Below are 143068 nucleotides of genomic sequence, written 5' to 3' on the forward strand. Positions count from 1 at the left end.
GCAGCATCTGTTTTGAGAAAAAACCAAGATAGTTATTTCAAAGGACTTACTTGATACTTACCTGATAGAATTTATATTTCAAATTAATTGTGGAATTTTTGCACATCCACTGTTGTACTGAATGTACCGGTATGTGTGGTTGGTGGTTTCATTACCACATACTGTAAAGTGTATATGTAGCTATAATATATTGGCATTGTTATCAGCATTGCTCCTGTACTGGTTTTCTCATCCTCCTGATAATAGTACAGAGGTGTCTTTTTTTCTCGTGGTACCTGGAGGTTGGCAACCTGATTACCAACTCAGTCAGTGGAGCTCTGCCCTTTGATCCACTCTGAAAGACTGCAGAAACCAAAGGAGCCGCTGAGATGTGGTCTCCTCTTTGTCCTCTGGTGAAGATATTTTTCTTTTGCACAGGGTTGTCAATTCTGGGTTGGAAAACGCCTGGAAATTTGGGGCAGAGACCGAGGAGGGCGGGGTTTTGGGGAGGGCAGGGACCTCAACAGGATATAATACTATTGGAGTCCACCTTCCAAACTGCCATTTCCTCCAGGGGAACTGATCTCTGTCATCTAGAGATCAGTTGTAATTTCAGGAGAATCTAGTGTTGCCAGGTTCCCACGCCCTGGCCCCTAACGGGGGGGGGTGGGGATAGAGTTGCCAGATCCAGGTTGGGAAATCCCTGGAGATTTGGTGGGGGAGCCTAGGGACTGTGGGGTTTGGGGACAGGGGGGGGAACCTCAGTGGGGTACAATTAGGGTTGCCAACCTCCAGGTGGTGGCTGGAGATCTCCCGCTATTATAACTGATCTCCAGCTGATAGAGATCAATTCACCTGGAGAAAATGGCCGCTTTGGCCATTGGACTGTATGGCATTGAAGTCCCTCCCCAAACGCCGCCCTCCTCAGGCTCCGCCCCAAAAGCCTCCCACCAGTGGCAAAGAGGGACCTGGCAACCCTATGTTTTAGCCAGAATCCAGAAAATGCAGGCAAAATGCGCATAAACATGCTGGGAGCGCAAGGCAACTTCTGACGGTCGCGAAAGGCATTCATAATCAAAAGGCAGCCCCAAAGCAGTCAGCGGGGGTGACCGCAGGAAACGGCCCTGCATAAATGGCCCCAGACTCCACCCCAAAATCGCCAGGAGTGTCCTAATCTGGAGTTGGCAACCCTATGTCTAACTGACTTAATTATTAACTGTAGGTTTTCAGGAATGATATTATTAGCTTTTGTTTGTAAGCTACCGTGGAAATACTCTGAACTAAAATGCAAACGCCATTTATGCAGGGTCAATTTTGATGCTCACTCAAAGCTCTTTTTTTAAATGTGACCTTTAAAATGCCTATTCATGATCCTGACTCAAAAGGAGAAATTCTACTCCCCCCCACTCACCTGCTCCTTTGTTCCTTCCATTAGCAACCACTGTTTGCATAGCTAACATGGGGCTGTGATTTTTCATGCTTCCTTGAGGGGATTCTTTGAGTCGGGGGCGGAGCAAACACAAAAGGTCGCATTAAAGGGGCTCTTAAGAAATGCGAAGCAGGTATGGGCCGGCTTGGCAGTCACTTCCTGATGACGATTCAGCATGAAAAACTAAAAAAAAAAAATGTGGGGCACTTCAACCTGGAACGCGCTGCTAATTACCAAACATAAATGTCCAAAGTGTGAAAATATTGTAAATTAAACAAAAAAATTACATATGTGGCTTGTGGGCCGCATATATGCTTGACTGGCTGAGCCTCATATAAAGCTGATTATCATTTTTTGCCCTTATCATTTGCAGGATCATGAGCAGCATGGAGGGAACCAGACCAGCAAGAATTTCTCGTCCTCACAGGATAAGTGAAACTTCGAAGGTCTGGTTGTTGCATGTCTTTCTTCATACGTTTGCTAAACGGCAGCTTCCCAGTTGACACTGTAACCTGTTGCCTCTGCAGGAAACCCTGGAGTGTGATCATGTCCTAAAATGGCCCCCTCACTTGTAGCATTTTATTTATTTATTTAATCTCAGGGTTGGAAGGGTCACCCAGGGTCATCTAGTCCAATCCCTTGCCAACGCAGGAACTATAATGCAACACAGGAACACAACACAGAGTTAAATTGTAGAACTCTCTGCCCCAGGATGTGGTGTTGGCTGCCAGCATGGAAGGCTTTAAGAGGGGAGTGGACATCTCCATGGAGGAGAGGGCTATCCATGACTACTAGTAAAAATGGATACTAGTCATGATGCATACCTATTCTCTCCAGGATCAGAGGAGCATGACTATTCTATTAGGTGCTGTGGAACACAGGCAGGACAATGCTGCTGCCGTCGTCTTGCTTGTGGGCTTCCTAGAGGCACCTGGTTGGCCACTTTGTGAACAGGCTGCTGGACTTGATGGGCCTTGGCCTGATCCAACATGGCCTTTCTTATATTCTTATAAAATTATAACATCAACGACATAAAGTATGGGTCACTGGGGTTGTGGGGGGGAGGTAGTTCAGAATTTCCTGCATTGTGCAGGGGGTTGGACTAGATGACCCTCGTGATCCCTTCCAACTCTATGATTCTAAGGTTCTGACATGTAGGTTTCCAGTCGATACTTAAGAACATCCAATGACGAAGAATCTGCTCCTTCACATGGGGCACTGTTCCAGTGTCGAACACATCTCACCATCAGGAGATTCTTCTTCAGATTTTGACGCAACCTTTTCTGCTGTAGTTTATATCCATTAGTCCGTTTGGGAGGGGCCATGGCTCAAAGGTAGAGCAACTGTTTGGCATGCAGAAGGTCCTGGGTTCAATCCCTGGCATCTCCAGTTAAGAGAACCAGGTAGTAGTTGAAGTGAAAGACCTCCGCTTGAGACCCTGAAGAGCTGCTGCCAATCTGAGTAAACCATCTGAAACCTCCATCCCCATGTTCGTTTTACAAAGAGTCAGGCTAGCATCGGATAACAAGTGGTGTAAAATGACAATGTGAAAGGGGCCACAGAGACTTCCAATACCTTCAACCTCTCCTCACTGGACAAGTCCTATGAGGAAAGGTTGAAGGAGCTGGGTATGTTTAGCCTGAAGAGGAGAAGACTGAGAGGGGATATGATAACCACCTTCAAGTACTTGAAGGGCTGTCATATAGAGGAGGGTGCTGAGTTGTTTTCTGTTGTCCCAGAAGGTCGGACCAGAACCAACGGGTTGAAATTAAATCAAAAGAGTTTCCATCTAGACTTTAGGAAGAACTTCCTAAGAGAGAGGTTCCTTAGTGGAACAGGCTTCCTCGGGAGGTGGTGAGCTTTCCTTCCCTGGTTTTTAAGAAGAGGCTAGATGGCCATCTGTCAGCCATGCTGATTCTATGACCTTGGGCAGATGCTGAGAGGGAGGGCATCTTGGGCATCTTCTGGGCATAGAGTAGGGGTCACTGGGGGTGTGTGGGGGAGATAGTTGTTAATTTCCTGCATTGTGCGGGGGGTTGGACTAGATGACCCTGGTGGTCCTTTCCAACTCTATGATTCTGTGATTTAGTGGCATCCAACCCAGGGGCATGGGAGGTGACGGGAATAAGCTATGTTTGACTTGCTTCCTGGGCTTACCCCGTTGGTTGGTTTGCCCCAATTGTTTGTGAACCAGGAAGAGGCAACGAGGATACCATTCCTGGGGTAACAAGCCACACTGGCCCTTCTGATTAGGAGACCGTGGTCTCAACTGCTTAAGGGAAGAGGTTTTTGACATCTGCTCTATTTCAGGTGTACAAATGGGCTGACCACTCCAACATAGTTCTTCGGAGCTTGAATGAACAGAGGCACCAGGGACTCTTCTGTGACATCGTCCTGGTAGCAGAAGAGCAGAGAGTTCCGGCCCACCGGAACATCCTCGCTGTCTGCAGCGACTACTTCAACTCCATGTTCACCATTGGCATGAGAGAGGCCTATCAGAAGGAGGTGGAGCTCTTTGGAGCCTCGTACATAGGCCTCAAAGCCATTGTGGACTTCCTCTATGGCTGTGACCTGTCCCTGGATGGTGGGAATATCGACTACATTTTGGAAACGGCTCATCTGCTGCAGATCTGGAAGGTGGTTGACTTCTGTTGCGAGTACCTGGAGAACGAGGTCAGTGAGGAGAATTACCTGTACCTCCAAGAACTGGCTTCCATCTACAACCTCCGGCGCCTGGATTCCTACATTGACACTTTCATCTTGAGGAACTTCGGCACGCTGTCCTTCACGTCGGACTTCCTGCAGAACATTTCTCTCCAGAAGCTGTGCCAGTACCTCGGGAGCAACGACGTCCAACAGGAATGCGAGCACGATTTGCTGCAGGCCGCCCTGCAGTGGGTGACGCAGTATCCGGAAAGGGAAGCTGAGGCCTACCAGGTGATGGAAAACATCCACTTTCCCTTGATCCCAAAGAGCGACCTCCTGCACCGGGTGAAGCCGGCGATCTGCTCGCTCGTCCCCAAAGAAGCCAACTGCGAGGGTTTTGTCGAAGAAGCCGTCAACTATCACAACAACGTCCCGGCCCAGCCGGTCCTGCAGAACAAGAGAACCGTGCTCCGTGCTAGTGAGGAGAAGCTTCTCTTTGTGGGTGGGGAGGTGTCGGAACATTGCTTGGAGCTGAGCGACGACACCTGCTTCCTCGATACCAAAACAGGGCAGTGGGTGAGGGAAACGCACCTCCCGGCGAGGCGGAGCCATCACTGCGCAACGGCCCTTGGAGGATTCATTTTCGTCGCGGGAGGCAGCTTTTCACAAGACAATGGGGGCGATGCGGCTTCCAATCTTCTATATAGGTATGACCCTCGGTGTAACCAATGGATAAAGGTGAGGCTTGACCTGTAATGCATACAATTTATTTTCCCTTTTTAATTTTTGTGTAGGTTAGCAAAGGAAAGGCATCCTCTCTTTGACATTATTATTTCATTTATTAATTAGCCAGTGTGGTGTAGTCGTTAAGAGCAGTGGTTTGGTGTGGTGGAGTCTGATCTGGAGGACCGGGTTTGATTCCCCGTTCCTCCACACGAGCAGCAGACACTAATCTGGTGAAAGGGGTTGGTTTCCCCACTCCTCCACGTGAGGCCAGCTGGGTGACCTTGGGCTAGTCACAGCTCTCTCAGCCCCACCTACTTCACAGGGTGTCTGTTGTGGGGAGGGGAAGGTGGTTGTAAGCTGGTTTGAGTCTTCCTTAAGTGGTGTAGAAACTCGGCATATAAAAACCAACTTTTCTTCTTCTAAATCACTTCTGTGTTTGTTGGTTTATTTATTAAAACACTTATATCCTGCCCGTCCTCATAGTTTTATGCACACACACACACACATCCCTCTTCACCACTGGTGGAAGGTTTTTGGGGCGGATCCTGAGGAAGGTGGGGCTTGGGGAGGGACTTCAATGCCATAGAGTCCAATTGCCAAAGTGGCCATTTTCTCCAGGTGAACTGATCTCTATCGGCTGGAGATCTGTTGTACTAGCAGATCTCCAGCCACCACGTGAAGTTGGCAACCCTACATAGGGAGCCAGCATGGTGTAGTGGTTAAGAGTGGTGGACTCTAATCTGGAGAACCAGGTTTGATTCCGCACTCCTCAACATGAAGCCTGCAGGGTAGGGTTGCCAACCTCCAGGTGGTGGCTGGAGATCTCCAGTTATTACAACTGATCTCCAGGTGATAGAAATCAGTTCTCCTGGAGAGAATGGTTGTTTTGGCAATTGGATTCTATGGCATTGAAGTCCCTCCCCCCCTCCAGACTAGTGGCATCAATTTTACAGATGTGCTTGAATTGTTGTTTTTGCTGAATGAGGAGTTAAAAGTAAGACTGGAGTTGCACCCTATCTTAAGAGGAGCATAGACACTTATTCTTTGAGCTATTCCATGCTGTTTTCTTGTGCTTATAAATGCTGGTTTTCACCCATTGGCAGGTAATTTACACCTGGGATAGTCTCCTTTTGTTTAGTTTTGTGGATCTTATCTGGTCTCCAAGCTACCAAGGGCTTTTGCTATAGTATGGTTGCCCTTGGGGTCTGGAGATCTCCTGGAATTACAACTGACCTGCAGACAACAGAGATCAGATCCCCTGGAGAAAATGGGGAGGGGCCATGGCTCAGTGGTAGAACATCTGCTTGGCATGCAGAAGGTCCCAGGTTCAATCCCCGGCGTCTCCACTTAAAAGGACTAGGCAAGTAGGTGGTGTGAAAGACCCCTGCCTGAAACCCTGGAGAGCTGCTGCTGGTCTGAGTAGGCAATACTGACTTTGATGGACTGAGGGTCTGATTCAGTAGAAGGCAGCTTCATGTGTTCATGTGACTGTATGGCATTATACCCCACTGAGGTCCCCAAATCCCACCCTCCCCAATTCTCCAGGAATTTCCCAACCCAGAGTTGGCAAGCTTACGCTACGTCAAAGATGCTACTGCGGTCATTTTACAGCATGATGGATAACTCTTCAAAGATGTTGGTTTGTTTTGCGCAGCTGGCTTCTATGAGACAACGTCGAGTGGACTTCTATCTGGCTGCCGTAAAAAGTATGCTCGTGGCTGTTGGCGGAAGGAATGAAAATGGAGCGCTCTCTTCTGTGGAGATCTACAGCCCTGAGAAAGACGATTGGATGTATGTCGCCGGCCTGCCAAGGTAACCTTGAGGAAATCAGTTGCCAGCTGCTTTGCACATGCCAAACAATGCACTTTACTTTAGCAATCAGTTGCAAGTGGATTTTGCCGTCTCCAGCAGTAAAATGGAAAGTGCATTATTCAGTGTCATTTTACATCATGAAATAAAACTGTGTGTAGGGTTGCCAACCTCCAGGTACTTCCTGGCGATCTCCTGCTATTACAACTGATCTCCCGCCGATAGAGATCAGTTCCCCTGGAGAAAATGGCTGCTGCAGAAAACGGCTACCCTCTGAAACAGTTGATGAGGTTTCTTTTTTCTCCCCTGCTCTAGGTTTACCTACGGTCATGCTGGAGCGGTCCACCATGAATTTGTGTATATCTCGGGGGGCCATGATTATCAAATTGGCCCCTACCGCAAAAACCTGCTCTGTTATGATCATCACACGGATGTATGGGAAGAGAAGCGGCCAATGATCACTGCCCGGGGCTGGCACAGCATGTGTACCTTGGAGGATAACATTTACTCCATCGGTGGCAGCGACGACTACCTGGAAACCATGACCCGCTTTGACATTTTGGCTGTGGAATCCTACAGCCCGCAATGCAATCAGTGGACCCGGGTGTCCTCTTTGTTGGAAGCCAACAGTGAATCTGGGGTGGCCGTTTGGGAAGGCAAGATTTACATCCTTGGTGGATACAGTTGGGAAGACACGGTCTTCTCCAGAACCGTCCAGGTGTATGACAAAGAGAAAAATAAGTGGCAGAAAGGGACAGATCTTCCGAAAGCCATTGCTGGGGTTTCCGCGTGTGTCTGTGTGCTAAAATCAAGGCCGGATGACAAAAAGAAGAAAGCGAAAAGCAAACGGCATCAGGATCAGGGAAGATGATGGCTTGCCCTCGGACGAAGAACATGTATAAATCCTCTACTGAGTTAATATCTTTCCCCCCCTTTATTTTACTGACTTTTGAGAACAGCTTCGGGGAACTACAGGAGAGGTACAGCAAAGGTTCCTTTGTCCACCAGGCTGGTGAATATCCTACGATAAATGTTACTGCAGTTCAAGCCAGAATAGTTGGATGATATGCTACCAAAACATCTGTTGAAAAGAGTGGCAGGTAAAGAACGGAGGGAGAACATCTGCCTGAAAATGCAGGCAGGAGGCGGGAGGCCAGAGGGAGAAGCAGGTTAATTCTAAAAACTGAAACAGGCAGATTCTGCTGTAACAGATGACAGACCCATCTAATTAGTCAGGTGGAGCCGTGAGGTGGAAGGATGTCTCCAGTGGCAGACAATGCCTTGATCCGGAAGGGGCAGGGAAAGGGGGGGAAAGTTACTAGGGTTAACATCACAGGTGCATGGAATATCACAAGGGGAACTGGGTCTCCCGACATAAACAGAAAGCCCTGCAAACTGTTCTAGAGCGACCGGGCTGGTGACTTTGCAGCTTCAGTAGCCAGGCCAGGTAATGGCAGCAAGGAGATGGGGCTGTGGGACTGGGGTCCTTGCCCCTTGTTTTGGTCTGAACAGTCCTCCTGTATCTATTGGTAATACATACGCTTTAGATGAATGTACTACTGTCACAATGCACAAATGCCAACGTTCTGACGGAATCTAAATGACTCTGCCGAGGAAGATTCCCCGGCCCGTCCAGACAAACCAAGGTGTTGTGTTTTGATTTTTGTAAGACTTTTTCTGGGGAACTTTTGTACTTTTTTTTTTTTTTGCTAACACCTAGACTGTAACCTGTCATATTTTGTGTTATTTACAATAAAATTTCTACTGCATAATTACAGCCAAACAGTGACTGCCGGGAAAGTTTGTGATTCACATTTCCTTTCCAAGCCCGTTGACTTCAAAGGACTCCGAAGGGTGCAACTCTGCTTAAAATGGCACTGCTAGAGGCTTTCTCAGCCTATCTACAGATAGCTTTGTGGTGCTATCTAGCAGCTTTGAAAAGAGCAGAAATGCCTATCTTAACAACAGCAGTTGGTTTGGCCAAATGTGGGTCTGTCCTGAAAATTCCCTTCTCTAGTGTAGTGTAGTGGTTAGGAGTGGTGGATTCTAATCTGGAGAACCGGGTTTGATTCCTCCACTCTTCCACATGAATCCAGCTGGGAGATCTTGGGCTAGTCTCTCTGAACTCTCTCAGCCCCACCTACCTCACAAGGTGTCTACTGTGGGGAGAGGAAGGGAAGGCAATTGTAAGCCTCTTTGAGATTCCTTAAATTTAGAGAAAAGCAAGGTATAAAAACCAACTCTTCTTCTTCTTCTAGCTGGAGCATGGGGATGTGGTTCTTGCAATAACAGCATCTGTACCGTGAGACTACCTGCAACGCACCTACTGTACATTCCTATTTTATGTGGGACACACATGGAACTTGGAAACATATTCTGCTCATAATAGGGGGAGGGGGCGTTCTCCCAGTAGTTGTGCAGATGGGATTTTTTTTTAAATAGGATTTTTCAATTCTCAATGATACTATTATTTAACTGGATTTAACCGCCCCCCCCCCCACGTTCTTCCACCATGGGAATTAAGGCAGTGGGTGTGCATTTCTTGATGAATCGCCCATCTAAGCACCGGCCACACCAATCTCTGTATGCATTTAGTTACATTGCTATGTCACATGCCCTCCAACCATATGGAAGGACAATTAATAAAATTTATTTATAACAAGCGAAATTAATATCAGGCTAAAGCTGTCAGTTACCATTCATTTTTATTCTGTAACAATAATGACGGCTGTCCTTTTAATACTGAATTAACGTCAATAAAATATGGCTTCATATAATTAATACCACAACCCATAACAAAGTTAACGGCTAGAAAATTAACAGGTCATTAAATAGGCAGAAAGTAGATTCCTTTGAAATGGGGTGTTGGAGGAGAGTACTACAGATACGGTGGACTGCCAAAAAAAACCCAAATCAGTGGGTCGTAGATCAAATCAAGCCTGAACTGACCCTAGAAGCTAAAATGACTCAACTGAGGCCATCATATTTTGGTCACATTATGAGAAGACAAGAGTCACTGGAAAAGACCATCATGCTAGGAAATGTTGAGGGCAGCAGGAAAAGACGAAGACCCAACAAGAGATGGATTGGCTCTATAAAGGAAGCCACAGCCCTCAATTTGCAAGATCTGAGCAAGGCTGCCAAAGATAGGACATTTTGGAGGACATTGATTCATAAGGTCGCCATGAGTCGGAAGTGACTCAACGGCACTTAACACACACACAAATAGGCAAAACAAGATTCCCCCTCTTAAAAATGCCAATCGCTTTGGAACCAGCGGAAGACCACCGACCACCCTCCCCCGACCTCCAACACCCCCGCGTGTGTTAGTCTTTAAGGTGCTACTGAAGAAAATTCATTTATTTGTTTATCCATAGGCTGTTACAAAATATCCTTACATATGTACAAAAAGCCAAAAAAGGGATACAACTGCACCAATATACATTGCCTGGATAAAAACTATTTCATACAAAATCTCTATTAAAACAAAGATCGCACTCATTTGCTTTCCAGTACAGAATTTTTGTTAATAGCTTCAAGAGTTCTGATCTTCCTGGCTGCAAGAGCAAATTGAGACATTCTGAAGCTGACATGCGAATCAGAGTCAGAGAGTAAAACAACAACGATTTGTCAATTTCAGAACAAACATTTACTCCGTTCAAAATTCCATTAAGGTGCTACTGGACTCTTGCACTTTTTCTACTACACCCGCGTACTCATTCATTCATGCTTCCATTCATTCATTCACCCTCCCAGCCTGTGAACGTCTCCCGGTCGGCGCTTGCGCAGAACCAACCGTCCCCTCTGCGCAGCACCAGCCATGCGCCAATGCCGCGCCTCTCCGTCTACGCAGGCGCAAAACGCCCTCTCCTGCTCGAGAGGAACACACGCGCGGAACGCCTCCCTTCACTACGGCCCCTCGCCGCCTCAACCCGCACATGCGCAGTGCGTTACCGTGCTCTCTTTTTTTTTTCCCCTCTCCTCCCACCCTGCCCTTCGTTCTATCGCCCGGCTCTGCCCATGCGCAGAGCAGTGCCCCTCTCCTCCCGGCCGCCAGGGGCGCGCGTGAGCGGCGGCCTTCGCTCGCGCTCAGCCGCCGCCGGCGCGCGCGAGGGCGGGAGAGACGGCCTCGGCGCATGCGCGGCTGGCCTCCCCGCCTCGCGCCTCCGCCGCCTCCCCCTCAGTGTGTGCGCGCGCGAAGAGGGACAAGATGGCGGCGGCGGGGCCAGCCGCGTGAGGAGCGCTGAGGAGACGCCGAGCCCCCCCTCTTCCTCCCCGAGAGGGGAGGGGCCGCCATGGCCGTGAACAGCGCGCAGGTAACCCCCCAAAAAAGAAGAAGGAAAAAAAAAAAAGGAAAAGAAACGGACGGCCCGCCTGCCTCGCCGTCCCGGGGAGGCCTTCAATTGAACGGAGGGGGGCCTCCTCTGGGCCTCCTCCTCCTCCTGCCGGGGCGGCACACGCTGCCCTCCGCTGGGCCCGCGCCACGGACGCGCCTGTCACGAGTCGGGGGAAAGAGGGGGCGAGGCCCTTGCTGGGTAGGCCGCGGCCCGCTCCACGCGCTTCCCCTCCCCCCACCCCCCATTCACACACCAGGCCCCAGCCTGCCGCGGCTCTGACGCCCTTGAGGGTCGGCCAGAGTGGGGGGGGGCTTACTCGGGAGCAAAGCCCCCGTGGGGCGTCGGTGGCGCTCCTCCGCAACAGGCCCGGGCGAGGGAGAGCGGGCGGGCGAGCGTGCGCGGAAGAGCCGCCCAGCGGCGCAGAGTCTCCTCCCCGCTCCTTGGATACGGGGTGGACTTAGGTCGGCCTGTCTCCCGCGCTGCGGAGTCGTCGCCCCCGACCTCTGCGACTGGGGGGAGGGGGGGAGTCCCGAGGAAATCAGCCTCGGGTTCAGGAGTGGGCGGCGTTGTCAGGGATGCCTTGGCTGTGCCTGGGAGCCAAGCCCCCGCCGCTGTGGCACCAGGGAGAGCTTCATTCGTGCTGTAGATCGGGGGTATCCAGTCTTGTGGCTTCCCTGGGCCGCATTGGAAGAAGAAGAATGGTCTTGGGCTGCACATAAAAAACACTGACGCTAACAATAGCGGATTCATAATGTTTTAATGTATCGGAAGAAGTGAGCTGTGGCTCGCGGAAGCTCGTAGGTATCGGAAGAAGTGAGCTGTGGCTCGCGGAAGCTCGTAGGTATCGGAAGAAGTGAGCTGTGGCTCGCGGAAGCTCGTAGGTATCGGAAGAAGTGAGCTGTGGCTCGCGGAAGCTCGTAGGTATCGGAAGAAGTGAGCTGTGGCTCGCGGAAGCTCGTAGGTATCGGAAGAAGTGAGCTGTGGCTCGCGGAAGCTCATACCCTGCCAGAAAATATTTTTGTTAGTCTTTAAGGTGCTACTGGACTCTTGCTCTTTTCTACTCATAACGTTTTAAGTAAGTTTACGATTTTGTGTTGGGCCGCATTCATAGCCGCCCTGGGCCACAGTTTGGACAAGTCTGCTGCAGTTCAAGCGTGCCTGATGGCTCCCTGGGGGGACTCTCGCACCTTCGCTTATCCTGCCCTATCTGTCACATTTTTTTCCACCTGTTGGTCATCAAAGGAGCTCAGCATAGTGTACAGGGTTCTCCTGGAGTAGAAAAGAGCAAGAGTCCCTCTTGCTTGTGGGCTTCCTAGAGGCACCTGGTTGGCCACTGTGTGAACAGACTGCTGGACTTGATGGACCTTGGTCTGATCCAGCATGGCTTTTCTTATGTTCTTATGTAGTCTAGTAGTACCTGAAAGACCAACACAATTTCTTGCAGGGAATTGAGATTTCGTGAGCCACAGCTCGCTTCTTCAGATACCATAGGATTCTCCTGGGGCATTGAAGGCGGTGGTCCTGTGCACGGTTTTAAATTCTTCATTGAAACACATGACACTTGCACGCCACACTGAATACACTTTCAATCCATTTTCAGTGCGCCGCAACTGGTTTTTACTGGGTGGAATGGGAAAATCCACTTGCAGACAATCCTGAAAATGCATTGGAAGTGCAATATTCAGCATGTGTGAAATTGGTCACACAGTTGGGGCTTTGCTGCTGGAGAGGAACTTGCCTTAATGAGCATGAATGAAACTCCCTGGCGTAACAGCAGTGGAGGCTTGGCTTCCAAGTACAGCAAATACAGTAGGATTGCTGTAGATCAAGCTGGATCCTATTTCTTGTTTCTCTGAAGTGAAGAATGCAATTGTGTGTGCACTGGAGAGCAAAGCCCTGTTGAAACATGGGGTGTGTGCTTGGTTTATTGAGGAAATGGGCCATGGAAGCGATCACAGAGTTTGGTCATGAGGGTTGACTCTCGCCATAATTCAGCTGTGACTTGACTTCACTTTTTGCACATCTGTGTGAACATGCAACCTTATGCACACTTGCTATAGTGTAAAAAGTCCATTGAAACACACTGGACTTTTTTTTTCTTGGGCAAATGGTTGTAGGTTTGTGTTGGAAAACCTCACTGGGTTCAATCATTTAACGCATTAAAAAATATGTATTGCACATCCATTTAGCACAAGGTTTCAAAGTGGCATACAAATCAGTAGCAGTGATCAGCAGCATACTCTATAAATTGACAACCACTGCACTCTGTCAAGGGTCTTGAGTCTCAGGTAAGTAGTTGCATAGGATTGCTGTGGCCTTATAGCCTGACTCGTATCATTAACCCAAAGCAAATCAGGGGGTTTTCTCACTGGCAGAGGGCTACTAATGTGTACAATATTTGAATGGAGGAGATGTTTCTTATTTTAAGATGAGCTGTTGGTTGGGTTGGAAGGAAAAATGAAAAACTGGCCCACTGTCAGGATATTTTTTTTCTTTCTTTAAAGCAGGGAAACTCTAAAGAAGCATTACTTCTTCCAGAGGAGAAGGTTAGGCAGGGAGAAAAAAGTGTTAAGGATTGCATTGGCTGAGCAGTAACTCCCGAGTGTTTGCTTAGTTGAGCAATATTGGGGCGACTTGCATCTATTTATTTCTTCATACATCTTCTGAAATGCTTTCTTTCCCTGCTCTCAGTTGTAGGGTTGTTAGACATCTTGTTAGGGCAGGGGAAAACGGGGTTGGGATGGCTAAACATTTAATTTTTAAAAGAGTGTAGTCTTTTGAGATAATGCAAAGCATTTAATTTGTTGCTTTGTGTCAGCAGTCTGCCTTTTATTATTATTTATAGAGTGGTGCTTTGATGTGGTATATGCGTCAATAGTAAAGGATAAAAATAATTGGCCAGATTATCATACCTAAAAAAGTTGCAGCCGTCCTAGGCTGTACCATAAAAACTGTACAGATGTTCTGTGGTGACATCCTCCATTTGTGAACCATCTTTTAAAATGGAAGGCAGTTTAGTCTAAATCTCCTTCCATGCAGTGAGGTGGGGCCTTCCACCTTGAAACTTCCCTGCAAAGAAAACTTTATTGGAGGATGTAGCCTATGATCAGCCTAGTTAGCTAGTTGTAGTGACAGCGACAGGATGAGTACATGCTATTCTGTAGGAGCCTGAGGCAAGTTGAACTGGTTTTAGCCAAACTTCTATGGCTAGCTCTAGGCAGGCGTATCAGACTCTGGATGAAAGATTCTGCCCCTTCAGTATCTGATTTGTAGAAAAATATCATTTTAGAATTACAGTCAGATTGATCTTGAGTATTCAAACGAGGCTATTTTGGGAGGAGTATTAGTTACTTAAATGCCAGTCCACACTGTCTGATAGGTCTTCAGCTATGTATACCTCTGATGGGAGGGGGGGTTGGTCCTGTAGTCTGATACCCATTAAGTTATGCATCACAAAGGCTGAATGCAGGCTATTTCTGGGGAAAGTTGTGGTTTTGGTCATGACAGACAGACAGGTAGATACTGGTGTGCATCAAAAAATAATAATAATAATAATACCAAGAGCTACATAAATTCCCACTAGTCTAATGGTGTAGTTGCAGAAGGGAGAAGCTAACTAGTTTAACCAATATATCATGAATAACTTTTTAAAACACATGCACCCATTCAGAACTGAGAAACTGCTGATGTTGCATTAGAGTTGGTATTATGCCATAGAACGTTGCATCTCCATTGGCTGTGCAGAGGAAATCTGAATCATTGCTTGATTTATTAAGCTGCTTGACTGACCACCTTGAAAATACAGTAAAACTACAAACCAAATAAATGTGAGCATTCCAAAGTTGTAGTGTGTTAGTGCCACTACGACTTGTTTATATCTTGCTTCAAAATTTCAGTGTACCTTTGTTTTTGTCCTCATCACTGACTTGTGAGGTCCCTTCTGTCATGTAGTTTGTACGTGGCAGAGGTGGGACATGCATGCAAGTCTTAACAGAGGTGAGCCCAGTGCTATATCTACTAGACTTCACTGTTGCCTGTAGAGCTGACCTGATGATTGGACAACCATCACTTCTGAATCTGGATAATCAGTCTGAAAATGAAGCTTGGCTGCAGTCTAAGTTGCTGATCACCTGTAATGAGTTGCTGCTGGGCGAATACTCAAGTAGCAAACTAATTGCTTGCATATGTTTTTGTTTGTTTGTTTGTTTTGGCTAGCCATCTAAAGCTACAAGTCTTGAAAATCTGGGCGATGCTTGTAGCTGGCCAAGAGCTGCTCTTGTTTTAATGAAGGGCAATACTAATGCTACTTCATGCACACTGAAAACAGAAGAGCATGGGTCTGACTGCCACCACACTTTGCTGCCTGTTTCAAGCACTCTGTTTCTTCTTGAGGGCTACAGGTCCTTTAAGTCAGAACAAATGTAGAGGGCCACTTTCACAGATGGTATGAGTTTCTCTTCTGCTTGAGAGGATTTGGGAAAGTGTCCATTTCTCTTTCTCTCTGGCATGAAAAGCCAGAGTGGGGGGTCACAGGAAAGGTAGTCACCTCTTTATTGTATACAGGGCAACTTAGTTCTGTATTTGTACATAGAAAACGTAGTTCTGTATTTGTACATAGATGCTTGTAGCTGGCCAAGAGCTTCTCTTGTTTTAATGCAGGGCAATACTTATGCTACTTCATGCACACTGAAAACAAGAGCATGGGTCTGACTGCCACCACACTAGGCTGCCTGTTTCTAGCACTCTGTTTCTTCTTTCTTAAGGGCTACAGGTCCTTTAAGTCAGAACAAATGTAGAGGGCCACTTTCACAGATGGTATGAGTTTCTCTTCTGCTTGAGAGGATTTGGGAAAGTGTCCATTTCTCTTTCTCTCTGGCATGAAAAGCCAGAGTGGGGGGTCACAGGAAAGGTAGTCACCTCTTTATTGTATACAGGGCAACTTAGTTCTGTATTTGTACATCGTTTCTGTGTAACAGGAACAGTTACATTACTTTTAAACGAGCTTGTTCCAAGGGCAGATGTACACACTCGCACTACCGCTGTCAGTATTCTGAATAGTAGAAATGCATTGGTGCATTTGAATGTGGCATCTTATTAAATGAGCAGACAGAATGGTGCAGTTTAGAATTTTAAAAATCCAGTGGTTTTTTTTTTTAAAGGAGGTTAATATGCAAAGCTTTGATTTGTTTTCCAACTTCTCCATAGAATAGTGTAGGTTAGAAATAATGCTACTGCCTTGATACTGAGCAGTTAGGCCTGTTTAACTCAAGAGCTTGGATGGTTGTTTATTAAAGGGTCTGGTGCAGCGGGTCAGGTGTTCTGTTTGGATATGCAAAGTTGGGTTTTGCATCCCTTTGCAGCTCTAAAACTCCCTGGTTGGCCTGGGGAGGTCACACTTTGTCATCCTATTCTGTTTGTGATCACAATTTCCTACTTGGATTTCTGTGGTATATAAGAAGCCATTAAGGAGCAACCAATGACACATTGCCTGTGGGTGTAATGGCTGAACAGCTCGTAATATATCTGTGGTAGCCAAACTGATTGTCAATGTGTGGCCCATTGCTAGTTCAAGAAATGCCAATGGATAGTAATGGTTAGTAATGCCAATGGATAGTAATGGCTTCGGCTGAGGATTGAGGGCAGGGTAGAAATCTAATCAAATAAATAAATAACATTTATACACCACTTCTTAAACGTTCCAAGCGCCGTACAGAAATTTACAATCATTCAATGTATCTATTGTGATTTTGAGTCAGGTTGTCTCCCAAAGTGGTTTATAATTAAAATCTATCATAAGATAAAATATGAATTAAGTGGAAGTGAGTGTATGTAGCAGGGAGAACAGAGGGATTACAGTGATTCCTGTAGGTTATCCGGGCTGTCCTTCAGTGCTACTCCTCTGAAGATGCCTGCCACAATTGCTGGCGAAACGTCAGGAAAGAAAATACCAAGACCACGGTCACACAGCCCTGATAACCTACAGGAACCAATGAACTTTGACTGTGAAAGCCTTCAACAATATTTAGAGGGATTACAGCTTCATTTTTTTTCCTCCTTGCATTGTGAGCTACCCTTGCCATAAAGGATTTGCCTGCTTAGTTTATTCTTTCTGTGCTTTTTAAAATTAAAGCCAATTGCTGAACCTCCAAAGAACCACAGTAAGTATTCTAATAATATTTATTCTGAAGAAGCCACTAACTTGTATCTGTATTCTGCAGCCGCCCAGTCTACAGAGAATCCATTTTAGGATCCCCCCCTGCCCCCCAAAAAGCAAGGATACTGGGAAGTAAGTGGGTTCTGGAGAAGAAGCAGGCCAGTGATAAAAAAAAATAGGGACAGGGACTTCAGGTAAGATGTCTGGTGACAATCTTGCAGGGCTGTAAGAATTCTTTATTATATATTTTCTCAACAACAGGAACTTTGGCTGTTCACATGTGTGTGACTGTGTGTGTAGAGAAAGAGGTGGGAGGTGGGGATCCTGACAGAGAGTGGGTTGTCCTAAGACCACCTTGTGAAATTGTGACAGAGAGGAGATTCAAACTGTGGGCTGGGTGATTTGTAGCCCCTGTGCCAGTTCTAGTACCTCTTAGACACTGAATTTTGGAGGCACTTGTGGTTTCTTTAGTTCTGTTGACAGGATATCATGAATGTTACATTTTGGCTTTCCATTTGCAACATTGTTTCAGATAATACATGTAGAATGCCATGCTATTCAGGACAACTGTGTACAGTAGGTGAGATTGTGCCCACACTGAAGAAGAGTTGGTTTTTATACCCCACTTTTCTCTACCGTAAGGAGTCTCAAAGCGACTTACAATCACTCCCCCTCCCCCCCCCCGAACAGGCCCCTTGTGAGGTAGGTGGGGCTGAGAGAACTGTGACTGGTCCATGGTCACCCAGCAAGCTTCATGTGGAGGAGTGGGGAATCAAACCTGGCTCTTCAGATTAGAGTTAACTGCTACACCATGCTGAAGTGAGTGGCAGCTTTTCCTTCTAATAACCTAATTCACAGGTGATGCTCTCTTGGACTTGTCTGTCTAGACTCCTTGATGTAGATGAAAATACTTTGTTTTAAAACTGCAGTATGCAGGCAGCTTGAGCTATATGACTGTTGTGATTGATGAGCTTTTTAGTAGCTTTAGAGGTGCTGCTCGCAGTGTTTAAGCATGTATTAATCTTTATGTAACTTCACTTTTATCATGAATAGCCTGCTTGCATTAAAAAAACTGTCCTGAATAAATTGTATCTGCAGGATTCACTGTTTATTCACTGTTATAGCTTCTTTAGTTTTATGCTACTTAGGAATTTTCATTCTTAAACACTTTGCTTGTTAGGCTGATAAGTCTGAACATGAAATCTGGTAAAGTCTTTTGTTTTTCAGGTCAAACTTCCTATGCCACCCTTATTTTTTTTAGTGGAATAGTGTAGTGAAGTATGTTCTTGAAAGTGTTAGGATAATATGATTATCTTTTCAAAATGAAGGGTAAAGAATTAACGTGAGTATCCTTGGTAGTAAGTACAAACATTTCTTACATGTACAAGGACAAAATCCACTTTAACTGAGCCCAGCTCAACATGTTTCTGAAAGGGAATTTTTACATGTAGCAGAAGTGTGAGGTGGTAGAAGTGTGTGCCACTTCAGGCTTTGGCATGTGTTTGTGTTTTATCCCTTTGAACGTTACTGCGTTTAAAAAACTCCCTGCATCTAGAAAACTGTCACTAAGGGAGCAATGTTCTTCCTAACCCTTTGCAAATTTGGTGTTTCCCCCCGTTTCCTGGGAGTTCTGAATGTTAACAGCAGCATTCAAAAACATGATCCCTCACTTGCAGTGTGAAGTGGGGCAACCTGTTCTATCCCCACATTCTCTTGTATAAGTAGACTGAGCTTTAGTTCCTGCTGTCCTGAGTGCAGTGCAGAGGTGTGACTGCCCAGGATTCCAGTTTGTTTAAGGTGGTTTCTGATTTTGGAATGAAAGCGTGTAGACTGCCTTAAAAAGAACATTTATAATAGTGACCTAGCTTTGCAAAGTCTCTTAATTTGAACAATTCAGTTGTCTCATACTTCAACGGAACCTTGGATGTTGGTTGATGTCCTGCTTGCATTAGATTCAAATACACTGAGCATGCACATTCTGTAGTGAGATTTCTGTAATACTCTGCCACTAAAACATGCTGTTTTTGCTTGGAATTGGTTATCATAATCTGTGGGTTGCAGTATTACGCAGATAGTGAAAACGCATAGATGTGATTGTGAAATTCAACAGGGAAAAGGATGACAAGCAGGTAGAATGACTGAATTTGGATCTTTTAAAATACCTGTGCAGATCAGTTTGGTTGAATAACTTTTGTGCTGCATTGAGTGTAAATTAAAACACTGTCCTTCAGTGTTACTCCTCTGAAGATGCCTGCCACAGCTGCGGGCGAAATGTCAGGAAAGAAAATACCAAGACCACGGTTACACAGCCCGGATAACCTACAAGAACCAATAAAAGCTTAGACTTTACCAGGCACTATTTCCCATGTTTTGAAGTCTGTGTTTCATCCTTTTGTCTATACTTTAGAATCTGCGTGTAATATTTTGTATTTTTTGAAATTGCCTTCTTTCTGTAAAGAGCCCTCTTGGAGAGTCTCTTCCATATGATATCATCTCTGACTTAAAAATTAAGAGGCGCTAGAAAGGTTGTTTGCATTTCTTAGGGAACCTTTTGTAGTTCTCTTTCAGTTTACTTGCATGTACATTCAGCATGCCATTTGTTTTGTACAGGTCTGCTTGTTGTAGAACTTACTGGCCCTGAGCCACTGGATTATAGTCATTTGTCACTTTAATGCTGTTTCAGCAAAGTAGATATTGAGTTTGAAAGAACTGCGTTGCTGGAGCTGCAGTTTTTCTATTCAGTTGAAATGCTTTATATATGACCATTTAACATACCACCCAGGATTAAAGAACTTTGTATGGAACAATAGTGCTTCATGGTAGGAAGAGCCTCTCACAATTCTAAAACATGTTAATATTTAGAACCCAAATCTCCAGTTTTCCCTGTGCATAATTCTCATTCAGAAGAAGCATGAGTAAACTGTGTATAGTTCTTTTATGGCAAAGGGACTAGAATTCGTTAGTTCAGTAGAAAATTGAAATATTAACTCCCATATTTGTTTCACGTGAAGCTGCTTTATACTGAATGAGACCCTTGGTCCATCAAAGTCAGTATTGCCTACTCAGACTGGCAGAGGCTCTCCAGGTTCTCAGGCAGAGGTCTTTCACATCTCCTACTGCCTGGTCCTTTTAACTAGAGATGCCAGGGATTTCAGTCACATATGAAGTAGAAGTTAAAGCACTTGAATGCACAACTAGCAGTGTTCTTTAGCTAGAGGAATGAGGAAATCTAGAAATTGTTTAGTTGTTCAGTTTCACAGTACAGTTTTGCACAGTACCCCAGCTCTGTGGAAGTTTTCAGGAAGTTTTCCCCTTTGGCACTGTATCTTGAGTTTTTTTGGGGTGGGTGGGGGATGGAGAACATGTAGAAAAACTTTCCTTGTGGTTTCTCTTAAATTACTTGGTATTTGGCAGATGTTTTTGTTCATTTCTTATTGTACACTTTAAACTAAAAATGCTTTTTCCAAGGTGAAGTCAAAGAGGTCATAAGTACAAATCAGAAACATCAATGAGAGAATAAGAGGATCACTTGGTATCTGATTAAGTAGAAGGTGGCTTGTGTTTGATCAAGACAGAACAATGTGTTGGAAAAGTTAATGTGCCCTGCAGTGTTGGAGTTCTTCAGATATCAAGATATTTTGTCACGTGCTACCATGTGTGAGATAGCATTCAATCGTATTATATGCACTATTGAGCTGTTAAAACACACACACAAACCCCTGGATTTGCAGTCTGTAATAGGGGCATCCTACTCCAGCCCAGTTTATACTGTAGCATCTAGTTTTGTCACGCTGCAGTTTTACATTAATTTACCATCAAACTTATTTTGACTTGTAATTATTTGGAAAGTCTTGTTTTTTAAAATCCAGAAATGATTAATCTCTTCTCCTTCTTCCAAAGTAATTGTCAAATAGTCAAAAGCTGTTTTTACTTGTTCTGGAAGTAGCTGCTGCAATCTTCTCCATTATCCTTGCCACTTACCAAGCAGGATTTGCAGGTTGTGGAATGCAGTACCGCAGATGCTATCGCTGCCTGTAGTGAAGCTCCATGATAATCTTACAGGACACAGTAAATAGCAATTAGTTTATATTGGTGTTGGTCAAATAGATGCCTTCAATTCCGTGTCCTTCTGTCACAGTTCAGTCACCATGTGTGGATGCCTGCCTGAAAAACTTGCCACAATTTCAGTATACTTTAAACTTTCAGTCTTGAAGGAATAGTAGGAAGGCTGACTAGATAGAAGTGGCTTGGACATGTAAGTTACAGTTTGTAGCATGACTATGCTTTGGTAAACCGTCAGGGTTTTTATTTCAATTAAAGAAATAATCAGCACCAATTTATGATACACTGGAAAAAATCAGCTAAAATTCTAATAAGATGGAATTAAATTTGTCCTTTTAGTTAATTAAAACACCTTCAGAGTTGCTGAATGGGATATCAGAGACTTAGCATGTTAATTTAGGCCTCTTAATTGAGAGAGAAATGTGTGTGTGGGAATGAGTTTTATTTGTGTAACAGCATTTGGAACCACATGACTGCATTTTGTGTTTTGCATGACTGCATCTAAAATGTCTCAAAGAGTTACGATTCAGTAAGTTTTTGTGCGTGAGGATATGTTAAGTTGGTGTGAAATGTTGCCTGTGTTGTTGAATTACAGTTGTTTTGTGAAGTGTGTTTTCGTTTCTGACTAGAGAAAATCCATTGAAATAGGAGAATAGTTTCCAACATGGTTCAGTTGTCATGTTACTTTTAGGTGTTGCATAGCTGATATGTAGCAGCTGCTTGGATAGTACTTAACAGATTAACAATATTTTTTGCCAAGTATTGAAAGCAGACTTTTACTTGAGCTATATTTGACTTCAGGAAAAATGCTTTAATATAAACTTTCCCATGTGGACAGCATATTAATTAGAAGTGGAGGATATAATAGAGGTTGCAGGGCCATCATTAGTAATTTTTTGAGTGCTGAATTTAGATTCCAAATGCACTAGCCTTTCAAGAGAAACCTCATGTGCATATATATTATAAGTGTAGCATGTTCCCATCTAAATGTTAAACATTCACTTACATTGTGTAAAAGCCATCTTAAGAATGTGAGAAAAATCCAGAGAAGGCAGCAGGGCTTTGAATTTCAGTTATGTGAATCATGAACAATTGAAAAAATACAAACATTGACGTTTGGTGTACTTAAAACATAGCATCTTTTCAAAAGGAAAAAAAATCAGTCTTCAGAAATAAATCCCAGTGACTTTTAAATATATATTTCCCACAAAGAGAAAGTGCTTTCTGTCCATGGATCTTGGTGTTCAGACTCTGAATGCATACACCCATGATGCGGTATTCGTGGGGTTTTCTTCATGTTGCTGCTGCTTTTACATTATGGACTCTGCAGCTTTGGGGGGGGGGAATCATGAACCTGTGGTCACACGTGCTTAAACTTCATCCTGATGCTAGGAATTTGAAATGTCTTCTCAGCTGTGTTTTTGTTTTTACACTTGGCCAGCACAACTCGCTGTTAAATGGGCATGTAAGTATAGATGGTGTACAGGAAGCTGAAGGGGGGCAGGGTGAAAGGGTAGTATTGCTAAAGAGGTGCTGAGAATGTTGTAGCTGTTGGGCATCTTAAGCCAGAATGTATAGAAAACACTGGAAAGGGAGAGTTCCCCCCCCCAAAAAAAGAAGTGAGCATAGATTTGAATGTGGCTTGATGGGAATATAATAGAAGAATATAAGAAGCCTATTTAGGAATAGGCAGCAGTAAAAAAAATGAGGAGAAATGGGTGAAAGATAGCTATTGCAGGTGAGCTTGCAGGGAAGCAAGCACCTTTGCTTATAGCCACACATCTGTGACAAGTAAGAATGTCCTTGGGGCGATCAGGGTAGAGGTTGGCATGCCATTCAATTCACTTGGGTTAGATATTATTGAGTGACTGTGGATTATCTGATTACAATGCGATAGTGTCAAACATTTCATGAAGCCGAGAATAATATGCTGTGTGGATGGCAGCTTAACTTTAATTTCATTCTTCTGTTGTTTCCTAACAAAGAAAGCAGTGAAGCCGGTTTGTTCCCCTCCCCCCCCCCCAAATCTGACACGGTCACACTTCTCTTACTGGCCTCCTAAAATTAAGCAGGCATCTCTGAACAGGAGCATGCCTTCATTGGCAAAGGACAGACTGTTAGCGTGGCAGCAATTCTCTAGGGTTTTAAACATTTTATTAAGTTGGATCTAGTGATTCCTTCTGTTAAATGAGAAATCCATTAGAAAAGAAGGGAATCCAGTCTCCTGTTCCACAATAACAGTTAATTGCTTTATTATCTAGCTAGTTATAGGCAAACAACTGTTTGGGGTCTAATATGTCAGTAGTACAAAGCCTGGACAAATTTGCTTCAGATCTAGGAGTCATCCCCAAAGCTTAGGAGCCAGAGTCAACCCCCTTGCTGTACATTCACTTCTTGAATTATGAATATTTTCCTCTACTGTATTATGAGGAATATGGTTTCGTTCACTTACTACCAGCCCTTGCTTCCAGAAAGTTACTGTCATCTACAGCAAAATCCTTGTGCTTTCTTGCTTATGAGTGTGTTCCACAGTGTTCAGGGTGCCCTACTCCACAATAAATATGCATAGAGGATTAGTGTCTTAAAAACTTAAACCTGTATGTATGCATACTTAGAAGGAAGTCTTGCTTTGTGTGTGGGTTTAAAAAAATTGATGGTGACATCTCAATGAGGGGGAAGAATGTGAGGGCCGAGGGGTATATGTGAGGATTTGACCCTTGTGCCTTGAATGGAAGAAGGACAGGTAAATCTGGCTGCTGTGTGACTGCAGTGGCCATCCCTGCCAGCCTTTCCATAAGTACTTCCACACTGGACCCGGGTGCTAATGTACAAATGAAGTCGCAGATATTTATCAAGATGACAGGCTAGACCTTCACAAAAGAGTGAAAGCAGTTACTTTAATAGTCATGGATTTATTTCTGCAAAGGGATATCTTAAAGTATGAGATTTTAAAAAAAGAGATGATATAAACTTTTCAAAATCTGGAATCGAGGCCTTGCTTTAACTTGTCATTTGGTCCTTTAGAAGGCATGGTTGTCTAATTGACTGCTAGCATCTTGTGTATTCTAGAGGTTACCCTAGTTTGCCATGATGGGACTCTTCATGTAAAATAGTTTTCAGCAAAGGGCTTGGGGATTCTCGGTATTTGTGCAAAATCATCGGACTGCATAAGTCGACGTCAGTTAATTTAATGTTAACACTGAATATTTTACTTTTCAGTACATCTTTGGGGAATTCAGCCCCCAAGAATTTAATGACTTCTTTGTGACTCCTCGCTGCTCCGTTGAGGTAAGAACTGTTTTAAGTCTCTTACCAACAGTCAAACCTCACATGTTGACAGCTACAGTGCTCAGACTCACTGCTTCACAGAGCAATGAGTGCCTGATATCATCACCTGATTTTATTTACTCCAAATGTTGTGTTGAGTTTTACAGTAGCTACTGACCGGTTTTTCTCCTGAAAATTCACATGATGTGTGACTTTTTCATCACTGTCTGCAATAAAAGGTCGATGTGTATATCAAAGGGGGGTTAGTCACCTTGGTGGCCCTTGTAAGGGCAGAAAGGGGTGATACAAATTTTGTAAATTAATAAAAAAAATATGTTTGCACTCTGCATGATCCTGTGGTCAGCTGCCTTGACCTTTGTTGAGAGCTTGGAGTGGTACGACTGCATTGAATTGAACCATCAAAGCTATTTGTTGAAATCCTTTTCTTCAGTCTTGCATTTTATGTTTCTGTACAGCTGCCTCCCTACAATGAAACCATTTCGTGTGATCTTAAGTCCACAGGACAGCTCCATGACGGTAAGAAGCCGTTTTTAATGCCTCCCCAGTCTAATATATTGCAGGCTCACTTCTTGACTTCATACTTCCATTTAAACTGCTTTTCCTTTGCATTTTCCCCCCAAAGGGGACCTAAAGATACTTCAGGATAACTGTTTTGCCCTAACCTTACTAACTCAGTTGAATTTATTCATCTTCACATTCTACAGTATCCTTAAGAAGTGAACTCTGGCTCACAAAGCTTATATCCTGCCAGAAATTGTGTTACTCTTTAAGGTGCTACTGGACTCTTGCTCTTTTCTACTACAGTATCCTTAGGTAGGATTGCATCACTATTCCCCACTGGTCACTTGTCATACATATTACAATTCCTTTTAAAATCAACTTTAAAAATAAAAAACAGGGCTGCTGTTTTTTAATACGTTCTTTGATTGGTGAGAGCACCATAATATTCACATGTAGTCGAGCTTATGAAATAAAAGCTGTGCGCATTCTGTGATTACTGAGCATCTTTTGGGCCAGTTTGTGCTGCTCTGGTATCCCTCTATGCTGGGAGTTAGTATACAATTAGGCTGCCCTTTTCAATTCTTCATTGTACACAATGCCAATTTATTAGGAAATTTTTAAAAGTTATTTTGAATTTTTAAAATTGTGATTTCCAGAAGACCCAATTTGAGCTGAAGACAGCTGGCAGGCCTTCAGCAGATCTTGTATCTATGCATCTTCACTGCAGCTGTCAGGGTCTCTCTGGCCTTTCTATTTCTTCTTTCCCCCTGCCCCCAGTATATTAACAGAGGTCTGTGGGTTTTTTTCCTTTCAGGGGAAGATTATAAGAGAATTGAATTTGGTGTTAATGAAGTTATTGAGGCAGATTCGACTGTGCAGAACAATGATTACAGTATTTCAAGCACTCTGAATCCTCAGGCGCCAGAATTCATTCTTGGTTGCGCACCTACCCAGAAGACGCCCAACGACGTACTCAACGAAGCCAACTATGATTCTGTTGACTGCCAGTTCACTGATCCTGCTCTCGCCTTGGACAGCGGTTCTAATGCCGAGAACGACGGCTTACCCGGAAGCCTTGCGCAAAGGGAGCGCAAAAAGAAGAAGAAACGACCCCCTGGATATTACAGTTATTTGGAAGATGCCAGCGATGGCATTGTTCCAACTGAGGCTTTGGTAAATGGGCATGCAAATTCATCAGGACTTAATAGCATAAGCACAGAGGATGTGGAACTTACAGGTGACCTGCCATCAGTCGCCCCAAGGACTTGTAGCAGCCCTGAAAACTCTGTGGACTTCACTAGTGAAGCTGCGTCTGATGATTTGGTTTCTAGTGCGCTAGATGCTGGCAGGACTGCAGGGCAGCCTGAAGTATGCAGTGTTACTAATTTGGAACAGACTTGCACCCCTTCTGAACCCGGAAGGGATAGCCCATTAAGGACAGCTGTTGTGCAGCCTTATGCTGGTACCGATACTACTGAAAACCTTGGCGTTACTAATGGACAAACACTTGAATCCTCTGGTGAGGACACAGCTGCCAATGGCGTAGATTTGCATGCTGTGGAAAGCACTGACTCAGACCAAGTTAAGCCCGAGGATGCTTCATCTACCGCTGAGGCAGCCCCCCCTGTTTCAGGATCAGTTGCAGTTAATCAGCCTGCGAAATCGTGGGCTAGCCTCTTTCATAATTCCAAGCCCTCTGTTTCCACGCCTGTGGCTTTTGTGGAAACTAAATATACCCCTCCTGCCACATCTCCTGTGGTTCCTGAGAAACAGGTTGAAGTCAAAGAGGGGCCCGTTCCAGTTTCTGAGGATCCCGTAGCCATAAAGATTGCAGGTATCGTTGACGTGTTGCAGGCTTGAGCTGCAAAAAGAAGGAAGGTTGATCTGGAAAGTTGCGAAGGAGTGGGCTTGAAAGCTTTGGTGGTGCACAGAAAGGTTCTAAAAGTTTAGTTTGTCAAAACCAATTCCACTAGCACAGAAGTAAAAACAAAATTCATTATCGGGATGGTGGAGCATCATCCCTTTCGCTGAGCTCATTTAATGCACAACTGTGGGCTGATACCGAGTTTCTTTCATTGTGCAGGCAGAAGGTTACTCTGCTGGGGGCGTACACACACATTAATGAAAGGCTGAGTTTGTCTAGGCCGGAGCTGCTTTGTTGGCTTTTCTAGAGCCAGCCTTTTGCTGTGAGGGGAGATGGGCGGCCTCTTCATTTGGAAAGCCTCGCCCGCTCATCACCGAGAGTTTGCTGTGTCAGAAGGTCTTTGTTAGTTTCTGTTTCCCCTCCCGTCCAGGACTGGGAGAGAGGTTCAGTCTCTCTTCATTGGGAGGGTCATACTCAGTCTGTGGTTAAGGGGAAGATTGAATGCCGCTGCCCACTTATGCCCATGAATGAGATCCTTGACTTGAGATCGTTTTTGACCCTGTGGGCACCTTTGGAATTTTGAGGAGGGGCGGTGAGCACCATTCCAAAATGGCTGCTGCAGGAGGCGGAGCCAAACACATTGCCTTCCTCCTCACTTTGCAAAAGCATCTCAGAAGGGGAATGAGAAAAAAGGAAGGAAAGATGGAGGGGGAAGGAGTAAAAGAAATTGGGGAGTTAAAAGCAATGAAGAAAAGCCTGAGGATGGAATGAAATAACACATTGACTAAGGAAAAGCCCAGATGCTTGCTAGTTCTTCTGGTCCTCTAGTTGCTACAGCAGCTGTGGAAAGCACTTTCATTTGAATGAGCCCAGCCAGTAACAGTCCCTGCCTTGCAGTGGCCCCGCCCACTTTCTGAAAAGCTCAGTAGACACCAGGGAAAGTAGTAACGGGCACCATGTTGGGAAACCCTGAGATAGACACAGCAGCGTGAGGTTATTTTACTCCTGGGTGTAGCAGCCAGTGGGTCAGCAGTGAGATGTTTGGTTCTTGAACCTTGCTCACAGCCCAGGTGTAACACAGTATCACCCTACAGTTGTTGGAAGATTGTATTGCTTCCCTTACTATGTGGGCACACTTGGTTTGGGGTTTTCATTTTGCATAAGGTAACTGACAGACACACAGCTGACTCCATACCTTCCAGTGGCCGCCTCACTAGATGTGTCGCCCCTGTTTGGAGTGTAGCTCTTCATGCGCCTTTAAAACTCATCAGGGCTAAAAGGAGTGTGTGAGTTATGCAGCACTCCCTCCAGCACCTCTTGGACCTAGCAATAGAGCAGAAACCTCTGCAATGTCATAGGGTCCTGTGGGTCCTGGCTTTTACTTCTGGTGGGGAGGCAACAGATTAGCACTTGTTTTAGCCCTGCTGACACCAAAAGAGCTTGAAGTGACAGAAGCGTTGTTCTTCACTCACATGAACACATGAAGCTGCCTTATACTGAATCAGACCCTTGGTTCGTCAAAATCAGTACTGTCTACTCAGACCGGCAGCGGCTCTCCAGGGTCTCAGACAGAGGTCTTTCACATCACCTTTTAACTAGAGAGGCCAGGGATTGAACCTGGGACCTTTTGCATGCCAAGCAGATGCTCTGCCACTGAGCGACAGCCCCTCCCAGCTGCGAGCAGCAAACATCATGACTTCCTCTGGTGGCAGCTGCAAGCTATGGCTGCACGTCCAGTCTTGAGCAAGTGTCCAGTGGCTAAGAGCAGCTGCCGACACTCACCTGGGCTGCCTTTGCGCTCCAGCATGTTGGGAACGGGAGAGAAGGTCCAGTACATCATGGCAGCAAAGAGGGGGCAATCCTCCAAGTCAGCCAATCCCTGCCACTGTCCAAATAGAAAAGGGGAGGTTGGGTCCATTTCCAGGGTCTTGTGAGTTGGGTCGTTTGGGAGGATTATGGTTGTTCCTGCTGATGCAGCAAGCCCCTGACAGCTTCTCGATGATGCTGACGCTCAGCGCCAGTCCTGGGAAACCACTGTGCACAGTGCAAAGGAAATGGGAAGCAGCTATTTCTCCACAAACGTATAACTGCACCAGAGCTACAATAAACCAAGAAGCTACGTCACTGTAGGCAAATGTCATACGAAGAGTCAACTGTTATAGATGAGCAGTATTCTGAATGAATTGCAGACTTAATAACTGAGTGGAGAAGGGTTAAGCTTCCTGTGGCAATGTTAACTGACTTCCAGTATCACTCTCATCTATTAGTGTCAGCTTGGTATTCCTTTATTGCTAAATAGAAAACTTGTTTTCCTTCATTAGACACTGCCCTGCGTGTCATGACAGCGCCATCCTAAGCAGAATTGAAAACCGTGGACTTAGAACAGTGGTTCCCAAAGTGGGCAGTACTACCCCCTGGGGGGGGCAGTGGGATTACCTAGGGGGGCACTAAGAGGCAAGAGGGCAGCAGGGGGGCGCTAGAGGTGGGGCCCTTCAACTGTGGTGTTCACTAATTTACAATAGATCAAGCTATGGCACCATGCTGACAAATTTGGTGGAAATGATCAGATTTTTTTTTCAGACTTCGAAGAGCTGGTACCACTGGATCAAGTTCATCAGTTTTGTTGAATAAATTTCAACTAAAAAGTTTTAATTTGATTTTGTATAGATGTGCAATTAATTGTTACTGCCTTGACATTTTATTCTTCTTTAGTGCGTCATGCAAACCCCTATTTTGAGTAATGCTTTTTATAGGATAGGGGACGCTGGGGTTGAGTTTATGGAATGAAGGGGGGCAGTGGCCCGAAAAATTTGGGAACCACTGGCTTAGAAGCATGTAATTCTGCTTAAGATGGCACCATGACACTCTGAAAATTTGGTAGTTTCAGAGGGTAGCCCCGTTGGTCTGTAGTGGAGCAGCTCGGTACAAGTCCAGTAACACCTTAGAGACAATGAGAATTTCAGGCTATAAGCTTTTGAGAGTCAAAATTCCCAGAGAGCTTTGACTTTTGAAAGCTTATACCTTGAAAATATTGTTGGTCTCTAAGGTGTGACTGCAGTTGAATCTATCTGTTCTAAAAATGTAGTATTCTAGTCATAGCTAATTCTAAGGCTGGAATTATTAATTTCTTCAGACTTTTAAAAAACAAAAATACAAAGCAGTGTACACCCTTGTAATATGCATGTTTGTAATATGCGCTGTGATTTTAAACTTGCTGAACTCTTACAAGAAATTCGACTAGATCTACTGGATTTTAATCAAATATGGGTTATCTGACTAGTGACAATACACTATCTGGGAAATGGGGAAACAGAATTTTTGGTGTGTGGAGCGGAGGGGCAGAACAATGGTGAAGAGCTGCTTATAATCAAAGGATAAAAATGCAGAGTTACAGCATTTTTGAGACAAAGGAATTAGGTTGGCTTTGTGCTATCTAGTCAATAGTGATTTGTCTACAAAAGGAAAATGACTTCTGCTTAGAGTGCTAACTGTTTAGCAAGTCAGCTTGGCAACAGTATCAGATGTTCTCACTTTAAACCTGTTTTATTGCTGTATTTTAAGGTGTTTGCCTTGATTTTGTATCCTTTAAAAAGGAGAGGCGTCAGGTGCTTGTTCACCCATGCCCTTTTACCTGTTGGGTTGTTTTGCCAATACTTTGGCATGACTTCTAATTCTTTAAAAAAAAAACTTCTAAATTAGCAAGAGCAGTTTATTCCGTCTTTTGTTTGTAAGAGTTCTTTATATTCATTGAATTGTTTTTTGGGTCATATCAGGGTCTACTAAGTTTCTAAGAACAAGTCAGAGCAATGTATTTAGACATTACAAATGAACAGTGTATTCACATCATGACATGACATCACATCAAATTCTTCACTCTCCCTCTTCTTGTGATTCCCCCCTCTAATCTGTGGAGATGCAACACAATGTATGGACTTGTGTAGCAGTTCCTCTTACATGATTCCAGTATGATGTAGTAGTTAAGAGCTGCAGACTCTAATCTGGTGAACCGGGTTTGGTTCCTCCACATGAAGCCTACTGGATGACCTTGGACTAGTCACAGTTCTCTCCGAACTCTCTCAGCCTCACCTACCTTACAAGGTGTCTGTTGTGGGGAGGGGAAGGGAAGGTGACTGTAAACCGGATTGAGACTCCTTAAAGGTAGAGGAAACCGGGGTATAAAAATCAACTCTTTCTCTCCTCCTCAGAAGAATTATACCACCTGTGAGTGTTTGCATATTAAAGTGAACATCTTGGAGCAGCTCCAGGAGAGACCTCCAAAACAGATTTAGAAATGGTCTTAGTAGGGGGATGGACAGTATAATCTATGCATGTTCCCAAGGGAAATTGGCAGGTGTGGTTTTATTTCTGGCAAATGCGGTGAAGCCTAATGAAATGTGTTACAGCAAGAAAACACGGTGTGGAAATTCAGTTCTTTACCACAAGAGGATGCTAAAGTTCTTTATGTTTTCTTCTCCACAGTCGTCAAGGCCCCTGTTCAGTTGAATCAAATTCTTTGATGGGTTTGAATGTTTGTTTATAAGTATTGTGTTCTTCATTTGACAGAGTTGCTGGAAAATGTAAAGCTAATACATAAACCAGTATCCTTGCAACCACGAGGGCTGATCAATAAAGGAAACTGGTGTTACATCAACGCTGTATCCTTGCTTTGGGGGGGAAAAACCCTTCTGCCTAAGTTCATTAAATGCTGTTGTGTGATTGTCATTGTTGGACACCACAGATCCCTTTATTAGATTCTTTCAACATGAAGATTGCTGTTTTACACAACATGAATGATGTACAGAAACAGGCTGTGGCTGGACCCTATTGATATAATTGTAACTGTTAATTGGATTCCATAGGTCATGAGCATACAGTTTTTTTAACTGTTTTGCCCAGAGACTAGTTTTGTGTGTGTGTCTGTGTGTAAAATGCATCTGGCTATCTTTATTAACTGGCTCCTTAATGCAGTTCTGTAGACACTGCAAGCTTTGGTGGCTTGTCCTCCTATGTATCACCTAATGAAGTCCATTCCAATGTATTCGAAATCGCAGCGGCCATGTACGTCAACGCCAATGATAGACAGCTTGTAAGTAAATTGCCAGTAAGGCGTAATATTTGGTTTGTCATATGAAAGATGTTGTCTTTTCACTGGTGCAGGGGTGGAGTCGGTGGATTTCTGCATATTTTCCATTTAATGTGCTGGCGCCGCCCACCTCCCCGTCGCAAGGTGTCCCTGATGTTTTTGGAGGGGCAATACGAGAACTTGTGTACTGAGAACGGGGTGGTGGGAAGATCTGTTCTGTGAGCATAGTTCCTGCTTGCGGAACATAGGAGCCAAACAACATAGGCCTGGTCTAGAAGAAACGTACTTGCTCCGTGTATAGCAATTTCAGTTGGAAATATATCTTCAAAGTAACGTTGAGGATTTTAAAACTTAAGTTTAGCCAGCTTCTGGCTTCTAACGGTAGAATTAAGTATACGTAGGTAGAATTGCAACAATATTTGGGATCTAATTTGAATTAAACTAATTCAACCATCTGTGCCATCTTTTGGCTGTTGAAATACATCTCACAAACCCGCCCCAGCTCTACCCCCCCCCCAATGTGATTTGAAAAGTTACCATATGAAACAAATCCTTTTTTTCTGCAACCTTTGGGAGACCACAAACTCTCAAATATTTGTTTTACAAAAGGGGAGGCAAAGTTTGTTTATTTATTAAACATTTGTATTCTGCCTTTCCTCATGGTTCAAGGCAGCTTATAGAAATAGTTAACATTTTTTCTTAAAACCAAAAATAAAATAGCAAACCCCAAATTTCTCCCCCCTTCCCCCCCCCCTTAAAAGATGTTTGCCATTCAAGCCCCTTCAAAAGCCCTGACATACAGGCAGGCCGTGCAGCGCCTCCTGAGGATTTCCCTCTCATCTCTTCAGGGAGCCCATTCCACAGATCTGGAGCCATGATGGAAAAGGCCCAGTGCTGTGGTTGATGCCAGATGTGATGGTTAGAGTTGCCCCTAGGAATGGGGAGAGCCACATTCAAATCCCCTTTCTGCCATGACGTGGCACTGATGATGTGGGACCAGTCACTGTCAACTTGACTTTCCTCACAAGGTGACCCTGGCTTGGGGTTCTTTCATATGGTGACTCCACCCAAAGTATACCTGTTTCTCACCTTATAAAGCCACATCAAACAAAAGTGCAGATTGCCAGGACCGCTAGTCTTCTCCAGCGATGATGCCACCCTCTGTAGGAAAGAAAATATTATGAATGTTGCTTTTTAATCGCTTGATTCGGAGCGGTGGACTCTGATCTGGCAAACCGGGTTTGATTCCCCACTCCTCCACATGAGCAGTGGATGCTAATCTGGTGAACCGGGTTGGTTTCCCCACTCCTACACATGAAGCCAGCTGGGTGACCTTGAGCTAGTCACACTCTCTCAGCCCCACCTACTTCACAGGGTGTCTGTTGTGGGGAGATGATTGTAAGCCGGTTTTATTCTTAAGTGGTAGAGAAAGTCGGCATATAAAAACCAACTCTTCTTCTTGATGACCTGTAAAGCCATATTGACACTTCAAAGGGAGATTGTAATGAAAAAGAGGGAGCAGTAAACTAGCTATTCTCACAATGACACGCAGGTTGAGATCTACTTCTTGCGTGACCTTGCTTGTTTCAGCCACACTCACATTCATGGTCAGATACTGCTGCGGTGAATTTCTTGTGGTAACCGTTGCTGTCTTTGTAGCTGACACTCATTTTCTTTTGCTCCACTTCAGTGTTCGCTTAATGAATGAGTTTACAAATATGCCGGTTCCTCCTAAGGCAAAACAAGGTGGGTGTAGAAAGTATCAACTACTAACTGTTTGCATACTGGAATTGTGCAGCTGAATGCCGCCTTTGTACGGGACTGCCAAAGTTGCTGGTGCAGTACAACTTGACTTGCTACAAGGTGCTTGTGTTATATAATATATTAAAAAGTCTTTCTTGTATAAAAGGGATGCGGGACATCTTTGTAGCCTCTTTTCTCCCTCCCTGAATCTTTTCAGGAATTCAACTGAAATCTGATTTTGTTTGAGGAGAACAAACTAGTTGTAGTTCTGTTCCATACTTCTTAAGTTTGATTTTAGCAGTTTTTAAGCCAGCTGAAGTTTGTGGTGACAATTTTCTCTGTCAGTTGGCGAGGGAGAAAGGGGAGACTTCGCTGTTCTTAGCCATTGTTTTTAACTTGGGTTTATCACTACAGTTCTGCAGTCCCCCGTCCCCCCAATTTGAAAAATAAGTCAGTGTTTCTCTGTTCTCTGTGACCCACTTGCAGGCTTTCTAACTGTATTCAACAACAGTGAGCTGTTGGCAGGCTAGTACTGAAAAATAGGCTTTGTGTGCAGAACATGCCTGGGTAAAGAAGAATGAAAGAAACTCGAAACACTGCTGATGTGTTGAGTCCCCCTGACCACGTCTTGGGCAAGAGTGCATGCCTGTGATGGCAGTGTTTGACTATTTATGGCAAGTGGAGCATTCGCAGGCCCATGTCACCAAGAAGTTGTTGTTTTTTAAGTTAATTCCCCTTGATAAAATTGCCCATCCTTCTTCTTTCTTTCTTTCTTTTTTTTTTTGCCTTGCAGCTTTAGGTGATAAAATTGCAAGGGATATCCGACCAGGAGCTGCTTTCGAACCCACATACATTTATAGGTTGCTGACAGTTATCAAGTCGAGTCTTTCAGAAAAGGTGAGTTATTTGATCTTTCAGAGAATTTCTCCCCCTGCCCCCTCCGTACTGAAGTGGAGCTGGCTGTACCATCTTAAAGCTGTTGGTTGGTTTTGTTTTAGTTACTGTTATTTGCAACCAGTACCCCCGGCAGTGTTAAAACATACCAGGGAACAAGTGAGGCGCCAAAGCTTAGTGGGGCAGCCTGTATGCAGTCCACACAGAAGGTCTTCGGTTAGGATCTCATGAAGCTGATGCTGGGAAAGAGTTCTGTGCCTGAAACCCAGAGATCAGCTCTTAGTCATGATATACAACACTAGAGTTAGATGGGCCCCGTGGTGTGACTTGATATAAGGCAGCTGTGTATTCCTTTTTCAGATACTTAACATCTCACTCTCTCAATAAAACATTCCCAAGGCTGTTATGTTCGGAAGAACGGAGGGGTAGCACCAATATTCTTTTTCCACAAACCTTGGGGAAAGCAGTAGTGCTTGCATGTGCAGCTCTGCTAACTGTGTGGAAGAGCATGCTGAAGTCTAGAATTAGGAACGTAAAATAAAGTGCAAGAATGTCGCAAATTAAATTTTACCTGACACTGGGGCGAATAGAAGCAGCCTAACCAAATGTTAGGAAGACTTTTGAAGTGTCCAACCTCCCCTTCTAGATGTATTGAAAGAAGTAATATTGCTTCCTCTGTCAGAAATTTTATCAAACCTCTTCATTCCTGTTTTAATTCCTTCAGCGGGGTGGTGGTGGTGGAAACAGTTTGGACACTTGATGTGAGCAGATGGAAAGAAATTCATAGGACAAGAGTATTGTAGATCATTTAAAGGAGTCGGTTTCCTGTTTAGTAGATAGTTCCCAGATTACCTTTTGCCTTTAAAACATCATCCTAGTTTTAAAAGAACAGTTCAAGAGTTCACTGGGGAGAAATGCTGGGCTCAAGCTATTGAGGCTGAACTGCTCTGTAAACTGCTCTGGCAGAAGGGTGGCTGTTCTAAAACCTAAACATTTATTCAGGGCAGACAAGAAGATGCGGAAGAGTATCTGGGATTTATTCTAAATGGCCTACATGAGGAAATGTTGATTCTGAAGAAACTGCTGTCTCCACAGAGTGAAAGTAAGGAATGATTTTTAAAGCAAATGCATAAAGTATGTTGTTTGCCCTATCATCACTACCTCTTACAATGAACTGAGTGACTCGAGCCAATCACAAAAAAAAAAGATTAGACAAGTTGGGGATTTCTACATATTTGACTAGAGTACAGAAAAATGCGGTGTAAACTAACCAATGGCCCAGGGTAGCCCGATCTTATCAGTTCTTGGAAGCTAAGTGGGGTCGGCCTTGGTTAGTATTTGGATGAGAGACTGCCAAGCAAGTCCAGGGTTGCTATGCACAGTCAGGCAATGGCAAACCACTCTCTTGCCTTGAAAATCCTACAGGGTCGCCATAAGTCAGCACATACACAAACTAACCAAAAATGCCCCTCCCCCATGTCATTTAGTGAGGACCAAGTATGTCCAGAAAAAAGAGTATTGAGACAGCCGAGTGTCAGTTAAAAGGTAGGGTGCAGACTGAGGAATCTAGCCCATGAGAGCTTAAGCGTCCTGGAGGGGGAAATTTAGAGAAGACATTTCCAGATAGTTTCTCCTCTTCATTTGGAAACTTGAAATAGTGTATTCACAGATAGCTTATTCCTCAAGGGCTGTACCTTGTACAGACGTTACACATAACCATGGTAGCAGTTAGTTTCAGTCACCTTTAATGGCATGATAATAAAATAGTAGGCCATGGTAGCAGTTACATCTGAGTACTTAAATTGTAGTTCATCATTTGGCTTAAAGGCAGGCTGTAATACTGTGTCACTATTCACATATTCAGTCATGCTAGGAAAAGTTGAGGGCAGCAGGAAAAGAGGAAGACCCAACAAGAGATGGATTGACTCTATAAAGGAAGCCACAGCCCTCAATTTGCAAGACCTGAGCAAGGCTGTCAAAGATAGGACATTTTGGAGGACGTTGATTTATAGGGTCGCCATGAGTTGGAAGCGATTTGACAGCTCTTAACACACACACACACATTCACATATAACAAACATGAAGGATCCTTAGGCTTTGGTGCTTCTGCCTCCTTTCATGTTCAGCAGTCTAAATCAGATCATTCTGATTTTTTAACAGTTTGCAGTTTTGGCCAAGTTTTAAAAAATGTGTGTGTTTTTTGCCCTGCAAACCAGGTTTGAATCATTGACTGTAGGCTGAATACAAATCATAGCATAGTTCATGCATGATGGCAAACTGTGATTTGTTGTTAAATGAGAAGTACCCTAAAATCTTAACCATGGTAAAGACATAAAACCATGTCCGGGGTTTGCCATGACTAAGTATTTATATCTGCAGTGAACCATCTTAATGGAATAGTGGTGCTAGGAATAGAGCCGTAACTCTAAAACTGTTGCTTGAGGAGGTAAAAGGTAAAGGTAAAAGTCCCTTGTCAAGCACCAGTCATTCCTGACCCATGGGGTGACGTCACACCCCCACGTTTCCAAGGCAGACTTTGTTTATGGGGTGGTTTGCCTGTGCCTTTCTCAGTCATCTTCCCTTTACCCCCAGCAAGCTGGGTACTCATTTTACTGACCTCGGAAGGATGGAAGGCTGAGTCAACCTAGAGCTGGCTACCGGAAACAGACTCCCGTTGGGATCAAACTCAGGTCGTGAGCAGAGCTTTTGACTGCAGTACGGCAGCTTAACACTCTGCACCATGGGGCTCCTGCCTAAGGAGGTAGAGGAATAGATAGGAGAGGGTATTTTATAGTTGTCTTCATTTAATGCAGTGTTTCTTGTCGTGTGGGATAAAAACGTCTTGATAGATCAGTTTGCTGCCACTTCTTAATCAGAATGGTCCACCTCAAGTACATTTCCCACATGTGGAGATAGCAGTGATCATGTGCACAGATGAACAAATGTACTTTTTTTTCTTCCCAAGAACTTCTGGTTTCCAATGGCCCAGAAGCAACTCCTGTACACGAGGAGGAGGAACATGAGGAGCAAGGCGAAGGCAGTGAGGATGAATGGGAACAAGTTGGACCACGCAACAAATCCTCAGTTACTCGGCAGGCTGATTTTGTTCAGACACCAATTACTGATATATTCGGTGGTCACATAAGGTACTTTTCAGTTCCATATAGTCAAGTTTACTGGTTGTGTTTCTGTTGAGAGATAGGCAACATCCCAGAAAGGAGTGGGAATTTGCAATAGAAATAAGTTTCCTTAACTGCTTAAGTGCCTGCCTTCAACTGCTCAAACTGCATTTGGTTTCCTAGCTATAACTTGGCTCTCCTGTTATAGTACTTAAACAGAAACGACATTCCTTCCAATCCCGGTTGGTCATGCATGGGGAGGATGCCTGCTTTTATAGCTGTCCCTCTCTCCCAACATTAAGATGGGGGAAAGATGTTGCAGTTGACAAATCTATAAGTCCATTATAAAGTTACCATTCTGTTCCTCGTGAAAATACATCCAAGAAGATGCGATTAGGAGTAAAAAATAAAGTAACAGCTGATACCTGCTTGAAAAAATTACTTTCCCTGCTATTCAAATGTGGCAGTGTTTAATAATGGATGGAACTTGATGCAAATACTTCACACTTCTAAGGTCTACTTTTCTGGATCTGCAAATAATTAATGGTGAGCAGGGTGTTCTGTGTGATCCAAGGGGTGTAAGGTGACATTGAGGGATTCCTGTTTAAACCCCAAAATAAAAAGAACCACGAAGATCCTGTCCCACATCTGCTGTCTGACACACCCATCCTAGTCACTGTACAAAGTAGGTCACCACAGAAACAGTATCTGATGCTGGGGTGTAGGAAAGCAGGAAAGCTTTCTTTTGTGAGGCTGTGGGGTGGAGATAGGAATGGTCTAGGAGTAGGAATCATCCACTCAGGCACCAATGCCAGAAATAGCTGCATTTTCCATTTTATTATTATTATTTTCTTTAAAAACATGGTGGGTTAACACTTTTTTCCGCATAGAGATTCCAACCTCTTCAGATTTCTTTATTAGCAAATCTTTTTTTATGCACAGCTTTTGAGAAACATTTTATTCTATTGCAACCTCTGTAAAATTCAGAGCAGTGTACCTGGAATTTTTTTCCCATGCCCAGACCATATGAGTAGTCCAGGCCTTGTGCCTCTGTATATGAAGCTTGGCATTATATGAGTGCTATCTTACCACTTCCAACTCCCACACCAGCACAGGCAGTTGAACCCTTAGTGATTACCTTATACTGGCAAACATGCTACTTGAGAGCCAGTGTGGTGTAGTGGTTAGGAGTGGTGGACTTGATTAGGAGTTAGGAGTTGATTCCACACTCCTTCACATGAGCAGCAGACTTTAATCTGGAGAACTGGGTTGGTTTCCCCACTCCTCCACGTGAAGCCTGCTGGGTGACCTTGGGCTAGTCACTGTTCTCTCCAAACTCAATCTCACCTACCTCTCAAGGTGTCCGTTGTGGGGAGAGGAAGGGAAGGCAATTGTAAGCCAGTTTGAGTCTCCTTAAAAAGGTAGAGAAGATCGGGATATAAAAACCAACTCTTCTTCTTTGTGTTTTATGGCCTTGTTTTTGTTTTTTGGATGCATCTATAGCATACAGGTAGCAATGGTGCCCTAGTCCAGTCTTGTATAGACCTTTTCTTGGTGGTCCCTTGTGACAATTGAAAATTTCCTTTAGGTTGCCAGTTAGAGAATTTTTTTTCAGAAGTTCAGGTTCCACCTAGCTCCCTATTTTAGGAGTTGACAAGTAGGCTGTTAAAAACAAAAAATAAAGATTTTAACTTGTAACTTTTATAGATTTCACTTACACCGCTTCCCCAGTCAATGAACAATATGGTTTGCAGGGGAAAAAACCTTCCTTCCCATCCCCAGGTTCTTAAAGTGATTTCTCTTTTTATTACTGATGTCAGTTTTACAAAGAAATTAATGTTCTCCACGATTAAACTTTGTGAAGCTTTACAAAGAAATTAGTCTTGCAGTGTTGCAACACAGTGTGTAGCGTGCCATTAGCTACGCCTTTTAAAGTGGTTTCCCTTTTTGTTACTGATGTCAGCTTTACAAAGAAATTAATGAGTGATTTGCCACCTCCTTGGACTCTTTGGCAAAGACAGTTTTATCCCTGCTTGTGTGAGATGTGAAATATATCCGAATTATGGTAACCTTGAAATAGTAGTGGTATTACATGTTCTACAGTCTGCCTTGGAAGTTTCTAGTTTTCAATAATTCAAGCGCAGTGAAGTATATTTTGTTGGCAAGAGTAATCATCAGTCATGGAGGAGAAGGAGTCTAAGACACTGCACTAACGTGAAGAGAGGGCTAACGGAGGAGAGGGCTATCCATGGATACTAGTCAAAATGGATACTAGTCATGATGCATACCTATTCTCTCCAGGATCAGAGGAGCAGGCCTATTATCTTAGGTGTTGTGGAACACAGGCAGGACAATGCAGCTGCAGTTGTCTTGTTTGTGGGCTTCCTAGAGGCGCCTGGTTGGCCACTGTGTGAACAGACTGCTGGACTTGATGGTCTTTGGTCTGATCCAGCATGGCCTTTCTTATGTTCTTATCAGGGGAAGGCCTTGGCCTCTATGCCCTGTTGTTGGACCTCCAGAGAAACTGGTTGGCCACTGTGTGAGATGGGATGCTGGACTTGATGGACCTTGGTTTGATCCAGCATGGCCTTTCTTATGTTCTGAGAGTTGGGGCAAGCTTTCTCAAGTGTCAGCGTTATCATTATGGGAGATTCACATACTTCAGGGAAGGCCTTATTCTTGGAAATAAAGATGCCACTGTGTAGCTGGATATCTTGAAACCTTTGGAGGAATTTGAGGCAAGAAAAAAAGGGCTTAGTGGATGTGGGTAGAATGTAGTTTGAAAGGGGAGGGGCCAAGAAAGAACTGACAAAGATTGGGAGGTCAGTGGGAATGTCCAAAGGGCTGCTATTTCTATCACCTGTTTTTTTCAATGCACATTAAATTCCGTTTCCCTTTTTACATAAAACCTGAGTTTTTCCAGGTGGGAAACCTGTTGTACGCATAAAGTTTAACTGCTCTCAAAGCCAGATGTACAGATTGCTCTGGCCCAGTTGTCACTTTGCAATCTCACAGCCGAGTTTGAGCAGGGGAAATTTTTATATGGGTTTCACTACCAGTCTGTCTCTCCAGGTTGCATTTCGAACACCTTTCAAAAATGCAGACTTTTTTTTACTTCTTTCCCATTTCCCTAGATCTGTGGTTTATCAGCAGAGTTCAAAGGAGTCGGCAACTCTGCAGCCATTTTTCACTCTGCAGTTGGATATCCAGTCTGAGAAGATCCGCACAGTCCAGGATGCTCTGGAAAGTTTGGTGGCCAGAGAGTCTGTCCAAGGATACACCACCAAAACCAAGCAGGAGGTAAGTGCTTTTCTGGTTAGCTAACAGTTTGCAGTCAAATGCTGCACTTAAAAGGTGTGTGAATGTAGTGTGTCTGCCAGTGGATAGGAATAGATGGAATTTCTTCATGTACTGCCCTGGGCCACTGGCAGACGTAGCCTGATACTGTTTCCTCTGGGGGTCAGCAGATCTCCAGGGTGTCAGGCATCTGTCTTTCCCAGGCCTATTACGCAAGACTTTTTACAACTGAGGCGCCAGTGATTGAACCTGAGGCTTTCTGCATTCAGCATATGTCTCTGGCTCTGAGGTTTGGCCCCCAACAACCTGTCCACAGCGTCTGCACGAAATTTGCTGTCTTGCCACGTAATCTGGTATTGTGAAAAGGAGCTCCCTTGGTTAGAAGACCAGCAGTGAAACCACATTAAGTGTTTAGAAGCCACTGTTTAGTGTTTAGAAAGGGGGGGGGGAAGAATTGTCCAGAGAGCTGCGGTCCTGTTCAGAAAAATAGGATTTGTTTCTGAATAAATAGGCATAAGATCGCACTGTACATCAGTCTGGAAAAAATGTGTCCTGTTCCGACTTCATGGGTGTGCTCTATTGAGAGCTCAGTGGCTCAGTAGTAGAGCATCTGCTTGACATGCAGAAGGTCCCAGGTTCAATCCCCAGCATCTCCAATTAAAGGGCTAGGCAGGTAGGTGATGTGAAAGACCCCTGCCTGAGACCCTGGAGAGCCTACCGCTCTGAGTAGACAGTACTGACTTTGATGGACCAAGGGTCTGATTCAGTATAAGGCAGTTTCATGTGTTCATTTGCCAGCAGAATAAAAGCTAGTGTCTCTTATCAATTGGGAGTACAGTTTTGTAGGCTGGTGTCCGCGTGAACCTTAGCTGTGTTCTCTTTGCTGTGTTTTGCTTTTAAAACATAACATCAACAGTTTTGTCAAAATAAGGAGGGATAACAGTTGTTCAGTAGCTCCCATTACAAAAATAACCAGCCCTTTTCCAGCACGCATGATGAGTTCCAGTTGTAACGCCAGTGTGTCCGAGTCATTCATTTGCACAGATTTCTTCTTTGTACAACAGTAAAAATTGATGCGGCTTCTGCATATAAAAGAGAAAATGGAATAAAGAGGTACATGGGGGAGGGGCATGCTCACACGTACGGGGAGAAGGAAAACCAAAAAGGACAGAAAAGGTTTCTACTGAGCCAGCTGGAAGTGCAGAATTGTATAACTCGTGCCTTTATGGCGGAAATACTGATTGCTGTGCCGCTTCATTCGGAATGTTGCTTTGCATGGCTGCCGTCTCTTCTCGTGAGACAGAGACGGTTTCTTCTTCCTTTGTGAGAAGAATCGTGCGGCAGATACTCATTCATTTATTTAGGAATGTTTTGTGCTGCCTCTCTCCTGCCCAAGGCGGCCTTATAAAATAAAACACAATCAAAATATAAAACATTAACAGTTAATAATTAAAAGCCGGCATTAAAAAAAAGGATAAAAACAGATAATTGAGCAGTTTAAGATGAATGCCCTTTTTCAGGCTAAAAACACTCTGTGAAAGTGGTGAGATCAGTCCCTCAATTAAAAGGTAGACTCGTGCATGGATCCAGTGCCTACTTCTCATAGTCACATTGGGAAATAATTCTTTGTATTTGGTAATACAAAGCTATATGAATAACTGAAAAGGCACTTCTTCTGTTGTTAAAATATTAGGCATTAAAATGTTATTACTGCACCTAATGGCATTTTCCACTGATGGTGCTGGGATATAACGAGATGGTTTCTAACATGCCTTAATGCCGGGCGCTCGAGAAACCTTGGTAAACAGAGTGGCGCACCGCAACATGGAATAGAGTTGGGTTTACCACTCTGCATTTGGGCATTCAGGAAAAAACACACAGATGCACACACGCACCCTGGAGAAGAAGGTGGGAAGTGTGTTGCCCTGAAAAATATGTGTAGGCAAACATGGCCTGTCTGGGTTTTATGTCTGATGTGTTGTGTGGGAGTAGAAATAGGTGGAACATCTCTTTGGTTGTCTGAGAGACTTTCTTCTGTGGGAGGAAAGCTCAAAAGTGCAAACCTCTGGGCTTACCACATGGGTTTTGTTTGGCTGGCCGCTCGCTTTTGGTTTCTGGTGCATCTATGGCTCTAGTCTCCTTTCTCTTGACAAGCCCAGTGTTCAATTATGGGTTCAAGGAGGAATGGGTGTTCACTTGAAGCACTAGTCTCGTCTGGTTTATATTTTAGTGTCTGGTCAGGGAATGAAAACATCTCAAATTGAATCTCCCCCCCCCCAAAAAAAGAAATGTCCCCTAAAAGGAGTGTGGAAATATTTCTTCTATTACATTTTGCAGCACACAGATTGGTTATACAGTTCTTAGCTAATTGTAAGAAGTGTCCTTGGAACAATACAGAGCTGAGCAGAAAGTCAGCTTTGGCTGAAATCCAGTGATAACTCTTAGGAGTCAGGCAGAAAGTGGATAAAACCTGAATTTTTAAAACTACCAATGATGATGGTGATATTTTATCAAAACTAGAAAGAGAGCCCGTTACTGTTGTTGGAGGTACTCTGTGATTTCCTTGATTACATTCTAATCAGGTGTCAGCCTAATTCCTACAGTTTATGGCCTTCTGATCCTGCAGTGTCCAGGTTTTTCTTCACAACCTGAGAGAGATGCTTGCCCAGAAAGGGCCCACTGCTTGCATCTAGTCTTCAGTAGCTTAATATGGATTTCAAAGAGTTTTACAGTGCATTCCTAAGGAGAGGTACTCCAGTCTAAGCCCATTCATTTCAATGGGCTTAGACTGGAGTAAGGCTCCTTAGGAATGCACTGTGAGTCTTTACGGTGCCACAAGACTCCGGATTATTCATTGCTGCAGGAAACGCACACAGCAACTACTCTGACTTTTTGAACAGTTTCCATAAATTGGCCTGTAGCCAGTCATTGTTTTGGAGAACGCAGAATTTTCCTTTATCCTTGCAGAAGAATTGCTGTGTGGAGTGTGGTGCTGAAGTGAAGTGGGACAAGGGGATGAACTTGCTTTTCCCTCTCCTGTAGGCCTGGCCCCACTGAGAGCAGGGGGTTATTTTACCCCTTAACTCCTCATTCCAACCCCCCTCCCCAACCTGTGTAGCTGTTACTCCTTGATGCAGGTCCTGTGACCCTTGTATTTAAGAATACACACACACACACACACACACACACACACACACACACACAGAGTCTTCCATTAAGAAATATTTAAAAATGTGTCCCTAAATCAACACTGTACCTTGGTAGACTCCAATAGCTGCCCAGAATCTGGCAATTCTATCCAAGGTTCCAGATTTAAGGTGTGCAAGAAGAAAAGAGGGTATTACATTCCTCCAGTCTTCATGGGATTTTTTGGAGGATAGGTGTCATAAATATATATCTGAATTCATTATCGAAAGGGCCATGCCACAGCACATCTCCCAACTATTTCAATTTCCCCGGTAGCACAAAGGCATCAATGCCTGTGAAGCAGGGTCCTGTGACTCTCATAATGATCTTTCTGGGGATTGGAAGGAGCTGCGAGAACAGACATGGACATGGGGAAGATTCCATGTGCCTTCAGTGCGCAGACAGTTGAGTACAAGCTGTTCAGCCATTTCAGGTCATTACTTTTCTCTCTTTTGTGTTGGAATGTTAACCTTTGCTGGTTTGTAGAGGCCCAAAATGGAAGGAGCAGATCTGGCCGTCAGTCTAGTTCCAGCACCGATCTGGTTCTGAGTCAGTGCTTTTAACTAGTTACTAAGGAGATGGAGGGTTGGCTGACTTTTGTTTTTGTTTTTAACCACTAGGTGGAGATAAGTCGAAGAGTGACACTCGAGGAGCTCCCTCCGGTTCTTGTTCTGCATCTCAAGCGGTTTGTCTATGAGAAGACTGGGGGGTGCCAGAAGCTCATCAAAAATATCGAATATCCTGTCGACCTGGAAATAAGTAAAGGTGAATGTTCTGACCGGTGTTTGAGGAGAGCGTTAACGTTGTTTTCTGGGGTTCTGTTTGAGAGAGAGTTCTCTACACTGATAGGAATCTTCACAAGTTGGATTGGATGATAAATATCTATAGCTAAGCAGTTTCTCAATCCCTTGATTCTATTCCTTCTGAAAGACTTACCGTTCAGTAGCTCTATAACCCTCTCAGATCAGTTCTTGGGTATGTGGCTAATTCTTTGTTGTCACAGCAAAGATCTTGTACCATTCGAATGAAACGGCGCAAGCTGCAGTGTGTGTTGTACCTTTTATTCCAGTCGTTTTCTTGGCAGCTCCTGAAGAACCAAAATGCTTGCGACCTTCCAAAACTCTGTAGCAAAGCTTTTGAGCTTCTTGCCATCATCACTTGTAGATTCTTAAGGGAAACGTTTGCCCAGATCCTGACCTCACAAACACTTGCAGCGTTAAAGATCTGTTTCATTGACACATAATTTACTATCACTGTAATTGCCTGTTACTGTTCTTGTGTGTTCTAATGCGCCATGTCCCAAGCAGGGACCCAGCCTAAAGAGAGCTGATGTGTTGAGAGAGATCAGAAAAAAGCTTGCTTCTTTACAGTAGCTATCCATCAAATTTGGGCCATTTCAGTAGCAAAGCTCTACAGACTGGCTAAGCTTTTCACTCATTGCTGTCTTCCCTTGGTTAATTAACTGTGGATCAGAGAGGTGAGTCTTGTGATAACACTAAAGGGGATAGTTCACTGAAATGTTGCATTCGTTTTTCAGAGCTGCTGTCTCCAGGTGTCAAAAGCAAGGTTTTTAAAGTCCAAAGAACCTACCGGCTCTTTGCAGGTACGTTTCCCCTTCCTGTAGAAGAAATACTTTGTCTTGAGGCTCTTGCTGCTGTTGAAATACTGGCGCCCGCTTCAAGCACATGCTGGTAAAGGAAAGTACTTTCCTGTTGGGGGAGCAGTAATCAGAAATATTGTGAATCAGAATTTGGATTCAACAAGGATGTTTACATTCTGTGACCAGAATGTATTGCATATATTAAGGGAGGTATTCAGGATTGCTGCCAGACCAGTCAGATCTGCCCACTGCTGACTCCAAAAAAGTACAGTTCCCCTGATGCAGTTTAGAACTTCGTATCAGGTACCAGCAGGGCTGAGAGACGGTGGAAAAAAAACGGTAGGACTACAGGAAGAAGAAGAACGGTGCCTGGAAGAGGGGAGCTGCTGTGTTCAAAACTTGCAATTCAGCCACCTGTTTATTTTAATTGCCCAGAAGTGACGGGCAACGAAACATTCAGTCTTAAAATTTACAGTGTCCTTTCTGAAGAGGAATAAATGTACATATTTTTGTGGCAATTGGCCTCCCTGTGTCTCCATTCCCAGGAAATTCATTCCCTTATTCTTAGAAATGAAAGTCTGCCATCACACACCCTGTTATGCACTCTGGCTGTTAAGCCAAGATCAACTTGTGGGAAGCAAAGCCCAGTTTGTGTTTTTTAAGTGCGGACGTACCTTGGTCGGGGCTAGGGAGTTGGCTTTAAGTCAGAAGTGTGGTCTTGTTCAGCGTCTGTACTTAACCTTCCCCATCTTTGTTATGCTTTTTGGCTGCTCTGGTCTAAATCAGGGGTCACCAACCTTTTTAAGGCTGCAGGCACCTTTGGAAATGTGATGGTGGGCGCAGCCACAAAATGGCTGCCACAGGAGGCGGAGCCAGCCACGAAAAGGCTGCCACAGCTTACCTTCAGTCACACAGTGAGGATCCTTGTGCTATGGTGGCAGCCGCTGCCAAAGCAAGTGTTTTTAAAAATCTGCACAGCCAATCAGAAGCCTAAAGAAATGTCAACTCTGGTTCCTCTTCCTGTCATGTGACTGTCATGGGACTTACTGTAATGTGCTGGTAGTTCAGTGGATCGCCCACTGCTGCCTGGGCATTAAAGATAGATCCCGAGTCTGGAAACAAGCTGAAGACCAATGGTTTTCATGAAGGTTTCACACACTTGACACTTTCTCCTGTATTTGCACACACTCGGGCCAAGAAGAATCCCCCCCCACACACACACACACACATACCCCAGAACTTGTAGATCTTTCCTTTCTGTGTTGTCGCCTCATTCGTTTCTTTTTCTTTTGTCTCCCAACAGTTGTGTACCATCATGGAAACAGCGCGACTGGTGGACATTACACTACAGACGTCTTCCAAATTGGTCTAAACGGCTGGTTACGCATAGACGACCAGGCAGTCAAAGTGATTACTCAGTACCAGGTGGTGAAGCCGTCTGCCGAGCGCACAGCCTACCTCCTGTACTACCGCCGAGTTGACCTGCTTTGAAATCTCCCATCTTCTGCTGTGTTTGCGAGATTACCTGCTTTCTAGAACGCCAACTCTAACTCTTCTATTCCTCTTCTCAGTGCTCTTCTGAGTGAATCCCTTCTTTCCCACCCCTTCTCTTCCTCCCCCCACAACTATGGGATAGAGTGAAAGGGAAAAAACTACCTTGGGGCTTGTGTTGGCTTATTGACTGTGCCGATTGAAGTCTTGAATTTGAAAGACTCAGTCTCACAAATCACACACAGGTTTTTTGTTTTGTTTTGCGTGAATGCTGAATCCTAAGAGATTAAAACGGGATTTGCAAAGTGATTCCCACTTTCTAATTGCGTAGTAGATAAGCAGCCCTGCACCAGCAACAGAACTTGTAGATTTCTGTGAAAAAAAAGTTTTATCTTTACTTAAATAAAAAAAACTAAAAAAAAAATTCCTCTCAACATCCTCCCTGCCCTTACTAGTTTTTGATAAATGGTAAAATATGAGCCAGTGTATATCAAGAAAAAATGGTCCTTTTAAAAAAATAAAAAAGAAGAAATATCTTGCAAAAAAAGTATGACAGAGTTGCTGGTTCCTGATAGGAAGAAATACACATTTTAATAATTGTGCAATGAGAAACTGCTTACACATTGCAGATCAAAATACTTGGAGTTAAGATGTTAGTCTATATAGATGGGTGATTGTAACTTTATTGCTATTAAGAGATTTCAAAACTTGCATTTATGCTTCTGTGTACATGGGATTTTAAAACACACACAAAAAAGGGCAAGATAATGAAGGTTGATATTTCTTTCGGGTCTGCTTTGTTTAATTTTGCTGTCCGCTCTCCTATAACGTTGAGTTCCTAAGTGTACACAGTCTAGTGATATCTAGAAGTATAAAGTTGTCGCCCATCAATAAAAAAAAAAGTCACAACGTTGTTGAAAGCTGTGAGAGTGTTCTTTGATTGGGGGGTGGTGGTGATCAGTCAACCGGATGGCACTGATGGGGTGTGTATTATCAATATTCCTTATTAATAAAAAAAACAAAAAATACCTTTTCGGTATTTTTCGAGGGCTTTTTTTAAAACCAGCAAAAAAATGAGGGCTGAAAAAGTGGACCTGAATTATTCGGCCCAGCTGGGTTCTCCAGATTTTTCAAAAAATTTCAGGTTTAATAAACCCAAAACAAAAAATACCAGGGGAAAAAATTGGTGCACATCCCTAGCTAGAAGCTGCAACAGTCCCTGCAGGGTGGGACTTTGGAGCAGTTGCTGGGCCTGCAGCCGCTGAGGGGTCCCGATTGCAAGCAATGTTTACCATGGATACATAGAGGCTTCAACAGGGCTACATACAAGTTGTTTATATTTATTTTTGTGTCTGTATTAAATTTACCATATTATTATTCACAAAATCATTTGTATCAATATTAGCCCATGGTTTCATGTTTGGGTACCTTTATTCTAGTTTCATAGAGTTAAGGTTGTTCTTCCCCTTCTTTTGTTGCTATATAGTAAGTCAAATAAAACCAACAGTATGGGACCTCCAATAAATAGTGCAGTAGGGCTTGGATGGCAGAAATCTGGAAAAAAAAACATTCATGGATGCTTCCTTTACTTTGTGGGCAAGGAACTCCGAAGTTGGGGACTTTATTCCTCAGCTTCCTGTCACCTCTGCGTGTCCTTAGAACATTCATGAGCTCTGAATCCTCCTTTAGGCTTAGAAATTTGGTTCACTCTGGCCTTGGTGTGGGTAAGCAATTCTTTGAAGGAAGACGTCAGATCCTTTTAAGCTACTTAGGTTCCCTGTTCATCCTTGACCCAAGTGTGAAATGTTGCATAGCTGCTGGAAGAAATTCTGCTTTAAGCTGTTTCTCAGGTTCTCGGGTTTCGAAGATGGAGAAATGGATGCAAAGAACACCCCCTGTGTTCTCTGCTCTGGCTCAGCGGACGGTGGACTTTGCTACAAGGCTGTTTGTTGAGACTCACATTGCAGCGCTGGAAATGAGGAAAGGTCAGAAGTGGAAGAGAACATCTCTGCATGCATACTCTTCCAGGTCCAGGCCCTTATATTTCAGTGAAAATGAGTTCATAGAGATGCTCTTAACATCCTGTGGTTCAGCTCACTTATTGTTTGCCAGCCAGGTGCAGGGAACCAATGTTTCAACAGGTATTTTGGCAGTGCATTTGAACACATGAAGCTGCCTTCTACTGAATCACCCTCGGTCCATAAAAGTCAGTCTTGTCTACTCAGATGGGCAGCGGCCCTCCAGGGTCTCAATCAGGTCTTTCACAGCACATACTTGCCTAGTCCCTTTAACTGGAGATGCCGGGGATTGAACCTGGGACCTTCTGCATGCCAAGCAGATGCTCTACAAACTGAGCCACAGTCCCTCCCCTATACAACAATGCATTGACCCATTCATGGCCGATCAACAGGTTTCTTCACTGTATCTTACTAATAGCAGGGTTCCTCACCAGTACTAAGTACTTTTGGCACCTTTAGGGGGACTGTCCCAAGTCCTGATAGGAGAATTGGTGGAAATCTGTGTTAAGTGCTATTGCTTCCAACTCATGGCGATCTATGAATCAACATCCTCCATAGCATCCTATCGTTAACAGCCTTGCTCAGATCTTGCAAACTGAGGGGTGTGGCTTCCTTTATAGAGTCAACCCATCTCATACTGGGTCTTCCTCTTTTCCTGCAGCCTTCAACTTTTCCTAGAATTCTCTTTTCCAGTGACTCTTGTCTTCTCATAATGTGACTGAAGTACGATAGCCTCAGTTGGAAATCAGTACAACCTTATAAATGAATACTGGCACTTCTTAAAAAAACACCCGCATACCCACACACACAAATGCACTGCCTAAAAGTGCAGTACAGCTTTTTGCACGTGCACAGCGCGACGGAGTTCTGCTCTCCTCCCCCCCCCATATTGTTGCTGTTCTGCCACTCTGCTTGGCAGATTAGACAGAAATTGTGAAAGAGGAAAGGGTTGTCTGTTTCCAAATGGCACATCCTGCCTGAACTTAAAACCTCTCAACAAGAATTCTGCTTATTGACGTTCGGTAACTAATTGGATGTGGGTTCTAGTTGTTTTCATTTCCAAGATGATACAAGACTGAATTCAGTAACATGGTGTTGGGTTGGCACTGCAATGCTGCATAAGAGAACTCCCCCCCCACAAAAAAAAACCCTGAATGAGTGTTTTAATCCTAATCATGAAAACAAATGTTGAAATCCTTCTATGTGAAAGGAGTTAATTGGTTCATCGTTTTAAAGATTTGTTTTCACCGGAGCTCTTGCAATAGGCCAGGAGATTGCCAAGTATCTGGTTGTGAGCCCTTCCGGGTATTGACCAACTCGGTGGAGCAATGCAAAACATCATTATCACTTAACCACAGCTGCTGCACTTCTTGTTACTGAACAAAATGTGTTGTCTTTGGAGAACTTTGCTGTAACACATTATCAATGCATTGTCGGAGAGTATTACAATGTGCAGATATTCTGGAATTGGATGAACTGGAAAAAGGGGATTGAACCATTCATTTAAATCTTCGCATTCAAATGCAGGGTCTTTAAGTTATCAGAGGACATCGGATAACTGCATTTTGGAGCCAACCATTGACTCAGCTGCTCTGGTGAAGAAATCCACTGATTCCTCTGTGGAAAGTAGGGTTGCCAACCTCCAGGTAATAGCAGAAGATCTGCTATTACAACTGATCTCCAGCCAATAGAGAAAATGGCGGCTTTGGCAATTGGACTCTATGGCATTGAAGTCCCTCCCCTCCCTAAACCCCACCTTCCTCAGGCTCCACCCCAAAAACCTGCCGCCAGTTACAAAGAGGGACCTAGCAACCGTAGTGGAAAGCCAGTGGTTCAAGGCCTGGTCAGTATTTAGATGGGAGGACTCCCAAGGAATACCAGGGTGGCTATGCAGAGGCAGGCAATGGCAAACCACCCCTGCTAGCCTCCTGCCTTGAAAACCCTACTGTGTTGCCATAAGTCAGTTGTGATTTGATGGCACTTTACACACACAGATAAGAATCCTATGTCCCTATTCCGCCCTAGCTGTCATTCCAACCCACTGAGAACCAGTTTCTCCCACTCTCATAAGAACATAAGAAAGGCCATGCTGGATCAGACCAAGGCCCATCAACTCCAGCAGTCTGTTCACACAGCGGCCAACCAGGTGCCGCTAGGAAGCCCACAAGCAAGATGACTGCAGCAGCATTTATCCTGCATGTGTTCCACAGCACCTAATATAATAGGCATGCTCCTCTGATCCTGGAGAGAATAGGAATGCACTTCTCCCCCTTTCCAAATTCTGCAAAGGGAGATCAGCTGGAGATCAGTTGTAACAGCAGGAGCTGCTTCCTGGAGGTTGGCAACCCTATGAATTAAATCTATGAGTCTACGTTCCTCTGCCACATACTTTTGTATTTTGAGGTTTAATTACAGTGTTGATGTGGCATAGGTGCTATTTTCCCTTGATCCTAGGGTTGCCAACCTCCAGTTGCTAGCTGGAGGTCTCCTGCTATTACAACTGATCTCCAGACTACAGAGATCAGTTCACCTGGAGAAAAAGGCCGCTTTGGCAATTGGACTCTATGGCACTGAAGTCCCTCCCTTCCCCAAACCCTGCCCTCAGGCTCCACACCAAAAACCTCCCGCCAGTGGCGAAGAGGGACCTGGCAACTCTACTTGATCTTATCTGCTATACCAGTGGTTCCCAAAGTGGGCAGTACCACCCCCTGGGGGGGCGGTGGGATTACCTAGGGGGGCACTAAGAAGCAAGAGGGCAGCAGGGGGGCGCTAGAGGTGGGGCCCTTCAACTGTGTTGTTCACTAATTTACAATAGATCAAGCTATGGCACCATGCTGGCAAATTTGGTGGAAATGATCAGGATTTTTTTCCAGACTTCGAAGAGCTGGTACCACTGGATCAAGTTCATCAGTTTTGTTGAATAAATTTCAACTAAAAAGTTTTAATTTGATTTTGAATAGATGTGCAGTTAATTGTTACTGCTTTGAAATTTTATTGTTCTTCTTTAGTGCGTTATGCAAATCCCTGTTTTGAAAAATGCTTTTTATAGGATAGGGGGCGCTGGGGTTGAGTTTGTGGAACCAAGGGGGCAGTGGCCCAAAACGTTTGGGAATCACTGTGCTATACCATTCCAGGTCTCAATTTTTTTTTTACGTGATTACATCATCGTTCAATTAAAATTGGAAGATGCTTTCTGTCTTTGTTGTCTTTCAATAGTCTAGATCAGGGGTGTCAAGTATATGGCCTGCAGGCTGGATATGGCCCCTTGAGGGCTCTTATCCGGCCTGCAAGCCAGCCGAGGCACACCCCACCCCCGCTCCAGTCCTGATTTGGGCTGCCAAGGCATGGCCCGGCCCGACCAAGTGACATCTATGTAATATCGGGTCCTCGTAACAAATGAGTTCGACTTTCCTGGTCTAGATGCTGAGTGCTTTCATCGTTTCCATCCATCAGGAAGCAGGTTTGTTGAAGGAAGACTCACCCGGGGGCTGGTACAGGAGACACCACCCACTTCTTTCCTGCAGCCAAGCTTATTATACAAATGACTAAGTTAAATTAGTTTGGGATTGTGGCTAAAAGCTGAGAACTTGGAAATCCCCAAACTAGTCTTACCCCAGGCATCAAAACAGAGCTAAAACACATACCTGGAGATCCATGAAGACATCAACATCAGAACATAAGAAAAGCCCTGCTGGATCAGACTAAGATCCATCAAGTCCAGCAGTCTGTTCACACTGTAGCCAACCAGGTGCCTGGGTTAGGGTTGCCAACCTCCAGGTACTAGCTGGAGATCTCCTGCTATTACAACTCATCTCCAGCCAATAGAGGTCAGTTCGCCTGGAGAAAAGGGCAGCTTGGCAATTGGACTCTATGGCATTGAAGTCCCTCCCCTCCCCAAACCTTGCCCTCCTCAGGCTCCATCTCAAATACCTCCCGCCGGTGGTGAAGAGGGACCTGGCAACCCTAGGGACTGCTCTCTTCAGCTGTAATTCTGGGAGATCTCCAGGCCCCATCTAGACATTGGAAACCCTAAGTAGGATGGGCGGCCATGATGGGGAGATGAGGATTCTTTTATGGTTGTCAACCTCCATGTGGGGCCTGGAGATATGGAATTATAGCTGCTCTCCAGAGATTAGTTCCCCTGGAGAAAACAGCTGCTTTGGAGGCTGGATTCTATGGCATTACACCCTACTGAGGTCCCTCTCTTCCCCAAACCCCTTCCTCCCCAGGCTCCACCCCCAAATCTCCAGGAATTTCTCAGCCAGGAGTTGGCAACCTTAGATGATTTGCCAGGTGTCAGCAACATCTGGTTGTCTGCAGCTGCAGGCATGGTACTGGCCTAGGTGGACCCTTTTGGTCTGAACCAGCAGAACTCCACAGAGGCTTCTGTGATGCTCCTGGAGCATTGGTGAGGAAGACTACAAGATTTATTTCCCAAATTCACGGATTGTAGACAATAATATTCCTTCTCAGTCTAGTGTTAGAGCTCCCCCTAATGTTCTTCCAGGTACAGCAGCTTCCCATCTCTTTCTTGGAACATTTGTCCATTGGGCCCCTGATGAACACTGGATTCAGTTGTCTGTTCTTCACGCACTCATAAGAACATAAGAAAAGCTCTGCTGGATCAGACCAAGGCCCATCAAGTCCAGCAGTCTGTTCACACAGTGGCCAACCAGGTGCCTCTAGGAAGCCCTCAAACAAGATGACTGCAGCAGCATTGTCCTGCCTGTGTTCTTCACCACCTAACATAATAGGCATGCTCCTCTGATTCTGGAGAGAACAGGGATGCATCATGACTAGTATGCATTTTTACTAGTAGCCATGAATAGCCCTCTCCTCCATGAACATGTCCACTCCACTCTTAAAGCCTTCCAAGTAGATGTTACCTCCAGAGGCTGTTGGGCTTTGAGATGCCCCCAGATTTTTGTTTTCATTTGCTACAACAGACTAAAATGGTGGCCCCTTTGCAATCACAGGTTCTTTGGCCAATATAGACCTGAAACATCACAGGGCTCTCAGTTGTATTCTTGTGCAATAGCCGCACAGAACTCCTCCTCTGTACCCTGCATTGGGGGCCTCTGCTCTGAACCACTTGGCATCCATAGCCCGTCTTGTTCTGCCTTTCTATCCCTTCGACATCTGGAATTTGCAAAGGAAACCTCCAGAGCCCACAGCCAACCGAGATCCCTGGACTAGGTTTTGTGTGCAGAGCAGAGAATCGCATTTTGGAGCTCAAGAGAAAGGTTAAAACTTGCTTTCCTTCAAGAAATGCACTGCTGACTCTTTCCTAACTTCTGTCCCGCGCTCCCAAAGGTCCGTCTCTTTGTCTGGGGTGCCTCTGCCTTGGTTTTCATTCATTCCCCTGGCCTTGGGGGTGGGCGAGCTGAGGGCCCCGGTCTCCGCTTCCATCTTTCCTCCTGCCTCCTCCACCCTCGGGCAGTTTGTCTAACTCTGTTTGCTTCAAGTGGGTGGGACATTTGGATGGGGATTGAAGGGGGGGGTTGTGTGCCTTGAGAAACTGGATCTCCCCCTCCTCCTCCTTGTAGCCTCTGTGCTTCACCGTCTCCTAAGGGGAAAGGGAAGAAAACCTTTAAGCCTAGACTGCAGAGTTTTCTCCTCCCAGTTTTCTTCCCCTCTCCTGCGGGGGATCAGCTTTCCCGCCGACATCTCAAGGAAACAGAGCACCTACTTCTCTCTGGCTCAAAGGGGTGGGGAAGAAGAGGAGGAGGCGGTGGAGGCGGAGGAGAGGACCAGAGGATGCTATAAATGCACCAAACCAGACGCGATTCTGCAACAGTTCCTCCGAGAGAGTCTCTTCCTTTTTTGCCTCCTACTTTTCAGATTTCAAGTAGTTTTCCTGCGCTCTCGCTTTGCCACCAGCAGATTTGGAGGAGTGGTTGTTGTTTTTTAAATTAAGTGCCAAGGTAAGTGCCCTGTTGGGATTTGTTTCATTTTTGTGGGGGGAAGGGAGAGACCGAGAATTTGAATGGCTTAGAGAAGCACTTCTGAAAGTCCCCGCCTTAATCCCTGGCACCTCCTGTTAAAAGGACCAGGCAGTAGGTGATGTGAAAGACCTCTCTCCGAAAGCCGCTGCCAATCACAGTAGGCGACAGGAATCTTGAGACCTTTGTGGGGAAGGGCTGTGGCTCAAAGGGTGAGCATCCACTTTGCCTGCAGAAGGTCCCAGGTTCAATCCCCAGCATCTCCAGTCGAAAAGACTCAGGTAGGAGGTGATGTGAAAGACCTCAGCCTGAGATTCTGGAGAGCTGCTGCCAGTCTGAGTAGACAATACTGACCTCAAGGACCGATGGTTTGATTCAGCATAAGGCAGCTTTGTGTGTATTTGTGTGTGTGCTTTTATTCATCTCAAGAGAGCAAACAGGTTTACTTTCCAGTGAGAGTGCAGGTCTTCAGAGATCAAATTTTCAAACTGGGGTTTTGTTTTTCAGAGGGATGGAATAGATCCTGGGTCCAGGTCCAGGGGGTTTAGCAACTAAACCTTGAGGGATTTTTTTGTGCTGGGTTTTTAAAAAAAATACAAACAATTTTACTTTTTCTAGCTGTCTGGCAGCTGGTATGTCTTTTAAAAAGAAAGAAAGGGTATGGATTAAAACCAGCCCTGGTGGCAGCTTTGTGCAAAATGAAGTGGAGAATCGTCTGAATATGGATGTTTTATTGGTTTTGAACCCAGGTAAAAGGCCAGCGCTCTGTCTGCACATGAGTTCTTTCCCAAGTGTTGGGTCATGACAGGGCAAAGCTGGACTCTTATTACACAAGTTGTCACTGAAAATAGCAGAAGAACTGCTGCAACATTCAACTTGTCTACTCAATAAGCATGGGAACCTCTGATCCATAATTTGAATGGCTGTTAGTGCTTTCATCAAGAGTCACTAACTTCTGGATGATATCCCTTAGAATAATAGAGTTGGAAGGGACCACCAGGGTCATCTAGTCCAACCCCCTGCACAATGCAGGAATTTCACAACTATCTACCACCCCCCACACCCTCAGTGACCACTACTGCCTAAGGTCATAGAATCAGCATTACTGACAGATGGCCATCTAGCCTCTGCTTAAAAACCTCCAGGGAAGGAGAGCCCACCACCTCCCAAGGAAGCCTGTTCCACTGAGGAACCGCTCTGACTTAAACAGATTTTTTTTCATGTGTTTTATTTTAACTGTTGTTTTACCCACGCTCTTTCATTAGTTGGCTCCCTCGACCAGTTCAGTGTAATGGTGAGCATGCTAAACTAAGATGTGGGAGACCCAGGTTCGAATCCCCACACTACCAGGGATGCTTTATTTGTTTGTTTATTTACTTAAATTACTTACAGTCTGCCTTTCTCACTGGGATGCAAAGCAGATCACACAGAGATAGACAATACAGTCAACAGGATGGGACATTCAATAAACAATGAAACAGGACTTGGGCTGTAGAACCAACCAGAAATCTAAAAAATCAAAACTGAAGCAAAGCATAAGCGTTAATATGACACACTAAATAATGTAAAATTACACAGTAGGATCCAATTTACAGCAAACTATTCAGACCGCAGTCCCTAAGAATTTGTCCAAGTAAGTTTGTGAATCCTTTGGTACAGTGCTACCCTGTTACCCGCGTAGGATAGCCCTCTTGAATAATTCAGTTTTGCATAGTTTGTGGAAAGCCAGGAGAGGGAGGGCAGGAAGGTTTGCATCAGTGTTTGGCTCTTGTGGCCCTTTCTTGCATGGCCAGGGTAGTGCCGATCACCACTTTGGGGTCAGGAAGTAATTTCCAGGCCAGATTGGCCAGGGATCCTGGAGGGTTTGTGTTTTTTTTCCATCTACTGGGCATGCAGTAGGGGTCACTGGGAGTGTGTGTGTGTGGTGGTGGGGGGAGGTAGTTATGAATTTTCTCAATTGTGCAGGGGGTTGGAGAGGCAGCGTGGTGAAGTGGTTAAGACTAGAGTGGTGGTTTGGAGAGGTGGGCTCTAATCTGGAGAACCAGGATTGATTCCCCACTCCTCCACATAAGGCCAGCTGGGTGACCTTGGGCTAGTCACAGCTCTCTCAGCCCCAACTACCTCACAGGGTGTCTGTTGTGGGGAGGGGAAGGAAAGGTGGCTGTAAGGTTTAATTCTCCCTTAAGTGGTAGGGAAAGTCAGTATATAAAAACCAGCTCTTCTCCTCCTCCTCCTCCTCCCTGGTGCTCCCTTCCAACTGTATGATTCTAGTTGGAGGCTTCCTGACTTCCTCAAGCAGGCCATTCCACAAGGTGGGGGCCACAACATGTACATGTATGGGCAGTTGTTGATTTTGCCCATTTGAAGCTTTGCACCTGCAGAAGGCCCTGCCCAGATGAGCAAAGCTGTCCTGGTGGAGCATAGCCGGGGAGACAGTCTCACAGATATGTTTGCTGGGTGACTTCAGGCAGTCACTGTCTCTGTCAGCTTCTCCTACCTCCTGGGGTTGTTGTAGGGTTGCCAGGTCCCTCTTTGCCACCGGCAGGAGGTTTTTTGGGAGCGGAGCCTGAGGAGAGCAGGGTGTGGGGTGGGGAGGGACTTCAGTGCCATAGAGTCCAATTGCCAAAGCGGCCATTTTTCTCCAGGTGAACTGATCTCTATCGGCTGGAGATCAGTTGTAATAGCAGGAGAACGCCAGCTAGTACCTGGAGGATGGCCACCCTAGGTTGTTGTGAGGCTAAAATGGAGAATGGTATAAGCCTCTTTGAGGGGGAAAGGTAGGGTAAAAATGATAAAATCAATAAAATAAATATTTTTTCTTGCACACATTCATCCCATCAGATCCACCTTAATTATCAGACACACACCCCACAAAAAAATCACTACTTGTCTTCAGCTTGGATTTAGTATGTATCTACCCATTTATTAGAGATGAATAATTTCTCACAATTCCTTAGGCAATTCCCTCCCCCTCCCATGAAACTGGCCAGAAAGAGCAGACCGTTTTCTGACCTTGCTCAACCCCTTCCAATTCACAGTTCCTTGGAGGTGACCCAATCATCCACCTCTCCCCTTCCCCGATTGCTTCACAGGCGACTGAGTGGACATGTTCACCATTCTTTTTATGATGATGATAAACTTGAGCATTGTGATTGTTAGCTCATCAGCACTGGACTGCAGTGATACTTGATTTTTTTTGTCCCATCCTCCCTCCCCTCCAAGAAACTCAGCTTCCCTCCTCTCCCCCTCCCACTACCCCTGTGAGGTAGTTTAGGTTGTAAGAGAATGACTGACCCAATGTTTCCTAACGAACTGAGATTCAAACCCAGTTCTCCCTGGTTTTAGTCTGACAGTCTAACCCACTATATCATATTGGTTGAAAATAAACATTTTTGGTCATTTATGCAGGGTTGAATCTGCGCCTCGCTCAATGCTGATTTTTCAGACCCAACCTTTAGAATGAATATTCATGGTCCTGATGCAAGAGGAGAAAATGAAACAAATTCCACCACCCCCCGCCACTCACCTGCTCCTTCATTCCTTCGTTTGCATAGATATTAGCAATCTCATTTGCATAGATATTAGCAATCTCAACCCCGCAGCTGTGATTCTTCATGCTTGCTTGAGTAGATGCTTCAAGGAGGGGACAGAGCTTTGGAGGCTGGACTCTATGGGCATTTATGCTTGGTAATTAGCAGGCTGAAGTGCCCCGCTGAACTGTCATTCTAGAAGTCACTGCAAAGCCGGCGCATACCTGCTTCGCATTTCTGAAGAGCCCCTTTAACGCGACGTTTTATATTTGCTCCACCCCTGCCTTGAAGTATCCACTCAAGCAAGCATGAAGAATCACAGCCACAGGGTTGTATTTTACTATGTGAAATGGCAAGGTCCACTTGCAAACTATCATTAAAGTGCATTGAAAGTGGATTCAAAGTGCATTATTCAGCCTGTCTGAAAGCACCCTTATTAGTCTTCAGTTTATTCCAGATTAATCTTTACATCTTGCTGAGAACCTTGACTCGGCTCCTCTCCACTACACCGAAACCTCTTGACCTTCCTTTTGCAAACCTGAAACGGCACACACTTGGTTTACAGTATAAAACGGTAGTTTCATAGATCTAGGTCTACTCGGTTGCAGATCGGCTTTATTTATTTATTTCAGATTGCCCTTTAACGTTCTTTATGCAAAAGTATTGTCCGGGCAGCTTTGCCTCCTCCTGGGCCTAGGTGCCCAAAGTTATCACTGCATGCCTTTCTTTTGGAAATGTAATATAACTTCTGTCTTCACCAGCCACAGAAAGGATCTTTCTCCCCCCTCCCCCCAGGCCCCTGTTTCCTTTTCCACGGGAGCTTTCTCCTGTGTCTGCTCCAGGAGGTACTTTTCTGTCAACTCATGGATTTCTGATCCATCCCAGATGTTAACGCGGCATGCGAAGCATGAGCTGGGTGGATTGGAAAAGAGGCCACTGCGTGATGTGTCCCCTCCCCAACCCTCTTGCTTAAAACAAAAGCAGAGTTTATTCAGCTGACTAGAGGCAGTCCGCTTCTTTGGAAGATGCTGAAGGCTGATCGTGCCAGCCAGTCAAATACCGGCTCGTCATTATTTCTCAAGCCATTTTTTTTTGCAAGAGGTTGAGTATCTGGGCTGGGCGGAAGCAGGACAGGAGGTCAGGCAGCCAGCTCTGAATGCCAGCAAAGGCCGGCCCCTCAGAACGGGGAAAGCGGCAAGGATCTGGAGCAGAGGGAACTGCAGGTGGGCAGCCTGGGCACAGCGGGAGAGTCTGGGAGCGAAGCGTTTCCCAGACAGAGGAAGCACGACAGAGGCTGGAAGAATACAGGCGGCAGCGGGAGCTCTCAGGCCCCAGATCAGGAGGAGTGTGGCCGCCCAGGGTAGCTGCCTTCCTCCTTGCCAGCCTCCAGGTGGGGCCTGGAGATCTCCCGGAATTACAATGGATCGCCAGGTGACAGAAATTGGTTTCCCTGGAGAAAAATGGCTGCTTTGAAGTGTGGACTCGATGGCATTATACCCTGCTGAGGTCCCTTCCCTCCCCAGGATCCACCCCCGCCCAAATCTCCAGGAATTTCCACCCCGGAGTTGGCAACTCAGTTGAGGGAATCTGTCCTCTTTCCTGCGAGGACTCCTCCTGGTTTTTAGCATCTGGCATAGAACAGCAGGAAGAGGCACGCCTTAGATTTGGGGCAGTTGCTGCCACTTAGGGTTGCCAGGTCCCTCTTTGCCACTGGTGGGAGATTTTTGGGGCGGAGCCTGAGGACGGCGAAGTGTTGGGAGGGGAGGGACTTCAATGCCATAGAGTCCAATGGCCAAAGCGGCCATTTTCTCCAGGTGAACTGATCTCTATCGGCTGGAGATCTGTTGTAATAGTGGGAGATCTGTTGTAATAGTGGGAGATCTCCTGACACCACCTGGAGGTTGGCAACTCTACTGCAGCTGATTCCCGTGTGGGGCATTTTTTAATCCCATCCTTCCTCCAAGGAGTTCAGAGTGAAATACATGGTTCTCCCATCCTCATTTTACCATCACAACGGCCCTGAAAGTAGGGTTGCCAGCTCCGTGTTGGGAAATACCTGGAGATTTTGGGGGAGGAGCCTAAGGAGGGTGGGGTTTAGGGAAGGGAGGGACTTCAGTTGGGTATAATGCCATCGAGTCCACCTTTTCCTCCAGGTGAACTGATCTCTATTGCCTGGAGAGCAGTTGTAATCCCAGGAGATCTCCAGCCACTGCCAGGTAATTGACAACCCTACTTGTGAGGTAGGTTCGTTGAATGTGCATGACTGGTCTGAGATCATCTAATGAGCTCTGAGCTGGAGACTTGAACTTGGGTCTTCCAGAGCCTAGGGCAGCACTTTAAGGCCTACACCATACCAGTACTGCCATTTACCATTGGCCTATACATATAATCTCTGTCTCATATTTTATCCACTGTTCCTCTGAGCCCATCAAACCTGGTTCTTCCCTCCTCTATTTTATTCTCACAACAACCCTGTGAGGTAGTCAGAGAGAGAGAGAGAGAGAGAGAGAGAGAGAGAGAGAGAGAGAGAGAGAGAGAGAGAGAGAGAGAGAGAGAGAGACTGTTTGGACTTAAGAAGGCAGGAGAACTTGTTCTGAGAATTTCGTCCCAATTGAATGAGGGGGAAGGATAAAATTAGAAACGGTTCCACTGGAAACACTGGGAAAACAGAACTGAATAATTAAAATTATTTGCGCTAACAACAGAGTTAATGAAACCAAATAAAGTTTTTTAAAAGAACCCAAAATAAAGGCATATTTCCCCCTCATTTTTGCTATCTCTAATTATGGAGCCCGATCTCAGCCTAATAAGAAACCATGCCGTGGTTGAGTTATGCGCAGTGACTGGACTTTGTTGCTCCCCTGCAGAGGGATTCTTGAAAATCCTCTGGAATGGAAAATGGTGTCTGATTCTTTATCATAAGACAGAGGATCCACAGCCAAGTGCCCAGCTGGAGCAAAAAACTATGCAGACAGTTTCTCTAATTGACGGTGCACAAAGAGCAGAGGTTCCTTGTGTGCCAGGATGGGGGGAGAGAGAGAGATGTGGACGCATTTGCACATGGGAGAGCATGACTTATGGCTCTCAGAATATGACCCATAGAACGGAATGTCAATTTCCCCCTTTGGGTGGCGGTAAGTAACCACAGCCTGGCCCTGCACATCTTGGAACAGGGCGGGGGGTTAGGCACTGCCATCATCCTCTGATAGGGTTGCCAGGTCCCTCTTCACCACCGGCGGGAGGTTTTTGGAGCGGATCCTGAAGTGGGCAGGGTTTGGGGAGAGGAGGGGCTTCAATGCCAATGCGGCAAGTTTCTCCAGGTGAACTGATCTCTATCGGCTCGAGATCAGCTGTAATTAGGGTTGCCAACTGCCAGGCACTAGCTGGAGATCTCCTGCTAATTCAACTGATCTCCAGCCGATAGAGATCAGATCACCTGGAGAAAAGTGGCCGCTTTGGCAATTGAACTCTATGGCATTGAAGTCCCCTCCCCTCCCCAAACCCCGTCCTCTTCAGGCTCCACCCCCAAAATCTCCCGCTGGTTGCAAAGAGGGACCTGGCAACCCTAGCTGTAATAGCAGGAGATCTCCAGCTAATGCCTGGAGGTATTTTGGCAATACCTGGAGGTTGGCAACCCTACCCTACTTGTAGGCTTTGCCGGGCTAGAGGGACCATTGGTTTGATCCAGCACAGCTGTTCTTAAGTTCCTAACTGATCCTCTGATTCTTTTGATTCTGAGAAAGGCCCAAGAATGTAAAACTGGCCCACAACTCAGCGCGTGGCGGGAGTAATCTTGTCCTGTCATTTAAATCACGTCGCAGTTGAAATATCTGGTTTTGGCCACTGACACTGACAGGATACTGGACGAGGAAGGAAAATGACCTCGGGATGTTTTTGCCAACCCCGTTTTTTACTGCTCTCCTGTCCCCAATCGTCTATCCTTTTCACAAGGCGCTTTATGGGCCGTAAACGACTCCCCCAGGCAAGTGCATGCCCCCGAACGTTTGCAACCAGAAAGACGATAGGCCCGCAAGGTTCTTTTAAGCAGTTCCTTGGAGGGCCCGTTTACGGAGGTGCTATACTGAGTCCACTTCCTCTCACGCCGTGTGGGGGCTGTCGTCACGTGAAGAGCACCACTCCACTCCGGGCAGCCCTCCAAGGTTTCTGCTCGAGGTATTCCCCAGTCCTGCTTCCTGGGTTTGTTTGGCCAGAGATGGCGGGGATTGAACTTGGGACCTTCTGCATGCAATTCAGGGGCTCTGCCCACCATGCGTGAGCCAGTGGACTGCCAGAAGTCCTGAACCCGGGTTCTGGGGATTGGCAGGAAGGGGTCCTCCTCTAAAGGCTAGAGGGGTTCTGCTTTGGTGCCTGAAGGGGGCGCTGTTCAGGGCAGCCGACACGTTCTTCACTGCGTATCCCCATCCAAATTTTACACCTGGGACGTAAAGTGTGCCTTCAAGTTGCAGCCTACTCATGATGACCCTCATGACGACCGCAGCAGCGTTATCCTGCCTGTGTTCCACAGCACCTAATATTATAAGCATGCTCCTCTGATCCTGGAGAGAATAGGTATGCATCATGACTAGTAGCCATGTATAGCCTTGTCCTTCATAAGAACATAAGAAAATCCATGCTGGATCAGACCAAGGTCCATCAAGTCCAGCAGTCTGTTCACACAGTGGCCAACCAAGGGTCTTTAGGAAGACCACAAACAAGAAGACATGGGATAAGAGGACAAGTCCTCTTATGGATTGAGAGCTGGCTGAAAAAATAGGAAGAAGAGAGTAGGAATCAATGGTCAGTTCTCACAATGGCGGGATGTGAGCAGTGAGGTGCCTCAGGGATCTGTGTTGGGACTGGTGCTTTTCAACCTGTTCATCAATGACCTGAGAGTTGGGGTTAAACAGTGAAGTAGCCAAGTTTGCAGATGACACCAAATTATTTAGGGTGGTTAAAACAAAATTGGACTGTGAAGAGCTCCAGAAGGATCTCTGCATACTGGAAGAATGGGCATTAAAATGGCGAATGAGATTCAATGTGAGCAAGTGTAAAGTGATGCATATTGGGGCAAAAATCCCAACTTCACATATACACTGATGGGATCTGTGCTGGCAGCGACAGACCAAGAAAGGGATCTTGGGGTGGTAGTGGATAGCTCAATGAAGATGTCAACCCAGTGTGCGGCTGCTGTAAAAAAGGCAAATTCCATGCTGGCCATAATTAGACGAGGAATAGAGAATAAAACTGCTGATATCATACTGCCCTTGTACAAATCTATGGTGAGACCACACTTGGAATACTGTGTACAGTTCTGGTCACCACACCTAAAAAAGGATATTACAGAGCTTGAGAAGGTGCAGAAAAGAGCAACCAAAATGATTAAGGGAATAGAGCAACTGTCCTATGGGGAGCTGTTAGGACACTTAGGGCTGTTTAGCTTGGAAAGAAGGCGGCTAAGGGGAGACATGATAGAGGTCTATAAAATTATGCATGGTTTGGAGAGAGTGGACAGGGAGAGGTTTTTCTCCCTCTCCCATAATACTAGAACACGGGGTCATCTGCTAAAGCTGGAGAGCGAGAGATTCAAAACAGATAAAAGGAAATATATTTTCACACAATGCATAGTTAAATTGTGGAACTCCCTGCCCCAGGATGTGGTGATGGCTGCCAGCTTGGAGGGCTTTAAGAGGGAGGTGGACATATTCATGGGGGAGAGGGGTATTCATGGTTATTAGTTAGAATGGTTACTGGTCATGCTGCATACCTATTCTCTCTAGTATCAGAGGAGCATGCCTATTATTTTGGGTGCGGTGGAACACAGGCAGGATGGTGCTGCTGCAGTCGTCTTGTTTGTGGCTTCCTAAAGTCACCTGGTTGGCCACTGTGTGAACAGACTGCTGGACTTGATGGGCCTGGGTCTGATCAAGCAGGGCTTTTCTTATGTTCTTATGACTGCAGCAGCATTGTCCTGCCTATGTTCTACAGCACCTAATATAATAGGCATGCTCCTCTGATATAGAGATAATAGGTATGCAGCATCACGGCTAGTATCCATTCTGAGTAGTAGCCATGGACAGTCCTACCCTCCATGAACATCCCCTCTTAAAGCCTTCCAAGTTGGCAGCCATCACCACATCCTGGAGCAGGGAGTTCCACAATTTAACTATGCATCGTGGGAACCTTCCCGACTACATCTTGTTCTCTTAGCCGCTGTGCTACAGATCATTACCTAGGGTTGCCAGGTCCCTCTTCACAACCGGCGGGAGGTTTTGGGGGCGGAGCCTGAGAAGGGTGGGTTTTGGGAGAGGAGGGACTTCAATGCCGTAAATCTCTATCTGCTGGAGATCAGTTGTAATAGCAGGAGATCTCCAGCTAGTACCTGGAGGTTGGCAACCCTCTCCTTACCTAGAACCTCAGGATAAAAAGCTTATTTCAGGTAATTTCATAGACAGATGGATGGCTCTGTGAATGGGGGGAAAAATGGACACAATGCTCCATCTGTTCACCAGCAGGCCAGGGACGAACTGATGGATGCGCTTCAGCTCGGGTGGCCAAAAATTAGCCTGGAAGACTCTCTCCATCGTCCATCCGCTGCATAAATGAACCAGGTTGGGGGCTGTGTGTGTGTGTGTGCTGACAAACATTACATCAGATTGGCCCTCTTGCTCTCTCTGTAACTCTACTGTTTCCCTGGAGCAGAGACCCGGCTCTTGCTTGGGAAAGGGAGTCTCGCTGGGGAGGCTGCCTGGGTCCTCTGTCCTGCTGCTGAGCGCCGCTGTGCCTAAAAAGCAGAACGCCTCGGGAAAAAAGTGCTTCTGCTAAAAGGCCGCATTGTCCGTGCTCGGAGAAGAGTGTCTATTTATAACCCCTCGGAGGAGTCTCTGAAAGTAGGAATTGTCTCCTGAAGTGGGTCAGGCTGTCTCCAAAAGGAACGGCTCGGGGTGAGCCCTCGCCCAAGCAAGCCTCTTGCCCAGAGGGAGGTTCCGGGGAAACGGACAATGCTGCAATGTTTGTCTTGCGGAAAACTGAAACTGCCGATTTAGGAAGCCGAGGGGCAAAGAAGGGGAGTCCCTGGGCAGGCCCATCTGTGACTGTTGGACAGGCAGAGGATGAACGGGGAAAGAGGTTTTGGCCCTGCCGGGTTTGGAAAGCAGGGGGCCCTCTTAAGGGATCCTGGTTCAAAAAGCTGTCTTTTGTGCCTGGTAGCAGATCTGGCTGCAGTTGTGTCTAGGGTTGCCAGGTCCCTCTTCATAACCAGTGGGAGGTTTTTGGGGAGGAGCCTGAGGAGGGCAGGGTTTGGGGAGGGGAGGGACTTCAATGCCATAGAGTCCAACTGCCAAAGCTAGAGATCAGTTGTAATAGCAGGAGATCTCCAGTTAGTATCTGGATGTTGGCAACCATAGTTGTATCACACATCAGAGAAAATGTTTCTTTTCTTGCATGTGTCTCGAATGGGCCTGAAAAATCATGGAACTCTCTGGAAAGCGGTGGTGGGTTCTAATGATTTAAGCAGAGCTGCAAGGGTTGCCAACCTCCTGGTGGTGGATAGAGATCTGCTATTACAGCTGATCCCCAGGCGACAGAGATCAGTTCCCCTGGAGAAAATGGCCGCTTTGGCAATTGAAGTCCCTCCCCTCTCCAAACCCCACCCTCCTCAGACTCCACCCCCAAAATCTCCAGGTGTTTCCCAACCCTGATTAGGTTGCAAAATTCTTGGAGATTTGGGGGCAGAGCCTGGGGAGGGCAGCATTTGGGGAGATAAATCAGCAGGGATGCAAAGGAGGATAACCTCCAAAGCAGCCATTTTTTCCTGGGGAACTGATCTCTGTAGTCTGGAAATTACTTGGGATTCTAGGAGATCTCCAGGCCCCACCTGGAGGTTGGCAGCCCTAAAGCTTGGCTTATAAGTGCAGGTCAGAGTGGCAAGGCTGAGAACGCAGGAAGGTTTTGTGGTTCAGACACTGCCTTTATCTCACCAGGCTAAAGCTCCACCCTGCAAAAGTCAAGCGCTCTCTTCTCATTTCCCCAAGAGAGGGGCAACAGGCAGGCAGGATCTCCTTCCTTATATGACAAAGGTAGAAAGCAGAGGCAGAGTCCAACGCAAGGAAGGCATAGTGTCAGACAGGAGCTGGAGCAAAAGGTGGGGCCTATGGGAGGGAGTCCTAGGCAGATGGGTCAGCAGCGGAGAAGGGTTAGAGCAGTGAGGAAATTCTCGATTCTACGCGGAACTTTAAAATCTTAGTTCTCTCCCTCCCATTTCCCGCAGTTTCAGTACTTCTGTATTCCTTCAGCTGCTCACCTGCACCTCAAACTGAAGATGTTGCAACAACAAAATCCCAACTCATCTTCAGCAAATGGGTCTTTTCATTGCTCTGATATTTTTGGCATCTCTTCATCTAAGCCACTCAAGATTCAGGGAGCTGGCAGAAGGATTTGCCTCTATGTTCTGCCAGGCAGAAATGGCTCATAGCTCATGTCTGACCCCTTCAGCCCACCTGTTTGGGAACATCTGCTAACTCTTTCTATTAAGAAGGTGCCTTACCTCCTTGTTCAAACACCCCTGACTTTAAGTTCAGGGTCGTTTAAGGTCTTGAATGCATGATAGATTGATGGGGCCCCCTTTGCAAAGGGTCTTGAGTGTTGCTAAAACTTGGCTTCGATTGATTTATTTTGAAACAAATTTTGTTGACATCGATCTACAGGGTTCAAGGATACATTCTGATGTGCAGACTGGGGCTCATTGGTTGAGCACCTGCTTTTGGCATGCAGAAAGTCTCAGGTTCAGTCCTTGGCATCTCCAGTTGACAAAGGGATCTCAGCAGACATTGAAAAAGACCTTTCTCTTCCTAAGACCTTGGAGAGCAACTGGCAGTCAAAGTAGGCAATACCGAGATACTGGTGTATCTGATTCCGTAGAAGGCAGTTTCACATGTCCCTTCCTACACTACTTGAGTAATGGCAGAAGCTCTGGACCACACAAGATGTGGCCACAATTATGGCTCTCCTCCACACCACAGTATTGCAGCTTCTGGGAATTACAATAATAGTGTGGAAAGGAAAGGAGGACACACCATGGATTCTTCCCACATGGTCTTGGACTTTTGACATTAGATGAGCGATGCAAAAGGGAGATGCATTGTGATGATACCTGGGCTGAGAAGGTAGAGTCTGAAGGTGCTCTTAAATTTATGAGAACTATTTAAAAAATGTCTAGTGCTTTGGAGCGGACAAAAATTGCAAACTTATGGGAACTCACTGAAAGAACTTGTTCAGTTCCAGATGTAAAATGATTCAATTTTCTCCAAAAATAAACCCAACTAAAATGGCACAATGCAATGCGTGAGCTTTTGCACTTTCCAGAACTCATCATTGGGATGAATGTTAGGGGAAAAGGGAAGTGGGGGACAAGAGTCTTTTGGGGGCATGATTTCATGGCCTCTTTCTCTACATCCTGTGTAGGATGTTCTGCTGCCTTTTGTAGGTGCAGAATGTGGCTAGCTGGTATTAGGTGTGCTCTTGGAATGCTGGGAACCAAAAGTGAAAAAATGGAACCCTTTCTGGTGAAAATAGAATAGCCAACAATTGAAAGCCAGCATGGTATAGTGGTTAAGAGCAGTGGTTTGGAGAGGTGGAGTCTGATCTGGAGAACCGGGTTTGATTCCCCACTCCTCCACGTGAGTGGCGGAGGCTAATCTGGTGAACTGGATTTGTTTCCCCACTCCTCCGAATGAAGCCAGCTGGGTGACCTTGGACTAGTCACACTCTCTCAGCCCCACCTACCTCACAGGGTGTCTGTTGCGGGCAGGGGAAAGGAAGGTGATTGTAAGCCAGTTTGATTCTTCCTTAAGTGATTCTTGATTCTTCTTCTTCTTCTTGATCAAATGTCTCTCCGATACCAAATGGAATGCCATTTTTCCCGTTCTTCTCCCTATATTCTAGATCAGAAGAAGTTCCTTTCAAAGGAGTGTTTTCTCCTCGAGCAGAGAATGGCCAGAAGCCCGGCTCTGTCTTGGGCCATCATCCCATTTGGACTGCTCTTCTTAGCCCATGGAATCCACTGTTTGTTCTTGCCCAATGCAACCCAACTAGAAAGCATCCTGAGCCGATACCAGGACCAACAGCCCCACTCGAGGGCGAAGAGAGCCATTTCCAGATCAGACAAAGAAGAGATTCTGATGCTTCATAATAAATTGAGAGGCCAGGTCTATCCTTCAGCATCCAATATGGAGTACATGGTGAGTGGAAAATGTTGAGAGAAGTCCAGGATTCCTCTATCCCCACTTCCCTTAAAGTTTTGGGATATGCTGCAGTTCTTAAAGACGTAAGGAGAGTCCTGCTGGATCAGATTGGCGGTCCATCTAGTCGAATGTCCTGTCTCACACAGAGTCCAAACGGTTCTTCTGGAGGGCCAGCAACAGGGCATAGAGGCTGAGGCCTTCCCTTTATGTTGCCTCCTGGCAGTGGTATTTGGAGGTGGGCTGCCTCTGAATGTAGGGTTACCAACCTCCAGGTACTAGCTGGAGATCTCCTGCTATTATAACTGATCTCCTGCCGACAGAGATCAGTTCACCTGGAGAAACTGGCTGCTTTGGCAATTGGATTCTACGGCATTGAAGTCCCTCGCTTCCCCAAACCCTGCCCTCCTCAGGCTCCACCCCAAAAACCTCCCGTCGGTGGTGAAGAGGGACCTGGCAACCCTATCTGAATGTGGGGGTTTCCTTTAGTCACCATGGCTAGTAGCTGCTGATAGACCTACCTCCCCCCCTAAATATCCTCCTTGCCGAGGTCTACACGTATCAGGAAACAAAAGTCCAGCGGTCTTTCTTCAGATCTGAAGCAGTGATCTGTGACTCATGAAAGTTTGTGCTGAAATAAATGTTGTTAGTCTCTAAGGCACCACTTTGCAAATTGCATATCAGGGTACAGGAGTCTTAGACAGGACTGTCTGAATGTTGTTTGCAAGCATCTAGACCGCTGCTGAAACTGGGTACGAGTCTGTGGGTGTGAAGACCTCCATCTGTTCTGTTAGGAGGAGAAAGCCGCTCTGAGCCTGGCCTCGGCTGAGGAGGGCGGGGTACAAATTTAATTGAACAAACAAATAAACAAATTATGATCAATCTGGGCTACCTTTAAAAATAGGAATGCAATGTGTGTCTTATCAAGATTATAAGAATGTGTCCTTCCCTGTCAGCTCTGGGTTGAGAAATACCTGGAGATTTTTGGGGCAGAGCCTGAGGAGGGTGGGGTTTCGGGAGGGGAGGGACTTCAATGCCATAGAGTCCAATTGCCAAAGCGGCCATTTTCTCCCGATGAACTGATCTCTGTTGGGTGGAGATCAGTTGTAATAGTGGGAGATCTCCATCTAGTACCTGGAGGTGGGCAACCCTATTCCCTGCCCCTCACTGGCTGCAGCTGCTTTGGGTGGAGAAATGCACAATGATGTTTTACCAGCGATAGGGCTCCTCACAAGTAGAGTTGCCAACCTCCAGGTAGGGCCTGGAATTACAACTGATCTCCAGCCTACAGAGATCAGTTTCCCTTGCAGAAAAATGGCTGCTTTGGCAATTGGACTCTATGGCATTATGCCCCACTGAGGTCCCTCTCCTCTCCTCCCCAAACCCCAACCTTCAACATTCTTCACCCTTAAATCTCCAGGAATTTCCTAACCCAGAATTGGCAACCCTGATCACAAGGGGACAGCGAGACTGGGACAGCGAGACCACAAGGGTGTGATTATCGGTGTCGCCTCTATGTTTATCGTAACATGTAATTCCATCCCTGGACGTGGCCCTGAGGCTAACCTCATTCCCCTCTCCTTTAGGCTGCCTGTCTGAAAGAAATTCCAGCGTGAGGAGGTTTTCCCTCAAGTGGTTTCCCTGAAGTAAAAACTCAGCTCAGATTTCCACTTCTTGAGTCAATTCAGTTGGAAAGGAACTGTTAGTAGGTCAGGTCAACCCAGCCCTTTGCTGAGCATACATTCATTATTTGTATGCAGACTCCTACTAAAAATAGGTCCTTGGCTTTTTGTCACTCACTGGTGTGACCAAGAAATGAAATCCAGAGTGGGGCTATTCAGGGCTATGCTTGATTCCCCGTGTCTTTCCCTCTGGAATGAACCAATAACTTTCCTTTCCCTAGGTTTAGCAGCCATTGGCTATTCATCCACGATTTCACATTTTTAAAAAAGGGGGAAATGAAATTTAATTTTTCATTGACACTCTAAAGAGAAAAGTTGCCACCTCTCTCATGCAATGGACCTATCTACTTGATACCTCCCAAAGGTATGGCAAGATGCTGGGTTTCAGATCCCCAGATGCGTAACTGAGCTGCAAAATGACACCACGGATCATGGCCATTGTTCTACAGAAGAAAGGGGTTACCTCTTCTACCCCTTGATCCAATCACAGAACTTGACAGTCATGTCTGTCTTGGTCTCCAGGCAGGGGTCTTTTACAACATGACCTCTTTTGTAATTGGCCATGCTTGGGGTTGTACCTGGGACCTGTGTGCAAAGTGAAGGCACTATCCTTGTGTTGTGGGCCTTTCTGTCTTCTCGAATCTGTACAGTGGCCTTTAGAGGCTTCCAAAATATTCCGTCTCTTATTGGCTGTTTTGGGGTGCTGTGGTGGTTTCTTTGGCTACCGAGAATTGTACTTCTCTACTCTCTTCACCGCCAAGAGATAAGAAGAAGACATTTTGGGGCTAACCTGCCCTGGTCCCAATCACCATTCCATGTAGATGGGGGTAGGGGAGAGGCTGTGTTGTAATTTCCTGCAGGGCAAAAAAGCAGAGTTTTGAAAAATAGCACCTAAAAGATGGAAAATATTCATCCCCCAAGCTTCCAGGACTTTCGCCATTAGTCATACTGGATTTGTCAGTGAAAGAAGAATGTATAATCCCTTTCTAAGAAGTTTGTATTTACTGATCTTAAAACAGTTACATATTTATGTAGATAACCCCTAGATTTCCATGGAAAATGCCTTCGTTTGCAAGGCCAACTTTCAGCATAGCCCTGCTATGAACTTTGGGAGTGGCTGTGGCTCAGTTCGTAGAGCATCTGCTTGGCATGCAGAAGGTCCCAGGTTCAATCCCCGGCATCTCCAGTTAAAGGGACTAGGCAGGTAGGTGATGTGAAAGACCTCCCGGAGAACCTGGAGAGCCGCTGCGGGTCAGAGTAGACAATACTGACTTGGATGGACCAAGGGTCTGATTCAGTACGAGGCAGCTTCATGTGTTCATGTGTTCAACTTGCCCTTCTCCCTTCTGGACGCCAGTTATGCATCGCGCAATGAGCTCCGCGCATGTGCAATTTAGTGACAGGTGATTAGGATACACGGTAGCCCTGTTTGTCGGATCCAGCTGCGAATCTATTTGGGCTTCTGTCACTGTTTCAGACCTGCGAGGGCAGCAACATCTCTGCTGCTTCTCACAAAATAAACACACGGCTGAGTCAGGGAGCCAAATATATTTTCCTTGGCTTCTCGGTTCCCTGCCGCTCCCCACTGTAGAAGAAGACTCTCCAGCCAATGTCTATTTACTCGTCCAACATGGTTACTCCTTCATGTTTGGATTCGTTCAGTGTGCTTTTCTCGTGTCTTTTCTCCCCCCTTCTTCTTCGAGGCGATGTGGGAGCATATAAAAGAGCCTCACAGACTGCAGTGAAAAAGACGATGCTCAATGGTTCTCCGGGGAGAAGCCCATAATCCACCTTTCAGCAAGTCCTATTTACCTAATAGGACTTGGAAATCACAGCGTACGCCTTCAGAATACAAATTTCCCCTTTGTGTTTTCTGCAAGACGTGTGTCTCCTCCGTGGGGGAACCTTGCACGCTTTTTAGACCGGGAGCTGAACTTAAAACAGAAATGGATCAGCAGATGGTTGTGTACTTGGTGTTTTCTGCATCCCCCATAGCAAAATGTTCCAATTAGAGCCAGTGTTAATTGGAAGCAATTAGCTTCAACATGTGTACTTGGCCCAGTGCCTGATTTCTCCCCTGCTCCTGCCATGCTTTGGCTATGAAAGGCCACACGGCCTGAGCATGGATGTGCTTAAATGACCTGAACTCAGTCAGATTTGGCAGGAAAGCCAGCCAGGGATGTACATGGCCCGCTCTTGGTTTTGCTTTAAGTTTAACAGATAAAATAAATACTAGGCAGCTAATTCAATGACAAATTCATGTGCATGTTGAATGCCTTTCTTTGTTAAATGCCAATACTGTCAAAACAAAGACTGTTTCTTGATGGATACTCCAGTTCTGGGGTTCTTTGTGCACTACTGAGGGTTACCAACTCCGGGTTGGGAAATTACTGGAGATTTTGGGGTGGAGCCTGGGTTCAAATCCACATGACTCACCACGCAGGGTTGCTGTGAGGAAAAATGGAGGAGAGGAGACTGATGTAAGCCACTTGGCATCCCTAATTGGAAGAAAAAGGTGGAGTGTTTTATTTTATTCCTTTATACCCCACCTTTCTCCCCAAAGGGGAACCAAGGTGGCTTGCATCAGTCTCCTCCATTTTATTCTCACAACGACCCTGTGAAGTAGATTAGGCTGAGAGAGTGGGACCAAGGTTGCCCAGCAAGCTTCCATGGCATGAGTGAGGATATTGGACTAGTATCCCAGATACTAGTCCAATATTCTTAACCACTGCACCACATAGGCTCCCATTTACTTCAGTTGTACATGAAGGAAGTAAATAAGTGAACAGATACACTAGAAGGTCCCCCCTAGTCATACTTGCACACAATCATTCGAATGGAGTGAAGACAGAGCTGCAATCAGGGTTGCCAGGGAGGTTTTTGGGGTGGAGCCTGAGGAGGGTGGGGTTTGGGGAGGGGAGGGACTTCAATGCCATAGAGTCCAATTGACAAAGTGGCCATTTTCTCCAGGTGAACTGATCCCTATCGGCTGGAGATCAGTTGTAATAGCAGGAGATCTCCAGCTAGTACTTGGAGGTTGGCAACCCTAGCTGCAATGGAAACAGTTCATATTTTGTAGCCTGTGCCCCAGTACCTATTTTACCATCTATAGAGCCTACAGATTTCATAGAATCATAAAGCTGGAAGGGACCACCAGGGTCATCTAGTCCAATTCCCTGCACAATGCAGGAAATTCACAACTACCTCCCCCCTCTAGAGTTGCCTGGTCCCTCTTCACCACCGGTGGGAGGTTTTTGGGGTGGAGTCTAAGGAGGGCGTGGTTTGTGGAGGAAAGTGACTTCAATGCCATAGAGTCCAATTGCCAAGGTGGCCATTTTCTATAGGTGAACTGAACTCTATCGGCTGGAGATCAGTTGTAATAGAAGGAGATCTCCAGCAAGTATCTGGAGGTTGGCAACCCTACCCCCCCACACACACTCCCAGGTTACTTAAACCCCAAATAGATCATATATATAAAAAAGGAGCTTTGGCTCTCAACAATCTTCTTGGTCTCTAAGGTGCTCCTGGTCTTGAATCTAGGTGTCCTTCTGCAGACTAACATGGCTACCCTCCCAAAACTATATCTGAAATAAAACTCAAAACCGTGTCCACGCAGAACCTAGGTATTTCTTATCAGTGGACTGATCCCGCTGTGCTCCTGCGCTTTTAAATGGGGTTCACGCCAGAAAAACATCTTGCGGGATTGTTCCAAAGCTAGGAGAAGACTGAGGGGTGATATGATAACCACCTTCAAGTACTTGAAGGGCTGTCATATAGAGGAAGGTGCAGAGTTGTTTTCTGTTGCCTCAGAAGGTCGGACCAGAACCAACGGGTTGAAATTAAATCAAAAGAGTTTCCGTCTAGACATTAGGAAGAATTTTCTAACAGAGCGGTTCCTCAGTGGAACAGGCTTCCTTGGGAGGTGGTGAGCTCTCCTTCCATGGAGGTTTTTAAGAAGAGGTTAGATGGCCATCTGTCAGCAATGCTGATTCTGTGACCTTAGGCAGATCCTGAGAGGGAGGACATCTTGGCCATCTTCTGGGCATGGAGTAGGGGTCACTGGGGGTGTGGGGGGGGGAGGTAGTTGTGAATTTCCTGCCTTGTGCAGGGGGTTGGACTAGGCGACCCTGGTGGTCCCTTCCAACTCTATGATTCTAGGAGAGAGTCAAGCTGACGGCTTGCGGCGGTCTTCAGGGTTAAGGGAAAACGAATTCCGTAGCGTGTGTTTTGGCAGACTCCCGTCGTCAGCCAGATGTGAACAATGTACAGTCTTGGCGGCATTGCCGGCCAAGAATAAAATTGCCCCAAACCACTTTGTGTGTCTAATAACAAGCACTTCCATTGTATGTTTTCATTATAGGCCAGTAGTAAAGAACAGGGCAAGCAGCCAAGGCCGAGTAACTCCTGCGCTGATTGTGAATCTAGGATGGAAAATAAGCAAAGGAATCAGGGGTTTTAAAAGCCTGTGTCAGTCATCAGCAGTGTAAGCTGGGAGCCGGTGACTGAAAGGGGCCAGGATAGGGTTGCCAGCTCTGGGTTGGGAAACACCTGGAGATTTTGTGGGTGGAGCCTGAAGAGGGAGGAGTTTGGGGAGGGGAGGGTCTTCAGAGGAGTATAATGGCTCAGAGTCCACCTTTCAAAGTGGCCATTTTCTCCAGGTGAGCTGATCTCTGTTGCTGGGAGAGTAGTTGTAATAGCGGGAGATCTCCAGCTACCACCTGGAGGTTGGCAACCCTGAGCCAGGATATTGGGGTCTAGGGTTGCCAACCTCCAGGTACTAGCTGGAGATCTCCCGCTATTACAACTGATCTCCAGCCGATAGAGATCAGTTCCCCTTGAGAAAATGTCTGCTTTGGCAATTGGACTCTATGGCATTGAAGTCCCTCCCCTCCCCAAATCCCGCCCTCCTTAGGCTCCACCCCCAAAACCTCCCACCGGTGGCAAAGAGGGACCTGGCAACCCTGTTGGGGGTCTGTTGTGGTGGTGTCTGGAAAGACCCAGGAGTTTCCCAGTGGGGCTGCCCCTAACATTTCCACCAACGAAATATCCATTGCTGACAGATGACCATCTAGCCTCTGCTTAAAAACCTCCAAAGAAGGAGAGCCCCCAACCTCCTGAGGAAGCCTGATCTGCTGACAAACCGCTCTGTCAGGAAGTTCTTCCTAATGTTTAGCCGAAAACCCTTTTGATTTAATTTTATCCCTTTTGGTGACTTTGATCAAGACTCCTGTCCTCTTTCTTTCATACAGACCTGGGATGATGAGCTGGAGAGAACAGCTGAATCCTGGGCCCACGAGTGCATTTGGGATCACGGCCCCAGCACTCTCCTGATGTCTATTGGTCAAAACCTGGCAGTTCATTGGGGCAGGTAAGATCTGGAAAGCGATGTGGTTTCCGTAGTGTCTCCTACGGAAATCTTCCTGGGATGAGACCACCAGTATGGTTTTAAATGGTCAGTGGGGAGGGGAAGACCTTTGAAATGTTTCCAAAAAGATCACTCTCCATAGATTATGGGGTTGGATTAATCTCCTCTTTGAGCAAGTGGAAAGAGCTCCTCCTTTCAGAGGGCAACTATCGTAGAATCATAGAGTTGGAAGGGACCACCAGGGTCATCTAGTCCAACCCCCTGCCCAATGCAGGAATTTCACAACTACCTCCCCCGCAAACCCCCAGTGACCCCTACTCCATGCCCAGAAGATGCCCAAGATGCCCTCCTTCTCATTATCTGCCTAAGGTAATAGAATCAGCATTGCTGACACATGGCCATCTAGCTTCTGCTTAAAAACCTCCAGGGAAGTAGAGGTCACCACCTCACGAGGAAGCCTGTTCCACTGAGGAACTGCTCTAACTGTTAGAAAATTCTTCCTAATGTCTAGACTACTAGGGTTGCCAACCTCCAGGTGGTGTCTGGAGATCTCACGCAGTTATAACTGATGTCCAGGCAACAGATATCAGTTCTTCTGGAGAAAATGGCCGCTTTGGAAAGTGGACTCTATGGCATTATACCCCATTGAAGTCCCTCCCCTTCCCAAACCCCACCCTCCACAGGCTGCTCCCCCAAAGTGTACAGGTATTTCCCAACCTGGAGCTGGCAACTCTTGCAACTAAAGCTTCCATGATTTCCCTACTCGGACTTCAACCCCCTGCATACATCCTTCATTATTTCCAAGGATCTTCCAAACCTCGGAGGTGGCTTTGGGGGGCACAGGAGACTGAATCAGCAAGCAGGAGAGGAAAATTTCTTTTGTGCAAGCAAACTCTGGATCCCACTCAATGTTCAGAAGACCTCTTGGCTCGTGGATCCCTGTCTTAACCACTATGCTATGATGGCATGTCAGCTTTAGTAATTCAAATGACACTCAATCAGCATTGTCTGGAATTCTGTCTTCCTCAGTCCTAGAAAGCTCTGGGTTTTTCACCAAGTAGGCTCAGACTTTGTAAATGCTTATTTAAAGCCAGAATGACCACAGGTATTTCCCATTAAGGACCTTCTGGCCTTTTGTAGCTTGGAAGAGCACTGAGGCCCCAAACATCTGTGTTTACACAAATGCAGGATCTTCAGCTTAAGCCCTGAACCTTGTCTGTTTGATTCTGTGAATTCCTTATGACCGCACCAGCCAAAAAGATCTTGCTGAACTTATCAACATTGCTCGGAATATACAGACAAGCGGGAGCCCATCAAAATTCACGAAACGTTTTATTGTAATTGGTCTGTAAGTAGGGTTCCCAACCTCCAGGTACCGTGGAAAGACAAATAACAGCACATAGGCTCACTTATAATCTGTCTAGAAACTTAAATTATACTCATATGAATCCCAGATGGAGTATATATATCTTTTTACTCAATATACATATTCTCAGGCATTATCATCCTGCTATTACAACTGATCTCCACTCAAGAGAGATCAGTTCGTAGGATTGCTAACCTCCAGGTACTAGCTGGAGATCTCCTGCTATTACAACAGATCTCCAGCCGATAGAGATCAGTTCTCCTGAAGAAAATGGCCGCTTTGGCCATTGGACTCTATGGCATTGAAGTCCCTCCCCTCCCCAAACCCCGCCCTCTTCAGGCTCTGCCCCAAAAACCTCCCACCCGTGGCAAAGGGGGACCTGGCAACCCTATCAGTTCGCTTGGAGAAAATGGCCACAAACCCTGCCCTCCAGCCTTTCTGGGTGCAACTAACAATGGAACAGCAGCTAATTGACTGTGGAGAAAACTCCAAGATGGAGCCACTGTAATTCCGGCCTGCAAGTTTTCCATGCCAAAGCTGTTGCTTCTCACCACGTGGTTTGTCTGTCTGAAGAAAAAAGGGCTTTGGACAACAATCCTCAGCAGGGAGCACAGCTCCCAGATGGGGATGCAAATGTCCCTGCCGGGACACATGGGGAGAAGGCAAGACCGAGTTTCTGCACAGCTTGCAGAAATCTATATTTGGCTTTTGAGCATCGTGTCCACATTGCAGTTCTCTTTAATCCTCCAAGGGCATCTGGTTGCTATTGCTTGTCCATCTAGCGCTCCTTTTTCCAGCCGGGAGCCCCTTGTGTTCATTCCCCAAATGCAAACACGTGTGCGGGTTAACAAGAAGTGTACTTTACATAATCCCGGTTGAATGTTTCATCCTAACACAGTAAGAAAACAAGGCTTGTTTGTCCAGCTGAATGTTTTTGCCACTTCTAAATGGAAAGAACCGGCTGAAGAATGCACTTTTGGGTGAATCTGGACTCCTTTTCTGTTCATGGTCTCTTAGGGTTGCCAACCTACAGGTACTAGCAGGAGATCTCCTGCTATTGCAACTGATCTCCAGGCGATTCTCCTGGAGAAAATGACCGCTTTGGCAATTGGACTCTATGGCATCGAAGTCCCTCCCCTCCCAAACCCTCTTTAGGCTCCACCCCCAAATCTCCCAGTATTTCCCAACCCTGAGCTGGTAACCCTAGTATCTATCTCCTATCTCATGCATCCCGAAGTGTGACTTGATATTAGGGTTGCCAGGCCCCTCTTTGCCACCAGCGGAAGGTTTTTGGGGTGGAGCCTGAGGAGGGTGGGGTTTGGGGAGGGGAGGGACTTCAATGCCATAGAGTCCAATTGCCAAAGCGGCCATTTTCTCCAGGTGATCTGATCTCTATTGGCTGGAGATCAGTTGTATTAGCAGGAGATCTCCAGCCGCCACCTGGCAGTTGGCAACCCTACTTGATATAGCTTGCGGCTGGAGGAGAGAGAACCCGTGAAGTCTTTCTTCTCTCACTGCAGATGTCCAAGAAATACAGGCAGCTTCAAGTCATTGTAGTTAGCTATGATCTGATCAGAAGGCATAGCTGTGGGGCAGATTCATGCCTAAGCACTAGCAGATGCCAGCAGTGCTTGGGTTTCCAAGCTCCAGGTGGAGCAGGGAGATCTCCTAGAATTACAACTTATCTCCAGACTGCAAAGATCAGTTCCCCTGGAGGAAACGGCAGCTCTCCTCCACATACCACTTTCTACAGAACCCACCCTCAAAATCTCCAGGAATGTCCAAATCCAGACTTGGCAACCCTAGCTGAATCTCAAAATTCAGAGAGTGGCCTGCATTACTCAGATATACGCCACTTTTTTCTTTCTTGCCAGAAGGCTGGCTTTTATAGATCCTATGCTGAAAGTATAAATATTTCCCCTGATTTTTCTTATATTGCACAATTCAACTTGCAATATTTATTGTTTTGTTAACTTACTTTGATTTTGTTCTTTTGCGGTGAAAAGCAATGCACTATGTACGGAAAATGTAAATGGCAGTCGAATTATAAGCCAAAAAGAAAACCTCAGCAAAGGGCTTAGGAAAATAATACACTTTTTATTTCAAAATTTTGTGCACTTGGTGCAAGGAGGATTGCTGTGGGGTGGGAAACTTCAGAGCCAGGGCTCCACCACAAAAAAAGGTCCTGTTTATGCACTTCTGGTGATCCTGGGAACTTAACAGTGAAGGAAAGATGTTTTGTAGAGGCAATAATCTTTTGTGTTGGTAGCATTCATGGTAAAATCAAAGTATGCCTTTGCTTCCCTAGGTACCGATCTCCAGCTTTCCATGTCCAATCTTGGTATGATGAAGTTAAGGACTATACGTACCCATATTCTCATGAATGTAAGCCGTGGTGCCCAGAGAAATGCTCAGGACCAATGTGTACTCATTACACACAGGTAAGGGGCATCAAACTGTGTTGGAACTTGTAGCCTCTTGTCCAAGCCTTTGTAGCGTGGGTAAAGGCAGACACATGTACGTATGCACACATATGTCCACATTTCTCTTCCACAGATTGTTTGGGCCACCACTAATAAAGTCGGCTGTGCTGTGAATGTCTGCAAGAGGATGAACGTGTGGGGCGAGACTTGGGAAAACGCTGTATACCTGGTCTGTAATTATTCTCCCAAGTAAGAACAGCAAAGCCAAGATGGTGATATCTGAATTTCTTGCCTTTTCAAAAGCCATTTAATGGGGTTTGTGGTAGAGGTTCCAGGATGTGACAGAGCTTTGATGAACTCTGAAGCTTGATGGGTACCAACTTCTTCAAGAGAATGAGGCCTTTGTTTTTATCCTGAACCTATCAGGCACATGCTTGTTCAAATCATGGAGATAGGCAAATGTTGATGTCCCTATCAGCAGGTCCCTCTTCGCCACCAGCAGGAGGTTTTTGGGGCAGAGCCTGAGGAGGGCGGGGTTTGGGGAGGGGAGGGACTTCAATGCCATAGTCCAATTGCCAAAGCAGCCATTTTCTCCAGCTGAACTGATCTTTATTGGCTGGAGATCAGTTGTAATAGCAGGAGATCTCCAGCTAGTACCTGGAAGATGGCAGTTAGACACCACAAACAAGCATGTTACTGATTGGCTCAGGGTAGTCCTCATCAATGTCTCAGCGGCTGAGGATGAGATCCAAAGTTTCAGTTCCACTAATGGTGCAGCTTTCCTCCCATGCAAAGAGACGTCCTCCAGTGGAACGTACCTCTTGGCCTAATACCCCCACTGTCAATGGAACAGAACCTTTGGATCCAACCCAAAGGTTGGTACTGAGTGATTTCTAGACCTCAGGGACGAGTGGTTAATATGAGGAAAACTCTGCATGCATGAGATGAAAATTCCCAGACATATGCTATTTGTCTAGAGTACATATCACAGCTAGTATTTTGGATGTGTTGGAAGAGTCTCTTGGAAACTTTCCAAACTGAAATCGACCATGCTGCTGAGAGGAGAAGACCTCCCAGGCCAAGCTGTTTTCTCCAGCCACCTTGAATAGCGTTGTGAGAAATAGCAACAGACAGTGTCTTGGGTAAAGGTTTTGTCAAACATGCATGACTGGGATCTGTGGCAAAACCCAGTCGTCAATGGGCTGGCTGGGAAATGCAAAAGAGCTAATGTTCTTAGCTTCCTTGGTTTGCCAAATTATCAGTCAAGTGCCACAGGACTGTAGGTTTGGGGAAGAAGCCATCTTTCCCCATGTCATTTATCAAAATGCAAGAATGGTGGGAACATTCAGGTTCTGCACAGGGCTTAGAAGCCTCAGGAGGGTAAAGGTTTTGACAGTCATCCTAGAAAAATCCAGTGAAGCTGTTGTAGTGTGTGGTTTGTTGAACAACTGATGCTTGAACGGGGGAGATAAGGAATATTTCTCACACGTCTTTCAGGGGGAACTGGATCGGAGAAGCGCCATACAAACATGGCAGATCTTGCTCTGAGTGTCCACCTAGCTACGGAGGAGGATGCCAGAATAACCTGTGCCACAAAGGTATTTCTTTCTTTCTTTCTTTCTTTCTTTCTTTCTTTCTTTCTTTCTTTCTTTCTTTCTTTCTTTCTTTCTTTCTTTCTTTCTTTCTTTCTTTCTTGCTTGCTTGCTTGCTTGCTTGCTTGCTTGCTTGCTTGCTTGCTTGCTTGCTTCCTTCCTTCCTTCCTTCCTTCCATTAGGTGATGTGAAAGACCTCTGCCTGAGACCCTGGAGAGCTACTGCCAGTCTGAGTTGACAATGGGCAAAAACGCATGATCGCTTTAGCCTCCTTTATTCCCTGTTTCAGCCAGGATTCAGCCAGGATTGAACACACGTTTGGCGAAACGCATGCTTTCGATCCTGGCTGAAACAGGAAATAATGGAGGCTAAAGCGACCGTGCGTTTTCGCCCAATATTGACTTTGGTGGACCAAAGGTCTAATCCAGTGTAAGGCAGATTCATATGTGTTCATGAGTGATCCCACAGGTGATAGAAGGGGAGATGAAGTGTGAGGTGGTTGGTTTTCATGTCAGCCACATATGTAAATATCAAATGTAATTTTGGCTTCACTGGGACTAATGGAGATTGGCAAATGTGCCATGGGACATGATGCTTAAAATGATGACCACTGAGATGTGACTTTCTTTTTCTAGAAAAGAGCAAGAGTCCAGTAACACCGTAAAGACTAACAAAATTTCTGTTAGGCTGTGAGCTTTTGTGAGTCACAGCTCACTTCTTCCGATACAGGAAGCTCATACCCTACCAGAAATTTGGTTAGTCTTTAAGGTGCTACTGGACTCTTGCTGTTTACTTCTACTACAGACAGACTAAAATGGCTACCCATCATGGTCTTTCTTTTTCTAATCTGGGAAAAATGATGTCATGGGGAACTACGGTTCTGGGTTCAGGATAATGGAGATAGAACTGGAGGTACCCATCATCTGAAAGTCCTACTTAAGAGCTCTGAGGGCCATGTGGATGGCTGCTGTGAAATAACCAAAAGCCAGCTTATATCCACACATGGACACACAAAGCTACCTAATGGTCCATCAAAGTTAATATTGACTACTCAGACTGGCAGCAGCTCTCCAGTAGAGGTCTTTCACATTACCTACTACCTTATCCTTTAAACTGGAGATGCTGAAGATTGAACCTGTGACCTTCTGCGTGCCAAGCAGATGCTCTCCCACTGAGCAACAGCCCTTCCCTGATCAGATGGACCTTGGGATGAATCCCTTTGGTATGTCTGGCTCTCTTTTTGGGGGGCTAGCCCAAGCCAGGAATGGCCCACTTCCTTCCCTATTTACTTTATATTTCAAGCTTTCAACTAGACATGCACTTTTGTGTGATGTAACTGAATCTTTAACTTGCTGAAATTTTAATTGCACATCCACTGCCCAGCCTGGCTGCCTTGACCTTAAATATTCCCTTGCTTCTCTTTTGCAAAGATGACCGTTATGTGCAAAAGCCGGAGGTGGAGGAGACCAACGAAGTGGAGACGCCCCAAGTGACGGAGAACAAACATGTGTGGGTGCAAGAGAGGGTGACCAAACCCGCCAAGGAAAGGAAATCGTCTGCCACAACTTATATGAGTAAGAGAGCATCTTTGTCTCTCGAGATTCGGGATGGTTTGGGTTTTCATCTGCAAAGAGATGGTTGAATCGCTGCCTACATACCTTTTGGCACCGCTCAAGGGACTGCAGTCAAGAAGCTGGTGCAACTGAAAGGCTTTCAGGTGGTGTGGATGGAAGCCATGTGTGTTGTGGCATCAGTCTGGAGACTGCTTCCTCAAAAGGGGACCTGGCCCCAAACCTTGATCTTCTCGGCTTCCCTACCACTCATGGCTGTGGAAAAAGCCACCTTGGCTTGTGTGTATGTGCTGCTGTGTTTAGTACATGGAAGATCCCAGGTTCACTTCCTGGCATGTCCAGCTACAGGGTTTTAGCTCACAGGTATGGTGTAGGAAGAGTCAGTATGGTGTAGTGGTTACAGCATCAGGCTAGGAATAAGGAAACCCAGGTTCAAATGCCCATTCGGCTGTGAAGCCCAGTGGGTGACCAGGGGGGAGTCCAACGCTGTCAGCTTAGCTGGGTGGTTCTGAGGGAACAGTGACAGAAACAAGGACCACTTACTTGACCCTGAGCTCCTTGGCAAAAGCGAAGGGCAGACATGGGAAAGAGAAGAATAGGAAACAGCTTTGATGAAGATCTTGGAGATGTGCTGATACAGACACTTTGCATGTAGAAAGCATCTCTAGTAATACAGGATCTCAGAGAGCAAGTGATGAGAGAGACCTTTCTCTGCCTGAGACACTGAAGAGCAGCTGTCAGTCAGAGCAGTCAATATTAGGCTGACTATTTTCCCATGGGCAGCAGGCAAGTTCCCTCTTCTGGGCTCCAGACCACACTGCCTCTTAGCTCCAGCAGGTGTAAAGGGGCTGTGGAGTGAAGTAGCACAATGATGTATGCCTCTATGGTAAAAAACATGGAGAGGGACAAATTCCTAGAATACTGTGACTACCTCTGTGGGTGGGGGGAACCGTTCCCCACCCCTCAAAGGCTCTTCTTAGTTGCCAGCACTCTGCCAACAACCCTAGACTGATCTAGATGGGACCAGTGGTCTGACTAGGGTTGCCAGGTCTCCTCTTTGCCACCGGCGGGAGGTTTTGGGGGCGGAGCCTGAGGAGGGCGGGGTTTGGGGAGGGGAGAGGCTTCAAAGCCATAGAGTCCAATTGCCAAAGCAGCCATTTTCTCCAGGGGAACTGATCTCTATTGGCTGGAGATCAGTTGTAAAAGCAGGAGATCTCCAGCTAGTACCTGGAGGTTGGCAACCCTAGGTCTGACTAGGTAGAAGGCTGCTTCCTGTGTTCGTAGTGAGAGAGTCCATGCTTCACATGCAAAGGTGCCAGGCTTACCCCCACCTCTGGGCATTTCCAGCTAAAGGACCTTCAGTTAAGTGGTGTTACAAAAGATCTTGGAATGCTGCTGGAAGAATAAACAATATAGAGTCGGGTTGCCAGCTTTGGGTTGGGAAATGCCTGGAGATTTTGTGGGTGGAGCCTGAGGAGGGCGTGGTTTGGGGAGGGGGAGGGACTTCAATGAGGTATGATGCCATAGAGTCCACATTCCAAAGGGGCCATTTTCTCCAGGTGAACTGATCTCTATCATCTGGAGATCAGTTGTAATCCCAGGAGATCTCCAGCCACCACCTGGAGCTTGGCAACCCTAATATAGAGTGAGGTTGACCAGATGTCTGATTTGGTGCAGCATTTATGTTCATCTGCCAGAGCACATCTGGGCTCACATGCACGTATCTTCATCATTTTCCAGCACAAGCCCTCAAGTGCGACACCAAAATGAGGGACAGATGCAAAGGATCGACCTGCAACAGGTAGCTGAGCTCCTCCCCTTTCTGTCTTTTCCTGATTCACTTAAGGTTGCCAGCTCCAGGTTGAGAAATTCCTGGAGATTTGCGGGAGGGGGCTGGGGAGGCGGAGCTCAGCAAGGTATAATGCCATAGAGTCCACCCTCCAAAGCAGCCAATTTATCTAGGGGAATTGATCTCTGTAATCCGGTGATCTGTTGCGATTCCACATGATCTCCAAGCCCCACCTGGAGGCTGGCAACAACTTTACTGGGCAAACAGGTCTTGGCCTTGGCACAAATACTTAAAGACCTTTTCACACTCAAGAGCTTTGTTTTCCTTGTTATAATGCTAGGGTTTCCAGCTCCCGGTTGGGAAATACCTGGAGATTTTGGGGGTGGAGCCTGAGTAGGGTGGGGTTTGGGGAGGGGAGGGACTTCAGTGTCATAGAATCCAATAACCATTTTCTCCAGAGGAACTGATCTCTATTGGCTGGAGATCAGTTGTAATAGCAGGAGATCTCCTGCTAGTACCTGGAGGTTGGGAACCCTATATGATGCAAGCTCAAAGGGCTAGGCAGACTCCCTTTCTCCATGAAATAAGCCTCTGGGGGGTCTTCGGCGTGCAAATGATGTAGCCAGGCTTGGCAAAGAAGGGGAGCAACAAAGTGCTCGACACGGTTTTGCCACCGTCAGCACCAGTCTTTCTGCATTTCTCTCTCTGCCACGGTGGTGTTTACTTGTCTCGCCTGGACCATCATTAGAAAAGTTGCCTCTGCCCAGCCTGGTTAAGACCTGGCTGAAATGGGTTTTTTTTCCTGCTTAAGTACAGTACAGTTTATCACTTTGTGGGGAGGAAAAGAAACAACTCTGACCCAAACCAAACATTGGCCAGGGTCTTAAAGAGAACGCTGTTTGCAAATGTAGAGTGGCGGCATTTCTCTCTCTCTCTCTCTCTGCATCAATGTCTGCTTCCCCCCCCCCTTTAAAAACATAGTAGTTGAAACGAGGTTAGCAAATCCATCGTCCAGAGCAAAAGTTGTAAAATTCCCCTTCTCTCCCCATGATATAACCTGGTGGTTTTCCAAGTTTCTGTCTTCAGGGAGGGAACATCCCCCTCTCTCCCCCTTGGCTGCTCAGCTACTGAACTCTACAGTCTTGCAAAAGAAGTTGAGACAAGTTTAAGGGTTCACACCTGGGCTTCAGTTCAACCTGACACTGGCATGGCAAAGCACACAGCCCCTGCGAGACTTTGCAGTCATATAGCATGGATAGAGGCCCAGTTTAAACAAGGTGTCCCATGTGAGTGCGAAGTCCTGCAGGAGAGTGGTTTTCCCTTGCCAGGATCACATTTAAACCATTCCTGGGTTCCCAATGTGGTGTCCATGGGGGGCCATGGTACCTGCTGATGTAGGGTTGCCAGGTCCGTCTTAGTCACCTGTGGGAAGTTTTTGGGGTGGAGCCTGAGGAGAGCAGGGTTTGGGGAGGGACTTCGATGCCAAAGAGTCCAATTGCCAAAGCAGCCATTTTCTCCAGGTGAACTGATCTCTATCGGCTGGAGATCAGTTGTAATAGCAGGAGATCTCCAGCGAGTAACCCTATGCTGATGCCTGGGTGGGGCCAGGTGGGGCTTTTGCCCAACAAGGCTTCTAACTGGCCAAAATTCAAAATGTTGTTTTGACAGCAGCTGCCACCACAGCACAAGGATCTACACTGTGATAGTGAAGGTTAGCTGTGGCAGCCATTTGGTCACTTGGCTGCGGCCATAGCACTGAGTCAGAATTCAAAAGATGTCCACTGGCTCAAAATGGTTGGGGACCCCTGGGTTACAGACCAGACAGACTCTGTATCCCTCCAGTTGAGGCTAAAGACAAGTCTCGGGTCTGACGAACTGAACCATCATGACTTTAACCTGTTTCTTTAACTAGATACCTGTGTCCTGCTGGTTGCTTGAACCACAAGGGGAAAGTGTTTGGGACTTCCTTCTATGAAAGTGTAAGCAGACGCGTTCGAGGTTTCTGCGGAAGAAGAAGAGTCCTTGGCATGTGCCTGAAAGTCCCCTTAGGGCGAATCTGCTTTTGTGACTGTGATTAATTACACACTGTTCAGGGGACGTGCTCTTGAATGGGTCGGATTCAGTTGAGTTTAGTAGGGGGCCTCTCTGGGGTAAGGTTGCCAGATCCTAATTCTATCAGTAAACTTTGCTTTTCTGAGTAATTAGGAATAGGCTGGCCAACTCTGGGTTGTGGAAAATTCCTGGAGATTTTAGAGGGGAAAGGCTAGGGAGGAGGGGTTTGGAGAAGGGAGGGACCCTCATGGAGAATAATGCCATAAAGCCCCACCCTCCAGAGCAGCCCTTTTCTCCAGGGGAACTGATCTCTGTATTGTGGAGATCAGTTATAATTCCACGAGATTGCCAGGTCTCACCTGGGGGGGCGGTTTTGGCAGCCATAATTGGGAATAAAAATGCTGGAACTCCCTGTGCTATTAATCTGCATCTGAATCAAGCAGGGCCAGGGGCCTTCCGAGGTCACACCAAGCAACACCATCTAGGGTTGCCAACTCTTTGTTGATACTGAATTAATTTAGTATCATTTGAAATATTGCATCGTTTCTTAAATTACTGAAAAACCTCGTGCACGTTAGCAAGTTTAAAAAAAAAAGTTCTCTAGACCATTGCTTTGTATTTCAGCTTTAGAGAGAGCCAGCGTGGCGTAGTGGTTAAGAGCGGTGGTTTGAAGCGGTGGACTCTGATCTGGAGAACTGGGTTTGATTCCCCTCTCCTCCACATGAGCAGTGGAGGCTAATCTGGTGCACTGGATTTGTTTCCCTGCTCCTCCACATGAAGCCAGCTGGGTGACCTTGGGCTAGTCACAGCTCTCTCAGCCCCACCTACCTCACAGGATGTCTGTATGTTGCGGGGAGGGGAAGGGAAGGTTATTGTAAGCCGGTTTGAGTCTCCCTTAAGTGGTAGAGAAAGTCGGCATATAAAAACCAACTCTTTTTCTTCTTCTAGAGTATTTTAAAACTCAATGAACTGCCACTAGCACTGGCGACACCCCTGATTGGTCACTCTGGAATAAATGTATTGGGGATTTCAGGCTCAGGATGATCCCAAAGCTGGCCACATTTCAGGCTTGCCGTTTAGGACCATCTTTGCCAACCACGCCGTTAAGCGTTCTTTCTTCTGAACTTCTCTCTTGTAGTCGTCCAGCTTATGCAGGGCTGCCATTCATTCTGGGATGCTGGATAACCGAGGAGGCCTGGTCGACATCACCCGGAGGGGCAGGGCCGACTTCTTTGTGAAGTCGGCGAGGAACGGGGTTCAATCTTTAAGGTAATTTGCTCACGGAAAGGATAATCGAAGCCATGTGCCTCCCTTGGGTGTTGAGGAGATCAGATGTCAGCCTCAATCTGCCGCTGCCGTGCCAGTGGGCGTCCCCGTTTGCCGAGCGACTCGGGAATCGTTCCAGTGGGTTGCTTGGCAGACTCTCCGATCGGCAAGCAAGAAGCCTTTGAGGATGTGCTGAGTCATGATTGTGTGGCTACGACTCAGCTGCTGTTTGGCCCCTTGTGCTGAAAAAGCGTCATTGTTGGACCTCGGACAAAATCTCCACGAATGGAAGGAAGTTTTATCAGGGGAGCAGGACTTCTCCCCAGTGCCGGTTCCAGGTTTGGGGAGGCCCTGGGGAGACAGTGCCCAGGGGCCCCCCTCTGCCCATCCTGCCTCCCTTTCCACTAGGGTTGATACCAAGTAATGGCAGGCAATTGCCCACCAGTTAAGGGGGCTATGTGTGGCCCCTCAGCTGGCCGGCAGACAGAAGCAGGCCACGAGAAAGCAACACTCTAGCACATTCTTCCAAAAACTATAGAGTTTTGCTGTCACTTCCAGGTTTACCCCAGAAGTGACGTTATTGTGCCAATCACACACACACCCCAGCCCCACCACAATGAAACTCCCGCCGGTGGCAAGAGGGGGCAACCCTACTTTCCACCCATCCACCTTTGTATGTGTCCACTGACTGTGAGTCCATCCCCTTCTCACAAGCCCTCCCACCACCTGCGCTTACTCACAGCCTCTGGGTCTACATTCATGCTCTTTCCCCAACAGCGCTGGCTGGTGTGTGCAGCTAGGGTTGCCGCCGGGTCCCTCCTGGCAACTGGCAGGAGAGGTTGGGAGGTGGGTTCAGGAGGCAGCGATCAGCGCTGTTGTGTGATGACATCACTTCCGGTGCTGTGCAGAGACACCAGCATTGCACCAAGGGGACACTCTAGCACTTGACTCCGAAACTCTACAGTTTCCGTATCTCTATCTCTCTCCATCCATCCATCCATCTATCCATCTATCCATCCATCTATCCATCTATCCATCTATCTATCCATCCATCCATCCATCCATCCATCCATCCATCCATCCAAACCATGGCTTCTTCTTTTCCTGCTATGACACATCAATATGGTTTTTGAATGCATGCCTCATTTTTAGGCAGCCTGCTCATTCGTTTTTTCCTCTTTTGTGTTTCACAGTAAATTCAAACCTTCGAATTCTTTCGTTCTTTCGAAAGTCACAGGTAAGTCTTTTAATGGGGGTAGGGGGTATTCTCATCGAGCAGTAGACATTCAGAGTTCTTGTGGATGATTTCAGGCAGAGAGAATTCTTGCAATTTGACACTGGAAGGAGTGACATGATCCTCAGTTTGAATAATCAACATACTGGCCCACAAGGCCATGAGCTAGGGTTGCCAGCTCTGGGTTGGGAAATATCTGGGGATTTTGGGGGTAGATCCTGAGAAGGGTGGGGTTTGGGGAAAGGAGGGACTTCAGTGAGGTATCATGCCGTAGAGTCCACCTTCCAACACAGCCATTTTCTCCAGGTGAACTGATCGCTGTCTCCTGGAGATCAGTTGTAATAGCGGTAGCGTTGCCAGGTCTGGGTTGGGAAATACCTGGAGATTCTGGGGGTGGAGCCTGAGGAGGGCGTGTTTTGTAAAGGGGAGGGACTTCAATGCCATAGAGTCCAATTGCCAAAGCGGCCATTTTCTCCAGGGGAACTGATCTCTGTCGGCTGTAAATCAGTTGTAATAGCGGGAGATCTCTAGCCACCACTTGGAGGTTGGCAACCCTAATAGTGGGAGATCTCTGGCCATAGTTGGAAGTTGGCAATCCTAGTGAAACATCTGGCTAACATACCCTTAGTTGCCGTGTACAACCAAAACTTCTCTTGGTGGATAACCTTTTCAGCCCTTCCTGCCTACCCTCTGCCCTCTGTTAACATCTGCCTGAAATGCATTAACAGCTGGCTAGAGCAGCTTCTGTTCCAAGAACTTTCACAGTACTGGACTATCTGACTCTTAGGTGATCTTAACCTTTGCCACATTCTCATTTGGCTTTTCTGCAAGTCTATATGCATCCTTTCTGTGAAATGGTTTTCAGGCTGAGTTGGTTTCTCATCTGCAAAACAAGGCTCAGGGTAACCTCCCTTGCAGAGCTGTTGCATATTAAAATTGCTGTTTTCGTGATGAATAGCAGCCAAGTGCCTAGTTACCCAGTCGGACTCTCAAAATTTAAAGTATCCAGGTCCAAAATGCATCTTGCAATTTACTTTGAACTGAAACGATGTCTTCCTGTTGCAGAAGAGAGAGAAAAAACTGAAGAGGTTTGTTTTTGCAAGTATATGAAAGAGATAATTTTCATAATTCTTGCAAGGCAAGAAATCTCGGGGAAAAACAGGAATGACATTGTTTTTCCAGCCATTCGGTTCTGATCCAGGCAAAATATAGTATTTTTGCCAGACCTCTCTTAGCCTGAACAAAGGCATTAGAGTTGAGGAACCAGTAGAATCAAAGGCCTTTGAAAGTAAGAAATTTGACTTAAAACCTGGCAGGTGGAAGAGCCAACAAAATTATAAATGACATTTTCAGGAAAGGAAGAGGCCCTTCAAAACAAGAGGCCATTTCAAAAAGTCTTGAATGGTTTTTTTCTCTATAAATGAAGGGATCTTCTTGCAATTCAGCAATTTCCTATAAGGGGGGAAAAAACACTTGCAATTTGTCTTTTGTGCAAACGGTTTGGGCTGAATCTGGTAGCCAATGTGCAGTATCACATTGATTGTTGATTGTTTTAAATTGTCCTGGATGACGCTGATTGTTGAGGGGTTGATTGTTTTAAATTGTCCTGGATGCATTTAAGAAACCCTAGGCATCTAGTTAGTTTTCTTATAGAGGTACACTCCAGTATTGCTTTAGGTTCAGTCTGGGTATAGTACACAAGTAAATAGTATTCAAGAACCTCTGCTTTTATTTTAAGCATTTAATTTTTCTATTTTAAGTTAAAGCATAACTGTTATGTTCTTAACAAAGTGTTCCCTTGCAACTAGTGGGCCCAATGGTTGACTCTTCCATGTCTTTTCACAGTGCAGACTCTGGATTGTTACACCACGGTGGCAGAGCTCTGCCCATTCAAGAAACCAGCTGCTCATTGCCCTAGGTAAATAGTCTCGTAAACTTTAGTGTTAGGGTTGCCAGCTCCAGGTTGGGAAAGTTGGAGATTTTGGGGGCGGAGCCTGAGGAGGGCATGGTTTGCAGAGGGGAGGGTCTTCAATGCCATAGAGTCTAATTGCCAAAGCGGCCCTTTTCTATAGGGGAGCTGATCTCTGTCACCTGGAGATCAGTTGTAATAGCGGGAGATCTTCAGCCACTACCTGGAGGATGGCAACCCTATTTAGAGTGGCAACCTCTGGGAAGTGTGATAGTTTAGTAGTACAGCACACCTAGGGTTGCCAGGTCCCCCACGGCCATGGATATGTGTTTGTGGGTATTTGTATATCACTTCTTTGCCTTCAAGAAAAACAATTGATTGTCCAGAGGAGGGCAACAAAGATGGTGAGGGGTCTGGAGACCAAGTCCTATGAGGAAAGGTTGAAGGAGCTGGGTATGTTTAGCCTGAAGAGGAGAAGACTGAGAGGGGATATGATAACCATCTTCAAGTACTTGAAGGGATGTTATATGGAGGAGGGTGCCGAGTTGTTTTCTGTTGCCCAAGAAGGTCGGACCAGAACCAACGGGTTGAAATTAAATCAAAAGAGTTTCCGTCTAGACATTAGGAAGAATTTTCTAACAGAGCGGTTCCTCAGTGGAACAGGCTTCCTTGGGAGGTGGTGAGCTCTCCTTCCATGGAGGTTTTTAAGAAGAGGTTAGATGGCCATCTGTCAGCAATGCTGATTCTGTGACCTTAGGCAGATCCTGAGAGGGAGGACATCTTGGCCATCTTCTGGGCATGGAGTAGGGGTCACTGGGGGTGTGGGGGGGGAGGTAGTTGTGAGTTTCCTGCATTGTGCAGGGGGTTGGACTTGATGACCCAGGTGTTCCCTTCCAACTCTATGATTTTTTGAAATAAAGATGCCACATTTAATGAGGAAGTCCTTCAGAGGTGACTGGCATGAAAACAGATCCTACAGGATGTGGGGATCGCGTGGGGGGAGGGGAACTCACTTCTAAGCAGTGATATGGAAGGGCCAATTTTTCTCTGTTATATTTTTCTGCAGAAAATGTTGGATTTCTAAACATCTGTTGTTTCATCAAATCATCAGCACAGTGAGAGGCTATCATTAAATCCAACCCGTTTCAAAGGGGAAATTAACACACATACTATTTAAAATGCAGCAAATGTGTGCTGTTGGATGATCTCCTAAGCAGCTGGCAACTGGAGAAACCTTTTCGATATTTGTACAGAACGCCAAATTAACACACACCAGTTTTTGTTTAATACATATAATTTGATGTGGGAAATCACACCCCCATTGATTGGCACTGGAAACTATTCCAGAAAATGTTCCACAGCAAAAAATTTCCAGAAAACTCACTAATTCTGAATAAACATGCAGAGGATTAGGTTGTAAAACTGCCATCCCAAAGCCTGCACCCCTTGGAAGGAAATCCCCATTGGTTGAGCTCCCCTTTGCAAAATAGGCTATTGCATAAGGAATACATGTTTTTTTTCTCTTTTGGATAGAAAATCAATATCCATTCCTTGTTGTTACTGCTGTTTTTAGGTCCTACTGTCCAGCGTACTGCAAAGAAGAGCCTTCCTATTGGGCACCGGTATACGGCACAAATGTTTATGCGGATGTGAGTATTCATCTCTCCTTCCTACTTGGCAAAATGGGTTATTCCAGAATAGTGGAACCACTGTGCTATTTTGGGAGACTGCACTTCTCCGAGGCTTTTCTGAATTACACAAGATGGTGGGCACGGTCTACAGCCTGGCCACCTATTGTATTAGTCCAAATTATTATTATTATGATTATTATTTATATTATTATTATTATTATGATTATTTCCCATTTATGTGTTTTTTATAATTGCTGTTTTATTTGTATTGGTTTTATTGTGTTTATATGGCTGCCTTATTTATATTGCAAGCTGTCTTGACTTCTGCATGGATGGATGGATGGATGGATGGATGGACGGACGGATGGACAGATGGATGAACAGATGGATGAACAGATGGATAGATAGATGATAGATAGATAGATAGATAGATAGATAGATGATAGATAGATAGATGATAGATGGATGGATGGATAGATGGATAGATAGATAGATAGATAGATAGATAGATAGATAGAATAAGATAGATAGATAGAATAAGATAGATAGATGGATGGATGGAATAAGATAGATGGATGGATAGAATAAAATAGGCACAAGTAACTGACTGTAGTGCAGAACTGCAGTATAAGCTCTGCTCATGACCTGAGTTCGATCCCAACGGAAGTTGGTTTCAGGTAGCCGGCTCAAGGTTGACTCAGCCTTCCATCCTTCCAAGGTCGGTAAAATGAGTACCCAGCTTGCTGGGGGTAAAGGGAAGATGACTGGGGAAGGCACAGGCAAACCACCCCGTAAACAAAGTCTGCCTAGTAAACGTCAGGATGTGACGTCACCCCATGGATCAGGAATGACCTGGCGCTAGCACAGGGGACCTTTACTTACTTAACTGACTGTTGCAAATTCTGAAGGCTGTCACAAAGAAACGCTGGGGGGGAAAAGCTGGAAGGGGTCTTAGAGCCTTTTTGCTGCCCAATTTGTATCTATTCTTCCCGTATCTATCTCTCCTTCAGCATCTTACTGTCCCTGCTCTTTTCCTTACCAATCCTTAGAGGGAAAATTGGCCCATAAAGGAGAAAGAAGAAATCCCGTCCACCTGTCTCTGCTGTCTGTAATCTCCTCTAGCTTTCCTGTCCCGTCTCCTGTCCCCACCACGTTTCTCTTTTTGTGTTCAGGGCAATTTCAGAATTCTCAGCAATCACTCAAGGATACTTTTGATGCAAAGACCTTAACATCTAGCTAGGCTCCTCCCATAGAAAAAATCCCTCGCTTAGCAGAAGGGAACCATTGGATCCAGCTCAAGGAAAATAACTGATTACCTGGCTTTGTCAACCACCTTCCATTCTGTGGGATATAGTAGGTGGACTTTGCTCTTGTGATGGGGTCCTAGCTGATTTCCTCATATGGGCTTTAAGGAATTCTGTCCCCCTTCGCCAAGCTCATTTGCCTTGGGAAGATTTTTGACCTTCACATGTAGTATGCCTGACTTCCAGGACAGTAAGGTTTTGTTGTATTGGAATACTGCTAAGTGAAGTCCAACAGCCTAACTTTTTGGACAGGTCTTGAATAAAGTAAGACGGAATATTGCTAAAACTGATCTACCATTGCGACAAGGCTCTGTAGGAGGTAGCAACTAGAAGAATAACAGCTGGTTTTTGTGCCCTGCTTTTTCTCTACCTTGAAGGAGTCTCAAAGTGGCTTACAATCGCCTTCCTTTCCCCTCCCCACAACAGACACCTTGTGAGGTAGGCGCGGCTGAGAGAGTACGGAGAGAACTGTGACTGGCCCAAAGCCACCCAGCAGGTTTTATGTGGAGGAGTGGAGGAACAAACGCGGTTCACTAGATTAGAGTGCCGCTTCTAACCGCTACACCTCACTGAGGACATGGCTTATAGCTAGGGTTGCCAGGTCCCTCTTCGCCACCAGTGGGAGATTTTTGGGGCGGAACCTGAGGAGGGCAGGGGTTGGGGAGGGCAGAGACTTCAATGCCATAGAGTCCAATTGCCAAAGTGGCCATTTTCTCCAGGGGAACTGACCTCTATTGGCTGGAGATCAGTTGTAATAGCGGGAGATCGCCAGTTACTACCTGGAGGTTGGCAACCCTACTTATAGCTCTACAGAGTTTTGTTTTTAGAACCTCTTTGGTGCGCTTTTGTCTCTAAGGATCAGGAGCTCTTTTCTGGGCTGGGGCCCTTGGAGCAGCACGAAAGTATCTTGCATCCTTTCCAACAAAATCAGAAGTTATTTTAGCTTGCCGAGACCTTGGGAAAGGTATGTTTTGTAAGAACAGAGGTCAACAAAGTTTTGGAAATGCCCTAGAAGCCAAGATGCTTGTAACCAGTGGCAAAATAACGAGACCACAAACATGTCCAAGATTTTAAAACGTGCTGGGAAAAGAGAAGGCCCAGGCGGCAGAGCCGGATCATCAAAGCCAGATGACCTGCAGCTTGACCTGAGGTTGGTTTCCAGAGCAGAAACGGCACTTGGCAACTCGGCAGGGAGCACGGCATGGTCAACTACTTCAAAAATAGACCGGGGAAGGGGGGAGGAAGACAGAAACCCATTGGAACATGGAGACCCCCAATGCTCCTTCGTGCACTGCAGATCTTCGCTGGCTTGGCTTTCGTAGAGAAGGATAAGGAACAGCCTAGCTGTAAAACAAGAGATATTCCACAAAAAAGCACAGGCAAATTCCATCATGGTCACGAAACGCTGCGTTGTTATAGAAATTTCAGTGGTAGGGTTGCCAACCTTCAGGTGGGGACTGGAGAACTCCCGGAATTACAACCGATCTCCAGACCAGACAACAGAGATCAGTTCCCCTTGGGGTTTCCAACCTCCTGGTACTAGCTGGAGATCTCCTGCTATTACAATTGATCTCCAGTTGATAGAGATCACTTCCCCTGGAGAAAAGGGCCGCTTTGGCAATTGGAGTCTATGGCATTGAAGTCCCTCCTCTCAAACCCCGCCCTCCTCAGGCTCAACCCAAATAATCTCCCACCAGTGGTGAAGAGGGACCTGGCAACCCTAGTTCCCCTGGAGAAAATGGCTGCTTTGAAAGATGGACTCTATGGCATTATACATAGGGTTGCCAGGTCCCTCTTTGCTATCAGTGGCAGGTTTTGGGGGCAGAGCCTGAGGAGGGTGGGGTTTGGGAGGGGAGGGACTTCAATGCCATAAGGGTCCAATGGCCAAAGCGGTCGTTTTCTCCAGGCGAACTGATCTCTATCGGCTGGAGATCAGTTGTAATAGCAGGAGATCGTCTGCTATTACCTGGAGGTTGGCAACCCTGATTACACACCACTGAGGTCCCTTCCCAAACCCTGCCTTCCCCAGGCTCCACCCCCAAATCTCCAGGAATTTCCCAGCCTGGAGTTGGCAACCCTAGTGGTGGCTTTCTGGCTTGAAAAAGGCAATGAAGTGCTCTGTGGTTTCCCGCCTGCTGCTTTCGGAAGGCAGGCATCGGGCTCCTTGAGAAGGCAGAGGATGCTGTGAAATGACCCTGGGAGAAGTTCTCTTCTGTAAAGGTCAGGAACGACATGCACAGCCCACTGGCTCTTGCAGCGGAACAAAATCTTCAGTGCTGTGCTGCCACTGGTTCTTTTCAACTTCTTAGAAAGATGCCAGCAAACTGTCTGAGTCAGAATTCCAGTGGGCACGGAAGGTGACTGTTGGGAATGCAGAATAAATCTCAGGAGAAACAAGGCAGGAACACGGGTAGATTTCATTTGCAGGAAACCCTGGAGCCTTTCCCCTTCCCCTAACAATGGTGATTAAGTAAGCTCTGGGAACTGTGAGGTGGGAACAGGCCATCTTATATCTAATAGTCAAGTATGGACTAATCTATAGATACTTAAACCCAGAGATTGGGGCCACGCTGACTGTAAATGGATAGATCATGATGGGTAGCTGTGTTAGTCTCTCACTAGCAGTAGAAAAGAGCACTTTTCCAGGAGCACCTTAAAGACTAACAAAATTTCTGGCAGAGTATGAGCTTTCATGAGCCATGGCTTACTTCTTTTCTACTGTAAACTAATAGTTCTGCAAACTTGGGAGACCCCCCTCCAGGTTTGCAGAAAAATCTGAAAACAAACAAACAAAACATGGAGGGGGGTTAAATCTCCCCAAGCATGTCATCTGTGCAAGTGCAGTCAAAGCCATCCAGGTGTTGCTAAACACGAATCCAGAAAATGTCAAAATGCACCGAAATGCACAGTGACCTCTGACGGTCAGAAAATGCATGCATAATCAAAGCAATGCCCCAAAGTAGTTGGCGGGGTGACCGTGAGGAAACAGCCATGCATAAATGGCCTATGGCATTATATGTTGCTCAGGTTCCTCCCCTCCCCAAACGCCATCCTCCTCAGACTCCGCTGCCAAATCTCCAGGAATTTCCCAGCCCAGAATTGACAACCCTACCTGCAGCCTTCTCCATAGAACATTCTAGCTGCGGTGTCAAGGAGTTCCACAGGTCAGGGGTCAGTACACAAGAGGCCCACTGCATTGGGCCTCTGATGCTGATAACTTGGACCAAGGACATTTTGCATGTCCGGTTTCAGACAGCAAAGCACCAATTCAGCTACTGAGCACTGAGTCCGAGGGCAGCCAGGAGGCTCCAGCAGGCAAGGTGCATATGAGAGCAGGGAGCCTTATCTTTCCAAGCCATGAGAGAGCTTTTTAAAGTTCTCTGGCCACAGGGCATCCTGAGCGGGGGGGGGGGGAAATCCCTGGGAGATGCAGCCTTCCTCTGTACGCAGGGCGGGACGTGCATTTCCCAGTCCACGCTCTGGAACATTAATGAGGTGAGAGAGAGCTTTTCGGTGGCAAGATCAAAAGCGGCTCTGTCTCTTGCCGTCTGCGAGGCAATTAGCCGGGGCTGAGAGTTCCTGTAGGTGGAAAACTTGCACGATGAAGCTGACTTGGGGGATCGAAAAAAGCACCTATGGAAAACACCGGGCCGAGTTGCAGATGCCGGGGGGAGATTCTCTTGCATCCAGCCGGCTTGGCGTCAGAAGGGCTCAGCAAGGCCTTCCTGGGAAGGGCATTCCCTGCTGCTGAGGCTGTTAGGGTGGCCAACCTCCCGGCGGGGCCTCAAGATCTCCCAACGTTACGCCTGATCTCCGGAGATCAGTTCCCCTGGAGAATATGGCCGCTTTGAAAGGTAGACTGCATGGCGTTAGATGGCACATATTCCTCCCTGGTATTCCTTGGAGGTTTCCCATCCTCCCCACAACAGACACTTGGTGAGGCAGGTGAGGCTGAGAGAGTTCAGAGAGAACTGTGACTAGCCCAAGCACCCAGTGGGCTTCATGTGGAGGAGTGGGGAATCAGACCCGGTTCACCAGCTTAGAGTCCGCCACTCGTTAGGGTTGCCAGGTCTCTCTTTGCAACTGGCTGGAGGTTTTCTTGGGCACAGCCTGAGGAGGGCGGGGTTTGGGGAGGGGAGGGACTTCAATGCCATAGAGTCCAATTGCCAAAGCAGCCATTTTCTCCAGGTGGACCGTTCTTTATCAGCTGGAGATGTATTGTAATAGCGGGAGGTCTCCAGCTAGTACCTGGTGGTTGGCAACCCTGCCGCTCATGTGGAGGAGTGGAGAATCAAACCCAGTTCTCCAGATTAGAGTCCATCACTCTTAACCACCACACCACACTGGAGGAGGCTAAAATAGAGGTTGGAGGGAGAAAGGCTCATTACAAAGAACATCTGACTCTCTGGAAGTCCTTTCAGATCATTACAGTGTTTTCTACAAAGGGAGGAAATTGCTTCCTGCCCTTTCCCCAGGAATTCTCACCATCAAACGGATTTGCAGTTTACTAATGAAGATAAGGGGCTCCTCTTAACAGCCAGCGTTCAGGAGCCTTTCAAGTCTAGGGGTCAGGGGGAGAAAAGGGTGTGTGTTAGCCATATACCGGTGGAAATTATCAGCAGGCAGCAAATTCCAGACCGTACACCAGGAAGAGAGGCTTCCTCGTGAATGGGGTGTTATAGAACAGCCAGGCTTGGTCGCTTGAGGGCAGTTTTTTTTTTAAAGTCATTTTTGTTCTTAGATATTTTGCCCTACCTAAAAAAAAGGATATTGCAGAGCTTGAGAAGATGCAGAAAAGAGCAACGAAAATGATCAGGGGACTAGAGCAACTGCCCTAAGAGGAGCGGTTAAAACTCTTAGGGGTGTTTAGCTTGGAAAGAAGGTGGCTAAGGGGAGACATGATAGATGTCTATAAAATTATGCATGGTTTGGAGAGAGTGGACAGGGAGAAGATTTTCCCTCTCTCTCATAATACTAGAATGTGGGGTCATCTGCTGAAGGTGGAGGGTGAGAGATTCGAAATGACAAAAAGAAGCATTTCTTCACATGACACATAGTTAAATTGTGGAACGCCCTGCCCCAGGATGTGGTGATCACTGCCAACTTGGGAGGCTTTGAGAGGGAAGTGGACATGTTCATGGAGGAGAGAGGTATTCTTGGCTACTTGTAAAAACAGATACTAGTCATGATGCACACTTATTCTCTCCAGGATCAGAGGAGCATGCCTATTACATTAGATGCTGTGGAACACAGGCAGGATAATAATGCTGCTGCAGTCATCTTGTTTGTGGGCTTCCTAGAGGCACCTGGTTGGCCACTGTGTGAACAGACTGCTGGACTTGATGGACCTGGGTCTGATCCAGCAGGGCCTTTCTTGTGTTCTTATGTTCTTAGCATATTGACCACGTTCCCCTGTTCTCCGTGACCATATATAGAAAGCCAAAAAACGGAGCTGGCAACCAAAACTCTGAACCCTGCCAACACAGAGGCAGTGATGAATGTAAACAGGGAGAGACAAAAGCCGTCCTTTTATGGCCTGGGGTGCACAAGACAGGCGACGTGATGTATAGACTGTGTGGGTGATCTATACATAAATATGCTTGTGGCATGAACGCCTTTTGGCACCTGGAATACTATTGCGGTGGGGATTGGAACATTGAGACGGATAAATGGAGGGTTTTCTTCCTCTCCTGTTCGGAGAGGCGGCCCTGGGGTGAGCCTGCCATCTTCATTCCTCTGGAGCAGAGTCCATAAATCCTCCAGGACTCAGACTAGGCTTCTCTGGAGCTTGGTGTTCTCTGCTATTACTCAGTTTCCCAAACACTTGTGGAATGTAGTCATCCATCAATGGGATTCGTGCTCTTTAACGTCAGGCTTGACAGTTGGGGGCTAAGTAATGCAGGCCAGGAGAACAAATTCGCCATAGGTCTGAATTTCTGGGCACAAACAGTATACATTGGTGGTGGAAAGTGTCGTCAAGTTGCAGCTGACTTATGGAGACCTTGTAGGGTTTTCAAGGCCAAAGTCGAACAGAAAGGATTTGCCATTCCCTGTCCTGTGTAGCAACCCAGCGTGGTGTAGTGGTTAAGAGCGGTGGTTTGGAGCAGTGGACTCTGATCTGGAGAACCGGGTTTAATTCCCCACTCCTTCACATGAGGGGCGGATGCTAATCTGGTGAACCGGGTTGGTTTCCCCACTCCTACACATGAGGCCAGATGGGTGACCTTGGGCTAGTCACAGCTCTCTTAGAGCTCTCTCAGCCCTACCTACCTCACAGGGCGTCTGTTGTGGGGAGGGGAAGGGAAAGAGATTGTAAGCCAGTTTGATTCTGCCTTAAGTGGTGGGAAAAGTCGCCATATGAAAACCAATTCTCCTCCTCCTCCTCCTCCTTCTCCTCCTCTACCTCCTCCTCCTCTTTCTCCTCCTCCTTCTCTTTCCTTGGTTGTCTCCCATCCAGGGCCAACCCTGCTTAGTTTCCAAGATCTGATGAGATTGGGCTAGATTGGCACATCCAGGTCAGGGGTTCTAGAAATTGGGTATGGACTATTCGGTGGTTAGAATCTCCAAAAACTGAAGCCACTGAAATTATGAAGCTTCCATTTGCTGCATCAGACTGGGATACATAGAATCATAGAGTTGGAAGGGACCATCAGGCTCATCTAGTCCAACCCCCGGCACAATGCAGGAAATTCACAACTACTCCCCCTCACACCCCCAGTGACCCTTATAGATGGGGAAAAAACCTTCAGGATCCCTGGCCAATCTGGCCTGGAGGGAAATTGCTTCCTGACCCCAAAGTAGCAATCAGCATTACCCTGGGCATGTAAGAATGTACATGAAACTGCCCTATTCTGAATCAGACCATAGGTCCATCAAGGTCAGTATTGTCTACTCTGATTGGCAGTAGCTCTCCAGGGTCTCAGGTCTTTCACAGCATTTCTTACCGGAACGTTTTAAGTGGAGACGTGGGGGATTGAACCTAGGACCTTCTGCATGCCAAGCAGATGCTCTATCACTGAGCTATAGCTCCTTCTCTTAGTCGATATAGCTCAGCATTGTCTACTTCAAGTGGATGTGTCTCCCCAGGGTCTCAGGCAGCAGAGAAAGCTCTTTCCCAACACCTGCTGCCATCTTCTTCAACTGGAGGTGCCAGGGATTGAACTTGAAATCTTCTGTGTGCTCAACAGCCAGGGCTCCTTCTCAGGCATCGCTGATGAAACTGATATAGATTAATATTGAATCTGGATTCGCCAGGGTTCACTTTGGGAACCTGGTTATGAATGCCAGGGCTCAGCCCTGGAAGATGTAAAGCAATGACAGAGTCCTTCTGATTGTGTACAGAGTTTCTCATTGGTCACCAAGGAACCTCAGGGTACTCAGTGATGTTATATCCCTGTGTAATAAGTGATTGCTTCTCACTCTTTCAGAGTTCCAGCATCTGCAAGGCCGCAGTGCATGCTGGAGTCCTTACAGACGACGCCGGCGGTTATGTGGACGTGATGCCGGTGGAAAAGAAGAAATACTACAATGGTTCCCTGAAGAATGGGATCCAGTCAGAGAGGTAAGATGCTCATTCTTTTCCGTGCAGGGCTTTTGAAAGATCACTCTTCTGGGTGCTTCATGACCCTGTATTGGTGCCAAGATTACTTTTATTCTACGCTTACTTCAGAACAGAAGAAGAAGAAGACTTGGTTTTGATAGGCTGACTTTCTCTGCCAGTTAAGGCAGGATCAAACTGGCTTACAATCATCTTCCCTTCCCCTCTCCACAACAGACACCCTGTGAGGTAGGTGGGGCTGAGAGATCTCTAAGAGAGCTGTGACTAGCCCAAGGTCACCAACTGGCTTCGTGTGGAGGAGTGGGGAAACCAACCCAGTTCACCAGATTAGCCTCCGCCTCTCATGTGGAGGAGTGGGGAATCGAACCCGGTTCTCCAGATCAGAGTCCAGTGCTCCAAACCACCATTCTTAACCACTACACCAAAGCCCTGCTGGATCATACCAATAGTCCGTCTAGTCCAGCACGTCCGAGAACCGGTTTCTTAACAGGGCAGTGCTTGAACTTCAAAAGCCCAGGGAGAAGAGAAACCCTCAGTCCAGGGCCAGTTCTACGTGTTGTGGGACCCTGGGCAGAGAGTGCCCAGGGTCCCCTTGTGCCCACCACCAGGGCCCCTTTTTTGCCCACCCACTGGACAATGCCCCCTTGAGTCTTAGTGCAAAAGGCAGATTGTAAATAACATCAGTAAACAGCCATGCATCTCTTGTGTATCTTTGCCAACGTGTCCTAGGATCTCCAGTGCGCTTCAGATGCCAAGGGCCACCACCCTGCCATTCCTGTCTTTGGTTCCACTGAAGGGGCTGAGAAAATGCTTCTTGGCTGGCATTCTCCCTGCTCTTTGCAGTCCTCTGTAAGCCTTCGTTTTCCTCTGTCCTCAGGGGACAAGAAAATGCTGGGATTTTCTCAAGAGAACCAAGATCAGGACTTTTGAGACCTGGAGCTCTCAGGGCTAAGACTCACTTCGGAGAATCAGCTGTCCCTCTTTTTTTCCTCCCTCAAAGACAAAAATAGGAAAGAGCAAAGCCCCCTGAGGCGGGTTTTGAGAAATAGTGTTCAGAAGCAGAAGCTCTGAGTTGGAATGTCGAATGCAAATAAGAACCAAGAACCAGTGAATTGTAGTGGTTAAGAGTGGTGGTTTGGAGCGGTGGACTCTGATCTGGAGAACCGGGTTTGATTCCCCGCTCCTGTTGTTAACATTCTTGCTGAGATAAGAACATAACAACATAAGAAAGTCCAGCAGTCTGTTCACACAGTGGCCAGCCAGTTGTCTCTAGGAAGCCACAAACAAGATGACTGCAGCAGCACCATCCTGCCTGTGTTCCACAGCACCTAATATAATAGGCATGCTCCTCTGATATTAGAGAATAGTTATGCAGCATGACTAGTATCCATTCTAACTAATAGCCATGAATACCCCTTTCCTACATGAATATGTCCACTCCCCTCTTAAAGCCCTCCAAGCTGGCAGCCATCACCACATCCTGGGGTAGGGAGTTCCACAATTTAACTATGCGTTGTGTGAAAAAAATACTTCCTTTTATCTGTTTTGAATCTCTCGCTCTCCAGCTTGGTTTTATCTTCTTCTCTTTTTTTGCACAGCTGACTTATTGTGACCCCCATAGGGTTTTCAAGGCAAGAGATGTTCAGAGGTGGTTTTCCATTGCCTGCCTCCAGGGTCAAGGCTGAGAGTGTGTTTGGCCCAAGGTCACCCAGCAAGCTTCCATGGTAGAGTGGAGATTCAAACCTGGGTCTCCCAGATCCTAGTTCAGCATTTTAACAATACACCACCCTGGCTCTCTGATTTGATCTAAAACCTACTTATTTGTCTTTTTGACAGTTCACAGTTTCTGTAAATCTCTTCTCCAACATCACATTTCAAAGGAATCAACTTTCTTCCTGTCAGCTTCCTTCATAGTCCAGCTTTCAGACCCATACATAGTAATGGAGAATACTATGGTATGAATTATTGTGATCTTCGTCGCCAGCGACGCATCCTTACACTTTGCCAGACCAACAATCCCACCAAATAAAAGGCAGCTCTTCCACTTAGTGAGGGAGAAATGCCCCATGGTTTTAATTCTCTGTTCTCCTTTCCAGCTTAAAGAATCCAAGAGAAGGAAAGGCGTTTCGAATTTTTGCCATGAAACAGTAAATTTCCAGGAGAACAGTGGAAGGAGAACGTTGAAGTGTTTGGGAGAGGCGAGAAGATCAAGCACGGTGGAGTTTGTCACAGTACGACAAAAACCCTGTTATCCAAACTCTTCCTTCAGGGAAAAACAGAGCTAAAGGGGGGGAAATACCAGTCTGACAACCAATTGGCATTTTATTGGCATCAGCTCAGTCATGTACTATGTGTAATTTTCATGTTTAGGTCACCTGACAGTGGTTGTATGTTGAAAGGCAAAGGCAGAGAGCATTCAGCATCTCTCTCCCCATACAAGCTGCTTTGTCCAAAAATAGTGTTTTAAGTTTCATGGCACTGAGTGCTATTGAAACAGAGGTGGGAAAATGAGAAATGGCTGATGTTATGCAGAAGAACGACCAAGCTGGATGGTAAATTTTAATGTCAGCTCTAGAAATTGAGTCCCTCTTGATATTTTTCCATTAAAAAAAAGAATCCACCACTTGGGGAAATCTTGAACGGTCAACAATAGGATAAATTAGGTCAATTCAGTACAATGTCGAAACATTATGTGGTAACTGTTCTGGGGCTACTGGAAAGGACAGTGAACCTGTGGTACCTTTCTGGGCAGATGCGATTAAAAGAATGCAGCCTTAGGAAAGAGCACCTTTCCTGGAAATGGTGCGTTTCTATGCAACACACAGAAAATAAAGTTTAGCTGGGTTTGCTGGCCAAACCATGTCAAGCAGTTAGGAAGGTGGACGGTGTTCACTAGAAGTCAAAGAATCAGGACCTCTGTCTGGGCACATTTTGATTAATCGTATGTTAAGACAGTGTTGTTTTATTTCCAATTAAATGCAATTGATTTTATTCAGCGGTGCTGGTCATATCCTATATAAGCAATGCTCTCTAAAAGTTGGTCTTTATTTTGCTAGAACATTAAGTATTTTTACAAAGCATATTTCCTTTGCCTTATTTGTCTGTACAGATTTGGGCTTTATTATTTACACATATATATGTGTGTATTATTATTATTATTATTATTATTAAAAAGCCGATAGGGCTGGACTTGTTTTCTTGTATGCGATATATATGTAGATTACATGCAGATCCCAACTTTGTACTTAATGAATAGCATAAACTTCCATCCAGTTAATTCAGGGGGCTAGATGTTAGGAATGCTAGTGGCTAAAACTCTCATGTTTGACAGAATCTATAGCTGAAATCCAAAGGGGATGCTTATCATATTCTGGTGGAATTTTTGGCATCTTTTCTCAAGCGTCAGACTTCCAGGCTGTGTCACAAAGTGCCGTAGATTATAAATTGAACATGCAATATCTATTTATTTCAAGTGATCTTTTACCATGGTCAACATTGTCATGTTTTTTTTTTTCCTTTTAAACTGTAACACAAATGTTTAAACTGGTGCTCTGCAATCCAAGGGCTGTATATGAGCCATGCTTATTAACTGGTGCTAATTAGGGATCAGCGCCCCTCCCACCCAATCCACTTCGGAAATCATCTGGAGGAAATAATTAATTGTCCATATATTTCCATACATTAAGTCCTGGCACAAGGGGACAGAGATCACGACAGTTGTCTTGATGACATAGCCATGCACTAGATTGTTGAGGGATCTGCCTCCATTGTCTTCATACCACAAGTGGGACTATTCATGCCCCCATCATTTATGAAGGTGATAAGGGTCAAGGGGACCGTGGTGTAGAGTACCTTACGGTGCCAAAAACCATAGCGAGGAGCTGCGGCCTTTAGGTTTTGGCACACCATTAACATGTCATTGCACACCAGGGATTCAACTCCTCTGGGATCCAGTTTAGATCTATTTCTGGTTGGATCTGGTCCCCGGACAGGAACAGATCAATGGGGAACAGGAGACTGCTTAAATCAGGTGGCAAATCTGGGTTTTGCAGAGTGTGCTGGAATTCCCAGTAATGGTTAATAAAATATAACTAGGGTTGCCAGTTGCCACTTCCCAGGTTGGGAAATTCCTGGAGATTTGGAGGTGGAGCCTGGGGAGGGCAGAGTTTGAGAAGGGGAGGGAGCTTAGTGGGGTTCTGATGCCATAGGGCCCACCCTCCAAAGCTGCCATTGTCTCCAGGAGAACTAAGGTTGCCAGGTCTGCCACCAGCGGGAGGTTTTTGGGGTGGAGCCTTGGTGGTCTCCCATCCAAGTTCTAACCAGGGCCAACCCTGCTTAGCTTCCAAGATCTGACAAAGAGTGGGCTAGCCTGGGCCATCCAGGTCAGGGCATATCACACTATAGCCCTTTGTTTTGAGCTCTTCAGTGTATGAAGTCTTCCAGTAATAAAGCGGGAAGCAAATAATACAGGCACATTGTCAGTTTACAAGTGGGCACATCCAATTCGGAAAAGAACAAGCATTTCAACTTCTCAGTCCTCTCTTGGGGTTACTTCTCTATTTTTGAAGTGTGTTAATCTGCATTGGTCTTATCTGTAGGCCACAAAAGCCTGCAGTTTTTGTATATGTGCTTTTTTTCTATGAAAAACGATGTATTTTTTACTTACTTCCTTTGTAAAAAAAAAAGTTTACTGTAAATGGAGTTTGTTTTGCTTCTGCATTATCTTTTTTAATGGACCAAATTTCAGGTCTTCAAGCTGTTTTTTCCCCCCTTCTCCTCAACTGAGTATCTATACAACAAAATATTTGGGTTTCCTGATATTTTGGTTTATGACTTCTTTGTGAAAATAAAACTTCAGGATGGAGTTTCGGTTGGTCTTTTAATCTGCATCACTGGGTTTGTTCGAAAGGGAAAAGCAGTAAGGTCGAGCAGAACCAAATTCATGTGTTAGAAAACTGCTGTTCGCTTGTGCGTCTGCATATTTCCTTCAAATGGCTTACCTGCATGCAAATTTATCTCCGGAATATTATGGATACTCCAGGTGTGAACATAAGAACATAAGAAAAGCCCTGCTGGATCAGACCAAGGCCCATCAAATCCAGCAGTCTGTTCCCACAGTGGCCAACCAGGTGCCTCCAGGAAGCCCACAAATAAGATGACTGCAGCAGCATTATCCTGCCTGTGATCCACAGCACCTGATATATTTGGCATGCTCTTCTGATCCTGGAGAGAATAGGTATGCATCATGACTAGCAGCCATTTTTACTAGTAGCCATGAATACTCCTCTCATGAACATGTCCACTCCCTTCTTCAAGCCTTCCAAGTTGGCAGCCGTCACCACATCCTGGGGCAGGGAGTTCCACAATTTAACTATGCGTTGTGTAAAGAAATATTTCCTTTTATGAGTTTTGAATCTCTCACCCTCCAGCTTCAGCAGATGATCCCACGTTCTGGTATTATGAGAGAGGGAGAAAAGCTTCTCCCTGTCCAATCTCTCCATACCATGCATAATTATATAGACCTCTATCATGCCTCCCCTTAACCACCTTATTTCTAGGCTAAACAGCCCTAAATGTTTTAACTGCTCCTCATAGGGCAGTTGCTCTAGCCCCCTGATCATTTTGGTTGCTCTTTTCTGTGACATATAAATGTTAATTTCGAGAGTAAATTGCAGCAGCCTAGTTTGCACACCATGTCACATCTTTGTGCAATCACATTGTGGTTCAGAAGAACATACATTGTACTTACAATACTTATTCTCTGAATTTCCCCTTGAAGGGATCCAACAGGACTTAAAACAATTAAAAATACTGTACAATTTAAATTAAACAAACCATAGTGAACTATATCTCGGACCAGTTCTGGATCCAGTGCTCCGGTTTGTCTAAGAGCAAGACAAGAGCTATTAGAAAAAGGAGCCGGTTTTTATATCCCGATTTTCTCTGCCTTTTGAAAGAGTTTCAGACCAGCTTACAATCACCTTCCCTTCCTCTCCCCACAACAGACACCTTCTGAGGTTGGTGGGACTGAGAGAGTTCAGAGAGAACTGTGACTAGCCCAAGGTCACCCAGCAGGCTTCATGTGTAGGAGTGGGGAAACAAACCCAGTTGTCCAGATTAGAGTCCGCTGCTCTTACTACACCTTGCTGGCCAAAAGTCAAGGGCCAATATCCCTTTAGCTCTTGCCCTTCCATTTCTTGTCTCTGGATACACCCAAACTTTATACCTGGAGACAGGAAGAAAAAACAAGCACAGCCTAGACGTTTCAGGACGTCACAACATTCCTCCTAATCTGCCATTCCTGCTCTAGAACTCTGTGACCCAAATAGGGTTGCCAGGTCCCTCTTCGCCACCGATGGGAGGTTTTTGGGGAGGAGCTTGAGGAAGGTGGGGTTTGGGGAGGGGCTTCAATGCCATAGAGTCCAATTGCCAAAGCAGCCATTTTCTCCAGGTGAATTGATCTCTGTCGGCTGGAGATCAGTTGTAATAGCAGGAGATCTCCAGCTAGTACCTGGAGGTTGGCAACCCTAGACCCAAATGCCAATAAAGGGTCAGTTGAGACACAATGAAAACCCTGGCTTATTTTAATTGCAGTCAGCTTTTGGAACCAGGATTTCACAGTCTTGGTAAAACCGCCTACTAATCTAGTTGCAGCGTATTTCAAAATTGTGCTTATAACCAACTGTGTGCTGCCTGAGAATGAAATCATTTTTCATCAGGGAGGCCGGCATCATACAAACTTTTCATGTACCTACAGGAGAAAAAGTTGACCCAGTCACAAGATTACACTTTCCCATCTCCACTATTTACAAAAAAAAGTCCAGCTTCCAGTTTAACAGGCTGGCATACTTGCTGAATGGCCAAGTCACCCAAACTTTTACATAATGTGAAATCTCAGCATAGAAAAGGAAAGAGTTTGTACGTTCCATTTTCAAGCAACAGCCTTCAGCTATGATAGAAATGCTGGGGAAATGTCTTTCTCCTCCCCACACCACTTTTGATGTGTTCTCCAGAGTTTTAAAATTAGCACTGTCAGAGTCCCACAAAAAGAGACCTGCCCGTTCTGAGGGCTGAAACATTTAGAAATTTGGCTTCGCAGAAGAATCCAGCTATTGAGATTTGAACAGTAACCTGGGGGGATCAGTCAAGAAAGGTTTCCTTGCCTGTGGCAGAGAAGAAGAACTTCCTTCACTTCTGTCCACGGGCAGATGGGTTATAGTTTATAAAAAGATCTTCCTTAAGCAAATGTTGGATTATGATTTCCCCAGCCAAGAATGACCAACTCATACATCGGGGGAACTTAAATATAAGGGATTTGGATAAAGGCAAGCCTCTTTTCTAAGAGGAATGAAGCACAGGAAAATAGTGAATCTCTTTTCCTTTGCATCATAATTAGGGTTGCCAGGTCCCTCTTTGCCACCGGCAAGAGATTTTTGGGGCACAGCCTGAGGAGGGCGGGGTTTGGGGAGGGGAGTGACTTCAGTGCCATAGAGTCCAATTGCCAAAGTGGCCATTTTCTGCAGGTGAACTGATCTCTATCAGATGGAAATCAGTTGTAATTGCAGGAGATCTCCAGCTACCACCTGGAGGTTGGCAACCCTAATCACAATACATCCTCAGGTGTATTATGGCTTAAATAGTTAGCTGGGTCAGATCTTAAATTCCCAAGTGGGTTGTTGGGACTGAAGCTGTCAGCTTTCCTTTGGTGCAATTGATGCTGTTGTCATCTCCAGGTTAGGAAATTCCTGGAGGTTTAGAAGTGGGGCCTGGGGAAGGTGAGGTTTGGGGAGGGGCGGGACCTCAGTGGGGTATAATGTCACATGGTCCACCTTTCAAAGCAGCCATTTTCTCCAGGGGAATTGATTACTGTTGTCTAGTGAGATCAGTTATCATTCTGAGAGTTCGCCAGCCTTACATATTCACACTTTCCAACAATGGGGCAAACATCTATTGATCACATTGATCACATTTTTGTCCTGCCCCTCTTCCAGGGAGTGTGTACTCTTCGGTAAGTAAAGTACAATCTGTGAGCATGTTGTCTTGACTCTGATCCCTTCCTTTAACTACAGTTGAAATGAATCTAGGGAAAGATACTTTGGAGAGCATTTCTAGCTCTGATTGCTTTGGCAAAGCAAGTTCATAAATCATTTGATGCCTTTGAAAAGTTAAATTCTGCTTCTGAGCATCAGAGAGGGTGAAGACCCCACTCCTGCCGAGATCCACCCCAGATTCAGACTCCCCTTCGCGAGTCCTCCTTCCTGACAGCAGATTCTTTCCAGCTCCAGAGAGAAAGGACACTTTGTCGTCGATGCTGCAGCTGGCGTTGGGATGCCAGCAGGAGATGGCACGGAGGCTTGGCTGCTACGGCTCCCAGCCAGCCCAAACCTCCAGAGAACCCGGGCAAAAGCCCGACCGTCCCCTTGTGTGGAAGCTGCCTTGGTCTCATTTTTCATTGCTGAGCAGCTACGAAAAATAAGACAAAGGCAGCTTCCACAGGGGGATTTTCCCCTAAATGGAAAGCAGGCAGCCCCCAGACTAAAGGGGCATGTCCTCATTTGGAACCCAACTCCTTTAGTGAAAAATAATCAGGAGAATCTACCTCTTGTGGATCTTCTGTAAGTACAATATTTTTTCTCTGAAAGGAGAAAATACGAACTATGTTTTTTGCAAGCAGGTAGATTTGAGGGTTGCCAGGTCCCTCTTTGCCACCGGCGGGAGGTTTTTTTGGGATGGACCCTGAGGAGGGCAGGGTTTGGGGAGAGGAGGAACTTCATTGCCATAGAGTCCAATTTCCAAAGCGGCCATTTTCTCCAGGGGAACTGATCTCTATTGCCTGGAGATCTGTTGTAATAGTAGGTGATTTCCAGCTAGTAGTAGTAGTAGCAGCAGCAGCAGCAGAAGAAGAAGAAGAAGAAGAAGACGAAGAAGAAGAAGAAGAAGAAGAAGAAGAAGAAGAGTTGGTTTTCATATGCCGACTTTCTGTACCACTTAAGGAAGAATCAAACCGGCTTACAATAACCTTCCCTTCCCCTCCCCACAACAGACACCCTGTGAGGTAGGTAGGGCTGAGAGAGCTCTAAGAGAGCTGTGACTAGCCCAAGGTCACCTGGCTGACTTCATGTGTAGTAGTGGGGAAACAAATCCAGTTCACTGGATTAGCTTCTGCCACTCATGTGGAAAAGTGGGGAATAAAACCCGGTTCTCCAGATCAGAGTCCACCGCTTCAAACTACCACTCTTAACCACTACACCACGCTGGGCAACAGTTTCCAGCGAGGGCACTGCCACATTACAAAAATAAGCAGAGGAATAACATTGGGCACAAAATTCCTTATGGCTCAGTTTACAAAAAAATGGCAGATTAGGTGCCCCAGGACTGGATCAGTTCCAAACTGTATCATTGAACCATTCTCCCATGAAGAAAAAAGTCCCTGCTTGCAGAAGACTAGTCTGTCAAGTTAGAATACTAAATGTCAATGAGGATGGTTATAAGTGCTTGATTCTACTTATATATTTATATACTTATATATTTATTTTATATTTATATTTATTATTATATATTTATATACTTATATATTTATATACTTACATATTGAGAGACATTTGATTTCCCCTCAACCACAGTCAGAAGAGGTACAAGCCAGATACATTTGTTTGGTTGTTTGTTTAATTCATTCGCACCCTGCCTTTCTCCCCAATGGAGCCCCAAAGAGGTTTACATCGTTCTGGTCTCTTCCATTTTATTCTCCCAACATCCCTGTGAGGTAGGTTAGGCTGTTTGTGTGTGACTGGCCCAAGGTCATCCAGCAAGATTCCATGTCGAAATCGGGATTCGAACCTGGGTCTGCCAGATCCTAGCCTGACACTGTAACTGCTACACCACACTGGCTGCCAGCATTTAACCCCCTAATCTTCCGTTCAGGTTGAACAAACCTAAAACTAACTCTAAACCTGGGAGCAGAATATCTAGGCTGGACGTCCAGGGAGGAGATGCAAACGCTTAAGTTCCCCTTAAGCTTTTCCCTTGGAAGACAAGAACATTTTTTTTTCATGGAGGCGTAAAGGGAATAGCCTCTCCTTGCTGGTCGGAGCTTGGCACCCCTTCCTTGCAGACTACGGAGGCGCAAGAGCGGATCTGCTCTTTGTGCCGGAGAACTAAAGCGTTCGAAAGGGGTCTCGAGCTTGCCAACCAGAGGTGCCTGCCAGTTGGGTAAGTTTTGATAATTGCTTTCCTGTTTCCTTTGGAGGGGCCCACCGCAGTGGGACCACAACCCAAGGCACGAACGGAGCTCTGAGCGGCATCCGCTACCTCTCAGCCATCTCGTTGTTCCCTTGGAGAGAGACAGAAAAAAGATACAGGTGGCCGAAGGACAGAAAGGCCAAAAAAGCCGAAGAATGATTGGGTAAAGTGCAGGTTCAATACAGCTGTTGTACACATGTTGGCTGATGAAACCTCAATCTGTCTTTCGGATTGTTCGTTTTCAAAGAAACAGGCTGGCACATGGCTCTTCCCCCTCTTAGAAATCAAGGGGGTGGCAGCCTTTGTTGCGCCCTCTGAAATTGGATGTCTTAGGGCTTAGAAGAAGAGTTGGTTTTTATACCCCGATTTTCTCGACCTTTCAAGGAGAATCAAACTGGCTGACAATCTCCTTCCCTTCCTCTCCCCACAACAGACACCTTGTGAGGTAGGTGGGGCTGGAGTGGAGAATCAAACCCGGCTCTCCAGATTAGAGTCCACCACTCTTAACCACTACACCATGCTTAGCTCTCTTTCTATGATCACTATTGGTCTTTCAAAACTTGCTCTGCTCAGATGATTGCCTTTTCCAGGTGGTCTCTCAGGACCCTTTTTTGGCCCACTATGTCTACATTTTCCCCACTGTCCTGTTCCAGTGCAAATGAGTGCCTGTATGCAAATATGCATTTAGGCATAAATTAATTATACCTTTGGATGAATCTTCAAGGCAGCCGTTAAATAATGAACTACAGATAGGGTAACAGCCTTGTCTTTACTGTACAGAAGGTATAATCAGTGATAATCATGTGAACATACTGAAAACTGTGAGATCAATGGAGAAATAAAAGAAGATCTTATGGAAGAATATAAATCACAGATGAAGAAAAAAGGGGTGTTTCTGTTTTTGCCTTTCCACACAGGCAGACCCTGTTAAATTGAACTTTCTGACAATCTGCCAAATAATTCATTAATGCATTATGTCTGGCCAAGAAGAAAAGTCTTCAAAAGGTTGGAATAGTTAAAAATTTTAAATAATTTGGAAGCGCTGGAAAAGATGGGATGTTCAGTCCCTAGAAAAAAAGGTGCACATTTCCTTTTGGCATCACTAGATAATTGAAGACGGTCTCTTTGTTCTAATTCCATGAGTATCTTCCTCATAGCTGAAGGGAGGTCAGAAGGAAAGCTTGGAGAGGGAATCTGTAACCTTCAAAGTCTTTCATCTACTGCCTTTGTCTAGGACAGTGGTTCCCAACCTTTTTTTGACCAGGGACCACTAGGACTTTTTTGTTCGGTGCAGGGACCCCAAGGTTCAAAATAAAAATTCAGAGAATTTGAAAATAAACTTTAATCATAACTGTTAGTTAAACATTAAACTTAGAATAATATTTGAATATATACTTTTCTAATAGAGAACTTTTAATTGAAAATATTAATTTATTATGGGTTTATAACTTTGTTTCGCGGACTTTAATTTAGTTCTCGCGGACCCCTGGGGGTCCACGGACCCCCGGTTGGGAACCGGTGGTCTAGGAAGACACAAAAGGATCAAGCTTCCCACTGTTGCCTCTAGCCCAACACATTTTGTCGGTTTCCCCCAGTGCTTCAACTACCTTCCCAATCCGTTGGACCAGAGAGGAAAGTGGGTCAAAGAAACAAGTGGGTAGGACCCCACAGGCAATGGTGTCTCCATCAATGGTGTCTCTATAATTGAGAGCCAGTGTGGTGTAGTGGTCAAGAGCGGTGGGAGCAGTGGACTCTGATCTGGAGAACCGGGTTTGATTCCCCATTCCTCCACATGAAGCCAGCTGTATGACCTTGGGCTAGTCACAGCTCTTAGAGCTCTCTCAGCCCCACCTACCTTACAGGGTGTCTGTTGTGGGGAGGGGAAGGGAAGGTGATTGTAAGCCTGTTTGATTCTTCCTTAAGTGGTAGAGAAAGTTGGCATATAAAAACCAGCTCTTCTTCTTCTTCTTCATACCACCTGGACATCAAAACTATCCCCAGTTCAACATCACATGGACACATGGAGCTGACATGATCAGGATCAGAGGAGCATGCCTGTGATATTAGGTGCTGTGGAACACAGGCAGGACAATGCTGCTGCAGTCGTCTTGCTCTTCCTAGAGGCACCTGGTTGGCCGCTGTGTGAACAGACTGCTGGACTTGATGGGCCTTGGTCTGATCCAGCAGGGCTTTTCTTATGTTCTTATGTTATGTTCTTATGACATACTGAATCAGACTTTTCTTCTATCAAGGTCAGTATTGTCTACTCAGACTGGCAGCAGGGTCTCAGGCTGAGGTCTTTCACATAATCCCCTACCTGGTCCTTTCAACTGGAGATGCCAGGGGTTTGGACCTGGGACCTTCCGTGTGCAAAGCAGATGCTCTTCCACTGAGCTGTGACCCCCTCCCCAATTGTTTTGTTCTACTTCCAAGGATTCAACGTATCAGGGATATGATTTGAGTGTTGCATTAATGGTGCCAGATGCAGAACATGGGTACAACAGTGATAAATTGACCAACAAAAAAGGGCAACTAGAGCCAGGACATTAGGAAAAAGTTGTGTAAATAAGACACCGTCTATATTCTGGTAATGCTGTGCATATTTTGCTGTTTCGGAAGGTAGTTTCAGAACAATATCGTAGTACTTGTGATTCTGCTAGGAGTTTGTTCCTTGTGAGCTTTATCTGTCACATGCAATACTCTTCAAAGTTATAGCAAAAAGATTCAACTGCTGGATTTTTTAAAAAGAACAATTTAGTTCCCTTCCCATATTTATAAGCTGGAGTATGCTTGGAATTCCTCTTATTATTTCAGTCCCCTCTAAATCACCTTTAGGGTGGAGGCATAGCCATGGAAAACCTTAAAGGGAGGTAGATGGATATATGGCTTGCATTACCATTTGTTTATAGGCGCCTCCTGCCAGTGAGTCCTAATTGGCTACCCTCCTTGGAAATATGTTTCCAGTTTTCCCTTCTGAAATACGAACCAGGTAATGTTGCCAACAGAGAATTTGTTCTCTGAAATATCTATCATATTCCAGCAGCTCCACCGAGCTCGAAGTCTTATTCAATTCAAACTAGCTTGAAGTCTTATTTGCTTAAACTCTAAACAGATCATCACTAGAAGTGGAGGTGGAAAGGTATTTCCTTCCAGGTCAAATTGGCTTTTCCTTGCTGAAAGTGACATCGAGCGCAAGACTGCTTGGGATATTTGAACTATAAGTCCACTTGTTGCTTTTGGTAAATCATTGTTAATTGTGTGGGGCTGGTCTAGGGAGAGGGAGGGTGGATGAAAGGAGATTGGATTTAAACGTCTTTTCCATCCCTCCATGGCTTCTGTGATTTTACTTAAAGCTAAAGGTCCCCTGTGCAAGCACCGGGTCATTCCTAACCCACGAGGTGATGTTACATCCTGATGTTTACTAGGCAGACTTTGTTTACGGGGTGGTTTGCCAGTGCCTTCCCCAGTCGTCTTCCCTTTACCCCCAGCAAGCTGGGTACTCATTTTACCGACCTTGGAAGGATGGAAGGCTGAGTCATCCTTGAGCCGGCTACCTGAAACTGACTTCCGTGAAACTGATTCAGTGTAAGGCAGCTTCATGTGTTCATGTGATGACTAGGGCCAAGTTAAATATATGAAGTTGGCCGTTAGTTGGGACATTCAAAATGGGCGGGGAAATTTGTGTGCATTTTTTCAACATCCCACCAATTCTGAACTTCATCCTGTCTGGTAGATCCAAATTTGAGCTCCTCCAGAAAAGGAAGAAGGATCTTGCCAAACTGTTTTTGTTCTTAGTGGATTTTTTGTGGATTCATGTAAGTAGATGCATTCTGGGAGATACTCAGAAACCAAGCCAGCTAGAGCTGGACATGTCATATAATCACCTTGAACCACACCATTTGTATTTACTAAGTCTGCCATGATCGTAAATGGTGTTTCTGACTTGACAGATCATTAATGGTCACTGTCTTATGCCTTCAGCATGAATATTGGACAACAATTATGGGCGCTCTGCTTGTATTTCATTTATTTGAGGTGAATGTCATCAAAATAAACTCGGGTTATAAACAGTGCCGAGACTGAAGAACACTGGATCTCCACTCTTTGCTTCATTAATGAATGAGAGGGTGGGTTTTCATCGATTCACCGGTGTTCTGCAGGAATACACCCACAAAATATTTTTCTCACACTCAACGAAGCATGAAATGTGGCTTACAATTTGGGAGCTGTTTCCTTGCCCTGACTTTGGGGTTTTCTTTGTTTTGATATTTGAAGCATCTCCCTCCTTGGTTGCTGGCTTGTGTTTGAGGCTAAACCAGACCAATGAGTCATACCAGCTTGCTGGGTTACCTAAGTTTAAGCGCTAGCTTCTTTCCATCTGCTTTATTTCTGTGGGACCACACAGTTTCTCAAGGAATTGGTTTTGCTAACTGTGATCCTGGGGGATCTCCAGGCTCCATTTGGAGGTTGGTAACCCTAACCCACTGTCACCTTGATCATCAGATGAGAGCTGAGAGGCCCCAGAATCATTGTCCTGAGATCCAGCGTGGTGTAGTGGTTAAGAGCGGTGGTTTGGAGCAGTGGACTCTGATCTGGAGAACTGGGTTTAATTCCCCACTCCTCCACATGAAGCCAGCTGGGTGACCTGGGCTAGTCACACTCTCTCAGCCCCACCTACCTCATAGGGTGTCTGTTGTGGGGAGGGGGAGGGAAGGAGATTGTAAGCCGGTTTGATTCTTCCTTAAGTGGCAGAGAAAGTCAGCATATAAAAACCAACTCTTCTTCTTCATCATCTTCATCTTCGTCTTCTTTTTCTTTGGCAGCCACTTGTTCCTGGCCACCAGCGTCCCTCCAGGGCAGGACCCCACCACGAACTTCCTCAGTAAGTAAGTTCTGGACCCAACCACCCCAGTCAAGCCAACAAAACTTCCATATCCGGTGCCAACATAACTCTTTGCTTGAATCCATGAGGCTGCCTTATAGTGAAGCAGACCCTTGGACCATCAAGGTCAGTGTTGTCTTCTCAGACTGGCAGCAGCTCTCTGGAGTCTCAGGCAGAGATCTTCTACATAACCTCTACCTGTTCCTTAACTGGAGATGCTGGGGATTGAACCTGTGACCTTCTGCATGCCAAGCAGATGCTCTACCACTGAGCCGCGGCAGTCTAACTTCTCTCTCTTCATCCGTCATGCTAATGCTACCTTCCTAGTACATCCATATCTCTGGAGTCTCACTCCAGATCAGGATTCTTGTTTACCAACAAGGCCAGATGGAGTAGCAAACAGCAGGTTGACCTGAAAGCTGGCAGAGCCGAAAGAAACACTTATGTAACGGCTGTCAGTTTTTGACCATTTCTCTCCAGAAGGAAACGGGTCCCCTGAAGCCAATGGTCTTACATCACTCTTGCTGAAAGGTTTCCTGATGCTCATGGGTTACAGATGCTTTCTTCTAAAGTCAACACCCAAATTGTTATTAAGCAAGTTTATTTATTTGTTTTAGTTTCTTTGGCTTTTTTTTTTTGGCAAGGTTTGGGATAAGAAAAATTCCTCGCAATGGAACGGGAGGTGGAAAATGAGGAGAACTTTGGTCATTGGGAAATTATTCTTCACACTATTATTAATGCTTGAAATATATATACATATGATGGGTTGGATTCTATCACTCCCTTCTGCTAACTGTTTTTTGTGCCATCAAACAGCTGACTGATGCTGACCCTATGGGGTTTTCAAGGCAAGAGATGTTCAGAAGTGATTTGCCATTGCCTGCCTCTGCGTCATGACCCTGGTATTCCTTGGAGGTCTCACATCCAAATACGAAGATGAAGAAGAGTTGGTTTTTATATGCCAACTGTCTCTACCACTTAAGGAAGAATCAAACCAGCTTACAATCACCTTCCCTTCCCCTGCCCACAATAGACACCCTGTGAGGGAGGTGGGGCTGCGAGTGTGTGACTCGCCCAAGGTTGCCCAGCTGGCTTCATCCGTAGGAGTGGGGAAACAAATCCAATTCACCAGATTAGCCTCCACCACTCATGTGGAGGGATGGGGAATCAAACCCGGTTCTCCAGATCAGACTCCACCGCTTCAAACCACCACTCTTAACCACTACACCACTCTGGCTCTCCAGCACTGACCCTGCTTAGCTTCTGAGATCTGACGAGCTCAGGCTAGACTGGGGCTATCCAGGTCTGCTAACTACTGGGGAGTATTGTTCCAGAGGAAGGAGTCTTGCTCTGGAAAGCAGCCAGCCTTATGGTGACCCTAAGAATTAATGACCTCCAAAACATCCTATCACTCACAGCCTTACCCAGGTCTTACAAACAGAGGACCGTGGCTTCCTTTGTTGAGTCAATCCATCTTGTGCTGGGCCTTCCTCTTTTCCTGTTGCCTTCAACTTTTCCTAGCATTATTGTCTTTCCCAGTGACTCTGGTCTTCTCAGAAGGTGACCAAAGTACAATAGGCTCAGTTTGGTCATTTTAGTTCTAGGGAAATTTCAGGCTTGATTTGATCTAGGACCCATTTATTTGTCTTTTTGGCAACATGTATGGTAACGAATCAAAGTATCCCCAAATTAATATTTCTGTGTAAGCCACCTTTTCAGGGTTGATAGCTCCGGGTTGGAAAATAACTGGAGATTTTGGGGGTGAAGCCTGAGGAAGGCAGGGTTTTGAGGAGGGGAGAGACTTCAGTGGGATATAATGCTATAGCGTTGCCAGGTCCCTCTTCGCCACTGCCGGGAGGTTTTTGGGGTGGAGCCTGAGGAGGGCAGGGTTTGGGGAGGGGAGGGACTTCAATGCCATAGAGTCCAATTGCCAAAGCAGCCATTTTCTCCAGGTGAAGTGATCTCTGTCGGCTGGAGATCAATTGTTATAGCAGGAGATCTCCAGCTAGTACCTGGAGGTTGGCAACCCTACATAGATTCCACTTTCCAAAGCAGTCATTTTCTCCAGGTGAACTGATCTCTGTCACCTGGAGATCAATTGTAATAGCAGGAGTTCTCCAACCACCACCTGGAGGTTGGCAACCTGACATCTTTGGGATCTTTCTGAATCAAAATATGGGGTAAAAACTGAATAAATAAAAAAGGGAGGAAAAGCAGGGGGGTGATTAAGCCAGAAGAGCTTTTTTAAAAAAGATCCCATCAACAGTCTTAATAATAAAATAAGGCAAAAGATAGAGCCTAGTCGACAGAATACAAACCAGCACATTCCGTCCATCTGCTAAAACCAGGAGTCGCTCACTCCAGTGGGAATGCAATTGTGAACAGGGTTGTGTTCTGAAAGGTCTTTGGCCAAACCACTGACGCCCACAGGGAGAGAGAAAGAGTGAGATCTGTCATGTGAAAGCAATTTTGAATGAATGATAGCAGAACAATTATTTTCTGCTGCACGAGAATGCCTGAAGACCGCAGGGAGCTCACTGCCATCCTGGAAAGCATTCCTGCCAAAAGAATCCACTTATTTTTTCCAAGCAAAGGCATATTCTGCTCATGGAATAAAACAAATGGAGCATAGGGTGGTTGTCAGGTCCCTCTTTTGCCACCAGCGGGAGGTTTTTGGGGTGGCATCTAAGGAGGGCGGGGTTTGGAGAGGGGAGGGACTTCAGTGCCATAGAGTCCACTTGCCAAAGCGGCCATTTTCTCCAGGTGAACTGTTTTCTATCGTCTGGAGATCAGTTGTAGTAGCAGGAGATCTCCAGCCACCACCTGGAGGTTGGCAACCCTAACGGAGCAGGGCCTACCTTACCAGGAAGGGGAATGGGGCTGCCACCCTCCAGGTGGCACCTGGAGATCTCCCACTATTACAGTTGATCTCCAGATAACAGAGATCCGTTCTTCAGGAGAGAATGGCTGCTCTGGAGAGTGGATTCTATGGGAGATTACCATGCTGAGGTCCCTCTCCTTGTCCTCCTCTTCTTCTTCTAATCTGGAGAACAGGGTTTGATCCCACTCTCCTCCACATGAAGCCTGCTGGGTAGGCTTACCAGGTGCCGTGGGTCCATCGGCGGAAGCCTTCCTATATCGTGGGGTGCGCGCGCCTGGCGCGATGCACCCGCACACTTGGTGCAACGACCTACGTCACTTCCGGGTTTACTCGGAAGCGACGTGGATGCTCTATCAACCTCTGCTGAAACTGTATGGTTTCCATAGAGTTTTGATGGAGGTTGCTAGAGAGTCTGCGTCACTTGTGGGTAAACTCGGAAGCGTCACGCGGGAGCGCATGCACGAGTTGCCCGCCGGTCCTCAGCTGCTCGGCGGGCAGCCTGGTGGATTGGCGGGATTTTACCCGCCACCACCAGGCAATTGGCAATCCTACTGCTGGGTGACCTTGGGCTAGTCACAGTTCTCTCAGAACTCTCTCAGCCCCACCTCCTACACAAGGTGCCTGTTGTGGGGAGGGGAAGGTGATTGTAAGCCAGTTTGAGACTCCTTAAACGTAGAGAAAATTGGGGTATAAAAACCAACTCTTCTTCTTCTTCTCCTCCTCCTCCTCCTCCTCCTCCTCTTCCTCCTCCTCCTCTTTGGTATTCTGTTCTCCTCTGAGTGCACGTGTGTTTGTGTGTACATGTAAATATGTACATAAGGAACAGTTGCACAACTGTTACGTAACGTAATGTGGCATTCGGCAAACACAGCCGCGTCCAGAGCCATGTTATGCAAGACAAGCCTGGCACGGCATCTGCGTGTTCCATTGCACACAGTGTTGAAGAGCTCCTGGCCTGCCTTCCAGGACTCCTGACACCCCCCTAAATTAGTTCTCCCTTCTGTGCGAAAATCTTTTTCCATCTCTTTCTGACAGACCGAGATACTTGTCTTCCCAAGGGAGGTTGCACAATCATCCAGCAATGAGACCAGAACAGAGGGAGAGATAAATAATTCCACAAAAGCCTAGCATCCCTTGTTGGTTGTTCTTAGAAAGGAGCTAGTTAGTTCCATAGCCAAGGACTCTTTGGCCTATTCAGAATTGGGACTCACATTTGATATCCACCTGCAATATGGGGCCCAGAATTTCATTGATTTAAAAAAAAAAAAAAAAAAAGACTAAGTCTTCTTTCTCCTCTTTATTCCCCCCTTCCCCCAACTCTCTAGGACAAAATTAAACAGTGGCATGCATGTTTACCTAGCCATCCATTCACATATCACACTGTGGGTGGGGTGTGTGTGTAGGGTTGCCAGGCCCATCTCTGCCACCGGCGGGAGGTTTTGGGGGCAGATCCTGGGGAGGGTGGGGTTTGGGGAGGGGAAGGACTTCAATGCCATAGAGTCCAATGGCCAAAGCGGCCATTTTCTCCTGGGGAACTGATCTCTATCGGCTGGAGATCAGCTGTAATAGCGGGAGATTTCCAGCTAGTACCAGGAAGCTGGCAACCCTATGTGTGTGTCTCATATTAATGTGAGTTAAGTGCCGTCAGGTCACTTCCAACTTATCATGACCCTATGAATGAATTACCTCCAAATAGCCTTTCTCTGGTCTTTCAAACTGAGGGCCATGGCTTCCTTTATAGAGTTAGTCCATCTCATGTTGGGTCTTCCTCTTTTCCTGCTGCCTTCAGCTTTTCCTAGCATTATTGTCTTTTCCAGTGAGACTTCTCTTCTCTTATTGTGACCAAAGTACGATAGCCTCAGTTTAGTTATTTTAGCTTCTGTGGACAGTTCAGGCTTGAAATGTCATGCTAAGGTCTGCAGGTGGACAAAGGCCATGCCCAGAAGATGGCAACAAAAACCTCCAGGATCCCTGGCCGATGTGGCCTGGAGGGAAATTGCTTCCTGACCCCAAAGTGGTGATCGGCATTTCCCTGGGCATGTAAGAAAGGGCCACAAGAGCCAAACACTGACACAGCCCTTCCTGCCCTCTCCCATGACCTGCCTAAGTTCACAGAATCAGCATTCCTGACAGATGGCCATCTAGCTTGTGCTTAAAAACCTCCGAAGAAGGAGACCTATTTGTAGACCTATTTGCGGCTGTTCGACAAGGTGCTTCAACTATTTCTCACAAACAGTCTGATAAAGAGCTCTCAGCTTTTCATGCATGCCTGTTCTGACAAAGACCCATGTTCTACTTCTCCACTGTGCTACACCACTTAGCAGGCAATTGTTTACACAGGGTGTTTACAATACACACCCAAATCTGAATCTGTCTTGTACCAAGTCAGGCCATTGATTCATTTCGTCTAGCCTTGTCTATTCTGACAGCAGCTAACCAGGGCCTTAAGAAGAAGAAGGTATTCCCCAGCACTTGCTACACGAGATCCTTGAACTGGACATGTCAGGACTTGAACCTGGGACCTCATGCGTCAAAGGCGAGCATATGCTCTACAGATATATCCACTGCTTTACTGCCAGAGCCTGCATAAATACAACTTGAGCTGTGTTTGATTTAAGAGCCATGCTTTTAATCATCTGCAGAAGTCAGTAACCATAAATTGTAAACACGTGTTAAAGTTTCAATAATGTTTTTTAACAGCAAATTTCATGCTTTGTTTACAGCTGAATTTATGGCATATGCGTAACTGTGATTCACTGGCTCCAAGCATTTCACAGCTACAACTGTGAAATTCCCCTTTTTGTTCTTCTTTCTTCTGTTATTACGCATGTGGGGGGAAGAGTTTGCATGTATATTATGGGCAAAACATTGAGTGCTAGTTTAATCTGAAAGTTGAGTCATGATTTCCCTGGGGCTGGAGGTGGCAAATAACAGCAAGTTGAAAGGACTTCACAACTAGCCATTCTCAGCGGGGGAGATGATTTCTTAAGAAGTTCTGAAGATTGCAAATGCCATAATCAAATCATCCACCACCTGAGTAGATGCATAAAAGGTAAAGGTAGTCCCCTGCGCAAGCACCAGGTCATTACTGATCCATGGGGTGATGTCACATCTTGACGTTTACTAGACAGACTATGTTTACGGGGTGGTTTGCTATTGCCTTCCCCAGTCGTCTACACTTTACCCCCAGGAAGTGGGTACTCATTTTGCCAACCTCGGAAGGATGGAAGGCTGAGTCAACCATGAGCCAGCTACCTGAAACCGACTTCCGTTGGGATCAAACAGGTCGTGAGCAGAGCTTTTGACTGCAGTACTGCAGCTTACCACTCTGCGCCACAGGGCTCTTGAGTAGATGCAGAGTGTCATGGATTGCACCAATATACATTTCTCTTTTGTTTACTCAATAGATCACATGAACACACATAAACACATGAAGCTGCCTTATACTGAATCAGACCTTTGGTCCATCAAAGTCAGTATTGTCTACCCAGACTGGCAGCAGCTCTCCAGGGTCTCAGGCAGGAGTCCTTGACATCACCTTCCTGCCTAGTCCCTTTAACTGAAGATGCCTGGGATTGAACCTGGGACCTTCTGCATGCCAAGCAGATGCTCTACCACTGAGCCACGGCCCCTCCCCTAGAAGCTCCAGAACCTCTGGAAAACACTGCGAAGTTTTGGCGGACTTTGAACTCAACTCCTTCAAATCTGCCAAAACCAGGATGTGGAATGGATTCTGGAGCACAGGCTGAGGCTGTACATGCATGCATTGTTCCAGTTCACACCACAGGGTGGCTAGACATACCTTTGGTCCACTCCACTAAGTTTTATCTGATAGGGGTGTCTTGTTTGTGTTTCAAGTTTAAAGTGTCTTCATTCCTAGGAATACAAGGTTGGGATTTAGGGGAAGCAGTATTCCATCCGACAGTGACGGACGAGCGTAAGAGGGAGGAAAGTGACAAGACAGCCTGACAATAGTCCAAGCTAAGATTTGGTAGGACATCCCAAGTGTCCTTCTAACCAAAGCACCATCACCCAACGTGACCTCCCATAAGCTAGCAACACATACAAGGAAAATTGTCTCCAAGCCACTGTGCTATCTCCAGACCTATTTTTCTTTCCCGTGGCCCATGATTTGTGCTGGCAATTCTAGAATTTCCAACAGCTCTGCAGACGGTTGACACATCTGTTACAAAGGAAGAAGAGCATGTTTATTTTCCGTTTTTACTTTTTCCTCGGGACTATTCTGGATGACCACACTCTTCCTTTAAAAGGGGCTTCCACAAAAGGCTCCTGGCCTCACAAAGTACAGAAATGTTTCTATTAACAAAAAAATTACAGTCTTATCACTGAGAACTGCTGGAAGGAGGATACCACTGTTAATCAGTCCAAAACCATTAACATAGAAAAGATTCTCTTCCTTCCCTCAATAAACCATACTACTGGAAACATACTTACTTTGTGCCTGTCATTTGACAGTCAACAAAAGTGTCTTTATTCACAGATTTCATGGGCCCCGTGGCTAATTGTGTCACACCCACCTAAGTGGAAGTGGCATGAACTTACTTTTACATTCTTTGTAATTACTGGTACTTCTCTTCTACCTCCCTTCCTTGGAAAGTCACCCCAGGTGGTTGATTCACACGTGTTAGACAGTTAGAGCAGTTCCTCAGCAGAACAGGCTTCCTCAGGAGGTGGTGAGCTGGGTTTTTAAGCAGAGGCTACGTGGCCATCTGTCAGCAATGCTGATTCTGTGAACTTAGTCAGATCATGAGAGGGAGGGCAGGAAGGGTTGCATCAGTGTTTGGCTCTGGTGGCCTTTGCTTACATGCCCAGGGCAATGCTCACCACCACTTTGGGGTCAGGAAGGAATTTTTCTCCAGGCCAGATTGGCCAGGGATCCTGGAGGTTTTGTGCCTTCCTCTGGGCATAGAGCAGGGGTCACTGGGGGAGTGGGGGGGAGGTAGTTGTGAATTTCCTGCATTGTGCAAAGAGTTGAACTAGATGACCCTTGAGGTCCCTTCCAGCTCTATGTTTCTGTGTTTTTATGTATATACCTCAAATCAATACCCGATTACTCCGTTGATCCCAGATGAATGTGTGAATGGCCTCCAAGAGATAGCAGGAGATATGAACACATGAAGCTGCCTTATACTGAATCAGACCCTGGGTCCATCAAAGTCAGTGTTGTCTACTCAGACCATCAGTGGCTCTCCAGAGTCTCAGGTAGAGGTCTATTCACATCACCTACTTGCCTGGTCCCTTTAACTGGAGATGCTGGGGATTGAACCAGGGACCTTCTGCATGCCATGCAGATGCTCCACAAACTGAGCCACAGCCCCTCCCCTAAAGTTCCGTTGGTGATGTTTGGTCTGTAATGAATGTCTTACAGATTCAGATCCTCCCTTGGCAACCTAAAAACTGGTTAATGAGAAGTCATATGTGAAATCACCTTAGAGGAGGTTTCCTGGAGGGCAGTTCCTGAATTAAACTCTTCCAAATGCTACACCGAATTTCATGTCATGCACTTACTGGGCACAGTTTGATCTGATGCTGCAGTTTCCCACCCATTTGACGAACTGGTCGAATGCAGGGGGAGCAGAAGTTTCCTTCCTTCAGCACTAAGTGTGGTGGTCTGGCACAGCTTTCAGTCAGGGCTTGGGGGAAAAAGCCGCTTGGAGCCTTTCAAATCCTGGAATCGATACATGTGATTCATTCTCCCCCCCCCTTTCCAAGCATGTAAAAAAAAACAACCACATTTGGAATCGTCATCAAATGAAAACCCAGTACACATAATTATAATAATGGTGTTCTGTCAAGTTGCAGCAAGCTCATGGTGACCTCCAGACTGCGGGGTTTCCAAGACAAGAGACGAACAGAGGTTGTTTGCCATTGCCTTCCTCTGTGTAGCAACCCTGGACTTCCTTGGTGGTCTCCCATCCAACTGTTAACCAGGGCCGACCCTACTTAGCTTCCAAGTTCTGATGAAACTGGGCTAGGCTAGGCTATTAAGCTGCTGCAAACAAGAGGGCTTATTTGCACAGGAAACCGGGCTGTTCTGTAACATTATGGTTTAGAAAGAAGCTTGAGGTATATGGTCAGGGCCTGTAGACTATACCACTGCATATAGTTCATACTATCTGTAGCTGGAAGCAATTTTTTGTTTTTGTTTAATGTGTCATGTTTAATACCTATGCTGGCTTCCAGATTACTTACTTTAATGTTACTGTTCATATGGCCAATTTGGCCCTGAACAATATCACATTGAAATCAAAAATTAAAGAAAAAGTAAAGGAACCATCTAGATAACCCATAAGAAAATTAGTATTTTTTTATCTTGATTGACTGAGGTGAAAAAACCTGGCAACTGCCAATGTAATATTAAAATCCACCCCTGCTAAAAGAACCCTCAAATTATCCAATTCACAGATTCCCAGATAAAAGGCTTTATCTATCTGCCTCTAGCTTCATTGAGCAGGTCGCAGCTAAACAATGAATGCTGAAGAGTGTCTATTTGGCCAGAACCACAGTGACATAGGGTGAAAACACACGGTCGCTTTAGCCTCCTTTATTCCCTGTTTCAGCCAGGATTCAGCCAGGATCGAACGCATGCGTTTCGCCGAACGTGCGTTCAATCCTGGCTCAATCCAGGCTGAAACAGGGAATAAAGGAGGCTAAAGTGACCATGCGTTTTCGCCCATACTCTCTCACAATACAGTACCCTATTTAAATGACCCAGATTTCTACAAGTCAAATCCTATTGCGTTATCTACTGGATCTCTCTCTCTGTTGATTGTATTAATAAATAAATGACGTCCTCCACATGGCGCAAGACTGTGGATGAATGGCACAATCAACGGAAGGGGTTGACTCTTGTTGTCACAGGAAATCCTGACCCACATCCTGCTCTCTATACTTGTGGGGCTTTCCCCCATACTCCTAGGCATGTGGTAACTTCTGGAGTTGGAACAGTGGGATGTTCCCATGTAGACAGTCCTTATTGGTATGGCCAAGCTGAAATCGGATCACGGGGGGGGGGGAGTTTCAGTCCCACTATCATGAAAATCACTCCTTTGGTGATTTCTGGGCAGTTTCTTCACATGTGGCCTGCTGCAGAGAGAAGCATTGCTCCCAAAGTGGAGGCCACACCTCCAGTTTGAGCATTTTTGAGTCCTCCTGATCAGCTGCAGCTTTACCCCATTTCATTCCTTCAAATTTGCCCTTCTTAATGCTAATACCAATGTCATCACCACACAGCCAATCAGATTTAGCCATGTAGCAGTGCTACTGAGGGCAAATGAAGCTAATTCAGACGATGGGCAATACTTCCTGAATAGGTATTGTCTTCACTTTGAAGCCTTTTTGGGACATTACCATCCCATGTACCAGGAGCCCACCAAACACAAATAATGGCTGAATGTTCTACCCACAATCCTCCTGATATGTGTGGCCACCACATTGTGTGAACAGAGGCGACGGATGTATTGACCATGTGCAAACTAAGGCTGTATGCACATGGCAAATGTTTGCTTTGCCCGTGTTCACTTAACACGGCAGTCATGCATATCAGGATTGGTGGTAGTACATGCTCCTTTCATGTGCACTTGGTAGGTACCCAGTACATTCAGCTCAGCCCTACATTGTGTAAGATGGAGCCAAAGTGAATGTCAAGTTGAGAGCTGTCCATTCAGCACCATAATCTCCAGGGAACACTGAGAGTGAGAAGAAGTGGTTGTGTTCTCTAGATCCGGAGGCTTACCCAGTGCCCTGACTTGACAAGTCCATTTATGTGTCTTGGCACACTCTTGTCATCAGAATTAGTTGTGTTTCCTGGGCAAGTTGAGGACAGCAGGTGGGAGATCAAGGGGCACAAAGGAAAGCTGGCAAGTGAAGCCTTCCACACCTCCTCTTTTCATGATTGGCACCCAACAGGACCTGGAACATCAGACTCTACCATGTACCATTATTTTGACTTATCCTTTTCCAACTCAGTGACCTGCCTTGAAGTCCACAAGGACAAAATCAGGAATGGCCAAAACTGGGCAATTTTTCTAAACAGACTGAACCAGAGCAAATTACACCTATTTATTTGTTTGTTTAAGAATGTAAGAAGAGCCCAGCTGGATCAGACCAAAGGCCCATCTAGTCCTTCATTCTGTTTATTTATTTATTTATTATTTTTATTTTTTCAAATTTATAACCCACCCTCATCCCCAGCGAACTGGGCTCAGGGCAGGTAACAACAATTATGAACATAAATATCCAATATACCTCCTTAAAACGGTAATTAAAATCCTAATCAGATGGCCATAACTATACCTAGGTGCCACAGCAGGTAAGTGTCAGCAGATCAGCCCCCCACAGATTTCAAGAGTGGGAGCGAGATGGGGAGGCCAGTAAAGGTGGATCTTCTTCTTGCAGCTGTCCTCAGTTATAGGCCTGGTGGAATAGCTCCGTTTTGCAAGCCCTGTGGAACTCCTTAAGATCCCACAGAGCCCTGATGTTACCAGGAAGACTATTCCACCAGGCCGGGGCCAGGGCCAAAAAAGCCCTGGCCCTTGTTGAGGACAGCCGCACATTCTTTGGGCCAGGGACCACCAATAAATTACTATTAACAGATCGTAAGGCTCTCTGGAGGGCATGCCAGGAGAGGCGGTCCCGCAGTGGCCAACCAGCTAACTCTAGGAAGCCCATGAACAGGAAGACTGCAACAGCGTCCTCCCACCCTTGCTCCTGAGCAACTGATTTAAGGACTCATACTACCTCTGGTACTGGAGGCAGTAGAAATCCATCATGACTAGTAGCCATGGATAGCCCTGTCCTTTGAGAATTTGCCCACTCCCCCTTTAAAGCCTTCCAGGTTGGCCACCATCTCCACATACTGTGGCAGCGAATTCCCCAATTTAACTGCAGTGTGCAAAGAAGTACTTCATTGTGTGTGACCTCAAGAGCCAGCATGGTGAAGTGGTTAAAAGCAGCGGACTCTAATCTGGAGAATCGGATTTGATTCCTCACCCCTCCACATGAAGCCTGCTGGGTGACCTTGGGCTAGTCACAAGATGTCTGTTGTGGGGAGAGGAAGGGAAGGAGATTGTAAACTGGTTTGATTCTCCTTAAAAGGTAGAGAAAGTCGGCATACAAAAACCAACTTTCTTCTCCTCCTCCTCCTCAATCTCCCACCCCCAGCTTCTGTGGATAACCCCGGGTTCTAGTATTTTGGGCGAGGGGGAGAAAGTTCTCCCTGTCAGCTCTCTCCACCCCATGCATAATTTTATAAACCTCTATCATGTCTCCCCTCGTTAGCCTTTTTTCTAGGCTAAACAGCCCTGCGTGTTTTAACTTGTCTTCATAGGGCAGCTACTCTGGCCACGCTGCTCACTTTGACTGCTCTTTTCTGCACCTTTTCAAGCGCTACGGTATCTTTTGTCATTTTTATTTTTATTTTTCAATTTTATTTATTTATTTTATTCACAGTTGGCCTTTCTCACTAAGTCTCATAGTGGATTGTGTGTGTGTGTGTAAAGTGCCGTCAAGTCGCAGCCGACTTATGGCGACCCCTTTATGGGGTTTTCAAGGCAAGAGACTAACAGAGGTGGTTTGCCAGTGCCTTCCTCTGCACAGCAACCCTGGTATTCCTTGGTGGTCTCCCATCCAAATACTAACCAGGGCTGACCCTGCTTAGCTTCTGAGATCTGATGAGATCAGGCTAGCCTGGGCCATCCAGGTCAGGGCCTCATAGTGGATTACAGGATATAAAGCTGTGCAAACAGACAGCATAAAATAACCCATCAACAATGCAATAGGACTAGGAATTACAGAATTAGAGACTAACGCAAAAAAAAAAAAAAACTAAGGGAAAGTCCTGAATTGTGAAAGCCACAGGAAAATCACAACTTGGAAATATCTGGAAATTGTGCGTAATAAAAGTCCCTGGTGTCAGTTTTCCTCCTTCATAACCTTCACAGATGATTTCATTTAAAATGTTCCTTGTCTTGAAGCGCTGTTGCAATCCTTCCCAGAATTCTGTTGCTGGCTCCAATGGTTATGGTAGAAGAATTGGATTCCACATTCCATCATGGAAATTGTGCTATATGGGTTTATAATGGTTTTGGGAAGCTTATAGAATCTTCATGGCTCTGCTTTTAGATGACTACACACAGTGTTCGGACTCCATGGCAAATATTCTGCACCAAAGGGCATAAATTCCCATGGAAATGCCCTGTCGTGGGATTTAGGGCTGATTCACTCTAAGAAGCCATTGCCAAATGGCACGATCCCACATTCTTCTGGGAATGTATGTACAAACAAAACAGGTGGGTTAGTTCAATGACGAGGCTCCTTCATACCTATGTTGGAGAAACATTCATAGAATTATAGAGTTGGAAGGGACTACAAAGCTCATCTAGTCCAACCCCCTGCACCATGCAGGAAATTCTCCACTACCTCCCCCACACACCCCCAGTGACCCCTACTCTATGTCCAGAAGATCTGACCTGGAGGAAAATTGCTTCCTGACTCAAAGTGGCAATCGGCACTACCCTGGGCATGTAAGAAAGGGCCATGAGAGCCAAACACTAATGCAAACCTTTCTGCCCTCCCTCTCATGATCTGCCTAAGGTCAGAGAATCAGCATTTCTGGCAGATGGCCATCTGGCCTCTACTTAAAAACCTCCAGGGAACGAGAGCCCACCACCTCCCAAGGAAGCCTGTTCCACTGAGAAATCACACTAATTGTTAGAAAGTTCTTCCTAATGTCTAGCTAGAAACTCTTTTGATTTAATTTCAACCCGTTGGTTTTGGTCCGACCTTCTGGGGCAACAATGCAGCATTGTATGATGGCATCATGGGGAAGAGTCTCTCAGACTACTATGAGGAAGGGACCATGGCTTAGTGGCAGAGCATCTGCTTGGAATGCAGAAGGCCCCAGGTTCAATCCCCAGCATCTAAGAGAGAGAGCTCTAAGAGAACTGTGACTAGCCCAAGGTCACCCAGCAGGCTTCATGTGAAGGAGTGGGGAAACCAACCTGGTTCACCAGATTAGAGTCCACTGCTCTTAATCACCATGTCAACCAACCAAAAAACCCTTAAAGCCAAGCTTGCAGTATAATAGTTCCACCCCACCCATGGGATATTAGACATAATTAAATGTACTGGCTCCAGCAGGAAATGGGTTGGGTGACAAATTTGCATGCTAGAAAGGCAGAATTCCATTTCTGCTGTATCTGTATTTGGAAATGTTCAAAGAGGCTTCCTTTTACTCAGTGGGAAGAAAATAATGGCTCCAACTGGGAACAAGGAAATGATAACAAGTGAGGCAGTAACCACTTAACTGTCTCAGCTGATCCCTTTGTTAATAAGGTTTCCCCTGAGACATGATTATTTTAGATTCTTCTGGCCACAGTTCATTCCAGATCATCAGTTTGTAACACGGCAAAAGTACAACTTACAAGGACCACGTTGCTCCAGTTTTGAAAACTCCATACTGGCTACTGCTTTGCTTCAAAGGACAATTCCAAGTGCCTGTTTTGACCTATAAATAGAGTTGTCAACCTCCAGGTACTAGCTGGAGATCTCCTGCTATTACAACTGATCTCCAGCCGATAGAGATCAGTTCACCTGGAGAAAATGGCCACTTTGGCCATTGGACTCTATGGCATTGAAGTCCCTTCCCTCCCCAAATCCCGCCCTTCACAGGCTCCACCCCCAAAAACCTCCCACCGGTGGCGAAGAGGGACCTGGCAACCCAACCTATAAAGGCCTACGTGAGCTGGGACCAGGGTATCCCACAGATTGCTTTCTCCCCTATTTACCTGTCCACCAGTTGAGATCATCAAAAGAGGCCCTGTTCTGTGCACAGACAGAAAGCAGTCTCAGAAGAACTGGGGGGGGGGGAAACGGGGGGGGGGGGAAGGGGATTAAAAAAAAACCTAAAGTCATAAAACTGCATGAAGAAATCAGGAGATAAACCGAAGCAATACAGGGCCAGAACCTATGGGGGAAAAAACATGCAGAAAAGCCCTAGTGTTACAGACAGCTATTGGACAATACCCGTGCCAACTCAGAGGACAAGTGACACACCCCTCCCTCCTTTTGTGCCTCTACCATGTTGTGACCATATCATGACAGCTGCTGATTTGGGAAGTGTAATTCATAAAGGAGCATCTCCAGAATTTACTTCCAGAATTGTCAGTTGCAGCTCCAGCACAAAGCTCCTTTTCGAATGCTTGCTTAGTGCTTCCCCTGGGCACATCCGGCTAAGAAGAAGAAGAGTTGGTTTTTATATGCTGACTTTCTCTACCTTTTAAGGAGAATCAAACCAGCTTACAATCTCCTACCCTTCCTCTCCCCACAACAGACACCTTGTAAGGTAGGTGTGAGAAATCTAAGAGGGCTGTGGCTAGCCCAAGGTCACCCAGCAGGCTTCACGTGTGGGAGTGGGGAAAACAACCCGGTTCACTAGATTACAGTCTGCTGCTCATATGGAGGAGTGGGGAATCAAACCCGGTTCTTCAGATTAGACTCTGCTCTTAACCACTACACCACGCTGGAGGAGGACGAGGGAAAGAATAACGACAAACAAGTCTGAGGCGGTTTAGTTTGCCTTCCAAGTGAGGAAAAGCAGTGCATCACTTGCAAAACTGAAATTACATATTGCAGAACATGTGGCTTTGGGGAGGGGGGCGCAGCATAAAAAAGGTGCTCAGTTTTTTAATGGTGAAATATTACATGCTGAGATTATATATATATATATACATACCTACATTCTGTGTTCCTGTTAAACAAAAGGCTTTGCTAGCAATAAGGAAAGCTAGACTCTCCAAGTCTCCTTCAAGCAAACTTCTCAGTTAAAAAGGTCAAACAACAGATGTAGCCTTTCCTTGTGCAATATTTCTTTCCTTGTTCACTTTGGAAACAGAACCAAATTGTCTGAGGGTTCTCCCCCCCCCCCTTAGCTTGCAAATGTTAACCACTGAGCAAATGCTGAGGGGTGTGTGGATGTGTCCAGGGCTGCAGGAACACCAACCAGCAACAAAATAAGATGTGCGTCTCCACTTGCAAAAGTGTCTGAAAACTTGACTGAATGCAAGAAATGCAGAATAAGTAATGCACAGCTGTGCACCAGAACCTAATATTGTCCATTTCCTGTCACACATTCCTGATGGATATTTCCAAGGGTGCTGTCGCCTGGATGGTCCAGGCTAGCCTGATCTAGTCAGATCTTGGAAACCAAGCAGGGTTGGCCCTGGTTAGTATTTGGAAGTTCGGGGTCGCTCCGCAGAAGCAGGCAATGACAAACCACCTCTGCTCATCTCTTGCCTTGGAAACCTTACAGGGTTGCCATAAGTCAGCTGCAACTTTATGAGTCTTTTCACCACCATTTTAAAGGGTGGACTATTGCAGGTAGAGAAGGAGACCAGAGGAGAGCAGGTAGCCATCTCCGGCTGTCTACCTTCAGCGAAAGGACTACTGTCTTGGAGACCCACATGTAGGGTTGTGCATATCGATATATCCGAACCGAAAATAAACCCCAAATTCGCCATTTCGGTTATTTTCGGGTTTTGGGTTTACCAAACACCAAAACCTGGGGATGTGCCCAAAGCAGAATAGGCGATTCCTGAAAAAACCCGTAAAATTGGACCCCCTAACCCAAAGTTCACCAGACTTCAGTGACTGTCTAAGGAGAGTCCCTTGCAGCCATGCTACAAATTTGGGGACTCTACCTCCAAAAATACCCTCACAGGAGCTTTGAAAAAAACCCGTAGACTATAATGGGCCCAGTTTTTTGGGGAAACCCAGAAAGAAAGCCAAAATACACATTTAACGGTATGGGTAGTCGGCTTATTTCGGGATTACTGGGGAAAAAATGGACCCAATAAACCTGAATCCAAAATTTACTGATTTTTATTTTTTTTGCACAACCTACCCATATAGGTGGAAAGGCCAGATGCAAAATATTTTACTGTGGTGTAGTGGTTAGTGTGTTGGACTAGACTGGGTAGGGCTGAGTTCCCATCTTCATTTCGCCATGAAGCTCACTCGGTTATGTTGGGCCAGTCACATTTTCTCGGACTGATCTACCTCACAAGGTAGAACATAGTGCACATGAACACATGAATACATGAAGCTGCCTTATACTAAATCAGACCCTTGGTCCATCAAAGTCAGTATTGTCTACTCAGACCGGCAGCAGCTCTCCGGGGTCTCAAGTTGAGGTCTTTCACGTCACCTACTTGCCTAGTCCCTTTAACTGGACATGCCAGGGATTGAACCTGGGACCTTCTGCATGCCGAGCAGATGCTCTACCACTGAGCCACATCCCCCCCCTTTTTATATATACATATATATATGTAAGGTCCACTGGGGAGACCAACGGCAGTGCTCCTTGGAGGAAGGGTGGTATAAGACTGGATTAACAGATAAAGAAAACTACTCCAGAAGGAAAGGGTCCAGGAAAATGGTGAACATATAGAGGGGAGCAATTATCAGCAGCCACAGTCTGTCTTTATGGATTATGTTCCATGCCCACCGCCAACGGACTCTGCCAGCTTGGAAATAATCGCAGCTTATTGTGATGAAGGGAATGTTCAGCTGGGCAAACTGCAAACTTAGATTTTTCATTAGCTCTCTTAAAAGCTTGTCAGCAAAGGAGAATCAGACCTCCTGCATCTCAATGTTTGCCTTGTGTACGTCACGAACCAGATCTTATCTGTTTACAGTCATTTTCCTTTGTCCTTTTCTGCTCCTGTTGGATGAGGAATCCAGCAGCTTGTCCAGATCTGGGATGGGTGGAGCAGGAGACCACTGTTTCCCCCGAGCAAGCCAAAAGTGATTGCAGTTTGAGATAAGAGATTTTCATTTCTTTCCTCCTTGGTGGGGCCCTTTCCATGGAAAACCCAGGAAGGGACTCAGAGGATGGCACGCATGTGATCCATCAATTGCCATTGGCTGGCCCGTCGGCTGGTTGGACGATGGCCTAACAAGCCATAAAACCACGTGCGTCATTCCTGATGCTCTTTTTTCTGCAGAGAGGCACATCCGGAAGTCTCTTAATCCTTCGCGTGATGGGAAAGGACAGAAACTTGAGCAGCCTCCAGGCCGAACCCAGAGCGAAAGCATAAATGTCCTCTCCATGGAGGAAGTTCAAGCAGCGTTGTGCAACTATAATGCGGTGACCTATCTGTTTAGAGGGAGGGAGGGAAATCGTTTAGTGTTGGGGGCTCTAGGAGACTCTCCAAAAAGCCATAAGGATGGATGGAACGTTTCCAAGTTTGCTTTTTATTCCCCTCCTGAATCTTTCTCAGACGGCACAGGGCTGCTAACGTGCCTCGAGAGAACTGAGAACATAAGAAAAGCCCTGCTGGATCAGACCAAGGCCCATCAAGCCCAGCAGTCTGTTCACATAGTGGCCAACCAGGTTCCTCTAGGAAGCCTACAAGCAAGATGACTGCAGCATTATCTTGCCTGTGTTCCACAGCATCTAATATAACAGGCATGCTCCTCTGATTCTGGAAAGTATAGGCATGCATCATGACTAGTATCCATTTTGACTAGTAGCCATGAATAGCCCTATCCTCCATGAAAATATTTACTCCCTTCTTGACAAGGAAGCAAGCTTGACATCACAAGAACATAAAAACATAATAAAGGCCATGCTGGATCAGACCAGGGGTTGTCATAAGTCTGTACTTGGATGGGAGACCACCAAGGAAGTCCAGGGTCGCTACACAGAAACACGCAATGGCAAACCCCCTCTGAATGTTTCTTGCTGTGAAAACCCCGTGAGGGGGTCGCCGTAAGTCAGCTGCGACTTGACGGCACTTTCCACCACCACCAGTGGAAAATGCCTACAGGATCTATCCTTTCGGGGTAAAAAGTAGGAGGTTTTTAGTGCACAGACCTCAGAGAAAGAATGCACAGAAAGAATGCTGTCAAAGTTCAGAACAAGCTTCCCAAACAAACCCTGCAGTTCCAAATTGTAGCCAAAAAAACAAAAAAGAAAAAAAGAAAGTCTGCCTTTGAAATAGTTGCATCTCTGGATCAATTGAGCAGCTGGCAAAGGTCCTGAGGCCTCTGACAGATGACAAAACTCATGTTGATCAGTCACCGAGACGGAGAACTTCTAGGAACTGCAGGACATTACAATGACACAGCGTGGCAATACAAACCAAGAAGACAAATGCCTCGCCAAAGTGTTTTTGGTGTTTCTTGCTCTTGTGTTCAACTCAAACACTTTTCACGGCTCCTTTTCTTTCCAAAGCAAAGGTGGGAGAGGATGACCTTTGGTAAAGGGGGATGGATTTGGTGGCAAGCCAGAAAACACATTTGCAGACACGGCGGGAGAGGCTGTCTGGCCATCCCAAGCGGAAGCCTCGTGATTCAACGTTTCGAGTTAGTGATGTCTCATCTCACCAAAGGGGAGAAAGGGTTCTTTGGAGGTCTGGCATTTATTTTTTGCAAGACGCAAACTTTAAGCGAACCATTTCAGAGGGAAACAAAGCAAAAAATGCAGGGGGAGGGGAAAACACTTCACCCAGGCTCCCATTAGTTAAAATGACCCAGTGGTTTCTGTGCAGAGATGGGGCTGGGAATTAAAAACAACTGAAGAAAAAAGGGGAACAAAGAAACTCAACCTAAAAGTCAGCAGAAACCAAAGGGGTTGCGCTAAACACCATCTAATATAACAAACAAAATCTATTTTTATTATATATTGTGCATAATTGTATTTTAAAACACAGGGCCTAAAATACAGGCTTCCTAAAAAGCACAAACATAGGTACAAATATTACAAACACATAAAGTTTATGTTAGTACATAAAATGACCAAAATCTGACCAGACGCGTTTCGGCCTTTGACAGGCCTTCCTCAGTGGTCATACATACACAATTTTACAATACACATCTTGACATATACACAAACATTGTACAAGGTAAAAAATAAATGAAAGCCTTTTATTCTGTGTGGCTTTATGTTAAAATGTTTTGTCCATGCGTCTTAAAACAAGCCCCACTTAGAAGTTGTCAACCCTACTCCTGCTGGATGTCAGAGCTGGGCCAACAACCCTAGGGTTGCCAGGTCCCTCTTTGCCACTGGCAGGAGGTTTTTTGGGGTGGAGCCTGAGGACGGCAGGGTTTGTGGAGGGGAGGGACTTCAATGCCATAGAGTCCAATTGCCAAAGTGGCCATTTTCTCCAGGTGAACTGATCTCTATCGGCTGGAGATCAGTTGTAATAGCAGGAGATCTCCAGCTAGTACCTGGAGGTTGGCAACCCTAGGCAACCCTTCTCTTCATAGTCTTCCTATATTGGGTTGGCCTTGAAAGGCTTGTAGCCTAAGGTTGCCAAGCAACAGCACTCTCTTTCCTTCCTCCATCCCAAAGGCTGCTGGGACTGAAAGATCTCCAGCCCTAAGGTCCGGATAGGATAGCTGATGAGAGAAGGATTCTGTGGATGCGGGGGTAGATGCTTTGCCAGCATGGGGGTGACAAATAGGACATGTAGCAGTCATCCTTTAGTTTAAGCAAAGAGATGGAGAAGCAAAGAGAGTTAGGACTGGGTGCATCAAAGATGAATCCCCCATGGCCCATTTTAACGCCCGCCCTTTGTGTGCTGGGAAGTGAATTGCTTTCCACCTTTGTAGGGATCTGTTCCCGCAGTGATTCACTCAGGCCTTGTTATAAATGTCCAGCTGTTTGAAGAATGGAGCGGGAGAGGGGAGCACAGCATCTGAATCAGGAGCCAGAGAGCATTCCCCGGCCATGCGCTTCAATAGCCGAAGGTGGAGGCTCCGACCAGCAGCATCGCTGGGAATGAATTCCAATTCGATGTTTCTTGGCAAACCCACAGCATGCAGAGACAGAGAGAGAAGCAGCTGCCTTATCTCCAAGAAGCACCCCACAAGCACTCCTGTTTCTAATTGGGGCCTGGCAGAACGTCCCTCTTGCATCCATCATTGTGGTGAATAAAGAAAAATAATCAGAGCATCTTGCAGATGAGGTTGCGCTGCCGGGTTCAGGGAAGGCAGGGGAGAGGCAGAGAAATCCGGTCCGTTGCTAATCATTATTCTTTTTCTCGGCTCCGCTTCACTCCTATTCTGTTGTGGTTTTCTGAAGGAACGTTAACTTGGCCTTCTAGACAAGAAAAAAAGACCGTGCTGTCTTCCCCAGGGGTGTTCAGGAGTCAGATAACAATGCAGGGTCTGAAAAGTGTAGCCAATTCAAAAGGCCAGAAATTCCAAAGCAGGCTTGAAAAAGGTGCTGGTGTCCGGGGTGGGGTTTTTGGATGGGCCATTACATGAACACACAAACACATGAAGCTGCCTTATACTGAATCAGACCATCAAGGTCCATCAAAGTCACTCCTGTCTACTCAGACTGGCAGCGGCTCTCCAGGGTCTCAGGCAGGGGTCTTTCACATTACCTACTTGCCTAGTCCCTTTAACTGGAGATGCCGGCCGGGGATTGAACCTGGGACCTTCTGCATGCCAAGCAGAGGCTCTACCACTGAGCCATGCCCCCAACCTCCCTGCATTATTTCATTTTTATGGAATCTTATTTGTTCCACTGCAGGCCCCTGGATATGCAGGTACTATGGGAATATGAGCCCAGCATCCTTTCTACACAGTTTTATTCTTGGTGTTCTTTTTAAAGTGTGAACTACAAATCGTTTCAGGAATAGAATTTGAAGCTCAGAGCCAGTGTCTTCCGCTGAGGTTTATGGGGCTGATCCATTCAGCAGATCAAATAGTCGAGTCCTTTCTGTATGTACCACTTCAGCGAATGGATGAAGGGACAAAAAGGCACTATGGAATATCCTCCCCTCCCATATAACCAACAAATCTCTCTGCATGTGAAAATCTAGCACAGTAAGAACAAGTCCAGATATGATCCTGTTTTCTAGAAGAAAGGGACTCATTCAGAGAAGCATTCATAGAATCACAGAATCATAGAATACCTAAGAACATAACAAGAACCCTTCTGGGCCAAACTGGTGGTCTATCTAGTCTAGCATCCTGTCTCACACAGTGGCCAACCAGTTCCTCTGGAGGTCCAACAACAGGACATAGAGTCCAAAGCCTTCCCCTGATGTTTCCTCCTAGCACTGGGATTCATAGGTTGAATAAAACATTTATTTTGCGGCAAATGGCACCCTGTGAACAGTCCTTTAATATAGTCATAAAACATCTGATTTCAAGAGATGGTCACGGTGGAGGTAAAAGAAGCCACTACTCAGGGCAATCTTCAGTTTGAGAGCAGGTTTTCAGGAGGGGGTGGTGGTGATATCAGAGCAAGCCAAAGTTTTGACCAAGGCGGCTCTCCTGAAGGAGACTGCTCATCCACGCAGGTGATGGAGTCTTCTTCAGAAGCCTCGTCAGCTGCTGTTAAAGCTGGTGCTTTTAATTGAAGGGCATATCCCTCCAGAGGGGACTGGGTGAGCCCCGGCTTTTAAATAACTCTTCTGCTACGCAGACTAGCCTTCTGTTAGGTGATATACCTGGAAAGTTGATCAGACCCAGTTGGCTCCGATTACACAACCCCTACCTCAAAAAGGGCCCAACTATGGGGTCCTAACAAAACCAGTTGAAGATAGAAAAATGGGAGAAGGCACAGAGCCGTGCATCGGAGCATAGGACGAGAGCCAAACCCTGAAAAGCCCAACAGATATTCGGCTTTTCACGAATCGTCTATTTTGCTTCGGGCAGATTCCCAGGTTTTGTTAGTCAGCCGAAAGTAAACCCGAATATTGCTGAAATGGCTAATTTCGGGTTTATTTTTGGTTCGGGTTTACTGACATGCACAGCCCTACCCCTGTCATGGTAGGCGAGGAGCGAGGGCTGTAAGCATAGTCTGGGGAACAGTCCAAGGTGATTCACAGTGAAGGCAGAGTCCGAGATATCAATACAGGCAAGGGAAGTCCAAGGCGTTAGTCAGAGTCAGTCCAAGAAGTCAGGATACCAGGAATCCAAAGGATAGCAGGGAAACAAGGCAGGTACTCAAGGAGGTTGGTGACAAGTTGCTTGCACAAAAGCCAAGCCTAAGTGATGGCTTAAATCCCTTCCCCTGCTGCTGTAGCAGCCAGCTGATGCGGCTGAGTTCACAGGTGGTGCTTCAGCCCTGCTCTTCCTCATCACTGCTACTGGGGAGGTTCCTCTGTAAAGCCTTCAGCCTAGCATTCTGCCGTCTCTGCTGCATTGCCAGACGGACCTGTTTTCTTCTCTGCTCCAGTGGCCCTGGCAAGGCCTCTGGAGACACTGCATGTTGCAAGGTGTCAGGTCCAACTGGAGTCCTTGAGCTGGCAGGCTGCAGACATGGAGGAGGTCTCTGCAGGCTGACTCTCTGCAGGCTGACTCATGACACCCCCCAACCATCCTGCATGGATCATCCCCTGCTTGAGAAGACTCAAAAGCAATCATCCCAACTCTGTCTCAGCAAGTTCCATTGTTTGCAACAGGGAAGTATGAATGATCGACAGTTTGCAAACTGCATTGCTCAGCAAAAAAAAAAACGCTTTGCTTTTTTGGTCTCATGCAAATTCTGATTAGAGCCAGAAGTTTTGCCACAGTGTGTGGATTATAGTTTCAAAGGAAATAACATCTGCCAAGATGCTGTTGGTTCTGACAGTCTCATATGACTAAATGGTCACCGTGGGAACCACTTCTTTTCCTGATTATGCCTAGAGTCACTCCTGAACCACATTAGAAGAGGATCCAGTTACAACGGTTTCACAAGGGACAATGGATGCTCAGAGAAAACAAAATAAAACAAAACAAAGAATATATTACTTCCAGATGGTTTCGAAGGGTAGTTTGTCCATCATGCTAGAGGAAATGGTTTTTAGAGTGATCTTGAATTTTCTTTCCCCTCCTTCATTAGCCACCTGTTAGGCACTTACGATTATGGTCCTAATCTAAAGCATTTTGGATAGGACTCCCCTTGTAGCATGACTGGAAAACATTTAAATCTGGATAGTAAATCTTCATGTGAATCAGGCCTACACATTTGGAGGGGCTGTATGTTGTGTATACCATCAGCTGATATCCATGGTTTTGTAATAGTGGTGTCTTTGGCCTAGTTCCCACAAATTACACCTGAAGTCATAACAACCTCCAGGTACTAGCTGGAGATCTCCCACTATTACAACTGATCTCCAGCCGATAGAGATCCATTCACCAGGAGAAAATGGCTGCTTTGGCAATTGGATTCTAAGGCATTAAAGTCCCTCTCCAAACCCCTCCCTTCTCAGGCTCTACCCCCAAAATCTCGAGGTATTTCCCAACCCAGAGGTGGCAATCGTTGTCATAACCCAGTGCGGTCTGTACTCTTCATATAGAAAACTAACATATCAAAGAGACTTTCCCAGCCAAGGCTGTTCCTGATATAGGTTTGCCAACCTCCAGGTACTAGCTGGGGATCTCCTGCTATTACAACTGATCTCCAGCTGATAGAGATCAGTTCACCTGGAGAAAATGGCTGCTTTGGCAATTGGACTCTATGGCATTGAAGTCCCTCACCTCCCCAAACCCCGCCCTCCTCAGGCTCCATCCCCCCCCCCAAAAAAACACCCAGTGGCGAAGAGGGACCTGGCAACCCTATCCTGATGTGAGAGTTGTCTGTGTCTAAAGCAGGGGTCCCCAACCTTGTTGAGCCTGCGGGCACTTTTTAATTCTGAGACAGGGTGGTGGGCACAGCCACAAAATGGAATGCCAGAGAGGAGGGTGAACAAGCTTTCCAGCCATTGGGGCTTCAGCATTCTGCATCACCACATGCCTCCTGCATTACTGATAAAGCTAGAATGCAGTTTGTAACCATATGAATTGTGCAAATTAAGTTATTGCAGGTGCACTTGCTTAATTTGCATGATTTATACAGGTCACAGAATCAAGCTTTTTGTGCAGCAGGATTTTCGTTGCCTTGATGTGGATTTTTCAGTGTTTCGAGCTCTAATTTCATCCCTTGCGTCAACCTTGTCCATGGGGGTTTATTTGAGTCTGTGAAAAATGGTCAGTTGGAAGCCTCCCAGAGACCTCATTCATGATAACCATTTGCCAGGATGAGCTATATTAAAATAGTCGTAACTCCGGTTTTTAGAACTCTGACCGTGAGAGCCCCGGAGGATGGCAGATTAACAATTCAACGCGGAATCTGCACCGTTCAAACAAACACATTCTCTGCCCCGTCCAGCATCTTTGGTAAAACGCTTCCCTTCTGTTATCTTTTCCAACAATGCAACCTTGAGACAAGCCATCCTCTAATCAGACTGGGCAAATATTGTCAGGCTGGAACCAAATGTTCTTGTCCACAGCGTGGTCTATTTACTGACTGCGAGGGTTCCCCCTGACATTTTCCCCTTCCTAGTCTAAAGATTGGAGGTCTCTCCGGCTGGAGATCAGTTGTAATAGTAGGAGATCTCCAGCTAGTACCTGGAGGCTGCAAAGAACCAGCACTGGTGGTCCACTGTCCAATATGCTGTTATAAATACCGGAAGCCCATCTTCTTATGGAATCCAGGGGCATCAATGGTGCAATGAGCAAATATATGTATAAGTGAAGATTGATACAATTGTGTATACTATTAAGGAATTGGACTTTCAACTGTCATTTCTGTATCCAACGTTAGTGTTATATAAAAACACTCATTTGAAAATTACTATTTTGATAAATAATTCTTTATTGAACTTTACATAGCTGGTATATTGGAATAAAAGCATGTTGGACAGGGAACCACCAGTGCTTGTTCTTTGCAGTACTTCAGTATTTTCAGCACAAGGCACACTTTGAGTACCTGGAGGCTGGCAATCCTACTTGAGAGGTAGGTGGGGCTGAAAGAGCTGTGAATAGCCCAAGGTCACCCAGCAGGCTTCATGTGGAGGAGTGGGGAAACCAACCCAGTTCTCCAGATAACAGTCTGCCGCTCTTAACCACTATACCACGCTGGCTTTCTGAAAACCTTGGTACTTTTAGCTCCTGTTCGTGAAACCTGATGCTGCCACTACCCATTTTAAAATCTGTTGGGTGTCACTGTTCTCTGGTGGCTTTGGATGCCTGGATGATGCTGGGTCTCTTTCTCATGAAAAAATGAGATGTGCATTCTTGCTCAGTTGCTCTATAAAGCTACATACAAACATAGGCTAGGGATGCCAGCCTCCAGGTAGGGCTTGGGGAATCCCCCAGAATTACAGCTCACCTCCAGACTACAGAGATCGGTTCCCCTACAGAAAATGGATGCTTGGGAGGGTGGACTCTAGGGCATTGTACCCCACTGAGGTCCCTGTCCTCCCCAGGCTCCACCCTCAAATCTCCAGCAGTTTCCCAACCTAGAGCTGACCACCCTACTCCTCACTCCCACCGGTGGCCAGGAGAGACCTGTCAACCCTAGCACAGGTCATCATTTGGATGTAG

General features: G+C 46.0%; 3 protein-coding genes across 3 annotated transcripts; all 3 read left to right on the forward strand.

Annotated features, from left to right (window-relative positions):
- The first annotated feature begins 1788 nt into the window (after positions 1 to 1788).
- On the forward strand, positions 1789 to 7470 carry KLHL36 (kelch like family member 36). The gene is made up of 4 exons (XM_056862862.1): positions 1789 to 1854; positions 3719 to 4792; positions 6435 to 6592; positions 6905 to 7470. The coding sequence occupies exons 1-4, from the start codon at positions 1795 to 1797 to the stop codon at positions 7458 to 7460; spliced, it is 1848 nt and encodes a 615-aa protein (XP_056718840.1). The 5' UTR covers positions 1789 to 1794; the 3' UTR covers positions 7461 to 7470.
- Positions 7471 to 10793: 3323 nt separating this feature from the next.
- Positions 10794 to 47304, forward strand: USP10 (ubiquitin specific peptidase 10). The gene is made up of 14 exons (XM_056862860.1): positions 10794 to 10905; positions 24362 to 24430; positions 24886 to 24946; positions 25746 to 26765; positions 31359 to 31450; positions 31772 to 31881; positions 33569 to 33624; positions 34415 to 34518; positions 35518 to 35617; positions 37481 to 37661; positions 40769 to 40934; positions 44738 to 44882; positions 45655 to 45720; positions 47021 to 47304. The coding sequence occupies exons 1-14, from the start codon at positions 10885 to 10887 to the stop codon at positions 47206 to 47208; spliced, it is 2379 nt and encodes a 792-aa protein (XP_056718838.1). The 5' UTR covers positions 10794 to 10884; the 3' UTR covers positions 47209 to 47304.
- Positions 47305 to 49075: 1771 nt separating this feature from the next.
- Positions 49076 to 103886, forward strand: CRISPLD2 (cysteine rich secretory protein LCCL domain containing 2). The gene is made up of 15 exons (XM_056862384.1): positions 49076 to 49193; positions 68638 to 68933; positions 75865 to 75983; positions 79655 to 79787; positions 79903 to 80018; positions 81267 to 81367; positions 82792 to 82935; positions 84673 to 84733; positions 86634 to 86700; positions 87912 to 88042; positions 89233 to 89276; positions 91119 to 91191; positions 92756 to 92831; positions 101545 to 101678; positions 103772 to 103886. Exons 1-15 carry the CDS (start codon positions 49076 to 49078, stop codon positions 103824 to 103826), a joined length of 1668 nt encoding a protein of 555 aa, XP_056718362.1. The 3' UTR covers positions 103827 to 103886.
- Positions 103887 to 143068: the final 39182 nt, after the last annotated feature.

This window comes from Euleptes europaea, chromosome 17, assembly GCF_029931775.1.
Source record: "Euleptes europaea isolate rEulEur1 chromosome 17, rEulEur1.hap1, whole genome shotgun sequence".
Lineage (NCBI taxonomy): Eukaryota > Metazoa > Chordata > Lepidosauria > Squamata > Sphaerodactylidae > Euleptes > Euleptes europaea.

Excerpts from the sequence above, each read along its gene's own strand:
- CRISPLD2 (XM_056862384.1), top strand. The coding sequence starts at position 49,076 with ATGGAGAAATGGATGCAAAGAACACCCCCTGTGTTCTCTGCTCTGGCT. Across the intron at positions 75,984-79,654 it reads CTGGCAGTTCATTGGGGCAG|GTACCGATCTCCAGCTTTCC; the intron begins GTAAGATCTGGA and ends TTGCTTCCCTAG. Across the intron at positions 86,701-87,911 it reads GGACTTCCTTCTATGAAAGT|TCGTCCAGCTTATGCAGGGC; the intron begins GTAAGCAGACGC and ends TCTCTCTTGTAG.
- USP10 (XM_056862860.1), top strand. The coding sequence starts at position 10,885 with ATGGCCGTGAACAGCGCGCAG. Across the intron at positions 31,882-33,568 it reads ACGCCAATGATAGACAGCTT|TGTTCGCTTAATGAATGAGT; the intron begins GTAAGTAAATTG and ends GCTCCACTTCAG. Across the intron at positions 37,662-40,768 it reads ATATTCGGTGGTCACATAAG|ATCTGTGGTTTATCAGCAGA; the intron begins GTACTTTTCAGT and ends CCATTTCCCTAG.
- KLHL36 (XM_056862862.1), top strand. The coding sequence starts at position 1,795 with ATGGAGGGAACCAGACCAGCAAGAATTTCTCGTCCTCACAGGATAAGT. Across the intron at positions 1,855-3,718 it reads GGATAAGTGAAACTTCGAAG|GTGTACAAATGGGCTGACCA; the intron begins GTCTGGTTGTTG and ends GCTCTATTTCAG. Across the intron at positions 4,793-6,434 it reads GGTGTAACCAATGGATAAAG|CTGGCTTCTATGAGACAACG; the intron begins GTGAGGCTTGAC and ends TGTTTTGCGCAG.